This window comes from Polyodon spathula, chromosome 11, assembly GCF_017654505.1.
Source record: "Polyodon spathula isolate WHYD16114869_AA chromosome 11, ASM1765450v1, whole genome shotgun sequence".
NCBI classification, from domain to species: Eukaryota; Metazoa; Chordata; class Actinopteri; order Acipenseriformes; family Polyodontidae; genus Polyodon; species Polyodon spathula.
Window position 1 is genome coordinate 19176820 of NC_054544.1, and position 138144 is coordinate 19314963.

Genomic DNA, 138144 nt, shown 5'->3' on the forward strand with positions numbered 1-138144 from the left:
GGGTTCTATATGAAACAAAGGGTTCTATATGAAATGAAGGGTTCTATTTGAAATGAAGGGTAGTATATGAAATGAAGGGTTATATATGAAACAAAGGGTAGTATATGAAATGAAGGGCACTATATGAATTGAAGGGTACCAAATGAAATAAAGTCAGCTATATTCTTTTCCTGTACAAAAAGATTGACCTGATCTCACTCTCAGTAGAACTGTCTGTAACAGAAGTGCTTCAGGCATATACTAGGTATGTGTACAAAAGAAAGTTTAAATCTAAATTCAAAACCTCAGAACTTTCATCCACCAATCAGGAAGCTGCATTGCATGGCACTATCAATCCGTGGTTTACTGTAGAACTTTCAGAAAAATGATCGTGCTTAAAAAAAAAACAAAAAAAACAAAACAGTATTGAAACATTAAATAAATCTGTAAGATTCAGAATGTTTCAAATATCAGTAAAGACACTGCTCGCCAGTTTATAATCACAATAAACCTCTTGTCTGAATGGCAGCCTTGCCGATGTAGTCGAGTCCTGTGTCCCCCAATCAGGGTTCTAATGCTTAATTAAACAGATGAATTCAGAGACTTACTTTCCTTCAATCAGACTCTACATCTGCTTAGCAACACAGCACAATTTACACCAGTGCAATTTGGCCAGCCATTCTGTGGTTGATTTTGAAACACTTGATTCCAAAAGGAGATTTGGTTAAAGTTGTATAATGCTGTGGCCGCTGTAGAACCCTCAGCTCCCAGTATCTTACAGAACGTTACATGTTTGGAGATCACAGCAGTGCACCTCAGATAAAAAGCATTGATGGTCACTTGTTTTTAAAAAGTCCTAAGTACATTGGTGTGGGAGATAGGTACAGTGTTTTGCCTTCGTTTTTTCTTCGTCAGGAAAACATTACAATGCTCTGATCCCTATCTGCTGTAGCAAGCAGGTGCTAGTGGCTGTGATAACAGATTATCTACACTACTGGTCTTGCACATCGCTACCCACTTGAAATGAGATTGGGAGTCTCAACTTAGCAGCATCCTTGGACTCTCATAAGATCCTGAAACGCCACCAGCAAACACCAGCTGTCCTGTCCCAAGCAGGGACACAAGGGCTGGAATTGTAAAGGGGGACATTTCTTGTTTTCCCCAAAATGTTCCAATTTTGTCTCAGCCCAAGTCTAAAGTTTAAGTTCAGTCTGACAACAAAGGGTTTTGATCATTTGATGTGGTGAAGTGCTGCAATCTTTAAATATGAGTCATTGTTCTTAACTTGTATCTTTAGCTGGTAGCTCCTTTTCATTTCTGAATAGCATTTCCTTCTTTGTGAGATTTTTAGAATAACAGGAAACACTAATCCCTATCCTTAGCACTGCGGATGTGTCACATTTTCAGTAATTTGTGGTTTAATTTACATTCAGCTGGCTTTACACTTAAACTTTCCAAGTCACAGGTCTTATCACTTAATCCTAAAATATTTTTTTTATGTAACTGCCATTCACTGCCATGCATATTAATAGGGTGTTTAGTCTTACATTTGTTATACCTTCCCTTTTATGGTGTTTGAAATCATTATGATAGCTTCATAGCTGTTCACTAGATGGCACTTGCATTTTTCTCAGTGAAGACCCTTTGATCGATCTGGCCTGGGTTATGTACTTCTATAGCTGCCAAGAAAACAAAAAAGCAACTCCTGAACTCCACTCAACGCAGCTTAACACAGAAAATATACAAAGGATGTGTATACAGGAGGCTGTGTGGTCCAGTGGTTAAAGAAAAGGTCTTATAACCAGGAGGTCCCTGGTACAAATCCTGGCTCACTCACTGACTCGCTGTTTGACCTAGAGCAAGTCACTTAACCTCCTTGTGCTCTGTTGTTGTTGTAAGTGACTCTGCAGCTGATGCATAGTTCACACACCCTGTCACCTTGGATAAAGGTGTCTCCTAAATAAACTAATAACAAAGAATCATAAAATGACAGAAAAAAACCTTTGAAAATGTCTTTTTTTTTTTAAATTGTAAAGTTACTTACTCTTTAAATAGTTTTTTGTAAACGTGGTTTTGGAGTACTCTAGACTTGTTATCTGCACTTTAAGCTACTTGGTTACCTTCTGAATGTGGGCTTGATAAAATGAAATGTTGTATCTGCCATTACTTTTCTTCTAGTGGATCACTGTTTCTGTGACAGACAGAATGAGGGTTTAATGTGGCACCACATAATTGTTTTACATCATTGCCATTACCAGAGGCACAGTCTGGGGTAGGGATGGGTAATGTCAATCCAATGTTACATTTATAGTGCTACATCATGGCCAGTGGCAGAGTTGTCAGATGACTGCAGAACAAGCAATAAACTACTGCTGTCATTTCAGAACTCAGGTCCTATGATGATACCTTTGAGTTCTGCTCCCTGAGACTGTGATCTGTGTAGCTTGTGTAACAGGATGGAGGCTGGGTGCAAACCTGCTACTCTGCACACCGCACACCACAAGCGAATGTCTTAACCACAATGCAAAAGATCCAGGCTTGTCTGCATTTGTGGTTTTAGAGCTTTTACCCTCATCCCATCTCACGACAGGGGTCGGAATCTATAACGGCAGTGTATAACTCTGCCTGTTACACTCAGCCCTCTTTAATCTCGGTGTCCTAACTGTCCTTAATGTCCTCTGACACTGTAGCTCTGGGTTGGCTAACAGAAGCAGTCGGCTGATGGCGCACATTTCGGAGGACAGCGTGTGTTCATCTTCGAAGCTCCCGAGTCAGCGCAGGTGTGGTAGCAGTGAGCTGAGACTAAAAAATACAATTGGATATTTCAAATTGGCAGAAAAACGGGGTAAAAAAAAAAAAGGTGGTACAGGGGGAATTCATTTTTTTAATGATATCGGTAAAGAAAATGTATTGATCAAAGATATAGTGATATATTGTCTGAATTATTTTTTCTTTGCAAAAACTCAAGTTAGTTGCAGCTTTCCCTGAGACTTGCGTATTTTCAATGTCGACTGACTTCCTTCAGGATTAAGAGTGCAGCATCACTTGTTAACGAGCTCTACATAGCAACGGTAATACATGTTAGTAATCAGCTTCCAGCTTCAGCGTGCTTCTATCACATGGCAATCTGCGTCTGTTTTTTCATTTTCACTTTTTTTAAGCCTGTCAGTCTCCACTGTCACCTCGGCTATCTCCTATAGTGCACATGAACAAAAGTTGGCAACTGATTCTCTGCTGCTGGTCTAAAAGCTGTGCAGCTATAGGCTCATAATAATGCTCTTCTACCTTTTATGTTTCAACAACAACAATAACAATAAGCTCACACTCCACAGACTGCTCAGTGTACTAAAAGCAACCATGACAAAAAAAAAAAAAAAGCTAAAAGCTTTTGCCTCAGGATGTTTTTGCACAAAACAAATGCGAGAAACACCCTTTGAACAATGTGTGTGTTGGTTTTTCTTATATGTCAGAACACATTCCAGGCAAGGATCGATGATCCAGGGCTGATATTATCCTTTCGTATACTAATTGCATTGGATACACAACCAGTTTTGCCTTTCACTACTGCAACAGGGTGAAGTGTTACGTGCATGTGTCGTCACTGAATAATAATGAGGCAGACGCAGAGCATTGGGTGTTAAAATGCGTACAAGTGTGCATATTTAATTAACACACAAGTGCTGACACTAGGGTAACAACAATGATAGCCCTAGTGTCAGATTTAATAAAGAAAACAAACTTAAAAATAAAAGGTTGCCACACAAGGCGAGTGCTAGTCTCACTAAAAGAGACGTCCCACTCCAGGAACCTACTGCGCTATGAAAACCCTCTTGATACACTGGGATTTTATCCCCTTAACTGTCCTACTTCTGGGCTCCCGAAGTCCCGGCATCCTCACGACGACTCCTGCCTTTTCAAACAGCCTCGGCTGGACAATGCCTTCACGAGCACTATCTTAGTGTGGAAAGGTTTCGTGTAGTAGTTCTCTTCATGGAGCTTGTGAAGTTTGGGGCTTGTGAATTTTGTGCTCATAAAAAAAAGGGACAATGGTGCTGGTAACAGTTAGGCACAGGCATACCTTAATCCCAACCTGAACCCCTGTCATTAGTCTTTTCCAGATATTTTTGTGTGGTGGATTGTGTAATGGATTTATGTCCACTGGATTTGAACCCTGGTCTTCAGAGAAGAAAGGCTAGTGATTTTTTTAGCCCGCTGTGCCATCAAAACACTGTTTTTTGTTTCCCTCTAGTTCATTCAATCCCTTATAATGCCCATGAACTCTTGCTTGCTGCCCTCTGCCTCAGTTGACCATCAAAAGGTTGTGCAAGTCTTTGGGGAGCTGCACGCTCTGATACTGGCAGCTCTTTCGTAAATTCAAATGTAATGACTTTTTTTTAAAGCATGAGTCACTCCCAGGCGAGGCATATATTACAGTCCTTCACTGTTGCCATGCTGATAGTCTGCAGTGTATAGCTCGTTTCTATGCCTCCTGTTAGCAACAGCACAAGTGCAGTACAGCAAATGCAGACCCTAAGAAGTTAGTGTGGGGTCGAGGAGGTCTAGGCACCCCACACTCAAATACTGAACCCCACAGTGAATGTGGTTGACTGCAGTCTATGGCATTTCTTATTGTTTTATATGCAATATCCATACAGGTGATATAACAATATTTACAGAGTGGTCCAGTCATTTATATAGAAGAGTTTTCGTCCAGCTTGTTGAAGGGTCAGAGTTGAGCATTCAAAATTACACATATAAAAAGTTAAAGATGAACTCTATTAAATTACTGTCAAGCCCTCTTAAAATCTGGTCTCATCTGGCAAGATAAAACTTGGATTAGATCCAAAGTTTGGATTTGTTCCAAAGCTATTCAGATGCTTACTGGTTGTTTTTTTAACGGAACATATAAGACAACTCATTCGAATCACAAAAGTCATTAATTGAACATAAGCTTTTAAGTTTAACAAACACAGTGGCAATGTTAAAGCAAGGAACTGAGTTAGTCACCATGAGATGGAAAAGGGTAAGAAATATAGATCAAATCCAGGACAAATATGATGGATGAACAATACAAAAAAAGCAGGACATTGCAAAATATATAATAGTAACCTGGATCTGATCTTAAACAAACTATGTCATTCTTTTCAAATGTTACAGTAGGATCATAGTTTATAGATTATGGAATGCAGGCATGCTACTAAATTGTCTTATAGTTTCCAAAGATTCATTGATGTTATGTGTAAAAACTGCAAACAATTTGCAAACGAGCACTGAAAGGACATACAAGATTGAATACAATATATTATTTGTCACACATTTGTCAGACAGCTTCTTTGAGGAATTTCAATAGCAATAAAAAAAATCGATGCATTTTTCTAATGAAAAGTATTCGTAATACAGGTTCATTTTGAAAGGGTAAGGATAATACAGTGGATGAGAGGGAGGAAATTGAATTGAAAGCTTCCTGGTCCGACAATCATGTTCAATATTAAAACTTAAATATGATTCCTGGTGAATGCTTACTTCATTTGTCCATAGTTTATCTTTCTGTGCTCTCTGCTTTATCAGAAATCGGACCTTGTTGGCTTTCCAGTTTGTTTACCTTACCAAATAGCAGCAGGTAGGGATTTTAAAACTAAAATAAATTTTGGGCTCCCGATTGGCACATCCAGTAAAAGCGCTCCGCGAGGAGTGCAGAATGCGCCCTATAGCCCGGAGATCGCAGGTTTGAATCCAGGCTATGTCATTGCCGACCGTGACCAGGAGTTCCCAGGGGGAGGCGCACAAAGGCTTAGTTCAGCTTAGGCCAAAAAAGGCAGCTTGGCAGGGACATGTTTCAGAGAACACGTATGTCAGTCACCGTTCCCCAAGTTGTCGAGGGTTGCAGCGGTGAACTGGGATTAATACTAACACAACCGACGATCCAAACTGGGGAGAAAAATGGGGTGAAATCATTGGCAATGATTAAATTCATGAAAATAAAAAAATTTACTTTGAAAAATTCTTAGCTAAAAAGTCTTTCTAAATTTCTTTCTCTACATTCATGGTGTATCTATATACTGAAAGAAGCATGTACAATCTTTTAATAGTAATACATATTCTACCATGGGCTGTTTTTATAGTTATGGATTATGTAATTGTATGCTGTAATATTTTACAAGACACACCTAACATTTTCACCATGGGCTTGTGAGGTAACAGTTTTCTTAGATATGGAATGTACAGGGCACTTCACGTTTAATGGTTTGCAAATGCTTAAGGTTGGTTTAACTTTGACAACAGGATACTGTTTTACTGCCTAATAATTATCTATAAAGCTTCCTTAATCAAATACCAATTCTTTGTACTGCTCCTTCAGTGCAACCTAATCAGATGAACTCCTATGAGCTACTTCGTCTCTAGCTGTGACTACTCAGCATTTCATTTTATTAGGCACCCCCTTGAATTATGATTGGAAATTATCATTGTAGTATTTACCTTTTTTTATGTCCTAGTGACCCCAAATAATGTATAGTACAATATTGATATTATTAGTTATTATGCTAATACTCAAATTTTTGGTTTGACTTTGCTTTAACTCCCACATTAATGTGCCTATATTTCTGTAAAAATGAGCTTATATTTGAGATAATACGGTAAGAATGGAACTGGCTCAACAGCATGACATAACATTATAGAATTAGGTAATCAGATAGCAGTCCCCATCCATGTTCTTCACCTTGGAAACCACAGTGAATATTTATAAGAGACAGTGCATGTATTGGCAAAATGCAACACATTTTTTAGGATTAGTTGTTTTAGGTTTAATTGAGTACAATCTTCTATTTATAATAAGTTAATATGTGTCTCTTGTTACAACATAATTGTTAGTTTGGGAGATCATAGAGGAGGCTGTCTGATGTAAGTAGAGTTAACCTTGGTGAAGCACATATAACAGACATCATATATCATTTAACACATGCTCACCTGCCTTTAATCTGAGAGTGGGTCCTTGCTCAGTACTGCTGGTCTGTCACACAGGGGATGCTAGTGGAGCCACTCTCAGCATGACTATAGGTACCTAGGTGAAACCGCAAGGCACATGAAACATGTTGACCTGCATGTATTCTTAAAGGAGTGTTACGCAAGGCTTTTTAAATGCACTGCATTATCTCTTACTCGCATTAGTATTTGCAGCCCCCTTATAAGTGTACTGACCATGTATTAGTTACTTCTTTTACTTCTTTTTTTTCCTGCATGTAAACGATAGATTAAAATAACTGATAACTAATCACTTCCTGTGCTGTAGGTGAACATTACTCTAATGGTCTTGATGCAGTCAGATCAGAGATTATACTTTCTGACCTGCTTGTAATAAGAGTTAACTGGTACTACATTAATGCTAGTATTAATATTAATACTAGATTTGATACACATTAAACAATTAGAAACTACTGCATAACACTGTGAATAGGGTGAATTCTTAAAAGTTCACCATAATAATATTGAAGTTCTCTTTTATGTTTTTCAAAGTAGTAAAACACTACATTGTATAATAGTGAAGTGTGTAATTGTGCTTAGACAGGACTGATACAATGTTTAATAATTACAGCCTCTCATTGCTTCAGGGAAGCTGGGGGTGGAAATCTGCAGTAAAGCTCACCCCTGAGTCCATTAACACCCTGCTCCTGGAGTGTGTAATTTAATCACACAGTGCTAATCTCATCTCATTAGAATAACTGGGTTACCTCACACTGGGTAACAACACCTGGTGAATTAATTTAACATACATAAAAAAAAAAACATATAAAAAGACCAGAGAGTAATTAAAGAGCCATGAAAAGCAAAACAAAAAAAACATTCATATCTCTGAACAAAGATATTAATTGCAATAAAAAAGTAAAAAGAAAAAAAAAAACAGCTGGACTATATAAACACATAAAAGTTTCCTGTAGTAAAAGACAGCAAAGTGCAATAAAGTATTGTGAAAGTGTGGTAAAACATAAGTGAGCAAAATTAGAGTGCAAATTTACTGTGGTAAACATTATCAGGGAGCCTTTGGGACTAGAGTTCAACCATAAGGCTACGAAGTCTGTCTCCTCAGTGGTGGAAGGGTTAGGATAAAGGGAGGGTGTGAAAGACAGATGGATGAACTATCTTGGGCTGTTCAAACAGTCAGCTCCCTAGGAAGCTGTATTAGTAGCCATATCCCATTTAGCAAAAATAATATCCCAGTTGAACAAAGTTTTCTACTTGTGCCTTCCCTGTAGGGGGAGCTGCTGAGCCCGTGTCACTGCAAGGGTTCAGTCCGGTCCACCCACCAGCCCTGCCTGATCAAGTGGGTCGGTGAGAGGGGATCCTGGAGCTGTGAGCTCTGCTACTACAAATACCATGTCATCGCTATCAGCACCAAGAACCCACTGCAGGTCAGCGCCAGCACTCAAAGCTCACCCAAATGGGAACTGCTTTAAATGCACTCATGCTTTGTAAGGCAGATTGTTAGTGCAGATTGTTAGTTCCCTTAAATGTGAATTGATTAAAACTAACTTGCGTTATAATTGAACCACCTACTCATTTACACCATCCAAGCACTATTATTCTTCCTGTGCGTTCCATACATTTCTTAAGTTTATGCTGGTTTTTTGTATCTTCCCTCAATGTATTTAGGGTCTTTGTTAAAAATGTAGACCTTTATGCTCTGATCGTGTTTATCTACGGTGAAGACAATATCTCTCTTGAATTTTCACAGATCTCCAAATATCACAGACTCCTAGCCTATATAACAAAACATAGTACAAAGCACAACAAATGATTGCACGTCATAATGCTGATCTGATTTTGTAACCAAGTGTATACACAAGTATCCCTCTATGTGAGTCTTCGGGGCTCTGATAACATTTCCTCTATGGTGTGGCAGTGGCAGGCCATCTCTCTGACAGTGATTGAGAAGGTGCAGATTGCGGCTGCCATCCTGGGCACATTCTTCCTCATTGCCAGCATCTCCTGGCTCTTTTGGTCGTCATTCAGCCCCTCCGCCAAGTGGCAGCGCCAGGACCTGCTCTTCCAGATCTGCTACGGCATGTATGGCTTCATGGACATCGTCTGTATAGGTGAGTAGAGATCAGAGCTAGCAGATAGAGAGCTAGTGGCTCAGGATGATGTGTGTCCAGCTCTCCACTCACTGGAAGCGATCAAAAGGCATCATTGATCTGGTGCTGGTTGTGTAACATAAGTTCCTAGAGGAATGAAGGAGAAGTCATCAGTGTTAAAATACTTTACATTGATGCAGCATCCTGGAAAAAAGATTTGGGACTTCAATGGGATTGTCTGTAGCATAGTGGAACTTCGTGGGCACAGTTGCTGTATATCCCCTTTTTCATAAGTACCTCTGTCACAATTGATGTGTTATCAGTGATTGCATTCCATTACACAGGACTCACACTGGTGCCTGAGTGTGCACACAACAACCTTGAATGAAAGTCCAGGCAAATTAAAATGAATCAGTCAACCCCAACAGCAAATCAGTAATGCAGAAAATCTTGACTGAATGAATAACAGTTCCCTTGCTGTCAATCACTTTTCAAATCAAGCAGAGAAGGCAGAGGAACTGGCTAACTCTGCAAAGAAAAAAGTATACTGTAGCAAAACTGTTGTGATGGGGCAACACCCTCACTGATAGGGACTGTGCACATTATTCTTTGCCAGTGTAAAGCTGTGATATGTTTATGTCCTGAATTAAGCGTGTTAAAACTATTGCACTCACTGTGTGGTTTTAAATAAATTTAAGTAAATGTGTACTTACCTGAAATGTGTAACCCCGGGGTCTGAGTTGCTCCTGAAACGAAAAAGAAAGAGAGACTAAAGGTTATTGTAAACATTAAAGTCAAAGTGGAGGTGAACACATATTATAAACAAGGTGCATGTGCTTATTTTAAAACTAAAATAAATCTAAACTTCTTACCGTCCATGATAACCTGCCATTTCTATTTACAATTGACCTGAATAAAACATTTTCACGGATTCACATTGTGCAGCACCGGACCGCTGGTAGAACCTGTTGCCTCTAATGGTGATGGCTATGTTTTCCTAGAGGCACAGAAGAACTTTCCATCAAATTTCTTTTAGCATTAAATAACTTTAAACATCACCCTCCGTACTTCTAGAGCTCTTTGAGCACATGGGTGTAACTCTGTAAATACAACTGTATTTTTTTAATATACCCTTTCTTTTAATCATTGCCACAATACTGAGATATGATATTATCCAGCCAGCAATTTTACTGCTGGACATGGTCTCCGAAATGACTGCCCAGCCTTTCAAATCCTTATGAAATAAATTGCATATTATATACCTTAGAACTTTCATACTCCACTGCTCAAACAGTCAACCCCAAGTTCATTAGTGGATATGAGGTAGTAGTAAAGTGATGCATTTAATTCAAGGTCTATTATCACATATAAGCAATGCTCTACCTCATACAGTAGCTGGACAACCTTTTTGGCTGAAAGAGCCATATTAATAAGCTGAGAGTTCTTAAAGAGCCATATTAATAAGCTGAGAGTTTTTAAAGAGCCATATTAAAACTGAGAGTACTTAAAGATCCATTCCAAGCAAAACTAAAAATTTGCTTTGAAAACTCCTGAATGTTCGGCCTTACACTTAGCTCTAATTCAGAAAGCCTCAGTGATCCCATATGTAGCTCAAGAGCCATGTGATGGACAGCCCTGCTCAACCTACAGTCAGTTTAAAGTTATTAGTACACAGAAACTGGTGCCTTGCACAGTTAGCAAAGCCTGAAATATAGCTGGAATAAAGCCCCTCTGCCTGCCGCAGATTTATCATGACTGATTACTGAACCTCAATTATGCTAGGATAGATAGCTGCACAACGGTCTATATTCCTATAGTAGAGAACAGGTGGAGCCAATAGTCAGCTGTAAAGGAAACAAAAAATATCAGATATGATTAAAACACGACTAAATATGTATTGGAGAGTCATGAATCCAGGCCAGAAGGCAGTATAGAGTCTAGACACGGTATATGCACAGGCCACGTTTATTTATTTCAATAGAGTACAACCCAGTCCACACATCAAGGTTACCAACAGGTACAGTAACCATACTTGTAAATTATCATTACAGGAGGGCTAAACAGGAAACAGGAAATGTTCTTTGAATACCCATTTGTTGTTATGGTTGTTTAATACAGTGAATGGTTTTAGCATCACATTAATTTGATGCATTTAATCTCAGATTAAACTTGAATCTATTTTGGTTTCATCAGCTAAAATCTGTCCCCTAATGTGTCAGCATGCGTGTGTGACTGTTCAGAGTTGACAGATTCCCTTTTAAATGCTGTGAAGGTGCACAGAGTTGATTAAGTCTCTGTTGATGCGAGGGTGAGATTGATTAGTTGAGAACAGATTGAGTTGTCATTAACTCGTCACTTTGCAGAGATTGACCTGTCACCTTGAAGCCATTAGGAGGAACACTGGATGAGCTGAGAACATGGAAAGGAAAGTGAATGCTCATGGCATTCCTAAAATAAAATAGAATATTTAATTTTTACATGAATGTTTATTAGAAACCTTGTGTACATTCTCCAAGGGTAGTTTTGGCTGTGGATGACACAAGCTCCTCTCTGATCACTTGCTAGCCATTATCTTTGTTATACCTTTTCTGGAATAGCGTAGGGAGTTTGAGAAGACAACTAATAAGCAGAGTTAGTGGTGAGGACGGCAGCTGAAAAAAAAAAACTCACTCTCACTCTCCACAGAACAAGGGACCAAATCAGTTCAACACAAACACCACAGAAGCCCAAGGCAGTGTTCTTAGCTCATCCAATTCAGCTTTCAAAAGATAAGCCACAAGTTAGTTTTTGTTTTTCTTTCTTAATTATTGTTTAGCTGGAAGGCGAGGGTTTTATTGATTTTATTTTGCTGAATTTTCTAAATTCTTTCCCTCTGTCATATTGCACTGTGACATAGCAACCAATTTCTCAGCCAAAACAAACTAGTGAATCTTATTTTCATATAACAATGTTTATTAACAAAGACATGAAGAGCTTTTTCTATCCCTAGTCAGTGGTGTACAAGGTTTATTGTACTTGGTTCATATACTTTGGTATTCTTTTTTCATACAAAAGTGATGGAGTCAATAGAGGTGTGACTTAAAAAAAAAATACAAATAATATATATATACAGCTCTGGAAAAAATTAAGAGACCACTGCAAATTTTTCTTAAATTAGCATCTCTACATGTATGGCAGCCATTCCATTCCAGTGTCTGTTGAATTTCAACACAGGCACACCTCATTCTACTGAATGAGGTACTGATTAGGGGATCACCTGAACCAAATCTTATTTAACGAGGAAAAGTATAAAATCCACTCCTCTGGTCATCACTATCCTCTTGCAATAGGACCAGCTGGATGGCAAAACAGTGCTAGTAGTACCTCAAAAGTAATTGGAATCAAAAAATAACTACTGACCATGCCCAAAGAGTTGAAAAGGAAAGTTTTGAGTGAGGAAAAGAAGGGTTCAATTCTGGCTTTACTGGCAGAGGGATACAGTGAGCGTCGAGTTGCTTCCATCCTTAAAATTTCAAAGACGGCGGTTCATAAGAACATGATCAAGCAGCACACATTGGGGACAACAAAGCTACAGACCGGCAGAGGGCGAAAACGACTCTCCACTGACCGGGATGACCGCCAACTCATTCGAATGTCACTCAGCAACCTACAAAAAGAATGGCAAACAGCAGCTGGGGTGAAGTGCACGGTGAGGACGGTTCGAAACAAGCTCCTAGGGGCAGGGCTGAAGTTGTGCAAAGCTAGAAAAAAAGCCCTTCATCAATGCGAAGCAAAGAAGAGCCAGGCTGAGGTTTGCAAAAGGCCATAAGGATTGGACCGTAGAGGACTGGAGTAAGGTCATCTTATCTGATGAGTCCAATTTTCAGCTTTTCCCAACACCTGGTCGTCTAATGGTTAGACAGAGACCTGGAGAGGCCTACAAGCCACAGTGTCTCGCACCCACTGTGAAATGTGGTGGAGCATCGGTGATGATCTGGGGGTGCTTCAGCAAGGCTGGAATCAGACAGATTTGCCTTTGTGAAGGACGCATGAATCAAGCCAAGTACAAGGTTGTCCTGGAAGAAAACTTGCTTCCTTCTGCTCTGACAATGTTCCCCAACTCTGAGGATTGGTTTTTCCAGCAGGACAATGCTCCATGCCACACAGCCAGGTCAATCAAGGTGTGGATGGAGGACCACCAGATCAAGACCCTGTCATAGCCAGCCCAATCTCCAGACCTGAACCCCATTGAAAACCTCTGGAATGTGATCAAGAGAAAGGTGGATGGTCACAAGCCATCAAACAAAGCCGAGCTGCTTGAATTTTTGCACCAGGAGTGGCATGAAGTCACCCAACATCAATGTGAAAGACTGGTGGAGAGCATGCCAAGACGCATGAAAGCTGTAATTGAAAATCAGGGTTATTCCACCAAATATTGATTTCTGAACTCTTCCTAAGTTAAAACATTAGTATTGTGTTGTTTAAAAATGAATAGGAACTTATTTTCTTTGCATTATTCGAGGTCTGAAAACACTGCATCTTTTTTGTTATTTTGACCAGTTGTCATTTTCTGCAAATAAATGCTCTAAATGACAATATTTTTATTTGGAATTTGGGAGAAATGTTGTTTATAGAATAAAACAAAAATGTTCATTTTACCCAAACACATACCTATAAATAGTAAAACCAGAGAAACTGATAATTTTGCAGTGGTCTCTTAATTTTTTCCAGAGCTGTATAGTAGCTCAAATTGCCAGCGGTAGTACATATGTTTCTCAAGGGAGCATATGTTTGAATCAAAACATTGGAGGTATTTCTAGGTTTTTGATGGCATGATAACTACTTGTTATTGTTTATATTCAAATCCATGATTTATTGTTACATGATATAGTGGCGTTCTATAAATTGTGACATCAGTTTTTTCTATCTTTAAATCTGTATTAATTCTAATTAACATTACTTTATATAAACTTATATTTATATTATCATGCAATGCTGACTCTGAGGATCAGCCTTGATTTGGCCTCTCCAGTGCATCAGCATGCACAACCTTTGAATGAATTTTGTTTATTTATTTATTTAAATGTTAGGTATTTATTGGAATTAATTAGTTCATTCTTTTCTGTTGAGTCCTGCTGGCATAATCATGTTCAGTCTATTTATCCATTTACTTTCTTTTATTCTTCTGTATGTTGCATTGTTGAATTTTAGCTGTTCTAATACCACAAACTTGACATTATTCATGTCATGTCTTTGCCTGGTGAAGTGCTGTACTATTGGTTAATTCATTTTTTTTTATTTCTTATTAATGAAAGGTGGTTCTGAATTCTTTGATATAAAATCTTTTTAGTTTATCCACTTCTCTTAACTCTGTCTATAATTCTTTCTTTGTATCCTCTTTTTTAAGATTTGGTTTTAGTACATTTCTTTGTTTTACTTATTAATTTTCTTTTGAGCATATTCTTTGTATTCTTATTCCTAGCCCCTTTGGAATTGCCCTTTTAGCGTGTACTGGATGTGCAGAGGACATGTGTAAATACTGGTGCATGTCAGTAGGTTTATAGAAGAGGTCAGTCTCAATTGAAGCTTCAGGTTTTACTACGGTATCTAAAAATTGTATTTCTTTTCTAGTCCATCAAAGGTCCACCTTAATATGACTGTGTATTTCATTTGCCATTTTATGAAACTGGAAAAGAGATTCTTCTCCATGTGTCCAAACCCCAAAAATATAATCTACAAACCGAATGTATTCTAAAGGTTCTCGTTCCTATTTTCTAATTGTTCATCCCATTTCCCCATGTATGTACTGGCAAAATGCATTCCCAATTTAGATCCTATTGCTGTACCATCGTTTTTTTTGTAATTCTTATCAACAAATGTAAAATAACTCTTTTCTAAAACTACATTGATTATATTCAGCACCTCTGCTGTGGGTATTGATTTATCTAGTCTATTATCTAGTGCTTTTTGACAAGCTTCTAAAATTTCTTTACGAGGGACACTTGGGTACAAGGATTTTGGACACACCGGTATTTTCATAGATGATCTTTGTAGAAATAGAAAATATTATTATAATATAAAAAAATATGATGTTAGAAAATATAAAACTAAAAACAAAACAAAAAAAACATCTTAAGTTTTTATAGAACTGTATGATATACTTTTTTAAAGTTTCAAGAAGATTGGTCTTCAATTCAATTAGCAAACCTGAAATTACTGTAAATAATGTGTATTTACTCTGTGCAAACAGACAGTTAAAAACATAAAGCCTGAAAAATAATAGAAAATGTATAAATGTACTCAAAAATTCTCCTAAAAAACTGTTACCAATTTGGGAGAGCCCTTTGTTGCACAAGCCACAGCTGGCTGGATGGACTATTTGAAATCTAATGTAAATATGAGTTGAGATAATCCCAGAGTTTGTGGAACTTCCTCTACTGTGACTTTAGAAATGCTATATTATTAAATATTAAAAAAACAGAATCAAGACCTTTCTCTTCAGGTAGGCTGATATGAGTAAATACAGGTATTAGTGGCTTTCTTCATTGCATGATTCATTGAAAAGCAGACAGATAGTAAATGAAGCTTGTTCAGGTCGTTCTTGTTATATAGTAACTGAGCACAGTTAGGCTTTCCAGCTAAAAGACATAAGGGCTCCGCTCAAGATGCTGAAAAATAAGAGAGTGAAAGAGACTGATTGGGAGTATTTGCTGCCGTGTTGACTTTGAGGAAGTTTAGCAGAAAGTTGGAGGCTAGCTATGCTGTTTAGCTTTTTCTAATTGTCCAATATCCTGATTGCAGTGTGGGGTAATCAATCGCTGATTTAGAGATGGTAATGAGGTTACAGCAAAACAAGTTGCCGTGAACATTAAACTTGCGCACGCCAGGTCGCAACGCGCTGCACACTCCCTTGATATTACTGCACATTTACCATCTTTCACCATGCTTTACCGTACCTCCATCAACTTCACAACACTTACCTGTGCTTTACCAAGATTTCACTATGCTTTATTAAACTGTGCTATGCTTTTACTATGGGTATAAGGGAAGAACTAACAGCGCAGCTTATGACTGAGAGCCCTTTAGGAATTAATCAACTAACACTGCATTACCTGAAAATGCATCCTACTTGATTTCCTCTCTCCTTTCTTAATAGTTTCACTACCTATTCTTATTTTCCATAACTGCAACACTATTTACAATATTTAGGGTCTGATTTAGTAAGAGCATTGCCGTTTGTAGTACAGGGGTATCCATTCTAGCATGGTCGAATCCTATACATATATAAGTTATATAACTGTATAAGCTCCACAGGGATTGTTGCATTGGCTGTGCTCCCTTTAGCTTTGCATATGCTTTGCTTGTTTCCCCAGGCCTGATTGTCCACGAGGGCCCCTCTGTTTTCCGAATCTTCAAGCGCTGGCAGGCCGTCAACCAGCAATGGAAGGTGCTCAACTATGACAAATTCAATGACAGCAATGACCAGAAAGACAGGGCAAGCTCAAGGAACCTGGTGCAGCCAACCCAGGGTAGTAACCAAATTAGTACCAACTCCTCTTCCCTCACTCCTGCGACTGCAGCCACTGTCCTTGTCACCCCGGCAACTACCACAACAACCGCCACCTCGGCAATGGGGTTTAACCAGAACGCTGCGACTGGCTCCAGACCTCCCCTGTCTAACCACTGTGCGTACTCCATCCTGCATCTCCTCAGCCACCTAAGGCAGCAAGAGCCCCAAGGCCATGCCAACTACAATAACAGCAACAGAGAGCTGGTCATGCGAGTAACTACAGTCTGAGATTTTCTTTTGAGGCCTGTTTTTTGAAGGGAAAAAAAATGGGAAGGATTGGTGTGCTACAAAGATAAAGCACAGCACCGGTGTATTTTTTTGTTTTTGTTTTATGGAAATGAAAAAAGGGGTTACATAACCAGCCGAGGAAAAACGATGACAGAATATCGTGTGAAGGTGTGAGGGTTTCAGTTTGGAGGAGAATAAAAAACAAGGCACGGCTTGGATCCTAAGTGGTAGTGGACAGCAGTATAATGTCTCATTTACAGGCAGAGTCTAGGTCAATTCCTGTTTTTCAATTCCAATTCCTATTCTCTTTTTTTTTGTCTTTTCCAACACATCATTGATCAAAACTGCAACAAGCAGTATTCTGTTAAAATGAGCTTCGCACAGTGGCAACAAATTACTTTAATTGAACACTGTTAGTCAAGTAAAGTAGCTTCAAATGAAATCAGTTGAACAATCACAGCAATTATTATGTCTCCTTCAAAGGAATTGGAATTGGCAATTGATTTTAAAAAGGAATTGAAATAAAAAAACAAGAACTGACCCCAGACCTGTTGACAGGTTATCACAGTTTTGGTGCCGTGTTGGTGTGCCGTGAAACTGAATGATTGCTAAGGTTGAGAAGACTGTTCATTTTATAAGAGTTTTGGTTTTGGTGTATTCAGGGATTCAGATAATTCAGGGGGAAGACTATACTTTCTCAGACACTTTGTAACTGTCCACTCCACTGGTTCCGTGTCTCTGCTCTAACTCAGTTTCTGATAAAAGGTATTTCCTACTTCTAACATTTGCTGCTCTTGTCATTACCTGCACATTACACACTGCATAATAAGCCTGCCACGCATTACACCCTCACTAAATGGTCATTTGCTCAGACACTTTTTCAGACAGAAGTCTACCTAATACCTAACTCACTCTAAAGACTGCTGTTCCCAACCTGTAGTCTTCGAGTAAAATACCAGCTAGTCCTGAAAAAAAAACCTGCATCAACCCATCTCCATACACCCAAGCCATTACTCTGCTGCTTGTGTCTGCTCCAAACACACAGCATCTGAATAAACAAGCTATGTGCCTCCCGGCATCCTAGTTGCTATAACTTCATTTATTCCAAACAAACATTTCTCATGCTAGAATTAATCAATCGGTGCTAAAATGTAACCACGTACAACAGTTTTCAATTTTTTGTCTGACGCTGCGTGAGTACAATCTTAAACACTTTATCTTTAAGTAGCTTCAGATTACATTTCCATGGTCCCCTTTGTTTTTATGATGCTTGCAATTGTTCTGAGTTGCTCTTATTGCAATTACCCAAACATCACATTGTTTTTAATGTCTGTTAAAGGGATTTGCTTGGGAGTTCAGGAGCTGTTCTTCTATTCTGGTTCCCTCCATAGACATGTGTAAAGTAACCTAGAACAGCCAACGTTTCTTTAGGTTTAGAGCAAGTAGCTGGTCACTAGACAATGCTGGCTCTTACTTCAACTAAAATGCTTTAGCTAATATAGCCAGTGTTACATAGCTTTCTTTTTGTGTTGCTGCTAAAGCATAGATGTACACTAGGTGGCACTGGTCCTTTCTAATATACAGACACTTTGGCTGATAAAGCTTATGTTACATGTGTCTGTGGCAGGCAACAAGAAGTAACGAGCAGCTCTTGATCCTGGGGTAAAGCATACATAAACATCATAAAAAGGTAACACTTATGTAATTTGAAGCTACTTACTCTCATAAATAACACTCAAATATTATTATATGTAATGAAAAAATATCCAATTTTGCTTACCTGCCTGAGGATTTGTGTTCCATGTCATGAAACAAAAGTTATGGCCAATAGTTTTGTCTAGGAGCCTTTTGAGCATTTTGATTGGATGACAGTTTCTGTCCCCAGTGCTGTGTATGTGTGTGCGTTTTAATTCCATTAAGTCAGTTAGTCGACAACTGAAGTCATAAATTAACAGTAAACAGATTACAAACTAGAGCCACTGTGAAGGATTTATAGCTTCAGGAGGCAGTTAATGAACACTAGTAAATCCATGGGAAGGTTTGTAACCCACACGACATGGCGCATCGATCCAGCGAAAAACAAAACAACAGAATACAAAAAACACATAACTCATCTTATTCTGGTTTAACCCTATTGATGCTTTACATTTCTTAAGTTCTGCCTGACCCCTTTCTTTATTTACACACTACCTTTGTAATCCTTTTTCTCTTACCATACAAAACACTTAACCCTAAACTCTAGTCTCCTGCTACATTTCCATTCACACCATCCTTGAAATCTCATCTCAGATGCCATTGATTCCATTTACAGCTTATTAACCAATCTTCAACCAGACCTTATATAAAGGTCAAAGTTCACACTTACAGAAAAACAAATCTGCCTGATATTGACATGACCCTAGATTTCTTATTTTTTGATTGCTTTTTATACATTTTATTTGGGATTTGAACGTCACCTAAGCAACATATGCTGATGAACCCTGAAGACGAGGGTCAAGTCTGGCTTGTCTCTGCGGGGAGTGCGATGAGACAAACTAACTTTCATCCCTAATCCTGCAGTATCCCAGAGGCCAGTGAAGCACTCCCTGTGCGCCCCCAGCCAAGAACAGCAACTAGGAGCGAGTGGGATTCCATTGTTTCCACCAGTCGCATCATTAGGCATACAGATGCTTTCTTCCTCCATGAAAATGATTTGTACCAGCGAGACCCAATATTAACTGGGGCTGACAGAGTCCCAATTCCAACCAGTTTTTACCTTGTTCTGCTGCCAATGGAAACAAACTGATTTCAACTCGGTCCAAGCAGCCAGATGGAAACAAAGTATACATGTATAAAGGGGTATTAAGCAAAAACACCAGAACTGCTCGTCAGTTAGATTGGTTGCACTGGCGCATTGCGAGTCTCTTGTGTCATTGGCATTTTGGTGGTCTTCCATCGTCACTGAGAGTTTTTCAATCTTAACTGGGACTGAGAGTCCCAATTGAAATGGATTTGCTCTCGAGCTGCTGCAGATGGAATTGAACAAGTCTGATTTAAAATCGCTTTCAAGCCAGTTCCAATGGCAGATGGAAACGTGGCACTGCTCTAGTCACTAGCTGATAAATGTCCTGCAAATGAGATTCCAATGACACACTACTGCCTCTTACTACAGTTTAATGTATTGGTGCTCAACATCCAAACCAGTTTCACTGCCAGAGGGAGCTGCCTATCACGGTGCCCAGAAAGAATCTGCTGTCAAAAATCTGAATGAATCCTCACCATTGTTGCCCCGAAATACTGACCTCTGGCCAGTTGGTATGACACCTAAAGTAAATGTCCCCTTAGTTTTTGCCTTAAGGGTTTCTTGAGTTTAATGTAATACTCTTTTAAGTTAGAACTACATGTAATACTTATTAAGAACAATAATTAAACATACCTAGACCAGACAGCCTGGTCTGGTTCAGGGTTAAAGTAGCTCTGGAACAATTACAGAAGTCTCCCTGTCTCAGAGTTCACAAATCAGAATCAAATGGAGATTACTGTTTTGTTCCCCGTTGCAACAACTAATTGATCTAAATAAAGCATGTGGTTTGCCGGTTTTAAACCTTACCCTGGCATCACCTGAACATACAAGAGCCTCCCTGGTTTGTTGTTGAATGAATGTCCAATGTATGTCAACAATATAAACAATATTTCCTGAGCATCCACCCTCCCTATAATAATACTGAAGTGAACTATTTTACACAACTCATTTAGCTGTTTTATGAACAACTGTGAAATCAGTCCTGGTCCATCATAAATATAAAAAAAATCTATATTATGTATTTGAATCCCTGGTGCAAAGTAATTCCGTCATCTAGCGATATATAAAATACTTTGCTTTATGGTTATACTGCCCATTCCTTAGAACACACCTTTTGTTTTGTAGTCGAGACCTATAATTTGGGCAGAAAAAACTATAGATGTTGGATACCTGGATATTCCTGAAAAAGAAAACCAATTAATTATAGATTTCAGTTTTATAAATAACGCTAACACAGCAGTGTGAAACATATGAGCTATGAGATGCTTAGCTCAGATTAAGTTTGACTTCTTTCACCCCTGAACAGACACCTGCCTGTTCTCTTAATTCAAACTCCCCCCTATACCTTAATACTCTAGAACACTTGATAAGTCTGTTCCTTCTTCACTGTTTCCAGCTGCCATGGCTTCAAACATAATCAAAGTGCCTGGAAATAGACCTTCCCAATTTTTAACACAACTCTGGGGGGTTCCAATCTGCTGTGCCAGGAATCTAAAAACATTCACAAGAACAATCAATAAAGGTCATGTTAGCAAGTAAATAAGAAGCCATGAATCTCATACTGAAGACTTTCAAAAGCTGCAACACGAAAGGCTGAAGTGGTTTCACAGACACAGATTTGCACTTAAGGAAACATTAGGTTCAAGATTTGTTCTGTCAGGTTCTGTGAAGCAAGCTGCGAGTGGTCTGTGTCTTAACTGGAATGTCACACCCTATATTCTATAATTGCTACATACATCCCTCTCAAGCCACACATTAAGAGAACATTAAGATGCAGTTTTAAGCAGTGTGTGGGCAGGGACAGATAACACAGATAAGGGTCTTTTCTTATCATTTAAAATTATCCTGATGAAGTATTAAAATCATCAATCATAAGGTTGGAACAATAGAGGTTTTAATAAGTTAATGACACATGCAACCGATAAAATAAATTTAACACATTATCGTTTTCGATTGTTTAATAAGAGTTTACTTCCCCAGTCCCACCCCGTTTTACACCAGGGGTCGTCTATGTTCCTTTTATGACTCCTTGTTTCTTCATAAACAGAGATACTTAATTTCCATCAATCCCATTTAATTTCGGAGTCTCACGTTTGTTTAAATTACTCACTTTTACCAGAATGGCCACAGGATAATTAGTTTAATAATATTTCATATCATGTTCCACCAAGCAGAAATTCATGAGGGGTTGACATCCTTCCAGTTTTCCAGTTTAACACCATAAACCTTCAATGGAGACCAAACCAAATGTCATGCCACTGCATTGGCACTGTTATTTAACATGGGTTCAGTACTGAAGAACAGCAGTGTAGCACAGTGGCAGCTTCAGTAGCAAGTAAAATGGAGATTTAGCTATTTAAACACATGGTATCATAACCATTGATGAACACAGCTATCCAAATCATGACTACTGTACAGCATTTGTTCCAAATTCATTGAGAAGGTGCCATGGCTGGTTGTGCTGTGGTAATGATTCTGCCTGGGTTTTTACAGTGTGTTGTATACTATTATCACAATGGGTTCTCAATGGTATTTTTTGTTTTCTGTTGTTTTGAAACAATATCTGGCATCACATTTCTGTCACTGATGCTGGGTGGTGCTTTGTGTTAAACTACTCCAGTTTACCAGTGGAAAAGCTATTGGTCCGAGCAATGTTGTGTTGTAGTGGTGAACATGTTGGAAAACAATGGTTTAGAATTATCTGTAACCATGGCACCCCATTTATGGAGTCAATTTGTTCCTATGGCCCAGGCCAGTCACATTCCAGATCGCTGTTTAATGGTTTGGTAGATTTTCAGGCATCAGCCACAGTCTGATAATAATAAAGGGGGGGGGGGGGGGGGGGGTATTTCAGGTGTATTGTATAAAAAACTATTCCACCTGCACAAAGCGCAAATGTTTGCCCAGAGCAGACAAAGCTGATTATGTCAGGTTGAAACCTGAAAAACAATTTTTAATAATGGGCTTATTTTGTTTACATTTTGTAAATATTAAAAAAAAAACAGTTACATAAAATGATAATCAATGGTATACAAAACAAGTGTTCCTCCTTTTCTTTCTTTTCTTTTAAACTCTTGTACAGATCATGCTTGACAGGCTGCTATGTTTAGAGAGTCAGTAGCTTGACATGTCATTTTACTTTCTATTTTACATTCCCTTGACGCATTTTATTGTGCTTGCAATCGTTCTTCTATATTGAGGAATCATTTTTCTCGAAATCTTGACCTGACTTCAACTGGAACTGAACAGCCTTCTATTCAAATCCTGTGGCACCGTAACTCCGGCAGAGTAACAGCAGGCAGTCCAAGATTAGGGTTAATTGGGGTCAGGGAAACCCAAAATCTAAAGAGCTCCGAAAAGCATTGGCATGCAACAGAAAAACTCCAATACCCTTTAGAAATGACCAGAATTATTTAAAAACCGGTTTGGAAAATAAGCTCTTGCTTTGCACTCAGCTTATTACTGCAAATAAAGCAGTTTGTAATTCCTTGCAATTATCCATGCATATGATATTATTGCTTTATTGTTCTATTTTAATAATTATCTGACTATAGTGGTTTATTACAATATCTTCAATTAGAGGTATCTGATTGAATTATCACTAAAGTGATGGACAGGTAAGTGACATGAAAAAACATCAGAAGTTCCATTTTGCATTTCTAGCAAGTCTCCCCACAAGGGAGTGATAACAAACGTTTAAGACTGAGGTTTGGGGATTTCGAAGGGAGCGTTGCATTCCATGGCTCTCCTGCAGTTTAGGAAGGCATAACCAAGAAGGCCTGTATGATTAATGTAGCGCGAGCCCCCTCCAGTTATTTCAACAATTCAACACGTTTATCCCTAGTTTTATTTAACTTCTTTTATGGTAAAAATCTGGAATTTTATTTTTCCTTTTTTAAGTTTAATAATGGGAAGGTGTGAGGCTGTTGTGTGCTGACAGGGGAAAGGGTTGAGATATTCATAAAGCAGCAGGATACTTTATAATGGTAAAACTGGGAAATGACAGTCATTACAGGCTGTTATTCCTCATCAAAGGAAACTGAACAGGAACCGCTGCAGCACCGGCAGGGTGCAGAGAGAGCAGTTTTGTGCTCTTCTCTCTCCCTCTTACCTGCTGATTAGCCTGCCGTTGTCAGCTAACAATACCCAGGAAATACCTCTCTCTGTGCAAGGAGACAGGCCTGCAATAATTACACTGCATTACAAAAATTGCATTACTTTTGTACTTCTAAAAATGTAATTTGGTTTTGATATCACTGAAGATAGAAGTCATTGCCGACACAGAAAAAAGCAGCTTTGTCTGAGATAATAAAGATTTCATGTCTCTATCCACAGTAAGGGCAACTTTCACATTCAATGCCCATTTATTATGTAAAAAAAGCTGAAAAAGCTAATCAGCTGCCAACCAGTTATTCATCACTCCTCGAATTAAAACCATTGGCATTGTAAAGAGCTACTTATATAAAGAATCACATTTCTCTTCACTAATGTGTTCTTGCTGTTTAGATTCACATTAGACACCACTTTCCATGTCAGTCATCACACCCTGGTGATGTTTTAAATCTCAGAAGGTTAACGCTCCTGTGACTCAATATAGCTTAATATAGCTGGTACACAACAGTGTAACCATTTAATTGTCCCCCTGCAACACTCTTCAGTTACCAGTTGTGCTTAAGGAGAAGGCATGTTTCAATAAAAGCCTACTTTTAATATGGACAAAAACAAAACACAGTCAAGGTCAAAGGTTTAGAGCACAGTTTTAATTACAGTATGCATTTTTTTATAATTTTGAAAAAACAGTATTCATACAGGCAAGCGTCACATCCGAATGCCATTATTATTATTATTTTAATATTCAATACCTGCCTCTGCCTCAGTGCTACTGCTACTCCAGCATTACTATCCCATATAGTCTGTCTTCATTCTCATCCCTGCTCCACGGGGACCTCTGGTTTTTATTATCCACATTGGACAATCTAATTGTGCCCTACAGCTCCCTCTGCTGGCTAGAGTAGCAGTAGCAACAACTTCTCCCAGACTACAGGCTAAACATAGGCACACTATAGAGTAAAATCAGATTCCAGCCAATAACAAGAGTTGAGAAACTGAACCCAGCGTGACAGGCAGAGACAGGAAACCTGCCGTGCCAGTAGGATGACATTTTCAACACCTCCCCTTCTTGAAGGTTATAAAGACACAACAAAGTTGCAATCTGAACAAACCCACTACTCCGATGTGACACTGCTACTGATGCTGTGTGTTTGACAAACAAAAGAATCAGATATTTACCAAAAAAACAACAATAGGAAAGCAAAGAAGATGCAAAGACGAGCAGTGGTGCAATCCTGACAGTCGAACACGCCCCCTCTATGCAGTGTTTGGTCCCCTGGCTGTCTCCCGAGGTGCCCACCTCTCTGCTCTGTCTTTCTCTGAAGCCGTGCTCCGACTCACATCATATCCAGCTGTACAGGCAAGGAGACAGGCAGGTCAGACCACAATATAAGCCAATTACACTGGAAAGTCGGTTCAGAGAACTAACCAATGAGCTCAAACATGTCAACAGCTTCTATATTTGATTATGTCTGCCAACTTGGGAGTTTCCCTTTCAGGTGCTGAAACCTGCTCCGAGCAAGTAAGTCAGTTGTCTTAAGGAAAAAAGGCCCGACAACAGAGATATCCAGTCAACTAGCTACTCCAACGTGTTTTTATTTACTTACCTACGTATACTGTTTTCTTTTTTTTTGCTCCCTCCCTATAGAACAATGCCACTCAGTATCTAAAAAACTTAATTGTGTCATAAAAGAAAGTAAAAATTGCTAGACTAATTTTAATAATCAAAAACAGTGTTGTATCGACTCTCCTGGTATTACAACACAGCCTTGAAGATACAGTAATGCCTCTCCAAGCTTGAGCCATTGGCCTTTCCATTAAACCTGTAAGAACGGCACCGGAGCCTGAGATTGTTCTGCTTACCAAGTCATCCACATCCCCTCCATCGTCAGCAGGGGGAGCTGTCTGCTCATCTGGCTTCTGCTCTGGAGCCAGGAACTGAGGGAATTGAGAGACACAGAGGAGAGCTTGTTAGATGCTACTGTTACATATGGTAGTTTGGGTCTTACCGCTGTTCTTTAAATCACCTACATGATTAACTATCCTAACAAAATGTGATTCTGGAAATGCTCCTCAAAGCTCTTTGTCAACAGGCGAGGTGTGGAAGCCTATTAGTGTTACCAGAAGTCCATTGGCAAAGCATTTATTTTGCTGGAATAGTTCAATAAGCTTGACAAGTAATAGCTAGAATGTCTGGTGCAGGAGGAAGGTGAGGGATATGGTCTAGGTTACCTGATTGGCTTCCATTTTGGACACTGGACTGCCTTCCACCTCGTCCTTGCTGATTAGGGTGATTTCATCTGTAGAACAGCATGTTTATATTTTAACAGGAGGGCACAGGGTGATTTAGCCAATGTTACAAATATTCTGTCTGAACTCCGGTAAGAGCACCTCAAGACTTTTTAAAACATTTCAAAGCACAGTATTTCAGTAATTGCGTGGAGCACTTGCAGAATGATTGCCAACATCATAAAAAGGAAAGGGGATTGAAGAAAAAAAGAAGAAAATGAAATGCAAAGCTACTTACTGTTACTGAAAACTGAGCTTCATTGAAATAATAAAGGCACAGTTGAAAGAAAGCTCTGAACTGCTCATTGAAATAACTCTGTGTACACTATAAAGGTTATGACATTTAATACATAAAGGAACCACAGTATATGTGAATAGCAATACAGTCTTTGAAGAAAACTGTCAATGTGCTAGTCAGTACCAACGTGGGAGTTGAGAACCACCTTGTACCCTGATTAATAGGACACACACAGACATACAGGTCCTACCTTGCACAATGAGCTCCCAAAAGTCCTGCAGCGCTCTCTCCTGGACACTCTTCTTCAGTGTCTGAAGGTAGCTGTTGTATGGCTCCACATCGCCAGCCTGGCACAGCAATCAAAAAATAAAGTGCTTTGAAGGGTATTTGTCATAATCATTACTTTCCAATGTAACTGTTCCGACTAGCTACATAACAGAACCATAGCAAGATAATGTTTCGTACATGTTAACACACTGACTGCCAGGCGGTGTTCATTTTGTGGTTTGCTGGGGGACACTGGTAGCTCAGATTTAGTTTTTTGTTGTGTTTTATGGTGGTTCTGAATGAAACACACTAATACCCTACACTAACACAGCGAACAATGAAACTTTGCAAGTGGAAGCACTATAAATGGTCTATCACCATTGATCCTACAAGGCACTGTAGTGAACAGCAAAAAGTAAGATGAGTTTCACTGCACACGGACACACAAACACACGAAAGCACACACATGAAGCACTGCACACGGACGCACAAACACACGAAAGCACACACATAAAGCACTGCACAGCCCTCACCTTGCAGGATTCCTCACGGAAGGCTTGGATACAGGAGATGCTCTTCATGTAATACTGTGTGCCTTTGGTGCCAAGGAGCTGGTCAACCCTGCTGGTTAGCTGCTGACACACTGCAATATACCATGGAAAAAGCAGGTCAGGCACGCTGCCATCCCAGGATCACTAGAAACAATTACAGGACATTGCTGGAAAGAAGCAGCTGGCTATCAGAGGAACAGAAATACACAAGAAGTGACAGTCAGAGAAAGGTCTGTGCCCCCCACTCTTTCTTAGAGCTCACCTTGGCTGAAGGGAAGGCTCTTCAATCTAATGAGAATGCGGAAATCTTTGGCTGGATCAACACTACCCACCTGGAGAAGTGGAGGATGAAAGAACAATTGAGAGATGCAAGGGCTTATAGGTTTACACAGACGTACATTACCAGCTATTTGCTACTTACCTTGGGATGAGCTGGACATAGTTTGGCTAAACGCACAGCAGATATTTTAAAATTAAAAGATAAAAGGCCCCTTGCACTATCCAGATCTAAGCTGTACAGATTATTACATCTAGACTCTGCAAGTGGAAACAATTTTTAAAAATCTAGCAATACTTCCTACAAAACACTTAAAGACATATAAAATAAACTAGTAAAATTCTTAGACTCGTTTCAACTAGAAGTCTTCATTAATTACTGCCAGCTTTAGGCAATACACCATGAAGCATACTGATACTGTAACTTCACAAATAACACTCATTCTTTTTTTTTTTTTGTTTGCCATTTGGTTGGCAGTCCAAGGTGTATTAAGAAACTAAATGTATTTTTCTGCACTGCATTCATGAAGGTTCACACTTACAGCTGTAACAGCGCCTTCTGCGAGTCCGGCAAGGCTGAACTTTTCATCCAAATCCTGACGAGCCTTCTTCGAGCTTGGCTCCTCTTCAGTGCTGCAAACACAGAAACATGAGACTGATTACGGCTGATTATTCAGAGCAGTGCGCTCTCAAATTAGGGTTCTGTGCACGCCGTAGACCAAAGCCTTCCTGTACAGTATATTCATAATGTGTAGCACTGGGATTTAGTCATGATGACCCACACCTTTTAAAATAGTAGTAGCTAACAAAAAAAAAATATAATAATTGCTGTATTGGTCTCAGATTTGAACTGTTATATGAAACATGAAATTGGTACTATTCTAGGTTAAAGAAATTTATTTGACATGCATTCTGTAGCCTTTTTAAATGGCCTCTCCACACTGCCTGTCAGTTCCAACACAAAGCCAGTTCCGTACACAATAGTCTTACAAGCGAGCTCTACTAGGCAGATGTGAAAAAACATGGCCCTGTGAAGAGGCACCTACACATCTCCGAAGATGTCCTGGGCAGTCTTCTGCTCCTTCTTACGGACCGCCTCCTGCAGGGGGAAGCGCTGGCGGAGCTGCTGGAGGGGAGCTTTGCAGCGGGCCGTCACCTCCTGCGGTCTCTCCAGCATCCCTTTCAGCCAGGGCTCGGGAGGGGGCAGGGGAGCTGAGGGGTTCAGAGCCCGGTGATGCAGACACTGCATTGCCAGACCCACAAGAGTTGCACTTAATATTTTTGGCATATATTAAAATGGTGTTAACCGTGATGTTGTAATAATTGCATACATCTCTGCTTAACATCTGATCACTCTATTAATTTAATATCAATATTCCATCTATGTCCATTTTTTATTATTTTAAATGTTTTCAGTATTAGATATCAAAACTATTTAATCAGCTATTCTAGGCTGATATTTCTGTAAAGTTAAATAATGCAGTAAGATAGGTCTGGATTTTACACATTGTCTAATTAAGCTGAAAATGTCCCTGAATTTCTCTCAGAGTGAGGGGCATGCAATATGAAAATCAATGTAATTGACAAATAACCTAATTGAATTATCATTACAGCACAGTGGAATTTGGGCCCTATGTACTTGTGAATTGGGGAGATTCTTTCTATCCACAGCAGCCATGAGCATATTTACAAACTCAGCTGGCACTGTAATCCATTGGTAAACCTGCATTTGTTAAAGGATTTTATCAATACTAATCAATCAAACTGCTCTCCCCCATGCATTTTAACAACTGTCCCCGGACTATCAGGTAGCATCTGGGACAATAAAGAGAGTAAAGTGGAGAAACAATGGAGTTAAATCAATGACATTTTTACAGAACTGAAATCAAGAATACTCAACATTTGCTATGTTTATTGCACGAAATAAGTGGTATGCATGAAATGAGTGTGGGACTTCCTCTGGTACCTGGAAGAGCCTCTGGAACTGCGGGTTTGGGATACTGCTGACTTCAAACAGATCCTCCACCTCCTCCCCCTCCACCAGCATCATAGAGTCAATCAGTGAGTCCACTGCAGCCAGCTGCTCCCCTGAACACACAACACAGCCAGCTCAACACAGGCTGCCTGTACCAACCCACCACATCACACCCCCAGAGCTAGACAGTTTCCATCAGTATTATTATTATCATTATTATCCATTTATTTATTTATTTTTAATTTAGCAGTGGCCAGTTGATTTTACCATTTTTTTGTGGCGTCAGCTGACCATTTTCTTTCACTTTGCAGGCCTGCCATGCAGCCAACCCGGAGATACAGCGTCGGAGAACAATGCAGCTCTGGGCAGCTTACAGCCAATTGTGCACCGCTCCCTGGGAACTCCAGTCCACGCTGGGTAGTGGAATAGCCTGGACTCGAACTGGCAACCTCCAGACTATGAGGCGCATCCTGCACTCTACGTGGAGCGCCTTTGCCGGATCCACCACTCGGGAGCCCCCATATATTTTAAAAACTGGATACAATCTGGCTTTGCAGGCATGGTAATTAGACTCCTATTGCATAGCAGTTTCGCCCATTCCAGGTTTTACTACAAGCGTGATCAGCCGCTGTGCGCATGTAACAAGCTCAAGAGTGTCTTATTAAAGTCCTAGTAAAACCAGCAATGGATCACACTGCTATGCCATGGCAATCTTCTTTCTAGTCCTGCTTTGTATCCGCACACAAATGAGGTGAAATGCACATAATTTTATGCTAGAAGAAAAATGTATCATTTTGAGAGTTTTACATAGAGGATGAACATCCACTTATATGATTTACTTGTTGGCTCAGTAGGGAGGCACTCTCTTCAAGAACTCAACCACCATACCAACAAGATGGCATTGTGCTGTGTGTGGCGAGGGTGCTGATGTCATTTCTCGATGACTCCTGTCTAGTTTGTGGACTTTTACAACGCCAAGGAACTTCAAAATATAGCCCAGTGTGCTGTCCCCTGTGTCCTGTTCAATTACCAATACAGGTCAAAAACGATTACAGACTTACCTGAAGGGATGAATTTCTTGTTGTTCTGAAGTGAAGAGAATGTAAACTGCCTGAGATCCTCCATGTAAGGCAGCTGTACGTACATCAAGCACTGGGAACAGAACACAAATAAAAATAGAAATTAGCCTAGCTCTCACAGCAAGGACTCAAGACAACTTCAAATAAAAAATAAACTGAATATAAATATGTTTTTTCCTTGACAGACAGGGGGTCTGGGTATACTCTGAGAATATAATGTGGATGTGACTCAGCCAATGCTGTAGGACACACAAAATATAAGACAGGTAGGCAGGTAATTACAGAGGGTCCCATAAAAACCAAACTGGAAACAAAAATTGTGTCCAGAGTTCAGAGCAGAAGGTACTAAAAGGCATAGAACAGTTTAGCAGGTGAAGCGGTAGCTAGGATGATTTGGGATACTTCCTTTACATGATATACTGTATAGCAGTGGAGGAGTGCATCTTGTATACAGTAATACATGACCAAAAGCACAACATAGCTAGTTGTGGTCCTCAACATATTTTTTGAATGATGAATTATATAGGATTTAAAAAGTTATGTCTTAACAAAATCATCATTAGTGATTATTTTATCTTACACATCATAGAGTAACATGTAACATGACCTACGTGCTTGGTCAAATCCTTAGCATTGTGACCTACGTGCTTGGTCATATCCTTATCAGTAACAGCTTAAACAAAAACATTACAGAACAATTAGATGATGCCCTGTGGTATCAGATTCAGCCCTGAAGACAATGCTGTGCTATTCCAAGAGGAGCCGTGTGAAGCCGGAGGAGCAGGGACTGGCTCACCTCGTACTTGTCCTGGATGCAGGGGAATGCCGCCCCGACCTGGGGGTTACTGCGTTTGTCGTATGCGTAGCGAATGATGGCTACCATCTCCAGCTCTTCTAGGGCATGGATAAGGGACGAGAGAGCCACTGCAGCATGCTGCGGAAACAGAAACACACACACACACACACACACACACACACACACACACACACACACAGTGATTATTAAATCACTCAGCCATGTTTACTGCACAACAAAAAAAATCCAGCACCAGGTGGAGGCACCAAATACCACTATGGATCATATAGAGAACTGTGTGACTTTCACTAATAAATATGGACACTATTGGTCTCAAGGAGGTTTTCATTATTGAGATACACAGCAGAAGGCAGCATTTTACAGGGAAACACACAACTCCCCTTAACATGCTTTTTTCATCAGCTTTCAGAACCATAGAATTATATTAAAAAATCTTTAGAAAACAGTCATTAATTGCCTCCTCAAATATGCCAAAGGTGGACTACATTCCCTAAGATCCCTAAAGAACTCCAAGGAGGGGGTCAGAGACTTCTTGTATATCATCAATGACAGTAATATTGAGCTTGAAAGGACACCATCCAACCCAACAACCCACTATCTCTGCCCTTCTTACCTCGTCATCCCTTGCAGCGAACACCTTGATCACCTGGTTGCCCATGAAGTGCTGCCGCATTACCTACACAACAGATCAGAGAAACAGGTTTACTCGTTTTGTCCAGTCCCAATGCCGGAAGTGTGTTCCATGCATTCAAGTCATCAAATTCTTTGCACTGATCATCAAGTGTAAATTAACTTCTGATCTTGGCTTCTGCAACTGACTGCAATTTCGATTGACCAAAACATTTCACATGTACAAAAACATCTATGATACTATGACCAGTCCTACAAAGATGTCATCCTTTTGGAAAAGCGTATGTGCATATTCAATATGAAAGGTTTTAAGTTAATTCCGAGTGTTGGTTTTATTAAGGGGTCAGATTTGAAAGAGACTGCAGATGACATGGTACCTGACTTTGCTTTGTAAAGCCCAGCACAGAGAAGCACTTTCCATCTGATTTGTACTTCATCTGTTCCTGGTCAACCTTGGAGAAGGGGACGATGTCGCTGCCATAGCGGAACCCTGTGCCAAGACACAAGACAGGAGAAAGCGAGAGTGATAGCCTTTCTCTGAGAAAGATATAATAGGCGGCTGCCTATAGCCTGGACACTTTTCTAACAGCACAGATATAGGGCCATTCCAGTCCATGTGGACCAAATTCTGGAGATATTGACAAAATGGTGGCAAGACAAGTGGCATGAAAAAAAGAACACATGGTGAGAATGTGTCTGAAGGTAGTAAAAATGCATATTTTGATGACCACCTGTTACATTTTGATTATGGGGAAATTACCCATTGAGAAATAACATTGCTAGAATTTCATTTTCATTATTACTGATGTAGAAAGTAGAGTAATCGGAGGTGAAATGATCATATTGGTACTATACATTGATCGGAAAATAAACCAAGAAATCAGTTCTGATGGTAACTTATAGATCCCTGATATTTCTCTCACCTGATGCCGCATTAGCGTTACATGATCCTGGTATATCATTAACTCCTAAAGGAGCTTATAAAGCCCCATCATGTTCTTTGCTTCTATCTGTCCAACTCTCAGGTGCAAGTTTTGATTTTGAATGAGGAAGCAAGTGACTAACGTGCAGGGCTTAGGTCCAGTGAATGTGATGTTAGAAAGAAGCCGTCTGATAGAGTAGTATGAAGGGTTATGTGTTCTTTGTTTCTACCCTGAATGGTGTCATCCTTAGGAACCTCAGTCTCATTGTCATCGTTGAGGCAGAAGACGGTCTCTCTCTGCACATCTTCTTTCCGCTGCGTCCTAGCGTCCACCACTGCCCAGGACTTCTTGACCTTCTCCTCTGTCACCTGCTTTCCAAAGGCACAAGAAAGAAGAGCGGCGAACACATCAGAACCTCCTTATTTAGCATGAGCTATAACATGACATTGAATGCACTTCTCAGAAATAAACGTATTTAATCAACTTCTAACATCCTGTCCAGAACAGTCTGACTCTAGAATTCAAAACATTCACTCTGGCATGACTGCGGATCCAGTACAAATAGAACTGCTTTGGGTTTCGGGTCCAGAACTACCTGATCTGGTAGCTATGCTGCTGAATTCTGGGATGGTTTTGGGATGTGGAACAAAGTCTACTGGGGGGCTAAGACAGATTCAAACCAAACAGATGAAAGGCATCAGAGGCTTGTGAATTAGCTCACTGCACCATTCCATAAAACGTTTTTTTTGTTGAACCAAATAAGTCAAAACGTCTTGGGCTTGTCGGTTGCCTCCCTGTGACACAGACTGATGGTACAGCAGGGGGGGTACAGCAGGTTGATCCAAGCCTGGTAAAGGTTGAGAACGGGGTGAAGGGGGACACTCACCGCCTTGTATCCGATGATGCGAATGGTCAGTGAAGAGCCGATGGTGAGCTGGCAGGGCCACGCCATGGGCCTCCTCTCGATTTTCTTAAAGATGGACAGCTGCTCCATTGACTCGCTGGAAGAGACAGCACAGAGAGGGTAATCACCTGACAGTTTGGTTCAGTGTTTGATCCCTGGGATTATATTTTAATAACAGCTTTGCAATCCTTATAACAACTTTTAAATCGAATAATAAAAACAAAGATAACTGTGTGCAGTTTAATTTAATGCTAACACTGAACAAAATGCCCCAAAAATGCAAATGGTATAAGGTTTCCTGTTAGTCTTCTAAACACATTGGCTGTATGGAGATTGACTGGACAGACTCCCAGTGCTGACCTGAATGTGTGGATCTCATCCAACCCTTCCTCTTCATCCAGAGAGGTCATCACCTTCCTGACCATCTCCAAGCCTTCCTTCTGCTCCTGTGTGAGCCCCTTCCTGGAGTACGGGGGCTGTCCTGGCCCAGCAGCAGCATCCCCACGACCTCCGCTCTCCTCTTCCACGTCCAAGGGGAAAGGCAAGCTGTTAAACCATCCACAAATCAGAAGATTATTACTGCACCAGGAAAAACCCCTAGCCTAGCAAAAAGCAGTCCAGATTTTTTTTTCTTGTCATTGAATCTTCTAGTCTAACAGCAATAAAGTAAACATAACAGACAATACCTAAATGGTTCTGTACTGATGCTGACATCAATACAGCATTTTTGCATTTACTGCCTAATATTGAAATAAGTCTCTTGTGAAAGTTCTGTTGAAAACAGCAGAAGGCGGCATTTCTAGGGACGTGCAACATCTTTTGACGGATGATATAGTTTGCATGCTTTTCCCTACTTTGCAATGTGTCTATCAAATTACACAAACATGCACCATGATGAAAGCATGACTCAATTACTTACAAGAACTGCAGGGAGATTCCTCCTTTCTTTAAATTGTCTACAATAATGTCGACTTGGTCGGAGCTATAAGGGCTGCACAGGTCTGTGAACACGGCAATGTGCAGCTTTTCATACTTCTTCCCACTAAAGGCGACACCAAACAACACTTTAATTTGCTTCTGTATTTGAATTAAAACACAATAAATACAAGAAAATGTGAACCAGCGATTAGTTTGTTAATATAGCTTAGGTTCTGGGATGGGAACTAGCTTATCAAACTGCATCCATCTCTAATGTTCACCAAAAAACTGAAAACAGTATAGCACTTCAGTCTACTCCCTCACTCAATAATCAATATACCGTCATTTATTTTGTATGAAGAATTGAATTACACTGTAATTAGAGTAATTCACCACCTCTCGTATCTTTCTTCATTGGAGAATTATAAACACAACATTAGTCTTACAGGGTTTCTTTCTGTAGAAGGTCCATACAAACAACCAGTGCATCAAGAACTAATGAAAGTAAATGTCAAGGTTTTGAACAGTTTTCAAGACGGTACAATTGACGGTATGAGGACTGTTCACCCATGCACATTAACATATGCGTGGTCTTACAACAAAGCTAGGATATAAGAGAATGTCATTGTTGCTATCTGACGAAGTGTTTGGTGTACCAGATTCAAAATCAGCTTCATGTGTATTCTTACCTACTTTCACTACAAATGTATAAGTTGATATACTATGCAAAAATGTACAGGCGGTCTGGAGTGTAATATCTGCAAACCTGTATTATTAGTGTGCTCACAGTCTCACCATGTCCGTTAAACAAGGTTCTAACTGCGCTGCAGTAACCTGCAGATACAACCATAATTTGATGTGTGCTCTCTTAAATTTTCCTTGATATACTTATCTGCAAACGAGTCAACACAGTTTTTTTTTTTGGTACAGCAAAGCGGACACCACACAGTGCGATTCCTTTGCACTGTGTAATGTCATCCTATGCGATTCCCCCCTCAACTGAGAAGACCCTGTTATGTGTCACCGTGTAAAAATGATAGCCCCCCATCCTGTATAATGCCTGTATCTCCTCTTTGATAAGGGCACAATTCACCTGTGCTACCCTTCTTCACTGTATAGTGTATGTGTCTTCCCTGTGGTAATGACACTATCCCCTCTGTACAGTGTATGGTTGTGTGCTATGTTTCCCCTGTGATAAGGATACAGTCAGTCTGCTGGGCTCCTGGCTGGATATTATTCTGGATCTCCTCCAGCAGGTCAAAGTCTGGCAGCATGAGATGTCTATGCACAAAGATGTTCTGGTATTGGTCGTCAGAGGCCAGTGCGTTCTTGGTCTCATCCGACCCAAACAGTACCAGGGCAAGCTCATCCTTGTTCTCTGCAAACACCTGCAGAGGAAAAACACACATAGGCTGCACTGAAGCCATATAACACAGGTTACTGTTTGGTAAGTGATGGATCATTAGCTGACAGGCATGTGTATAAACCTGGGAAATAATCAAGCAGTACACTTGTTTTTTTTAAATAACAGACCTACCCTGAAAAGCTGGTGAAAATTTTATTTTCATGTGTTCTTGAAAAAAACACCTATATATTATTATTATTTATTTATTTTTTTTTAGAATTTGAGTATGAATCAAGAATCTTAATTTTATATATATATATTCACCAGTAACATGAAAATTTAAAACTCTGCCAAATTGTGTTTTTCTCTGGGGAAATTATCCTCTGCACGTTTTTTTTAATTTTTCGATTATAGAAGCTGAGATAGATTGAGGCAGACACGTAGGTAAGAGGAGGACAACATTCTCTGAGATCACTAAATAAAGTCGCTCTCATTGAGACAGGCTCTCTGTTCAGTGTTGTTCTGCTTAGGTATCTAAGTATCTAAATGCTTTACAAATCAAATGGTATTGTTGTTGTTGATGTTGTCAGGCTCTAAACAGTGACTGGACTTGTATCATAAGAACAGCAATGGCATTTCAGTGAATTGTAAGTCTTAGATTCATCATTTACCTGGCGCTGTACAAACATCTGAATGACCTTCTTGGCTTGTTCGAAAGGAGGTTCTTCCCCTGGAGCGGAGTTACTCATGGAGAACCCCACGTCCAGACACAACACCGCTGCAGACTGGAAAAATACCAGGAAAAACATGGATCACAGCAGTACAACTATTATTAGGAAAACCATGGATCACAGCAGTACACTATTATTAGTAGTAGAAAAACCAGAAATTATAAAAAACACTACATGGGGTAGTGTATGATAAATGAGAATTGAATGCCCACCTGTGGATTTATGTAGCATCCCACCCCTAGAGTGGGTATTAAATTCTCATATCACACACTACCCCATGCACTATTCTCATATCACACATTATCCCATGCACTATCCTCATATCACACACTGTCCCATGGACTAATCTCATATCACACACTACCCCATGCACTATTTTCATATCACACACTACCCTCATATCACACACTGTCCCATGGACTAATCTCATATCACACTCTATCCCATACACTATTCTCATATCACACACAATCCCATGCACTATTCTCATATCACACACTGCCTGTGCACTATCCTCATATCACACACTATCCTCATATCACACACTGTCCCATGGACTAATCTCATATCACACTCTATCCCATACACTATTCTCATATCACACACAATCCCATGCACTATTCTCATATCACACACTGCCTGTGCACTATCCTCATATCACACACTATCCTCATATCACACACTGTCCCATGGACTAATCTCATATCACACACTACCCCATGCACTATTCTCATATTACACACTACCCTCATATCACATACTACCCTCATATCACACACTGTCCCATGGACTAATCTCATATCACACTCTATCCCATACACTATTCTCATATCACACACAATCCCATGCACTATTCTCCTATCACACACTGCCCGTGCACTATTCTCATATCAAACACTACCCCATGCACTATTCTCTATATATATCGTACAAAACAACACATCAAACCTTGCATGCGTCTCTGCCACCAGGTATTAAATGACATGGTTTTTACTGACAATAAACGCAACCCGATCTGCTGTACAGAAGATTGTTTCTTTCCCCAACCTACAGGGTTTCAGAGTAATACAGTGCTATTGGAGACATTTTTACATCTAATGTTGTACTGTGAAACACAGTTCTCAGATAACATCCAAGAAAACTTTATAATGTTTTATTTTGCCTGTGTACTGTATATATTTTGTAAGGGCAAAGGAAAAAAAAAACGACTTTATTCGTCTAAACATTTCCAGCTCGTTTCACAGATAATGTAACCTTCCCGAATGAGTGCTAATCAGGGTCTGTGAAACCAGCCATAGAACGAAATTAAAGATTGTAAAAAGAAAATCGGTAAGATCAGCGAACAGTGAAATGAGGAGTTAAAAGATAAAGTGACACAAAGAAAATAATATCAGAGGATTCTTAATTACCCTCCTCTCTAACATAAGGGTACATTAAGCGAGTTAAACACACAGCATACATTCCCCATTACTTACCACAAGGTGGCATGCTTTACTTTGTCTAAAATCTAAACAAAGCCAGTTCGCTTGTTTTACATGTTGAGACTTGTCAGTATACTGCACCGACTGTAGGATAAGTATGGCTTCATTGTAAGACTGGCCTCCTTGAATAAAATAAACAAGAGTGCTGTAACTACACTAACATGTGGATGAATTCATGTTTATTTGCTGCTGCGATCTACAAACTGAATAACGTGTATAAGCTGTTTGATTATATATTGCTACTGATAGGCAGAGACGTTGCACCTCTTCAGTCCGTTTTTGCATTGCAAGCAGCAATGATATGAATGGAGCTACTGATTTTGCGATCCTACCATGCCTGCTAGCTGCCACTGTAATATCGATATACACAGCGCAAAGCGAATATTATATATACACACACACGTTTCAGTTTACTAATATAAAACCAGAAGACATTTCATTTGTTCAGTTCACTTTAAAACTTTCCCATTCTGCTGAAACCAATTTCTTGCAATCAATGACTGACACACCCAGCCAATTTCGGGTATAGTAATAATACCAATAAAGTACGTTAACCTTACGACTTAATAACTCAATAGATTATAATGTATTTTCGTACAGAAAAAATAAGTGCAATCGCTTTTAATACCTTAACAGCGCGCCACATTATTTCTGCTTACGTCCCTTCTCTTCTGTTTCCGGAATAAAACATTTACCTAGCGGGAAAAAAGGGGCCGCCTTATCTGACGTAAAGTGTTAGTAATTACATAGTCAGCCATCGGATGAATTATGAGTAATATTGTGCAGTATGTAAGTGCAATATATCTTTGGTTCTAAATATGATTTTTAATTAAAATGCCAGGACACTTGTTTTCATCATCACCCATGAGACCCATAACTGTGTCACACACAAGCATTTTCAGTTTTATACTAAACTGTAATTTCGTTATTTCATTGTGATATGCTTCATCATAAACCCGACATTGTTAGTCTTCTGGGTTGTTTACAAGCCCATAGTTCAGCTGCAGACACACTTGTTGATGTCCATGTGAGTTCTGCTGTGGTTACAGTATTGCAGTGCCATGTAAGCAAAATATGAACATGTTCAAAATACCGTATAACCTTACCATGCATTTACTGTAGTTTACCATGGTCTAACATACTTCTCTGTACTTCACCAAGCGTGACAGCCTTGCTTTCACTATTTATCGTTTTACTACACTTGGTTATATATGCTTTAGCCGTGGTGTATACCGCAGTAGAAGTTTATTTTCCTGGTTTCTGGGTGGGAGAAACAGCTGTAGTTGTATTACAAAAGAGTCAATTATGCTAGCAGGTCTGCAGCCGTTGAAGAGAATAAAGCGAGTGACTGAGCCGGGCTGAGCCTCCCATTATGAAACACACACGTAGACCCTCAGCACTTCCTTAACAACAGGCTATGCTACTGGCTTATTAATAAGATGCGGACGCTCGTTTTTTACGCAAATGTGTGTGATACGGGTCCTGGTGCAGGTTATTATCTTTAATAATTATCACAGCCAACAATTAACTTTTAATACTAATTAGGTTAAGGTTGAGTCTATAGTTTGTGTGTAAATAAAATAAAATAAAATCGAATAGTACAATATTACTTTACAGTTAGCTAAAACTCATTATCAATATATGATTATGGTATCCAGATTTTATTTTCTCTTTGCCTCAGGTGATTTCTAAAAATCTTGCCCCCACACGACAAATCCACTTCCTGCAGCAGGTGGACCGCACATGTCTCATACTTATTGCACTTTGTTGCACACATGTGGGGCCAAATAAGAAGTTGCATAATTACATTTTTGAAATGTAAGGATACCCACTGGTCTCAAAATCCCCATTGATATACAATAGTTTACCTATTTTACTGCTCTCTGTTTGTTTGGCTTTTTTCAGAGGATAACCTTAGGTAGACATCTGAAATATTACAATTTAAAATAAGACTGTGAAGCAAATGTATTGTGTGGTGGCAGAAATACATTGATGAGAGGTGAGTAAATTCAATTTAAAGGCTTGGTTATATTACCACTCTTGGTGGTCGTGTTAGAGGGATTGGGATAGCTAAGAAATGGCTGGCGCACCTGCACTTTGAGCTGTTAGTGTACATCCATTTTCTGCTCTATACTGAAAGAGTTTATGTCTGTCACAATTGGGCCCATTGTGGTTTTGTTTCTGCCCCTACAAGGAGCTGCAGTGTGTGAGTCATCGCAGGCCTCCTGAAACATAACAAGGTCCAATTCTTCCAGCATTCTAGAGTTGAGGAGCAGCTCTTCAGTTCTGGTCATATATATAGGAATGTAACTTAGCTTACATCAGGCAAAGTGTCTTAATAGAAACACAAGTAGTCTAGTAATCAGCCACTAAAGTTTCCTTTAGTTTTGCAGGCAGTGTGCTGTAGTTCACTACCGGCGCTTCGTAATGAAGAAGGCACTTTGGCTGACTTAGCCTACATTATATATGCCTATGGCAGCTCTTGAACATCTTGTCAGAGCATCTTAACACAATATGTGAACCATGAATAACAATTGCAGACATCACAGTGTAAGGAAACAGTAAATTAAATTAAGAAAATATATGTAACTACAAGGACTGGGCTCTATTATAAACAAAACATGTACAAAAAGAATTACTGCTAGTAATCACTGCTATATGCTTCATGTTGATATTTATTACCCTCTCCACAAAAATGTTACACAAAAGTGAGAAGCACCACAAACAAATAGATTGGTGCAGTCAGTGTATGGACAGAAGCACACTAACACCCTTAAAGAGTGTAGAAAATAAAGTTCATAATTGTGCATGGTGAACAAAATACAGTACACCATAAACATAACACAACACACAGAAATACATGTGTGTGCAACCATGTATCTGGAGTTATGCGATTATTACTGGCGTTGTTTTCTAAAACAATTCATACTGCTCAATCAACAATTCAGTAGCGCACTCATTACCTGTTTTACAGTACCCCACTCAGATTTCTTGTTTCCTAAATACAAATTATCTGCTCTAAATATTCACATGATTTTAATGACTATACTAGCTCTCAAAAATTATCCATTTATTACTAATGCAGAACAACTCTTGGGGAAATGTTGTTTATTTTAGTCATTACTAGAACATTGATGCATTCTGGGGTACCACTTCACCTGCTCCTGGTGGCCGAACCCTTTCTGCCAGTGTTATGACAGGTCCAGAACTCATCTATTAAAACACAGTGGGCCCAATTTTTCACCGTTGGCAAATTGCCCAGGTCGTACATTGTCATTTACTAGGGAGTGGCCAATTTGCCTGCAATTTAAACAACCAATTATTATTATTATTATTATTATTATTATTATTATTATAATAATATAATAATAATAATAATAATAATAATAATAATACAATATGTGCTAATGGTTATTTTTTTGCATTGAACAGATTTTTATAATGAAGCGTTACCAGTGAACTTAGAGCCGAAGCTCGACAATTATGGGACGCTGCTTGTCTCATACATCATTTTGTCCACAAAAGGACCTTTAGTGCACCAAATGCACAGGCTGGTACATTCTGTGCACAAAAGGAAAAAAAAACTGCACAAAATGTGAACAAACATGGATTGCAGTTGTGTCCACAAAAGGCAAACATGCTTTTACTTTATGTTCACAAATTATTTTACAGATTTACATTTTGTGCATGATACTTTGTTTTTCTAAATTAATTTTGTGCACTTTAGCAGTGTTCACTTTGTCCAAAAAAAAAAACCTGATTATGCATTCTCTTTTCTCTGCAATATCACTTAAACAAAAATACACAAAATACATAATTTTGTGGATGCAAAAAATGTCCACATAATGTACATTTCAACCACCCAGATGCATTTTGTTCACAATTATGTATTTTGTGTATTTATGTTTAAAGTGATTTTGTGGAAAAAAAGAGAATGCATAAGCTACTTTTTTTTGTGGACAAAATGTAAACTGCAAATTTTATTATGTGCACAAAATTAATTTAGAAAATGTAAATCAGTAAAATCATTTTGTCCACATGAAGTAAAAGCATGTTTGCCTTTTGTGGACACAAATAAATCCATGTTTGTTTACATTTTGTGCAGTTTTTTTTTCCTTTTGTGCACAGAATGTACCAGCCTGTGCATTTGGTGCACTAAAGGTCCTTTTGTGGACGAAATGATGCATGAAACAAACAGTGCCCCATAGACAATGACCAATAAGAAACTTGATCAAAAGAATCATAAAAGCTGCGTACCAAATGTGAAGACTTATAATGGAACTGTACTGAGAATGATTTTTGACTTACCCAGAAAGAACAATCATGTTTTTATCCCACATGTAATTAGTCATTTACTTACTCTAGGCAGATTGATTGTTCCCCAGATCTGGATCCAGGATCTTGGCTTCATAGCCTAATAGTGTGCATACTCGCATATATTCTCCCAGGTTGCAGGTTAGCATCCTGCTGGCTCTTAGAAGTGTTTCAGTTATTTTTATACTATACTTTTTTTTAATGAAGATTGGATTGTGTTCTAATTGTTCACTAGTCTTTAATGAACTCCTATTTTTTGGAAGGAGACAATTTCTTGTCAATGATATAAAAGTGAGGCCATGAATAGTAGGACTGAAGTTGTTTGGTTCTAAGAATATAACCCTTGCAGTTTAAAAATTGTAATTATTATTATTTTTTTTTGAGATTACGGGTTAACAATAGTACATTTTAGGATTTGATATTTCGGAATTTCATGCAATCTTATTCGAGGGGAGCCATCAGGGGACAAGTCAAAGGCTACAATTACATTTGCCCTGAGGTGTTTCCGTTGCACCGAAAATATGAAGTCAGCATCTCAAAGAGCTTATGTGCTGTGTGTGTGTGTGTGTGTGGTGTGTGTGATGTGTGTGTGTGTGGGGGGGGGGGGGGGGGGGGGGGGGGGGGAATAAATAAATAAATAAAGAATAATCGGTGATGATGTAGTTACAAAAAAATATAAGCTCCAAGAACAGGGATGCCTAAAAAATGTAATGTAAGAACTATACAAAGGTATAATAATAATAACAATAAAAACTTTATAGGAAAAGAAACACGTAACAACACATCAAAGCGATCAGGGTTACAGTAATGTGGCTTTTAGCAAAGAAAGGAGCAGAGTGTATTGCTGTGCACATTCAGGGTCTGTGAGGGAACCACAGAGACACAGTTTGAATAGGAAACATGAGCAAAGTGCCCCCAAAGTTTATACCCACTCAAAACATGCACTGAACAACCTTCAGGTGCCAGCGTGCCAAGGTTGAGATAGGTATGCAGTGTCACAGTTGTCACATAAGCCATTCAGTAGGTGTCTGGCCCAGCTCAATATGCCTGTATGGCTTTGCTGTAAAGCACTGCCCGGACCATTCCACTTTACTTCTCATGGTTGTATATGAAGCTGTGGGTTTAAACAAGTTCACAAGTGGGGAATGAAATACAATGTGAAACTGCTCACAGTTATAAATAAATAATCACATTCATAAATTACAGGAAAATTATATCATAGCCAGTCATGTGGGTGCACAGAAAAAGAATACTACAAAAGACCTGGAATATTGAACTTTGTTAGTTGTAGTTACTTTAGGAATATGGCTAATGCAGAACATAGAAATCAGAAAGCGACTCAACAGTCCAAGTCAAACTTTCCATGTCATATGAACATGCTTGTGATTTCCTCTTGCAGCCTGTCCAAACCAAAAAAAAAAAAATCTCTCTGTAAAATGGTCCAGGAAAGTAATTATTTGTAACTGTAACTAGTTTTTTTAAGGTAATAAGTTACTGTAACGAGTTACATTTTTGTTCTAGTAACAGATTACTTTTTAAAAGGAACTTCTCCAACACTGTCTCTCATGCAAGAAAAGGGAGACAATTGATCTAGTGCCAAAAAAGGCAAGACATTTTTTGAAGCCTTGGTTCATCACTCCTTAAATGATTTATTTTGATAAGCTTCAGGCTAAGAAATTCGAGAGTTTACCTCCATCTCATTCCAAGCTCAACTGCAAACCGTGCTAATGCAGGTTTCTAGTCAAATTAAAGCTGTAGTATTGACTAAAGTACTGAAGAGCTCAGAACTAGTAAATTCAATACAGAGAACGGAGTGCTGATAATACTACACAGCCACACGTGATAGAGATTAAAACATTTTTAAAAAAGCCAGAAAATTTGGGGAAAGTATGGAGAACTCAGTGCAACACATTATAAACTGAATAGGCAAATCAGCCAAATGAACCCATAATGAGTGATAAAAGCTGTCAAATTCAGCCCAGCTACAGTGGTGAGGGTTCTCATATCTTACTATTGCTGCCTCCTTTTAAAGTTACAGCTTCGTTTTTTTAAATGTCTGTGGTAGGAATACATCAGGATTCAAAAAAACGTTTTTAATGGAGAACGAAAACATGAGATAAGAAAATTCTGCTACAAGCGGACTCAAACTGAAAAAGCTAAACAGTATTCTAAACCATGGATTACTTTTTGAAAAACACTTTAAAGATTTCACCCATTTTCCAAACACTAAAACACACTGTATATAAATAGCAAATAACTACAGTTTTCTTTGAAAATAAAACTACACTAGCAGTAGGAAAGCGCAGCTATATTGAAGAGAAAGGAGATTCAAATGTGTTTCACTGTCCCTTACTGTTTTTTAGTGTTTGCAATCTCTCTCAGTGGTTGTGGGTTTAGGGAGTTGAAAGGTCACATGATTTGAATGGAAAGAGGAAGACTGTTCAGATTCTCCAGACAGGCTCAAAGCAAATTCAGAAACAGAGAGACGGATTTACAGAAAAATGAAACACAGTATTGAACAAGCAGAACCCAGAACCAGGCATAATGGTTGCAAATACCATCAGACAGTATAAGCAATGTACAAAAGGAATTTAAATGACATTTAAAGCTATCGAAATAAATCAGTAGCGAAAGACAACTTCAGAGGATATTATCAAAGACATAATACTTCCTTTTGTGAAAGGAAAAACTCTAATATTACTAGATTGCCATCTTAAATATGTAAAAACTAGGTTCTCCACAGGTGGAAAATAATAGTTGTGAACATGTACACCGACTGCACTTATATTTTACACTTGCTATACACAACAAATCACAATCTTTGCAATAAAAAATGTAACTTATGTAATAAAACTCTACATTGCTAACAGTGCTTCCCATGTAGTAAGCAATACTGAATGTACTAATATAAAAGTTCAGGTGACAACGAAGCAAATGAATAACATGCTGAATGCATTTAGAGGCCGATATCTGTTTAGTTGACACATGAAAGACTGAACATTTAGCATTATCAAACCAAAGGAAGTGTGTACTGGTTAAACTTGACACCCCTAATAAAACTAGTTTGAAAACCTTAGAAAGAGTACATAGATTCAAATGACATTTGATTTAGTTTTTCTGTCACCTTTGCAATCCTTCCGAGTGGTTCTTAGTACACATACTTTACATGCTAGATGGCGCTAGTTCATACAACTATCTAGCCTAGATTACAAATACAGCAATGATGAAAAAGAATCTGGCCACTCAGGATAAAGCACTTTTATGGACTAGATTTTCAAAGCTATTTATTCTAAACTGTCAGTAGCAAAATATTTTCAGAAAGGAAGAAAGCACACAATAAAAAAGTTCCCAAATCTGAAATAAACAAATCCTACATTTCATTCAGGCTCTCCAGGTAAGTAGTATTCGTTCAATTTTAGAAAGGGTGTATTTTCTTTCAGAACAAAATTTGCGACAATGCCTATTTGAAGCGAATAGATTTCAGAATGTAGGCGGACGAGTAACTGCAATAAAAACCACTCCCAATGATTACAAACCTCATAAAAAGCTCAAACAAAAAGTAATTTTAAGCTACCTGCTCTTTCATTTCTGTGGCTCATCAGTTTGGTTGCATAGCCAGATTTCATTCTCTACTTCACTACCATTGCACATCAAAGTAAAAAGCTGTGATAAACTACAGCCACTGCTCTGCGAGAAACAACGACACAAAACAGACTGGAGGACTCAGACAGCGGAGGTCTCGAGCCCCTGTGAAGGTCCCCCCTTGCCCTGCAGGCTGCCTGACAGGTTATCGGAGTCAAGCAGCTCCACGATGCTGTAGGGGGAACAGTCCTCCAGGCCCAGCTTGCCACAGATCCAGCCGCATAAGCCTTTCTCCAGGTCTCGGACTGCCTGCCACCACTCGGCGAAGGCCCAGGACACCTGGGTGACGGCAGTGTAGACCCCCAGGGACAGGGAGAGCACCACGATGAGGATGGGGTAGAAGATGATGAGGCAGGGGCAGACGGTGATTTTGTGCCAGAAAGTCCGCTCCTCATTGTAGACCAGGAAGACATTGTACCAGGTGATGGTCCCGTAGTAGAAGGACATGACGAAAGAGAGCAGGAACACCACGGGTGCGCACGACAAGCTCCAGACCAGGATGTGGGGCCCACGGCCAGCCCCCACCCAGCAGGCCCGCTCACCCCCCTCGCCTTCCTGCTCTCTCCGGAGAGGCTCTCTGGACCTGGCCAGCTCCTGCATCTCTTTATCAGTCAGTGTCACGTGGATGTCCACCATCTGGCCTTTCTTCTTCCCCCGGGTGATGGTGCCGGTCAGAGTGACGTAGCGGCTGTCCAGAGGAGCGTTCCAGCCTCCTGTGAGAGCTGACAAAACAGGCTGTTAATAACAAACCATCCAGGGAAGGATTTAAGTCTTCAATTACATAGAACAGACCATTCTATGAACCTAAACAGGTGAACAGCGTGCGCTTAAAGATGCAGACAAATCACAAATATATGAATTTTAAAAACTGAATTAAATGAGAAAAATGTAGATGAAAAAAGACTAACAGCTACGGATTATCAGTAATCCTGGCACACTTAGTGTTACCTTAGGTCAGGTAGTCTAAGATTAGTGCTACATCGGGGGCTAAATAGCAACATAAATTTAAAAAGTCAAAACCAAGCTTTTATAAAGACTACAGATCTTCACATATTTCAATTCCTTTTTTTTTATTCTCTGCTATTTTCCAAAGCCAGCTCAAAGCCCCAATTATTAAAAGGCAGAAAAAATATATAACTATTATTGAAGCAACAGAACCCAGAATGAACCACTCAGATAAAAAAATAAAAACATTTAGGGAAGTTTAAGTTATTTTAAACCATTAAGTACCAAATACATTTGTCTTTGAAAAAATCAGAACACAAGTTGTATGTACGGAATTTGATACATTACAATTAGACTTAACCTTTGCGGTTGACACAATTAGAGTAAGCTTTCATAACAAAATAGTTAAAGAGAACAGGTAGAGATGACAGTTAGAAATGCTGCTCAAATGAGGACAATGGCACTTAATGGGTTAAATCAATTTTTTTTTTTTTTCTAAAAGAGCTGTGAAGAGAAGCACACATGGCTCCTGCTGGCACCACGCCTGACTCACATCCCTCAAATATAATGAATAAATAAATAAAATACCAGTAGTATGAACTGTTCTTCTTATAACTAACGTGCATTCATAAGAGGATGCAGCTGTACAGTTGACTAGCATACATTCAACTTTATTGTGTTGCCAGAGCTATACTTGGTTATGGCTGTACCATCATTTTGATCGAGACCCAAAACCTAAATTTCCTCTGTGGGCAAATTGCCCATATCGCATATCAACATTCACCCACTCCAGTGGAAAACACAGGCTCCTGTCTCTCACTGTGTCAATTCTGGAGAACAGTTTTAGCCCATTCCAGTTTACAACCAACACAAATTTTAATCTGTTCCACGCTCACCCTCGCCTGTGGGAGTGCTGAGGAACTTGGGCCCTTCCTGTCCGCTCTTCTCAATCCCCTCCTCTGCCGGAGACTCCTCGGTCACCCCCTTCTCTGCCTCCGAGTGGTACACAATGATGGACTCTGGCCTCGGCTCCTTCTTCCTCCTCTTCCTCCTCTCCACTCTGCCCTCCTCGCCCTGGGAGGGGCCACCCGTGACCTCTGACCTGCGCAGCGAGGCAAGGCGTGGGCTCTCAGCCCCCAGTTGGCTCACCTGCTCCATGCCAATGGCCCCTGCCGAGGCTTCTCCCTGCATGGCCTGCTGGTACCTGACTCCTTAGTGAGAGTTCAGGGCACCAGGACGTCCCATTCTGCCTGGCACCACACCACACAGGGTCTCTGCGGAGAGACAGCAGGGTTACCTACATGCAATTGCCCTCATGATTATTGTAGTGTCAGTCAATAGGGAGAAAAGCTGATTGGTTAATGACAGGCATCAAGGTCTCATTACAAGAGAACTTCCATATTTTTGTTTTGTTTCTGTTAGATATAGGCACTATAGGACTAGTTCACATGCATACTGGCAAAAACCTATGGAGCTAAACATACACCAAAAGTGAAGCTGGTCAGGAAATGATACATGCACATTTGGTGTTGGTTGGAGGAACACAATTTGTTTGAACTTTAAACTCTGTGGCCTTTAAAGCCATGAAATAAAAGGCAGCTGTGGAAGCAACACTGACTGGACAAAAAATGTTAGAATGTTGCCATTCCTGGAACACCCAGGAGACTGTCATGATGGTTGATCAATACAGCCGCCTGCATAGACACCCACGAACATGCCTTTGCAAAGGCGCAGAGATCCATCTGCTTTCCCACATTGTTGCTGAATAGCTGCAGACAGCTCAACCCTTGAATGTGTACAGTGTATCGACACAGCTTACATCAAGACATCTTACTTACACTCCAACCTACTGACCAGTCAATGTAGTTAAATTTGAGAAACTTGAAAAGTTGCTTTGTGCTTTAGGCAAACCTCATATTTAAACCATTTCTCTGTGTAAATTTAAAATGATACCTAACATGTCTTTGATTTGTGTAATAAGTGTTTGCGTTTTTGGATAAGGTTTTATTAATTACTAACTCAAATTATCTCTGGTAAAAACAAATAAAACAAAAAAAACTATGAAACCACAGTTAACCACCAAAGGGCAGTTGTGGCTGTTTCAGACAGGTACCACTGCTATTCACTTATGAAAACAATCAGGGATTTAGCTGCCTGATTGAAAGTGACCGCTAAATTCAGATGACTGTGCATTTTAAACCAGTATGTTTTAAGAATAAATCTAAAAACAATCATGGACAAGTCTGTCTTGTTTCACATTGTATACTACTCCCCTACACCCTATTCTGTGCATGTGAAATGTTTTAGTCCAGTATATAACCCAGTACCAGTACTTCAATCCATATTACACCCTGCACCAGATATTGCTAGACTGTATTTAATGTTTTATTGTCATTATTCTCAAATGGGTTACCTTACCTATTAATCTTCATTTCAAATAAATTATATTTGTTTTTTTTACTCCATACAAACAGCTGTGCTTCCTCTAATCCTAATGTTGCCTGTTCAGTGCAAGGAATTGTGGTGATGAATTCAAAAGGGTGAAACGATTGTAAATCTATACATCTAAATTTATATTTTTGCATTAGTAAATATTTATATAAAAATTAGACAAATAGCATGCAGGTGACCGTGGTTTTTACCAAACGCTGACCACAAAATAAATGTCTACATAACACAAACTAGAGCCTGTGGTATTATATTTTAAGTTAAAAAAAAAAAAAGAAAAAGAAAAAAAGTAAACCACAAACGAATCGTTACGCTAAACTTAGCCCTTGTAAAATGACAATAATGTGCAGTGCATCCGCTGTATTCCCATTTGCAATGAATACTTAATTTTCACAAACCAAAAACCAGGCTTTGCCTTAATGACATAAGAAAAAAAGTGCACTCAGCTGATCCCATAAATCCAACCGCAACAGTCTTTGTTTCGAGTGAATCGAAATGTTTTTAGTAAAAATCATAACAGCATCGTGATCTTACCTTGAAGAGTTGAAAGGCAATGGGCGTGTAAACTCAGATCTGATTGCGGCACCTTTTTAAATATGCATGTGCAGGGTGTGGGACTTGCTGCAATGTGCAGTGCAGTCACTAACGTACAGCCAGCAATCTACCGCTGCTCCAACCAGCAGCAACCGCACAAAGGAGTCCTAGAGCCGGATCTGGGGTCGTATTCACTCCGCCCCTCCAGCTTCAACAGCTGGGAGGAGACTGAGCTTTTAAAAAACCACAACCCCCCCCCCCCCAAAAAAAAAACATCAAAAAAAAAAAAAAAAAAAAAAAAAAAAAACCAACGAGGCTCTGGGATGTACTGTAGCAGACTGGAAATCAGAGGGACGGCATTTACATTGATCTGTATTCTCTTTTTTATTTATTTTTTATATAAAAATGCAAGTTTCAATAGCCCATACTGTACTACTACTATAGAGATTGGAAGGGTTACATGCTACTGCTGTATCTTTTACAAATAGCTCTTCATCAACGCAGCTCTTGCTGATGCTTGTGGGTAAGGCATGGTATCACGTTGGTTCCACTGCAGTAAAGTGAACATGGTCAACATGCGCTCCGTCCACACTATGTACAATATCAAACCGGTCAAGTCTGCTCCCAGGCTCTGCCAATCGGGGTTCAGCACCATGAGCAAGAAGGTCTTGCATATCTGGAGAAACTTATTGTATTAAACAGACACGAAAAGTAAATTAAATTTGGCGTATGGTTTTTTAAATTTTCATTAGCCAGAACTCATGTAAGCGTATAGCTAAATGATAAGTGTGAAAAGTAAACCTACAGACAATTTGCTGTATTCATTGTGCTAATTAAATGTTTTATAACGATGTACTCGTATATCTGTGTAATGTGCATTTTAACATGCTTAATTGTTTTTAAAAAAAAATCCCAGTGTGCTTAATTTTTCGTCATAAATATCGCATTGCTGTGCCAATTAAATTATTAATTAAGTTAACTCCCCCAGTGTCCCAGCATGCACGTCTATCCGCGCAGCTAAATCGCGCCTGCGCATGATGCATCTCCCTCTTTTGGACCCAGACCTCTTCCAAGATGGTGAGTGGAAATTGTGGCCTGAAGAAACAAGTCAACCGAATCCCTTTCCATCCATAGATATTACACCACTCCAGACATTAAACCATTAACGACTTTACATGTTGATTTTTATCGTCACATATTTGTTTTTATTGGCTTGGTGGATTTGATATTTAAGTTTAAAAAAAAAACAACACGAAAAAGGGAATGGCAATACCCGCCATCTGTCGCAGAGTGCAATGTCGTTATTTTTATTTTGAAATAAAAGAACCTCATTAAAACTAAGAAATGTTAGCGAACGCTTTTCGTACACGGTATTGATTATGTTGAGGGAGTTTGTGAAAGCGAAGCAGCTAAACTACGCTGTGTCAACGGTGTATATTCACGGGAGTGTATGTGTGAGAATGTACTTACGTTGACATACGATTAGGCGTGTTCGCTTTTACAATGCATTGTGTGTCGGAAGACCTGGTAAGGCGGAACTAGTTTAAGAGGAATGTTTGTAAGATCATTTACGTGGTCACTTTCTGGAATGAAGTAGATGCTTTCCTATGCCAATAGGAGTGCTACACACTCGTCTGAACACGAAAAGGTGTTTACATACAACACGCTTTATAATATGTCAGGTGTTTCTTCGTAAATGTATGCTGTACTTCCTAGTAAATCGTGATAAATCCTACGACAAGTACACAGTTCCTCGACTTTTAGTGAGGTGTGTTTTGTGAATCAGGAACAAGACATGTTGCATTTTAATCATGTCTGTTACTAATGTTAGTTTTAGGCCCATTCTCAACTTCTGGACTCGGTGGTTGCCCTTTGCAAGTTTCTCCTCAATACGACTATTAAACCTAACCAATATTATTTTGTTGCTTTGTTTGCAAATACAAAATCAGTAACCCATCCCATAATTTTCAACACTTAATCAGACATGTGTAGCAGCAACAAGTCTCTTTGTATTTGTGCTGCACTATTGATGTACCTGTGCAGGACCAGTGGGTACAAAGGGAATAAACCAAGTCAACAGAATAGATTAACACCAAACACCCTAGACAGACAACGTCATTATTAGTTTATAGTACAGTAACTTGCAATATGCCCAGTAGGCTTTTTTTTTTTTTTTTTTTTTTTTTTTTTTTTTTTTTTTTTGCAAGTGGCTTTTTTTTTTTAAATCCAAGTAAACAACATTGTGTAGTTCTAAACTATCTCTTGTTCTCTGAACAGGCAAAACGAACCAAGAAGGTTGGGATTGTCGGAAAGTACGGTACCCGCTATGGTGCCTCCCTCAGGAAGATGGTTAAGAAAATTGAAATCAGCCAGCATGCCAAGTACACCTGCTCCTTCTGTGGCAAGGTGAGCAATGCACTTTTGTCTACACAATTGTATGAAACCCATAGAGGAAGCAAAACACGGGTTTGCTATAGTGTCACATGTAGCAGTCTATCCATTTATTTATTGTGGCTGTCTAATGTACTGTTATCTTCCATTTATTCATGACATACTACAACCTAGTGATGTAAAAAGTGCTACTTTTTAAACTAGTATTTAATTTTTTGTGGGGAGAAATGCAGGTGCTTATGAAATGTTGCTTCATTCTTCTGCTTTGTTTCCTTAGACCAAGATGAAGAGAAAGGCTGTTGGTATCTGGAACTGTGGGTCCTGCATGAAGACAGTTGCTGGTGGCGCTTGGACATACAAGTATGTTACTAATTTAATGTGTTTTCTTTAAGTCAAGTCAAATTGACTGATGGAAGTAGTTCATTCAATAGGATTTTAAAGATTGCATTGTGTCAAAACACTGCCTAGTTTATTATAAAAGCTGATTGAACCTGTGTTTGAAGCCCTGAATGCCAGAGGGTTGGAAAGACTCCAACACAGTATGGGAGCAGGTTTTGGGACATTATCTCCATAATATTAGGCATTTAATGATATCACTTTGTAACACAATTTTTGTTCCTGGGTAGTAAGTGTTATTTCCTAATTGCTTATGCCTCAAAAGTATAGAAAATGGCTATTATTCCCCACAAACTTTGCTTCTGTGACCAGGACAGTGTTCAAAATAACACTATTTCCAATGGGAAAACGGGCAAACTACAAAAGATTTAGAAGCGAGTAGTTTTTCAAGATCTACGATTAGACTGTAAATATAGTACAATCGTAAATCTCAAAACTACTCTTCTAAATCTTTTGTAGTCATTTTTGTATTACTTTAGTATAAATACATGTTAATTTGGATTCATATGTTGTTTTTCTGACTTTTTGTGAACGAAGACACACATTTGCCCGTTTTCCTATTGGAAATAGTGATATTTTGAAATCACTGTCCTGGTCACAAAAGCAAAGTTTGTGGGGAATAGCCATTTTCTATACTTTTGAGGCATAAGCAATTAGGAAATAACACTTACTACCCAGGAACAAAAATAAATAAATTGTTACACGGTGTATTTCATCAGTTTCCAAATCCAAGCTAATCGCTGCTTGGCATGAAAAATGTAAGAAATTCAGCAGCTTTGTTATTTGAATAACGGATTGTAGCATTTGGTGTACTTTTCCTAGTCATGTAAAGGGATCTATGCTTGGACAAGATTAATCATTTCATGTGAGATTCAGTTAAATCATTTTAGATTAGAGTTGTGTAAGTTGCCAAAACATTAATTCAGGGTCTAAAGTAGTCCCAGCAGTAAGCCTCCAATATTCTTGTTTTCTTGTTCTGTGACCCCAATTGGGATTTTAACTTTCATTTTCCAGCACCACATCTGCAGTCACAGTGAAGTCTGCCATCAGAAGACTGAAGGAATTGAAAGAGCAGTAAACTATTCTGAGTGTCGGAGCATGTGTTTGTACGTGCTTCTGGAGATTTCTAAATCAGCTTTGTGTTGTACATTTGTAAACCATCACCACACAATAAAGGAGTTCTGTCAAGAGTGGCCTTCGCATCTCTCTGGTTCTCTTTGCTTTCATTTAGTCCAGTTATTTCCTAAGCTGTACAAAACTCTGGATGATCTTCGAGGACCAAGCACTCATGGTTAAATTAGAATCTTGAAACTTTTGCTGTAAATTAGGGCTTCAAAGGCGAACCAAGAGGCTAGATCAGATACTGAAAAGCTATCTAGTTTCTCAAGAAGATATACAGCAAAATAAGATACTGTGCAGACATTTAACCAATATTTACCTCCATGCTTAACTAAGTAAAACCCTCACGATAATGAAACTTTAAATTCCTTAAAGTACAGAGCCCACATTTACACTGATCAGTGTTGGTTGAGTGGATTATTTTATTTTTTTAATCTAATGTTTTAAGTTAAATTCTCATTACAAAAGGTATTTAAATGTATGCTTTTAAGTCATTACAGATTTCATTTAAGGTAGGAAAGATATTTCTCAGAAACTGGTTTGCATAGGATAAGCAAGAGGCATTAGTACTGAATTGTTTTCTGGAGTAAAAGTATTGTGTTTACATCCTGTGTGGTTTTGATTGTTAATCTAAAAGATTTAGTTTTGAAGGATTATGTCCATGGTTAATCAATGTGAAAGCAGTTTCCAAAAAATGTTTCGCCTGAAATCGGGAGAATTAATGTACAGATTTGCTTTGGAGTTTAGGATCATTAAGAGCAAGGTGTTTCAATTTGCATGATGGTAACGGCATCATGGGTTAGGGAGGAACTATTTCTCATTATACTACAGCAAACCCTACTGGCCTTTATTATTTCATAGATGCTTTTATCCAAACGATTTAGAGGCTGGTGTGGGTGAACTGCATTACAACTGCTGCAGTCATTTACAATAGGACCTGGGTTTTATGTATAATCTGAAGGATGGAACACAAGGTGGTTAAGGGACTTGCACAGTGAGTCAGTGGCTGAGCTAGGATTATACTGTGCATTTGAGGTACTAAAAATATTTTTTGTTATGGCTGATCAGAAGGACAAGAGACAAACTATCCACCCACATGCTTGTTCTGTATTGCGTTTTAGTAGGAACAAAGGTTTTATTCTATAATTTAGTATTTTAGGTTTGTAGAATTTGATATAAGGGATTCAGTGCAATGTCTGGCAAGAATTGGGTGTATGTATACAGTACAGCATTGACTGTAATTGTATACCCTTTAATTTGCTACAGTACAGTTCAGTACCTCGTGTTCAACATAAATTTGGCTATCCAATCCATAAATTGGATATTACGGTAGCATGTAAGTGAATACAGGATTACAGTCCAGCTCTTAAGCATGTGAAGGTTATGAAATGGGTTTGTATGTCCTCTGCATTTTTGCTGTTCCTCTGTGTATTGCACACCTTGATTGGACCCTGTTTCATGCTTTAATATCCACCATACTACTTGTCTTAAAACAAAGTTTCTACAGTACAATAAGATGCACTGCACAGTAGTTCGTTAGTATTTATTTGTTCATGCCAAGTTAAAGTGTGAAGCGTCGACTACTGAGGGACATGAAACAAAGATGATACTATGCAAAATGAGACACTATTATCAGTGCATTAAGTCATTGGAAATTGCAGGGATGAAATGGATTAATCAACACATTGAAATGGATGCAGATCGTTACCTTTTTAAAGGGCTGAGGCAACAATTATCTGAGCCAAAAGCAGCATATCCAATACAGGACTGAAATGAGTATCTCAAAGTATGATTGTGAAATAACCAGACCACAAATTAATCCAATAAAACATATAACTTTTATTGTGTTTTCACAAGATGTTGATTTATGTTTTACAGGCACTGTTGCCATTTTAAAGCAAACAGCACTTGACACTTTTAAGTCCATGACAATGTTATGAGCGCTCTGATGTGTGCGCTTCATTGACGTCACATGACCAAACTCATCCTGGCTGTACAGAGATGACAGACATGGCAACTAAAGAGTGTTCAGGGCAGGACTCTTCAATCACAAATTTGCAATCGTTACAGGTGGCGGGATGGGTATTAGAAAGGCTATCCCCTCTGAGCTGCTCTATCTAGACCTGTGCAACTGTCACTGGAAGGAATCATATTCATTTAACTGAAGAAAGTGACACAGTACAACTTACTGTAAGTGTTGCAACACAAAGACCCTCAGCCACAATGGCACTGACTGGGAGGAGTTTGTCAGAAAAATACAGTTATAACTATAAGAAAAAATCATCTTTACTGAAAAATCTCTCATAACATGGTTTTATCACAGTTGTTCAGATGCTTTTGAAGAAATATCTACACTACACTATTACACTGGTTAAATAGGTTCTTATGGTTAAAACCTGCTTGCTGATGTGTGCTACTAGTTAGCAGTTTGTTATAAATTGCCTTAAAACTCTCATGTTTTTTTCTTTACTCGTCAGAAGCATATATTCAGATGTTTTAGAACAAAAGAAACCGCTTTAAATAATAATAATAATAAAAATAAAACAGGTTAATTTCATTTATACACATTCAGGAGTTACCAAACAAAATATGGTGCCTGCTCAGTCTATGTTATAGAATGTAGCAACAGGACTCTAAATTTTGGAGGTTCTCAAAATAAAAGCTTGTGTCTTAGGTATTGTGGTATTAGTATAATAATAATGAGTCAATCTGAGCTACATTTTGTATGTAGGTTTCATCAAGTTTGGGCTGAAGAATCAGGTTCATTACCCCAACCCAACAGAGATTGTAGCAAGTGGTTCTCAAAATGTAACTAAAATGCAAGTGTAGAGGGACCCCTTTTGGAAAGAGACCATTCCAATGTAACTGTACATCTCTTAGCTCCATTGGTGGATGCTGTGCGCCAGTGGTTTGTAATCAGTCTGGATGTGTGTTTAGGTTTGTGTCTGAGATGCAGGTTGTAGTGTTGTCATTGCATCCAGGAAAAAGGAGCAGTTGGAAGCTTCTGCGAAGGAGTTTTCCAACAATATTCGTGCAACATCTGCCATGAAGAGGAGGTAAACGCTGCAGAAGAGGGAGCAGGGCCAGCGCTGACATGCTGGAGTATTTATTAACTCAATGTTATTCTGCTCAGAACAATAAGAGGAACCTTGTTTACAAGAGAGTATGAGACATTGACCACAGTAGCCGTAGAGCAGTTACTTTAACAAGCAGGGGTATGTTCATATAAAGATCCTTTGGGCCGATCAAATAAGTTGAGAGCATGTAATAATTAATAATTTTAATTGTCTTTGCACCCTGGCTATTGGAAATGAAAAGGGATTAAAGGTTATTTTATTCTTATGTATTGAAACTCCACCAAACGTTTATGAACATAATATTTAACTACATAGGGTTAAAGTGATGGGTTGGGTTAAGACAAACTTGCCATGCCTTGCCACACTTGTAAGGTGTGCCTGTCTCTCCTATATGGCACTGCCACCTTCTACAATGATTCGTTTGCCCCCATGCTACAGGATTGCTCCCTGCCTCTCTCCTCATGCAGGTGAGGAGTTGGGTGGCCTCTACTCTGGAGCTCCATGGTAGGGTTGACTTATTGATAAACAATGGGGGTGGTCAGTTTCTCAGTCCAGCTGAATATATCAATGCGAAGGGCTGGAATGCAGTCATGGACACCAACATCAATGGGACCTTTTACTACTGCCGGGAGGGTGAGGCAGAACAGGAGCAGGACTCAGGGATTGTCTTATTTATTAGCTAAGCCTATTGATTCATCACCAAATTAACTTTCTTAATAAAGGGTTAATCTGAAAGTGTGGACTGAAAACAAAATAGTTCTGGCGCCAAATAAGATTCACTCATGCATACAGTATATAATCATCTAGATTCCTAACAATCCACTCAGCAGCTTTCACCCTGCATCTTAATAATGAGCACTCGTCTAAACACTTCATTAGCAGCCCTCCTACGCATTCAACCTGGTCTTTTATTACTACTAAACTTGGTGCCTGTACAACCCCACAGTATTTTTTGCAGTACCATGGATTTCTGCTGCTTATACAGTTCTTTATTAATATGCTTTTTTTTATTACTATACCTTGCTATTCTTTACAATGCTCACCAGCGCTTTGCCATGCTTTCACGATCCTTTATTACATTCTGCTATGTTGTTGTTTTTTTTTTTTTTTTTACTGTGATAACATTTTATAAGAGAATAGCAGCTCATCCTGCATTATAATGGATCTTATTTAAGCAGAAAAGCTGCTGTTGGTTCAGAGTGAGCGCTTGTATAAATGGATTTGTCCCTGCAGTGTACAATACCTGGATGAAGGAACATGGAGGGGCCATTGTGAACACTGTCACTGATATGTGGAAAGATGTTCATGTTGTAAGTGAAGCAATTGAAACAATTTGTTTCTGCTCTGTAAAACCCAGATTTCGTTAAACCAAAATGTCTTTTGATGGGGGTTGAGTGAGGTATGGATATGCATGAGGAATGATATTTGTGTTTTACACCTATTTGCCGCTGCCTTGCGGACTATGAGCCTGGCCATCGAGTGGGCTGCCAGCGAGATGAGGATCAATGCCGTGGATCCGAGTGAGCTGCCAGTAGGGTGAGGGTCAATGCAATGGCTCTAAGTGGGCTGCCAGAGGGGTGAGGGTCAATGCCGTGGATCTGAGTGGGCTGCCAGCGAGGTGAGGGTAAATGCCGTGTATCCGAGTGGGCTGCCAGTGAGGTGAGGGTCAATGCCGTGGCTCCGAGTGGGCTGCCAGTGGGGTGAGGGTCAATGCCATGGCTCAGGTGAGTGGAGGGGTGTTTACATTATCAAGTCTGCCAGCTGAGCCCTACTTTTGTTAGTGTGTTTGTATGGACTGGCACAAAGTTCTGCACATCTCTTGGTCCAAGATAAAAGCTAAAAAGAAACAACAAGCTTATAGTAATTGTCATGTTCAAGATAGTGTTGACTTATTTTTTACATTCGAAGATGTTCTTTTAGATTGGCATGAAAGGACACCTTCTGAATAATATCAAATAGATTTAGTTATTGAGATTATGATCTCTTGTTGTATTTCCATAGGGAACCACAGTCTCCAAAACAGCTCTTGACAACTACAAAGAAGTTGGACCCGAGCTTTTTAAGAAAGCCATACACCACATCCCGGTTAAAAGACTTGGAGTTCAGAGGAGGGAGGAGAAAACCATTCTACGTTGATCGGTATGGCTGTGCTGATAGGGAGTTGAAAGGCAAAAGGCAATTATACTTTTAATGTCTTTAGAATGGCGATTGAGTTTTGAGCAATTTTGCCCCATTTTTCTGTGCAATTTGAAATGACACTTAAAAATAAGGAGGATGAAAGATCAATGGGGGTCTTTTCACCTGAACCCAGAAGGAATGGCCCAGCCTGGCTAGTCTGCCTGACCGTGTGGAGCATCTGACCAGTAGAGGTCGCTGAAGCACGATGAGATGAAAACAACATCGAGTTAACAGTCCTGTCTGTCTCTGTTTACACTGATTGGTTTTGAGAATTAGCCAGACAGTCATATTAATCCGTACTTGTAGTTTATCCATGACACCTGGAAACACCTCTGCTCTTCTTGGAAATAAAGTCATTGAGATTCTTTATTTGGTGAATTTTTAAGGAGCTATATACCATTTGTAATTAAACATCATAAGCTATCCAAGAACTGAAAAAAAATGCTTTGGTTAAAATAAAATACCAAGCAGTGTCAGTTGGTTTAAAGAGTGCTGAGCAAAACTTCAAAATCAATTGCCATACCCTTTTCTAGCTTTATTAACATTTTCAGTTGATTAAGTAAAATGACAGGTTTCACTATAATACTCAAAAGCATGTGTGCTAATAGTGCCTGGCCCCCTGCAGCTGAAGGAGAGAACACCGAACTGCTGTTAAAAATCTGTGTTAGAAGCTGAAAGTAGAGACACTGGAAAGTCGCCCTGGAATTATTTAGTTATAAATTAGTCCTATGTTAAATTGAATAAGGACAAAATTGATTTTGTTGGAAACTTTTTTTTTTTTTTTCCCGCCAGAAGATTTCACATTTATTATTACATTTTTGGTTATGAATAGTTATTTCATAAATGTTGGCAATACATTTTGGGACTTTTTATGTTTGTTCCAGTTAGTATGATACCACAGGTCTACAGAAATTGCTGGACAAACTTAGTAACATGTTTTAGGCCGGGCAACAGCAGTTACTTTGGGTTTATTGCAATTGAGAACATTTGTAACACGCAGCTGGTGACTATCTTGCTTAGTTCGCTGCAATTGGTATTAACTTGCATACTAGTTTGGTACCATCCTCCGTACTAACCACGGGATTATGCCCAGTTAGTACGCTCCTTTTAGTTTCTTGCAATTGATCCAAAGTGATAGGACTTTCAATCCTATGTGATAGACCCATTAGGCTGCACTCTGACTTCTAACCAGATCATTCTGTAAACCTTTCCTGTCACTTCAGTTCTCTATTTTGGTGTCAAAAAGCAAAATAAAAAAAAAAATAAAAAACGAAATGTTCTTGTCAGGACAACTGAGGAAATCAGCACCTTCGGTGTCTTTTTAAAGTAACAAACGCCTATTCACTGCCAAACATGAACTAATTTAGATGTTTAGACGGCTGCAGTATAGGATACTGACCTTAAGCTTAAGGTGTCGTGTAGGGAGAGGATTATTCATTGTTTTATTAACAATAATATGATAACCAATCAGATTGCAGTGTCCTAACAGGAACATTCCGTGGTACCTTTGTAAGCACTGCCCTCATTCGGCAGTTAACTTGTCAAGCAGCGTGTGCCTGTGCAACACAGATATACTTCCCCACCATCATCCTTGAGGGGGGTCTTTTCACAAGTCGTGTTTGCTGGAATAGTCAAATAGTCAACAGTCGTGTATAAAACAAAATATATTTGTTTATGTTTTTTCTTTTAAAAGATTGTGATGTTTTAAAGAAAAAAAAAAAAAAAAAAAAAAAGAACCTACCGCCCGAACAGGGACTTGAACCCTGGACCCTCAGATTAAAAGTCTGATGCTCTACCGACTGAGCTATCCGGGCTCCGTGAGACCACAGCGACAATAATATGTAACAAGCTTCATCTAAGCAATGTAAAAGTTTAAATTGACTGCGTGGAAGATTCTCACTAAAAACATGTGCATTATATGGTACTGTTAAAGTTAGCCAAACACGGCAGAAGTGAGTGAGTTGTTGATATTCTCCACTCAACACAAGCTCTGACTTGGCATGTACAAAATGCTGCTGCACTGAGGTACCGTATAATGAATACATACAACAGGCTCGAATAATTTTTCGGTATGTGCGTGGCTGGTGGGGTTAAATGTACCCTGCTGTATAGTGACATGCCTATTTATAAACACGTGTCTTAACAGCTTGCATCTGCAGAGAGCGAGGTATATGTGTACCAAATAAGTAACCACGTCTTTGTAGAAAACAGCGGTCTGCATTGCAAAACAAAACAAACACGCATATTTCAGCGATGATACGGTAAATCATTTGGTGCATTGTACTACACACTCCAGACATAAAGATGGCGCTGTCTGTAACGGCGAGCAAAACGGGAAGGCTGCACGTAGAAAAAGGGCGGAAGTTTTGAATTCGATTTGGAGAAAAACAAAAATACAGGAGAAGTATTTGTGCGTTTTCTTACGCTATACAGAATTATTGTTTTTGTATCTGCTTTCCTAGGCAAACGCGGGGAATAGCAGACTTAGGTACGTGCAGTAGATAGACGGGTAAGATGAAAAAATGGGTAAACAAGTAAATGCTATTATGTAAAAAGAAAGCAATGGATCTGTCATTTGGGAGTTACAGTATTTTTACAAGTTGGCATCAACAATACAGACCTGTGGCATATACAGTTTAAAAGAAAATGCAGTAATACGTTCGATAAGTTAGTTACTAACCTGGCAGTATTTTTTTATTTTTTTTTAACAGGACCCCTAACATACAATTAATTGCACTCAAAAGACAGCGTGTTGTGTGTTGAACCAGTAGCAATGTCTGCTGCTCTGAGCTGAACTCTGAGTTTTGTGTCACTGCATTGGTTTATTACAGGATGGAGAAAATTCCGAATTTCCCTGAAGATTATGAGATTTCTGATCTAAACAACCAAGAGCTACAGGCAAGTTTATAATAAGCCACCCAAGCGGTTCATAAATAGTAAATATCTGTCTGTGTTCAAGAACAGAAACAAAGTCAGATAGTTTGTGGTGCATTGGGGTGAGATGTTTGCCCTCAGACCTATTGCACAGCATTTCCCCCATTCCAGGATTTAAATCGAACTTGATCAGCCAGTGTATAGGTAACAAGCTCAGACTTGTCTTAAAATCGATTAAAACCAGGAGTGGATCAAACTGCTATTGCTTACTACAGTATATAGGTATAGAATAGAGTATAACCCCTTCTTAAAATGCATGCAAAATATTTTTTGTCTCACAAGAGAAGTGTTACCTCAAATATCCATTTTCTAGGAATGACAAACAGCCGATAGTGGGATATGTATTCCCCTGCTTAGCCCTCATGGTCACTAAATGCTTGGTTTCCTTGAATAGATCATCGTAGCAGGTAGACTGCACCTATCCCTGGTGACAGGTATAAAGTGGAGCAACCTATAGATTTTTTCATATATCCAGATCACTGCTAGTCCAATTGGGATGGATCTTGATAAGGACATTCTTTAGCACAAGTTAAAGAATTTGGGCATATGGAGGCACAAGTCCATCCGGTTGTACATACATGCACGCTTTCATTCTTTACATACTGTGAATGTTGATCATGTATGGTACTGAAACTAACATAGTAGTTTAATGATTCTATCAATGTATTTCAGGGATGGAAATAAGACTCCTGTTGTTTAGCAGTTTGAGCCATTCCTGGTTTTACTGTGATTTTAAGACACATCTGAGCTTGTTACCTAGACACTGATGCTAATCAGGCTGGTAAAAAACCTGGAATGTGTGAAACTATATATATATATATATATATAATATATATATATATATATATATATATATATATATATATATATATATATATATATATATATATATAAAGAATATAAAGTGAATACAAACAGCACTTAGTAGGTTGGGATCTGAGTGCATGTGGCTTTACCGCTTTGATCCAGGACTTTGTGAAGAAGCTGACTGCTATGGTGAACGAAGCAAAAGAAAACCTGAAGTCTGTCAAGGGTGAAGTATGGAGTCTTGAGTCTGATATTCATAAAAGGTACAGCAACTGGACAGTTCTGTCAGATAACCATAGTACCTGATTAAGACAGATTCTCTTATTTTCAAGTTCAGAAAAGCAAGCTAAACAGTTACTGAAATTTCATTTTTCACTTTGAAAGTGCCTTGGCTAAGACTGCTGTGAACATATAAAAAGTACTTTTTATATTGTACAAGATATGTTTAAAAACCTTGTCTGGTCAGGTGTCCATTTAAGTATCCCTGTCTGTGTGATTGTCAGCATTGCAGATCGGGAGAAGCTGTTACCCCTGGTTGCTCAGACGATTGGGCTGCAAGAAGCTTTGTGTGAGCTAGAGAAGACGAGGGCACAGCACAAGACAGTCTCACGTGAGCTGGAGGGGGACTCATCACAGTGCAGGTACCATCCAGCTTTCCTGTTATAGGCATGTTCATATCGTTGTGGACTTTATCTCATAAAAGTACAAATAAATACACATTTTAATCAGTGGATGTAAATTATTGTAGTGAAACAGTGTATTATTTGTACCTAATACATATCCTATCCCCTGCATTGAGTATATCATTGTGAACCAGAATATCTAGCCTTTACATTAAGTTCATGGCAGAGCCCAAAGCTGAGTGAACTCCACAGAAGTGTGGCTTCGTTTAAATGTTACCCAGTATATACACACCCCGAAACCTCTCCTCTGATGCTCCAGCTCACAGGAGGCTAGTCAGCAGAGGGTCCTGGTCATGGAGGAGGAGATGCAGAGGGAGCTGGCATTGCTGGAGGAGAGGGAGGCTTCTTTGGCCAAGAACAAGGAGAATATTGATCGGCTCATCACAAAGACGAAGAGGGAGCTTACTGAGGCACAGACACAGTATCGGGCAGGTAAGTAGTAGACTGCTGGGATATTTGTTTTTATATTTCATGCAGTTTGTCATATTGTCATCAGTAGGTACTTGTAATAGTACAGGTTGTACACCTTTAGAGAAATACATATAGTGATAGCACATTCACTAACCGAAGCAGGGTATTTACATTATGTATACTATAACTACGCTGAAGCTGCAATAAGAGATTGCTATAACATTTTGTTAAACTAGTGTTTGTATGCTTTTATTATGGGAACAATGACTTTGAGAAGTTACAGAGAAGAGCAACCAAACTAATCCCAGAACTTAATGACAGGTTAAAATAGTTAAATCTCTTCAGCCTAGAAAAGTGAATTGAAGGAGGGAACTTGATTGAAGGGTATAAAATCATAGATGGTATAGATAAAGTTAACGCAAGACACTACTTCAAATTTAGCACACAGTAGGACAAGAGGGCATAAATGCAAGCTGAGTAAAAGTAATTTTAGAAAGGAAGGTAGGAAGCACTTTTTTTACATAGCTATAAATGCATGAAATAGCCTTAAAAAATCTTTAAAAATGTAAGGGTACCATTTACTGCTACCTGTATTATTACGGTCTTATGCTGTGTCCAGATAATGAAAGAACTTAAGTTTTCAAATACTGACTACATACTTGGCACATGACTGTATTCTTTGATTCTTTATCAAGCTCAATGAGTATTGTAGTAGAACAACCTAAACATTTCTGGCAGTAGTTTAACAAAGCTGGCCCAGGATTACTGCCAAAACCTCAAACAATTTGAGTAACTGACTTCATATTTGTAGCTTTATATAAACTGTATGTTAACTGTGTTGGAGATCATGATGTTGACCTCTGACCTTGTTTAGGTGCCTAATGAAGTATTCCTGTAACAATGAAGCATTTCACTGGTACAGATTGTTTTGCTTTATGACCAGGTGTAGAGAACATTTAATACGTTCATTTCTCATTCATTCACGTTGTGAGGGAGGTCCAGAAATAATGAACACACACAAACATCAAACTTTTTTTCCCCCCTCACTTTGTTTCCAGTGGAGACAGAGCTGCTGCAGTTAAAAAGGGCTGCCTCTGAGACAGGTTTCTGCCAGTCAGTGCAGGAGAAGGAGGATCAGCTGCTGGATGAATTTGTGGTTCGTCGGGGGATCCTGCAGGAGCTGAGGCAAGCTGCAAGCAAACCACTGGATGTCGGGTCTAACAAATTACAAGCACGGCCGTAAGAACTGGGAATGAAAAATGCAACTTCTTGTTCTAGCAGGAATCTAGTAGATATAGAGAGCACCTTTTCCGCAACTTCCAGTATTCCACTCTGCTAGGAGCGAGTTTAATGTGAAAGGGGAAATTTTCCAAATATTTGAGCCATGTAAAGCAATGATGTCAAAACAGTTTTGATTTGCTTCTTAAAACCAAGTTGCTTTAGTAGTTGCCAGAAAGTGTTGCATAAATATTATTTTTTTGTATGGATTTGTATACAGAAAATAAAAGGTAACAGCTGCTGCCATAATCTATATGTACAGTATGTATTTTTTATTATATGTCCATGCAGTTTCCAAGTTTGGTCAGGCAATTATGAAAATATACCCCAGGCAATCATTCTTTTACTGTACAATACCTAGACATAACGGAGGCATTTGTACATAGGCTTTAAAATGTATTTTGTAATGAAATAACTAACATAAATGAAACAAACCAGTTATTTTTATATGCATAATAATCATTGCATGAAGTGTAATGAAATTTATTTTTGTACAAAATGTGCAATTTACAGAACTTTAATCTCTATAAAGAACAGAATATGTTCAGAGACATTAATTTTGATATTCATGCACTTGAATTATGAAGACAGTTAAGTGTCAGATCAGAGTACATGTATACTAATAATGTGTCCATGACTGGAGGTGGAGGGACACTGGCATGCAGTTTTATGGGCAAATGGTTTCTTTCCCTCTCTGGTGCTTGGAAGGTGGAAATCTTCCACTGCTTGAACTCCATTCTGAAGCCATTCTGGAAATGATTACTGTTGAAAAGAAAATGTATCACACACCTGGTCACGTCCCTAGCTAATTCAGAACCATACTGGACATGACGAGACCTTCTTTAAGTTCAGCAGTGGACCGCACTGCATCCTTAAAAGGCTAATATGTGTTGTAAAAAGCATGGTGGTGGCAAGTTAGTTGCTTTTTTAGGATTGGTAGGTGCCTAATTTTAAAAAAAGAAATAAAATATGTATTTTAAACCTACATGAAAATGTATTGAATGTTGACATTTCTCATGCACTGAAAATCTCTTTCACTTTGTTTCTCTTTGAAAGTGCAGATTTTTTGAACATAAAGGGATTGTGTAGTGTTGTTTATACTGACAAGTGAGCCACATTAAACCAGAAATTCACACTGCAAACAGGGAGATGCACATGATCAAAGAATGTGCTATTAACAGAACCTTGCAGAGCTATCAGTCTGGGTGCCCCTATTCTCTCATGTCAGTCTGTGCTATCACATGATTTCATCAGATCTGTCCGATATCTGTTGAAGGAGTCATAAAATAACTGCTAAGGTTTGTCTCAACAGACACGGCTGTTCAGATTGTTTCAAAATCCAAACCATGATTCACTCTCAGATAATCCGGTGCACAGCGTGTGAAGGAGTTACAGCTAAACTGCTGGGAACTGCTTGCCCAACACCTTGCAATCTAGCTTTAGTTTTGAGAATAAACAGATTTCTCTGAGTGCTGAAAACCTTGTGTGACCAGATGATCACATGGATTTGCTTATGAAAATATTTTTTTTATAAATTCAAAAAAAAAAAAAAAAAAGTTATAATGAATACAAATCCCCCCCCCAAAAAAATCACTGATCCTCCTATTCAAAATTTTCCATATTATTATGAACTGGTTTTCACCATCCTTTACATTTCACTGAGTCAATCAACTTCCATCCTCACATGCATTAATAAGACAGTGGTTTTTGGCTGACATTGCTGCCTAACATCCACACTATAAGATTTAGTTGCTTTACACTGTTTACCAACAGAACTGGCAGTTTGTTGCTGTTGTTTTAAAAATAAAATGCCATTTTTTTAAATTTTTTTTTACAATAATCAGTTAGGGCTGAGTTGGAACAAAGCTAGTTTTGTTCTTTGACATTTTCATAGCACAGTCTGTTTAGTTGTTAAATTGTGGGGGCTAAACATTTTTTATTAACTATTGCTATACATGTACAATATACACTTTATATAACATGTTATATGGTTGCTAGAAACAGCCATTCATTTGTGAGCTTATGCTACATGATGCAATTCTTGCATACAGAAATATACAGTACATGTTCAATAACCTTCATACACACAAACAAAGAATCAAAACACATTGTTTACTCCAGTGCATCTCCTCAAAGTCAGATGAGTGCACAAGACCCCACAGCATTAGTCACAGTTTCACATACCTAGAAGCACACACACTGGACGTGACAACTAGCCAGCCGAAGAATAATTTTGGGATTAACCACAGGAAAAATAAGCTATGTCACTGCTCATGTGAAGTTATTGGGCATGGTAAGGTACGCTTAAAATGTTTAACAATTCTATATTTCCAAGGTTAGCACTAATCTTGGACTACTTATGCTACCTTTGGTAAAATAGTATGTGAAAACACCCCTAAATTGGATTTTAAAATAAATGTAAAACTTAATCTCATTCAACAACATATGTATTCAGTTAAAAAAAAGTTGCACAACGGAACAAACACCCTCCCAAAATAACCTCATTGCTGGTAACCATTGGCACAATTTCATCAGTATCAGTTTAAATTCATTGTATAAACCTTTTACAAAAGAAAAAAAAGTTACATATTTTACTAATCTTTTTGAAGCGTTTCTATCTTTCTTAAAGATTGTATCCGGAGTCCAATTTAATAAACCAGGCCGAACATTGCTAAATTCAGCCTGTTTCTATGAAAAAAGAAAAGAAAATCTATTTTTAAGTCATGTAAGACAAGCTGAATGGATTCCTGCAAAATCATTGAAATATAGTTTTTTCTATGGTATTGGTTATTTGCACTACTCTATTCGGGCCAGTGTGTGATCGTCCTTTAGCATTCATGACTCGAGCCAGATTCATGCCCTCATTAAACATAACCTCACCCCACACCAAGTATAGGACCACCTGGCCAGAAGGCTCATCTACCAAAACTCACTTCACTTTCAGTCCGGGGAGTCCAGTTAACAGTGTTTGCTTGCTAACCGAACCCCCAGTCTCTTATTAATGAAATGTGCTTCCCTTTTTCTGGGTGATGGGCGTTTCATTCCGCCCCTCTTACCTACACTGGCACATCAACAATGTCGTTCGTCCTGTCTGTTTAATGGGACGAAGCCGGGCTGTGCTCTCTCAGAAATACAAACATCCAAATCCGCCATGCACAGTAGCAGCCAGCACTGGCTACGATTGGCTTAAAAATGTCTGGATGGAGCGCAGCCGGTTAGTGAACACAATGATCAAGCGATCAACGTGCAAGTGCCAAGACAACAAAGGCTATAATATGGCAGCAGGACTCTGTCTCTTCTCAGTCTTGCATGGTGTGTTACTTTGCGGAAAACAGAAAACGTATAAGTCTAATCATCTTTGTCTGACTTTAATGTTATTTGTCTTATTTGTTGAACTTCAGCTGTGCTTTAAAGATCAGTAATATCTTGCTGTGTTTCTTTGTCAATTTTCCGACCACTAATATTTCTGTTATTTTAATATTTATATAATATTTTATATAATTTTTTTTATTATAATTTTTTTTATCTTCTGATAGTCAAGTCAGGCTTGTTTTATACTGTTTATTTGTAGCTGATCAGTCTTTTATTAGTTCTATATAAAATTATCTGCTGGTTCCTGAAAAAAACAAACAAACAAAAAAACGCCACTATATTAGTTAATTACAGTGTCCCCCCCTCCCTTTGGCCTTAATTGTGGCTTCCATTTGAGGTCTTATTTTTTCCAGTTCTTGGTCTTTGAACTTGGGATTGCTTTAGATTTGGGGACAACTTAAATTTAAATAAAAACACATTTAAATTTCAGAGTACATTCTGTGTGTTTAATAGGTTTATCTTGGCCCACCGGACCCCACCCCCTCACCTGTAACTGAGGTGTGAGCACCCAAAAATGTTGCCCGCCACTGCTTTCAAGTACCAGTACTGCGATTCCAACCACTGGATGGGGGTGCCACTGCCTGAGAAATGGGCATCTCATTAATTGACTAAGGGGAGGGGCTGATTCATCTCATTACATATTAATTGTTAAGGAGATTTGTTTTGGGAAAGGGGTAAGTTTTCAGTTCCTCTTTGCAAAAAAACACAAGTTGGAGCTCCTGCGCATTTACCCCAATCTCTATACAGTGCCTTGGTTATACGAGTTGTAAGAACAGCTAATCTTTCTATATGATGCAAGAGGTCTCAAGAGTGTTGATATATAAACAGCAGCTTCCCTGGAGAAAGGCTGTCCATGTCCATTACGTCAACTGCAGAAAAATAAACATTAAAGATTTAGGTCCCAGTTATAAGCTTGTAGCCATGATCCATATCTCATAACACATACCCATTTGTAGTTTCACCATTTGCCAATCAGCTACAATTTAAGCAGATTAAAATGTTTTTAGGAATATCCAGACCAAGTTTCATCACGATCAGAGGATACAACAAAAAATATAAATATGGCCATAGAAACAAGACTCCTCTACCTGTCCATCCGACCATAAGGAGCTTGGGCCTTGAACTTGGAAAACTTTATAAATTTAGCAAGGAGAGCTTATAGCTAAATTGTAATCAGCAACCAACACAATCAAGCTAAAACTAGCTTTTTATGGTTTGTGCACTTTGTACTGGTTAAAAGCCTTTGAAGTAATTGCATTCTATTAAAAATGAGAGTAAAAGAGCATTACAATAATACAAACGTATGTGTGTGTGTGTGCCGTATTCACTGCACCTTGTGGATGTGCGGGGGGAGTTCCTCTTCAGTGCCTTCCTCGGGCACAGTTTCATGGCGTCGCCCCCCCTGCACCTCCTCTGCCCAGCCGCCCATGGGGAGGCGTGAGAACCTGGGTGTGGCCCGCGGACCCACGCTCACAGTGTCTGGAGAAAAGGAGGAACACAACAGTCACATTTACATGGGGCTTTTCAAACCACATCTCATCTGAAAGGGCAGTCCAAGGAATAATTAAATTTAGCAGGAAAACTCTAATGCTTCCAATATGCAATTGTCAAAACTGCAGTTCTAGTTTATGATGTTGGTTGCATTAACATTTTGTAACTAACTTCAGGGTAGCATCGTAGTCCAAAACTACTAGAATCCCAGTTCAGGTAAGAGATTGCTAACCCCACTGCTCCTACAGTATTAATACCTTGATGTCCTTAAAAAAAAAACAAACACCAAATCTGTTAATTGGCATTGAAGTACTGTCAAAATGTAGTAGTTTTTTCGTTTTAGTTTCCCATCCTCTATTCAGTCCTGATCGGCAAGGTTTTATTTTATGTCATTCAGAGTGGATCGTGAGGACATGTATAAATGCATTCTAAATAAATAAATAAATAAATGCATGCTAAACAAGGATACAAACCCATTTTTCATAGTAACTATATTTAAAAAGTATGTCTGTTTATATTATCTGTTTGGTTGGATACAATATTAATATTTATTTTGTTTAAATATGTAAATCAGACACATAAAACAAACAATATGGAACATAAAATGTAAGTATGAAGCCCCCCCATCCCTGTACCTGTGGCGCCCCCATGTTGGCGGTGCCCGGAGCTGTGTAGAGCAGCCTGCTCCTGGTAGGGATACTGTCTTGCGGAGGTGGAGGGGAAGGTGGCGGAGCGGGGCAGGCCGTGGGGCACCTCGCTCTCCTCGGGGACACTCTCACTGCTATCATCACTCTCCTGCCGGTGCCACGTGTGTCTGGCTGGCTCTGCCTGCGAATTCTGCTTGTGGAGCTGCAGAGAAACAGAGCCTCATGTGGTAACTTCATGGTGATTTTTTTTAGCAACTGGTATTAACATTGTGCAAAAGAATCACGAACTGTAGTTCAATCAGAATGTGTGCTATTATTTTCCAGTGTATAATGTGTGTTAGGTCGCCTGGCTGCCTCAGTACCTCATGCATATAGAGTGCGTGGATGCTCATCTCAGTGGAGGCGTACTCTGATAGCACCATGCTGGACAGCTGCCCTTCCCACGCGCTGCTGCCAGAGCTGGCTGTTCGAGCGTCAGTGCTGCAACGACAAAGAAGGAGATATAAAAGCAAGGCAAAAACAGACTGGATTTCTAATGCAGACTCACAAAGCATTTGGCCCAAGTCTACACACCAGTTTTGTCCAAAGCCCCAGAGCTTGACTGCATAATAATTAACTTATCAGGAGCTCCTCAGAGACAGACAGACCCCCAACGCTCCAGCCATTCACATAGTACAGCCAGATCAACATACATTGGGTCAGTTTGTTAAAACTTACAACCACAGGTGAACTTATTTTAGTTACTGTAGTTATTTATACATTTATATACTCTGCCTTGATACAGAAGTTACACTACCAGTATTTGAAATAACTTTTTCAACACTGCAAACCTCTATATAGGTCTAGAAAAAACAACTCCACTCAAAATGTCAGTCTAGAAAAATAACTTTGACACAGCAGACCAGTCAACCAGTCCTGGTCTAGTGCATTTAATTATAGTACACTTGTCTTTTTGCCAATTTCCAAAGTGTTAGAGTTACATACAAGTGCTCTTTTTTCTTTAAGTTCACTGAATTACAAATCAATACAAAAGCATGGACATACACACACCACTCACTCAGGTTTATGCAGGTCTTTTTATGTTGGACAGAAGTTAGTTTTCTTATTACTGGATTCACCATCCCCTAGCCGACACAGTTCCCACATGCCCTTGGTCTAAACAGGCTACTCCCCCACACAGACTAGCACACACTAGCTCTCTTACCCAGAGCCCGCCATGCCCCTGGCCCCTGTCAGCCCTGTGCCGTCGCTGCGGGGCGGCTGAGTGGAGGTGTAGCTCCCGCGGAGGTGCTGGCTAGTGCTGAGTGGAGAGAGGGAGCGCAGGGCTGAGGCCATGTCACTGCCACCGGCACTGGAGATGTGAGGAGCCACGTGGCCCTCCTGACCGAACTGGAATGAGCCCATCGAGGGTGGCCCCACCAGGAGGTTAGCAATCAGACTGTGGGGCTGAAAAGCACAGGACACAACACCTCTCTCGTCAAACATCTGTTAACGGAACTGTAAACACAAGTCAACTAAGTTATTAGGTTTCATTTTTTATGTTTCACTTCATCAGGGGAGTTTAAAACTCAATAGTTGAGTGATATTGAACAAGTTTGATATGGTACCATAAAACTACATTTTTGACACATAGTAGGGTCTATTTTATTTATCACAACAATGGTGGACATTAATACTGCTATTCTAAGAAATACCTTTATGTATTTTTTTTTTTTTTTTGGTATTTAGTGATGTTTATAAGGTCAATAAATCATTTGTTTACTTTAAGCAAAGCCAAATATAATACTTAGCACAAACTGGATTACTGGCAAAGCAGGAGGATAGACAGCCAGGTTGGATGGTTTTGTCTAATTTGGTGACATTTAGACAGACAAGGAGTCTGATTAACTCAAATTGGATAGATATGAGACAGGCGACAGACAGACAGACACAGAGTAAGCCTGGTTACCTCCGATTCCGACTGGATAGACTGGATGGATGTGAAGAGGTGGTTCTCTGGCAGCAGCCCCTGCTGCCCGCTGATGGCCTCGCGCTGCACCTTTCCCTTGAGCTGGCTGATAAAGTGTGTGCTCTCCCGGGGGGGCTGCCAGCGCGGGTTGGTGATAGCGAAGTGCATCAGAGACAGCTCTGTCTTCCCGTCCTCTGCCTGCTGGTAAATCGAGGCCTCTGTCTTTCCAGCTGACATCCACTATCAAGAAATACAGCAACATTAGGGGCATCCGCTGGGATCACAGCAATGGTTCTGTTCACCATTTAGTTTCTGCTTTAACCATTACTACAGTAAAAATAAAATGAGATTTACTACTTATTTATCCATAACTACCGGTATTAAAACGCTAAACTAAATATTAAAATAAACCTGATAAGTTAAATGACAAACTACAACTAACTGTCATTGAATTTATAAGTTTCTTTTAGTGTGCTACTTATTGCCTTTCAGGTGTTTTGGGACTTTTGAAGCTAGTAGATAGAAGGCAGGCCAGGCGTAAATTTTCCACTTTTACTGCAAGACCATAATCAGACAGGCCATTATTCTGAGTTTTTCTGTGTGTTTGTAAATTAGTTAGAAATTACAGAATAATTTCACTTGACCTAAACCGTTGCATATCCTTATACCACCACATTTCAGATAAATAATATAAAGGTAATACAGTTTGCATCCTGGCTTACGAAAATCAAACAGTGTCCCTTAAATCCCTTAAGCTCATTTCAATGACTGTGGTATTTAGATCCGGCACTGTTCATATCAGTTGAGTAGAGCGCTTTGTGCCTTTCAAGGAACAGTGAAACACTTTAAAAAGGAGTATAGCTGATCAGGTGAATGTACACAAAGCACCCATGTGTATTTAGTGTGCTGCCTCCTCACCGCGGGGTGGCCGTGCTGCCGGATGTCCATCTGTGCGAAGGAGCAGGTGTCCCCAGCGCCCACCACCTCCACAGTGAAGTTGCGGAAGAAGTCGATGATCTCCAGGGCTTTGCGGCGCAGACAGAAAATGAGGATGAAGGGAGTGATCAACGGGCTCAGCAGCTCCTCCAGGATGAACACCTGCCAGCAAACAAACAGACACAGACAACACCGGATTACTGACTGAACAAAGTACATGGCAAGGAATCTAAGAATTTTCCATTAACCTTTAACCATTGTCAAAAATGTGCATGTCAACTAAACAGGCCAGTTGTAGTGTTTATAAAGTAGTTATTTAGTTAGTTAGTTATTTTTACAAGTAGTTATTTATTCAATATTTATTTAATAATAAATTCCAGAAAGACATAAACGCTGCACACATGTAATCTTGCAGATAGTTATGTGGTAGTATATCATAAAGAAGCTACATAATGCAAGGCTTCTCATGTTGCTTTTTTTGATTAGTTACAAAAAAGTCCCAATGTTTAAAGTTTAAACATGTATACAGGTTCCATACTTAAGTTTAAACACTTAAGAAATCAAAAGAATCTAACATTCCTATTACTTTGGAACACAGGTAACAGCTTCCGCTTATGACAAAAACCCTTTCTCAGGGGTCACGTGGTGCTCCAGGTTGATTCTCTAGTTTTCTATGTCTTTAATCCCAGGAAGCCTGGGTTCAAACCTAGCTCAGATCACATGTGAAATTAGTTTGGTGGTAGATACCTTTAAACATCAGTAATTAAAGTGTTTAAATACTGTAAATGTTGACATTTTAATCTCATTTCTCAGGTCACAAATGTATGATGTACAGTTAGTGCCACCAAAAAAGTATTCAGCGTTTTTTTGTTTAATGCACAGCTAAATACCCAGTTATTTAACAGATCATATTAAAGAAGATCAATACAACAGCTTATTTAATTTAATTTTTTTTATATTGTAAACACAAACAACCCTCTATATAGTTTTTGGTGCTCCTTGCATCTAAAGGGAAAGCTTTGGTAAGCATGTCCGGTTTTAGGGCTTCACTCACTGCTTTGTACTGGAAGAGCTGTGAGAACTCATCCCGAGTCTCGTAGCGATGAGCGTTTCCCTGCCAGTGGTCTGGCATGTAGTGGATATGGGCTAAGATCACCTTCAGCAGCTGCTCCGGGCAGAACACCATATGCTTGTCTGGGATAAAAGACCTGCAATGGACAAACAGATAGAATAGGCTTCAGCAGCAAAAGGCTTGTCCTAATGCCTATTTAAAATAACCACATCTACTGCCAAATGTTCCAGTGATGGAAAAGAAAACCCATATTGCCAAGGCGTTTACTCCATAGTCTAAATTAACTTCTATTTTTTTGAAAGGAGGAAAATCCACACTAATGTATTTACCAAGCACCACTGCTTGTTTTAATAACTAAAAATAACAATGTTATTGTGACAAATAATTATTTACCTTGAGCGCTGACACTTTTCTACAAGTTTGAACTATAATTTATGACCAGGTTTTAAAAAAGTTAATTTTCAGGTTTTATTCATTAGTTGACTTAATTTATAGAAAAAAAAAAAATAAATAAAAAAATCTTACAATAAAGAAAAACGCAAATAAAAACTGCATTACTGAATGCTTGACAGTGCCCCCCCTGCCTCTCACCTGCAGATGGTGACGCAGACCCCCAGCAGGGTGATGGTGGTTAGCACATGCTCCACAGCCAGCACATCCTCATCATATATGGTCAGGGAGATGAGCACCGCCAGGATGGATCCCGCGAAGAAGGCCACGTTCTTGGCCACCACGGTCAGCAGTGGGGACATGAAGCAGTTCATGTACTTGGAGGAGGCCTTGTAGCCCTTGCTGAGGCGTGACATGAGCTCGTGGTCCAGCTCGTTGAAATGGCGCAGGTAGCAGCGTCCGTACAGGGACCAGCAGCGCGCGCCCAGGCTGCCGGGCTCCCGCTTGATCAGCTCGGTGTAGCTGAAGAAGGCATAGAGGATCTGCCAGATCAGGATGATGGGGCACAGCAGCAGGTTGGCCACCCCGATCCACAGGATGCGAGTGCTGAGCTTGCCCGCCAGCTCCAGCCGGTTGCCTCCCCGCTTGTACTCAGGCTTCAAGCTCCACTCATTCTCAAAGAGGGAGCCTGGCCCCCAGAAGAAAATGAGCTCAAAATTGTACTTGAGCCCCCGGGTGTAGAAGACTGCATTGCCCAGCAGGGGATTGTGGTAGCGGATGGGCAGCAGGGACTTGTTGACCATGGCCACCATGTAGTTCTTGAAGCGCAGGATGCGGTGGTAGATGTCCAGCTCACTCAGCTCCTTCTTGTGGATACACATCTGGTGCTCTTTCTGGATCTCGATGATCCTCGCCTGCACCTCTTGCCATGTGAAGTAGGGTAGATCAGCCTGCACCGAGAACCATACAGAACAACCTTTCATTACAATGTTTCATATAAAAAAAATGTACTTTATTTTCTTGCAGGGCTGCTCTAAAGTTTGATGGCTCCCGATCAACAAAGATGTACAGGGAAAATACTGTACAGAATACTGTAGAGTTTTTTTTTCTTTCCGCAATTTAAGAGAGAACTCTGTGTTACAAAAAAAAGCCAGTTACATTTAACGGCTTAAATATAATTTATTTTAATAACATGATTTTAAAATTACTGTTATTTACCTTTTGAGAAAAGTGAGAATTTAGGAGATGTCAGTGGTTTCAATAGGTGTGATGCCAGCAGACACCATTACAGCTTTCCCTCACAGCTCTGTGCTCACACCTCTATCCTGACCTGAACATCCCTGCAATCCAATCCTGGGTGTCTATGAAATACATGTCTATGTTGTAGATTCTAAACACCCAAAGATGAAAGGCTTGAGGAGCTAGGGAATTCCTGTTTTGAGCACCTCCTGCTTTTTGCATTGTTCTTAGTTGTGAATCTCCATATTTTAACCAATCCATTAGCATTCATTCTGAATAATCTCAGATCCAGTCAAAATGCAAACTAGAACAAACTTGTGTGCATCACTTACCATGGGTATCCTCAGTGCATTAATGTAAAAGGAGCGGATCTCCCAATAGCAGCAAATGTTATAGATGAATTTGATAAGGCGATGCAACCAGAACACTCCAGCTATTATCATGATGAAAATGACAAAGACATTGTCACGGATTCTGGAACAAACATGAAAACATGTTAAAGTCAAATAAAGCTCTCAATATATTTTTTTGTATTGTCTTGAAACACCAAAGGATTAGTTTCATTTTGACAATTGTAATGGATTGTCTAATTTCAAACGTCACACATCTCCTTCATTCCTTAAACATGTGCAGATTAAACAGCATCACAGTTGAAAGCTACCTGGTACTGCAGACGTTAGCTGGAAGGAATGCATCTGGAAGAGTCACTTTCATTATTTCGTGTTCACGGTGGGTGTGCTTCACCAGCTTGTTGGCAAAAAGAATGTCATAGTCAACGCAGTTTGCAAGGAACACAGTAAAGGCTACCACAAACACCAATTGTCTACAAAGATAAAAAGAAAATGTGCTTTTGTAAATAAAATTAGTAAGTTTTAAACAAAGCATACAAATAAAGGGGTACATTTGGTTACATGATACATGCTTTCCACAAGTATTACTTACCTTTATGTATTTAGAATATAAAATTGGTGATTAACACCAATCTTGGACAACCTTACCCAAGGTAACATTAAGTAGTCTAAGATTAGTGCTGATCATGGTCTGTGAAACCAGCCATATAACTGCTGAACATTATTAGCTTTATAACGGTCGAAAACAAAACAGGCACAGTTACAGATTTGTATACGAATCATTTCCCAAAACACCCCAAAAGACCACCCACAGACCATTAGCAAATCTGTTATTTAATAGATCTGTTAGCGTACATTCGTGTGATCTGCCTAGGCAAACAAACACACTTTTAGTTATTGCATATTGGTGGTTAACAATCATTTCCTGCACTTTCTCTAAACCGATCCTAGGTCAGCCTTCGGGAGAACAGTTTACTTCGGAGACCCTTTCAATGCACGATTTCAGCTTGGAGAGAAAAAAACTGTTACTAAAAATACTTGACTCAGGACAGATAAAAATAATTCAATAGAAGGATACTCACACAAGCTCAAAGATCTCCCCCAGAAGCATGCAGGTGAAACCATTTTTCTGGTGCAGGTTATAGACGTAGGCGATAACAGTTAAAGAAAAAGAAGAACAAAATGTTCTGCACATTCACAATCTGTACCAGTTATGTGCTATTTTCCTTTGCTGTTTTACAGCATGGATTGAGGCACCACTGTCTACATTCCAAAAGGATTTAACCTGTGGTGGGCAGACGGCTGCTTTAACACATAAACTGCTCTTTAAAAACATCAACTCTGCCCTAAAATCCTGTCGCATCTCTACAAATAATGCTCAGTATTCAGTAGCCAAGATATAAAAGGGCAATGACCAATGCCTTGCTGAATTTCCTTACAAATGCCTCATTATCTGAACCCCATAGAAACTGTTTTCCTTGACCCTTGAGCAAAAAAGTACCTTCAAGGATTCACCTAATGTGAGTTACTGGGTATATAAATCAGTATTACTGTATGAATGAAACTACTGAACAAGAAACTGACTCTCTATACACAGATCAGTAAAGAAAGAAACCACTCTGGATTCCCCCTCATGGGCTGACATTAGAATTAGTGACCCTCATTGTGAAAGCACAACCATTCTAACCATGAAAGCCCTGTTATTTCCCGTCAGCAATAATCCTTGCTAAAATGGTTTGGGTCTAATTAACTAAGATCCTAAGACAAAGAACAACTTGCACTACTTTTCTAAAAATATATTAAGCTCACAAAATGGTTATCAACAGCAAAGGTGCACATTTCAAATTAAATTACAATGGTGTCTTTAAAGAGAAATTAAGACAACTTCGTGTTTTTCTTAAATTGTATCCCCACGTTGCTTGTTGCTAATTTTGTAACTTTTAATGCTCTTTTTTCCTCCTTTGTCAAACTACACTTTTGAGAAAATAGCTTTTAAATTTTCCAAATTCCAATACTGGTTGTGATGGACATATGTGATCAACATATTGGGTTAGCATGTTTTTTCACCACATCACCCATTTCTTATTGCAGCAGCAGGAAGGTTAAAAGGATATTCTTTGGAAGAAGAGATCCAGGTTTTCTATGTGATGCCATTGAGCTGTATAGAAAGAAACAATTTAAAAAGAGAATTAGTAAGAACACTGCAACCACAATACAATATCTCTTTGAAGACTTTTGTGGGGATGGATTTGATCATCAAAAAGAATTAGGCTTGCTATTGGTTTGATACTGAGGTCTAGTCCAGTGTAACATTCTTTTTCATAGCATGGCTCTGCAGTAAACACTAAAAGAAGCAATTTCTTACACTTGGCGCCTTCAGGGACATGGACCAACATGTCATCTCCCCCTGGTGGAGAGTCATTGTAGGACGCCTCCAGCCGCTGGTACTCAGTGTTAAAGTGGGCCATTTTACTCTATCATTCTGCACCAGGCGTCAGAAGAGACTTGTCAGGTACCTGTGATAGGAAATACAGAATCAGTCATAGCGGACAATGTACATCTTCTGCAGCAGGTAGCAGAAAACGCTAACCAAGTTTTAATTTATTTTATCAATTATAAAAATTATGATTTCGCAGACCCCTTTAAACATTCAATAAACCCAGGTAGATAATACTTCAGATCACTATAAAAGCCTAATAGTGGTACTCGCTTCCTTTCTAAAACGGAGTGATGTCATCTGTTAAAGGCAAGCATGCAACATTCCCCAGCAGCTGCTGCCGACATTCTCTGTCTCTGTGGTGTGAAGACTTGCCCATACATTATACCGAGAAAGAAAACGTGACTATTCGGGTCTGAAATTCTAACTGTGTTAGAATAAAAAGTAATCGACAGGCTGTTTGAAGCGATGTGGCTGTGCTGGTCGTACCTGTAGTACTGATTTAACTTGGCTACAGCCAACAGGAATACTTTTTGTCTGCGCTGACGTTCAAGTTTGTTTTCCGAATATTTCTCCAAAGTCACATTACCTGATGTGCAAAACTATTTACTTCCATCTGCACATAAAGCTTATTTGGGAAATTTCTTGACACGATCCTCAGCCGAAGTAAAATTTTTTTTTTTTTTTTTTTTTGCTGTGTCGTCCATTGTTGGTATTTTACCTCCAATGCTGAAAAGTTGATTCTAGTAACCTAAATCAAAATAACAATGCAACACTGATCTTGTCCTACCTCCTATTGTACAGTTGAGGTCACAGAAAAGCCAGTACAGGCGCACCTTTTCTCTCCATACTAGTCTTGTACGTATTAGCCCGTAAAAGTGAGGAGTTTCGCTGTGACCCCTGAATTTTCACGAAATCCGTCAAATTGCGAAAGAGGTAGACGCTTAACCATAACCCTAAGGAGCTTCATGAAATTTACCAGATGACGCAATTGACCGATAAAAAGGGTGAATCCTCGTAAGAACTGTGCTAACATGTAAAAATGTTATTCACATGTGCATTATTTAACGTAAAGCAAAAATGACAGATATAACTAAGAAAAAAGCCACTGCTAACTATCTTTAAAAAAAAAAAAACTGACGATGAGCGCAATAACTATTTTTCAGATCGAGATTGCTACCAATGCCGACAACGGCTGAAACAGAATTGGGAATCACAATAACAGCAGAACACTTGATTAGACTTGACACCAGCTGAGCAGACCCTAGTGCTACGCTGTGGTAAAAACACGCTCAATTATATCAAAACTTTCTAGTTTAGTGTCTAACTGTCACAAAGAATAAGAATAATAACATATCAGCACTTTTTGCACAGGATTAGAAACTTGAATTAACTTCTTGACGTATTGAATCAATTAACTGTACCTATTAAACATACATGCAACCACCGAAGAACTGGTGGTATACAAACCATATCAACAACGTACAGTTCTGACTGCCAAACATTCGTGCAGTTATAATCAACATTTTTTAAATGTCAGGCCAGTTTGAATACAGCTGGTTTTTTTTTTTTTTTTTTTTTTTTTTAAGACGGATGCACGCATACATTAATAGCTTACATCGGTTTATATGTACTTTCGCGTACCCGTGTTGGCAAATCAAATCCAAGGTAAACATTGTAAAGCCCCGGCTATACTCAGTCGCAACAAGCTTCCGGCTGACTCAATTTGTAAACCACACGCAGTGTAAAAACTGTAGTCAATTAGTCTGTAGATAAAATGCGAAACACATTTCGAGATCTGTTTTTAATTGTGTATTTAATTTGTATTTTTTAACGCTACGAACGTATGTAAACAACACCTGCTACCAAGGACAAGGAAATACCATGTCCAGTACCAAATTCGATATGGTCTCATCAAGGCCCTCATATTTATACAGCATAAGAGCTAGAAGTTTTCAAATGGGAAGGGGGTTTTTTCTTTCATTTTCACACATTGACGAGTCTTACAATAATACAACGATAGATCATTTAGGTTTGACTCGCCTTACCTCCCATTCCTGTCAACTTGCACACTCTACAGCGGATCTGCCGCCCAGCCTGTGTTCTTCTCTCTCCCAAACGCTTCTGAAAAAAAGGAAAACAAACATGTTATATCCAAAATACAAGACTGTACAGTATATTGTGCACGTTAATCACATACATAAATAATATAATAACCTTTGTAGAATAGTATCTGTCTAGTTTACGGATATAGTATTATTAATATTTTGTCACTTGGTAAAAGTGTATTATTGTTGCTTTACACCCAGTTATCGGGTTTAAACACAGTTCTTATAATATATTAAAAAACATAACCTACCATTGTCTGTCTTTTTTAAAAATAACAATACAACAGTCTATAGAGGAGCATGTACATTGTATACTGTACTGTTTTCAACAAAAAACCGCAGCAACAACAACAATTAATTACTTTGCCATTTTAAAAAAGCCCATTTTGATAATACTCACGTTTTCAAACACCTCACTTCATCGGTATTTACGAGAACTGATATTTGTGGTAATTGCACTGAGACAAAATATCCTTCTGGTTTTTTTTTTTTTTTTCCTATTCTTCAAATCATACCGTCAGTTTTAGTTTCATTTCCTAAAACCTCAGGACCGTGACAAGCAAAGGTCCTGATAAGCAGTCCAAAATACCAATCAGAGTGGGATCCTGGAAGACTGTTACAAAGATGACCAATCAGATTCCGTAGGGGGTTGGATTTGTATAAGGTATAGCAAATGCTGACAGTAGAGCGCGGCACTCGAGCAATACAGAACATGTTCTACTTATTTCCAGACCAGCAAAACGCCACAATTGCGTAACTCTAGCCATCATTTATTTATTTATTAATATACCATTATCATAAGCAGAACAATGATAGGCACAACTTGACACATTTCAAAAACACTCGCCACAGGGATGATTTGGGCATACTATATGACAATGTTTATAGTAAGCAGCGAGCATGTTATAATTGTTCTAGTTAATAAAATAAGTATGCATGCACAAGATTTCAGTCGCTGGTCTTTCTCGGTGGTAGTCAATGATGCTTTGCTGTAGTTTATTTTTCTGAACTGGTTTTCAAACTTGCGTTCTATGTTAGAAGTCTCTCTCATTTCAAATAGGTACAAATCTGTTAGAATTGCAGTAATAGGAGTAAAAAACATCCAGAATTTGAGTGCATAATATAATTTGCCATCACCGGGTGAAGTAGGGCTCCTGAACAGTTACTCGCTCCACGGCTTTTCCCTACTATACTTTGGTTTCTCTTCAGATCGCATAAATCTTTCGCCTTTTATTAAAGATTTCCGTGCAGAGGAACATTTATGGGTTTCAACTAATTTTTTTGATTCCCTGTTTTAGCGGAGCTTCTTACTCTTGAAACAAAAGTTTGTGAACATGTTGGAGATCTGTTTAATGACTTGATTTGTGAAAGTAAGCAACATAGGAAACTACAACTTAAATGTTTTTTACTTACTACCTTTTAAATAAGTTGTTCCGAGTTATCTCAAACCGTTTCACCAGCAAAATGTCAGCCGCCTTTGAACAGTGAGGGCTCGGAGGTAGCTGGTGTTTCTTTGTATTACACGCTGGTAGCGTTGATATTTGCATACCCATAATGCACTGCTGTAACTATCTTTATAATCTTCTTTTTTGTTTCTTTTTAAACTCCAATTCCATTGTAAAAGTAAACCCCACAGCCTTATAAAATATATATTTGAATTGCAATATCAATTGCTTTGCTATGTTTATGTAACCCACCATCACTTTGTAAAGCACGATTCTTATCTGGTTCCTGGCTTCAACGTGTCTTAAGCATACTCTGGTTTCTCTTCAAATCGTATAAATCTTTCGCCTTTTACTAAAGATTTCCGTGGAGAGGAACATTTATGAGTTTCAACTAATTTTTTGATGCCCTGTTTCGGCGGGGCTTCCTTTTGTTGTGTAATGTGAGAGTAAACTATATATTTGCCAAAAAGCGTTCACACGGTGGTGAATGCTGAAATACAGTCGTAAAGGTAGGTGTAGTAGGAACGTGAAGAATGTATGTAATACGCTGATTGCCTGTTTTAGGCGGGGTTTTATAATGTTGTGCAATAATAGAGTAGGTTACATACTAACCGCATAATATAGTAACACAGAAAACGTTACGTATGTCGTTGACTGCTACGCCCTTACTTGTTAAATAGCTGACTTTTTCATTGATTAGTGATTGATTGTCATACAGGTGCATTGTGAGGATACAGATTTATCGTTTTATGTTAAAAAGAGACTACAGAATACCTGTGTTCGTGCTCCGGCTATATAGCCCAGAGCCAGCTTCAAGACCTGGAGCCAATCTGGACAGTTTTTTTTTTTTTAAGCTGTGCTCCACTCTCTCCTACCTTACATTAAACACTCTGATATATTAAATCCAGTTTACTTGAATTGACAGAATATGTCACTTCATATGCATTATGTGTTGGGGGTGATGAAATAAAATCAATTCTCACACCAGCTATATTAAATAACACATGATTTGTATTTATTTCAATCCTAAAACACCTCCCCTTTCTTAGTTCCAGAACTGGTTCTATCATCTCAGTGTACATCTCTTGTAAAACACTTGCAAAAGAAGGCATGTCTATTTTCACACTATGCCCCTACACTAAGTATTTTGAGATGTCATTTTAACCAAACCCTTGCTCTGCCTAAATACCCCTCATTTTGCAACAATCTGATTTCTGAAATGAAGTCCTGACTTGATTGGCCAAAAGTTAGTTTCCAGGGGGGTTAATGTCACATGCTGGAGTCATGGGGCCCCCTGCACCTGAATTGTCACATAAATAAAGATAAGGCCTCTTTGTGACCAACCCAAATTTAACCTGACTCAACACACAATTTCACTACTTAAGATGAGAAACCCGTTTTTCAGCCTTTGCGTGGACAATCCCATTAGCCCCCACCCCCAGATGCTCCAGTTTAACATTTTGCATCAGCACCACTTCAGTCTTCTCCATATCAACATGGCTGAGGCACAGGGAGAGCAAACTGAGGAATGTTATAAACAGACGAAAACACAATGCAAGCTGCACCATGAGAATCTGAGCGAGAAGTCTTTCAATCAGAAAAGGCACCTGGAAAGACATCACTCAAATGATTACAAAATATACTTCGGGAGCAAGAAAAAACCAGCAACCTCAGCTAAAAGATTTTTTTTTTTTTTTTGGAATGCCATCAGGAAATCAACGAGATGTTGACAAAGCTATACTGGAGTGGTTTTGTCAAACAGGTATCTAAAAAAGTTGCACAAGAAAATAAAACAGTGAATCTTTAAAATCAGATTGCTATGTTCTTATATCTTTTACTCAAAAACACATATAATCATCTTTAGAATATTTATAGCCAAGCAACATCAATTAAAAAACTTTATAAATAAAGATACCATCCTAGTTTGCCATATTTTTTGTGGCTCTGGCTCTGGAGCTGGAGCCAGGTAAAAGCAGCCAGAGCTGGAGAGGGGGTTGCTGGAGTCAGCCTGGAGCTGAAACAGGGGGTCTCCTTCAGCTCTGAAGCCAGCCTGGAGCTGAAGCAGGGGGTCTCCTTCAGCTCTGGAGCCAGCCAGGAGCTGAAGCAGGGGGTCTCCTTCAGCTCTGAAGCCAGCCAGGAGCTGAAGCAGGGGGTCTCTTTCAGCTCTGAAGCCAGCCAGGAGCTGAAGCAGGGGGTCTCCTTCAGTTTTGAAGCCAGCCTGGAGCTGAAGCAGGGGGTCTCCTTCAGCTCTGAAGCCAGCCAGGAGCTGGAGCTGAGCTGCTGGAGCCAGCAAAGCCGGAGCACTGCCAGCACTACTGCAGAGATATTCTTGAGTTTGCTGGGAATTCGAATGTTCGGAAGGCTGCATGCAGAATCCAGAACCGCGTGCTATGCATGATGGTGGAGTCTGGAAAACAGAATTGGGAAGGGGGAAAAAAAACTGCAATGGTATTTTAATTTGAGTTCTCACACCACAGGACTGCTAACTCTCACAAAACAGGTATTTTTTTATAATGCATCCATTATGATAAGATATGCAACCTATCCATACAAATAAGTATACAGGTACAAGTACTAATAGATTTGTATCTTTCAAAGTTCTAATGTTCTATACACTAGTACCAGTACGTTCAATGTCAAGCATGCTTAATATAGGTTTATTTGCAAAACTTTAGTAAAGTTAAATTGTTTGTTTGTTTGTTTATTTGTTTATTTATAATCCATTGTCATAAGCAGAACAATGAGAGGCCCAACTTGACACATTTCAAAAACACTCGCCACAGAGCTGATTTGGGCTTACTATATGACAATGTTTATAGTAAGCAGTGGGCATTTTAGTTATAATTGTTCTAGTTAATAAAAAAAATATGCATGCTCAAGATTTCAGTCGCTGGTCTTTCTCGGTGGTAGTCAGTGATGCTTTGCTGTAGTTTATTTTTCTGAACTGGTTTTCAAACTTGCGTTCGATGTTAGAAGTCTCTCTCATTTCAAATAGGTACAAATCTGTTAGAATTGCAGTAATAGGAGTAAAAAACATCCAGAATTTGAGTGCATAATATAATTTGCCATCACCGGGTGAAGTAGGGCTCCTGAACAGTTACTCGCTCCACGGCTTTTCCCTACTATACTTTGGTTTCTCTTCAGATCGTATAAATCTTTCGCCTTTTATTAAAGATTTCCGTGAAGAGGAACATTTATGGGTTTCAACTAATTTTTTTGATTCCCTGTTTTAGCGGAACTTTTTACTCTTGAAACAAAAGTTTGTGAACATGTTGGAGATCTGTTTAATGACTTGATTTATGAAAGTAAGCAACATAGGAAACTACAACTTAAATGTGTTTCACTTACTACTTTTTAAATAAGTTGTTCCGAGTTATCTCAAACCGTTTCACCAGCAAAATGTCAGCCGCCTTTGAACAGTGAGGGCTCGGAGGTAGCTGGTGTTTCTTTGTATTACACGCTGGTAGCGTTGATATTTGCATACCCATAATGCACTGCTGTAACTATCTTTATAATCTTCTTTTTTTGTTTCTTTTTAAACTCCAATTCCTTTGTAAAAATAAACCCCACAGCCTTATAAAATATATATTTGAATTGCAATATCAATTACTTTGCTATGTTTATGTAACCCACCATCACTTTGTAAAGTACGATTCTTATCTGGTTCCTGGCTTCAACGTGTCTTAAGTATACTCTGGTTTCTCTTCAAATCGTATAAATCTTTCGCCTTTTACTAAAGATTTCCGTGGAGAGGAACATTTATGAGTTTCAACTAATTTTTTGATGCCCTGTTTCGGCGGGGCTTCCTTTTGTTGTGTAATGTGAGAGTAAATTAAATGTTTATAAACAACTGTTTGTTAGGTACTGTTGTTGAACGTTTAAATACAGTCGTAACGGTAGGTATAGTAGGGAACGGATGAATGTGTATGTAATACGTTCATGTAGACATAACCTCTGCAATTAACCCTGAGCTTATTATTTTTTTGGTTATTGCACGTAACAATGCTCCACCCTCTTTACCTCATATATCAGAATGCGAATAAGTGTGTTGCTCTAAATTGTATTATCAAAGAAACATTGTTCTATTTTAAATAGGCATATTATTTAGACCAAAATAGTGTAACTTGATTATAAAAAATGAGAAAAGAATCCTGTCACTCCATAACCGCCAGAGCGGACATTCCACTGCTGGGAGGAAGTTGCTCTGCACAGTTGAATCACATTTGCTACCCACAAAGCACTTAGACATAATCCAATTTTGTTTTATATAATATATGGCTTTAAACTATCACGTGTATATCTAACAGTCAACATACCGCAGTCCAAAAACTAGATAAATAAAAAATAAAAAACTATATATAAAATAACCGTTTGTTACTACAACAACAATATGACAAGGTTGCCTACTGAACTGAGCAATTTGTATATTCCGGTTTCTCATCAGGTCGCATAAATCTTTCGCATTTTACTAAAGATTTTCTTGGAGCGGAACATTTATAAGTTTAAACTAATTTTTTGATTCCCTCCTTCGGTGGGGCTTTTATATGCTGTTCAATAATATAAAAAGTTATATTTTATCCATAATCGTAGGCTGCTACGATTAGTTGTTAAGTAGTTAACTGTGTTTTTTAATTGATCAGTTACTGGTTGTCACAGGTGCATTGCGGTGATACAAGGTTGAAATACTAGCCCGTATCTTCTTGGAGTGTGATGAGACTGGCTTTGTTTTTGTCTTCCTAAACCTGTTTGCTGACATGACCATTATGACCGCTGAGACTGTGTTCTATGGTCCTGCGGGAGGAATCACGACCAGCACAGCTAGGGGCGCTTAGCGTGTCATCAATGTCAAGCCCATCCAGTGGGAGGGCTGCAACATCTGTGTTTATCACAGACAGGAGCTAGACACTATCACTACGACCAGAAGGGCACAAACTCTCATTAAAGATTTTGTAATTCTGGACATCCGGACCATCGAGAAGGACAAGGCCTGTGAAGATTGGAGGATCATCGGACTCCGGGATGTCAGGATTTGAGAACAAAGACTGGAACCGTTAGCTCCTAGGAGCAGGACTACGGGCACCGTTAAGCATAGTTTTTGTTGTTTTAGTTGCTAGTTTTTGTTCTGTTTTTATGTTCACCTTTAGAACATTTTAGAGCGCACTCCCCAGCCCTCGCATACATGGGTTTTTATTTAGATGGTTCTTTTTTCCCCCCAGTCACTTTTAAAACAGCACTGGTTTTTATCACGTTGATTTTAATCTTTGTTGTTTGTACAGAGCACTACTGCCCTGGTGTTTTCAAATGTTTTTAAACAAATGTATGCTTGTAATGTCATTTTCAAAAGAAAATGTATTGTATAGGTGAACCCGATGAAGACACAGTGTTGAAACGGGTTGTTTTATTTGTTTGTTTTTATAGTCACGTTTTAACTAATAAATATATTTTTTGAAGATAATAAACGAGCAGGAGTTATGTAATTGATCTGTTTGAAGTAAAATAACGAGATTGCGACCATGAATGTCTTTACGGAAACTCTTTTGGTAAGCCACCTAAATTGAAGGTTGGGCTGAAGAATTTTGAACTTTTGCATTGCCGAGGAGACATATGTATGTCAACTGAATTACTATTATGTCTTCTTTATACGGGGTTGAAGTGAGAGGCTCTATGTGATTTCCCTCCCTACCATACAATATTCATCCCTCCATCCCTCCCTACCATACATAGTTGCTACGAGAAGTTTAATGTTGCCATAGCACAACGCTGCCATCCATTATACTGGAAACACGTTACACGACAGATCAGATTTTTTTTTTTTTTTATAAACAACACAAAATGCAATTCAATATTACTTACGCACTAAATAAATCTCCCTCTCTCTGTCATCTTGACAAAAAAAGAAAAAAAAAAACTTTAAACATGTCAGATACTCAGTTTGCGGTTTGAAATAATCTCAATTGTTTTTGCTATGGGCATTACAGTAAGGTGTCTAATATAGTTAGATTTACTGCAATATATGAACTATCTGGTAACACTATTTTAAGCAAAACCGTTAACCCTCTGCACACGAACTTGGTACACACGGTTCAGTTTCATAACTCAACCAGTTGATCGACAGCCCAGTCTCCTTGTTACAACGAATCAGTCGGACTCGTGCTTTGAATCATTTAATGAGTTTTGATTGGCTGGTAACTCGACGCCTGTGCATCACGCAATTCGTTCATTGGGTGAATCGAAAGAACCGATTCAGACGGGACTATTGATCCGATTCCTAAGATTCACCGTAATGAGTCATTCAAAATGAATAAGCCTTTCACGAACGCACATCACTATTAAACAGTCTTGTTCTGATGACTGAGTTGTAGTTAGGGTTACTGCTCCAAATAGGAGTGCATTGTCTGCCGAGAAATGGCTAGTAACAGACAACTGCATGCTTCTGTGCACAAGAAATACTATAATATCAAATTCCTGCTTGAACTAAATTCACAACATAAATATTCTCAACCACCACGGGGATTGGATCAGTATATGTTTTGAATGTTTTAAAATGTTTTAAATTATCGTTGTAATTTCAATGAAATTATACAAGTTGAGCATTCTCGTTAAATGCAAAATATGTCTTGATATATAGGGGACCTTATTCAATAATGTAAATACATTACTTTATAAAAGCGTGCTTTTTTTTTTTTTTTAATGTTACCAGCGCCAAGCCAATATAAAAACGCGTTTTTACGCCTTAAGAATTATTGTCCTCTCCGGCTACCATACTCTGAGGTAGCTAGCGTGTTGTTAGATCTTCAAAGTAGTGCATGTTGAAACAGCAGGTATGTGTTTATGATACGTAAATACATGGATCTGACGATAAAACACTTCGGTAACTTGGAAAACGAATAAGTTTGGTTGAGCAGAGGAGGTAAGAATAAATAATCTTTTACGGTCTAGCTAAGTACATACACATGTGGAATTAACACGCATGTTTCATTGACACTGGTTTAGTGAAAACTATACAAAGGATTAAATACAGAAAAAAAACGTTCATATGTAGTTTTATTTGGCTATGGTGACGAGTACTATTATCGTCGATGTGATACGGTGCCTGGTACTGTAGGGAAACGTAAAATACAAAGATCACGTCACTGAAATGAGACTCAATATATATACAATATATATATGCATTTTTAAAATTCTATATTATATATGAGTGACTAATATCTACTATATATATATACTTTTACTAATTCCCAAACGGCTGTACAGTTTCTGTCGGTCATGTTAAAGATTTATCTTAAAGCGGTTATGGTAGACAATATTAATTCAATTGTAGCATTTTAATTCTTTAACTTATAAATTCTCTGTTTCAGTTTATGTAGATGTTTACTCTGGCACTAGGCAGCTGATTCCACTGCTGCCATTAGCTGCGCAAAACAAATTCTTAATATAACCAAACATTTCTCGTTGTCTTTCTTCAGCCCTGTTGTTAAAGAAGCCCTACTGGGGGGCTTCTTACTGGCAGTAGAATTTGTACTGGTAATGGGAAACCCCAGAAAGACTGGTGCAAGTAGATTTTCCACTGGTTCTAATCCAGGGTTTCCCATCCCTAGTCCTGGAGACCCCCTGTGTCTTCTGTTTTGTATCGCAACTGAGCTCACAATTACTTAACAAGACCCTTAATAACTAATATTTAGCTTAATTTGACCTTAAACGGTTTCAGATATCAAGTTAGCAATAACATTTTATAAGTAACTTGAACTCTGCAACCCTTTAGGAGCGGAGAACAATTAAAAAGGTCTAATTAAGCAAATTTTTAGTTAAATTAAGGGGCTAGGTAAGTAATTGAGAGCTCAGTAGGAATGAAAAGAAGAGGACACAAGGGGTCCCCAGGACCAGTGTTGGGAAGACCTGCAGTAGAGGGTATTTGAACTGATTTATGGTCAGCTACTTTTGTATCAGTTCTGGCCTCTGATTGGTTGGGCAATATGTACTGGAGGTGATGGCGACCTTCTATAATCACATCTATAACACCGTGTAATGCATGTTGAAACAGCAGGTATGTGTGTATGATATGTAAATACATGGATCTGACGATAAAACACTTCGTAAATACAGTATAATCGTAAATCTCGAAAAACTACTCACTTCTAAATCTTTTGTAGTCATTTTTGTATTACTTTAGTATAAATACATGTTAATTTGGATTCATATGTTGTTTTTTTCTGACTTTATGTGAACGAAAAGACCCACATTTGCCCGTTTTCCCATTGGAAATAGTGATATTTTGAAATATCACTGTCCTGGTCACAAAAGCAAAGTTTGTGGGGAATAATAGCCATTTTCTATACTTTTGAGGCATAAGCAATTAGGAAATAACACTTACTACCCAGGAACAAATTGTGTTACATAGTGTAATTCATATCATTGATTGAGGAGAAGTCAAAACAATACCTTGTTTATAAATCACTTATATACCACTTCCTGAAGTTAAATGTTATGTGGATGCTTTGTTCCATATAAAAAATACTGTAGTACAGTCCAAAACGCTACAGTTTATATTACAGTATACTAGATCCTGCAAAATACTGTGGAAAAGTGTAGTGATTTTGGGTGGTAGTCCTAGTATTTATTTATTTGTCAGATATTATAGTGAAATCGATGTAACTCTTGTCTCAAGCAGGTGAAACGCTTTGAAAGTGATGTCGCTGGTACCTGACTGCCGGTCATTGTTTGACTGCACCCAGGACCCAGGTCTACTGGATGGGCTGCAAGAGGTCAATTCTGTCCAGAGTCTGACCCTACCTGCTCAGACACACTCTCCACATGAAGGTACAACACACTGATTATATAGATATCACAGCTATTTGAACCTCTGAATTATATAGATATCACAGCTATCTGAACCTCTGAATTTATATAGATATCATGGCTATCTGAACCTCTGAATTTATATAGATATCACGGCTATCTGAACCTTTGAATTTATATAGATATCACAGCTATCTGAAGCTCTGAATTCCTCACTGTTTTTTTGACTCAGAATAGCATTTGTAAAACATAATGTGGATGTTGGCAAACTCTGCATGTGCACTTTCTGTGAATGTCACTGTGCCTTTGGTACTGGATAGGGCATTCAAGGAACTGTCTTGGGAACCAACTGCCTGTTTTTGCTGAAACCTGTGAATAGGCATTTGAGATTAGATGCTGTTCTAAATGTAGATCATGCTGGCTTGTTTCTCATGATGGGAGATATGGATGTTGCTGATGCATTGAATTCCTGATTAGTCTCCGGGAAGAAAACCAGACTAAGGTACAGTACCCTGCTCTTCAAGTGTCTTCTTGTTGTTAGACTTTGGCTGAAGTAGCTTGTTTTTTCCAGACGAAGGCACCGAGGTTGATAGCAGTAAGAGGGATGCCTTGACCACCGAGGTGTCAGACAGGATGTTTTGCTCGGCCTGCCAGTGTCCCTTCGATAGCCGAGAGGAACAGGTGAGGGGGGGGGGGGGGGGGGGAGGAGTATGTGCAGGACGGGACCAATATTCAACCTTAGTATTTCATACTCCAGCCCAATCATACAAAAATACATTTACTTTTAGGTTCAGTTTAAAGGTGTAGTTTCCACATGTTTTTAATAGTGTTTTTTTTTTTTTTCTTTAAATAGATTATTTCCATCATCTAAAGGAGGCCTTCTCAAACTCGGTCCCGGGGACCCCCCGTGGCTGCTGGTTTTCATTCCAACTGTGCTCTCGGTTACTTAACTAGACCCTTAATTGAACTAATAACTTGCTTAATTAGACCTTTTTACTTGTTTCCAGCTCTTAAACAGTTGTAGTTCAAGTTACTTATCAAATGTTATTGCTAACTTGAAATATGCAATTGTTCAAGAGCTGAAAACAAGTAAAAAGCAAATTATCAGTTCAATTAAGGGTATAGTTAAGTAACTGAGAGCACGGTTGGAATGAAAACCAGCAGCCACAAGGGGTCCCCAGGACTGAGTTTGAGAAGCCCTGATCTAAACCTTAAACACTACTATTAGAAATTAGAAATGGAAAATAATGGAAATTCATCAAGGTCATGTTTTGTCCACTTGGTTTAATTTCTTCCAGTTTGTTTATACTCAGTATTCATCCCTGCAGCAGGTAGTACTGGAGCTTGTCTGTCTGGTGTAAAAGCACAGCAGCTTCAGGGAAATTGAGTTTAGGAGATATAAACAAACGGAACTATCATCAAGCTCATTCGTTTTGCAGTGACCGTTTGAATGGAGTCTCCTCTTTTGAGAGTGAAAAGGGTTTTCTTGTGTCTTCAGATCGAACACTACAAGCTGGACTGGCATCGGTTTAACCTGAGACAGAGGCTTCTGGGGGGACTGCTGACAACTGCAGAGGAGTTTGAGACGAGGACAGGCGCAGGTATGAGCTATAGGAACTGGGACCAGAGGCGAAACACGGTACTATGGTTATCTGGCAGATAGAGTAGGTTAAGAGCCAAGAGCTTTGTTAATGTCTGGCTAGCTCATGAAGCCTTCAATTAGTGCCAGTGCTAACCCCCACTAAAAAAAAATGTTTGGATTAGGGTTTTATGCAAAAACATGATTCTCACCCACTTTGCCAGTATTCCAGGTTCAGTGCTATGTATTGCTCACACAGAACTGTCCCATCCTTGGACTCTCCATTAGCTCTGGTAGGTCTTCACCACACAGTAGAGGGTCAGCACCTTCTGTAAATAATGCTGTAATAACACCAGAATGGTTTCTGGGGTGGTGTAGATGATCTAATTGATAATCCTAAAAATAGTGACTCTCTATAATGACCCCTGATGCACGTTTCATCTTTCCAGGTGACCTATCCAGCATCTCTGGTTCGGACTCTGACGACGAGGATGTCTCCGACAGTGACTGGGGTTACCGTGGCGATGGTGACAGCACCTCCGCTGGGACAGACAGCCCTCCAGAGGCCCTGAACAAACGCCCATCCTGCAGAGTTGTCTTCCGGAACACCAGGGGGCAGTATCTGTCAGTCTACCGCTGCATACTGCAAAGCAACAAGGTAGAACACCAGTCCTGGGGTATGCTAAACTACAGTACAATCTGTGGTATAGCAATTCAAATTCCTTGTTTAAATAGGTAAACCAACTGAGAACGGATCCCCCTTTAATCCTGTGACAAAGGGATCAGAGAATTGGTCAGGGAGAAGCAAGACATACTTTAATATGAGTTCAGTATTGCATGTTAATAATGACAATAATGTTGGAATCTTGTTACCTGGAATTGCTTCATATTTTATTTTAAGCGAACTAACATTATTTTTTAAAGGTAATTTATTAAAGAAATAGGAGCTATCTATTTATTAAGAGTAGTTAGTATTTACTTGCCTTGTATGGGAAGGTAGACCATTCTGAAGCATTTGCACTCCCTGTCCAGTCTTTTTGTTGTCTTGGAGTCTGGTGTGCTCAGTCAGCTTTCAGTGTGTGTGTCAGTATCAGTCAGAAGGAAGGAACTCAATAAACACTTCTCTCTATTGCAGATGGAAAGCGAGACTATGCTTGCAGCCTCTCTCCAGAATCTCAGTAACAAGTCTGTGTGGGTCATCCTGATGACTGGAGGAGGACACTTTGCAGGCGCCGTTTTCCAAGGGTAAGAGGACGGGGGTCTCGTCTTTTAGCACCCCTTGAAAAATGAATTTTTAATGTGTCAAATTAGGAGCATTTTTTGTAGCTTTATAGGGTGAATGAAACTACGGCCTTGGCACTTAAGCGTTTCTTTGCTATAAAGAGTAGAATTCCAGCAAAGGAGCTGTGCAGTGTGAAGAGGTCTTGATGGCTCCTGTTGTGTTTTTGCAGGAGGGAAGTTCTGCAGCACAAGACTTTTCATCGATACACCGTGCGAGCGAAGCGGGGCACAGCACAGGGGCTCCGGGATGGGCAGAACCGCAGCCACGCGCCCAAATCTGCCGGCGCTGCCCTGCGCAGGTACAACGAGGCTGCTCTGGTTAAGGTGGGTTAAGGTCTTTCATACTGTTTATTTTAGCTTTCCTAGAGGAGTGCTAACCAAGGTTACAATTCACAATCCATTTTCTTACCTCTTAGTAGAAATGTTATCACTGGTCACTTTTTTTTCTTCTGTTTGAAGATCTTTTTTTTTTTTTTTGGTTGTCTTTTATACCTCAGTTATGCAGATATTTCAAATACAATTTTACAGATGAAAAGTTGCAAATACACTTTAAAATACAGGTCCATTATCTACACTCAAAGAAAGGTGTGTTAAGTGGATGTAGTAAATGGTAACTGCATGTAGTCGATTTAGATATTTAGTGTATTCAGAGTTGCTGCAGCTTCCTGGTACTTGCATGGAAGTTGAGATGCAATGGATGTTAGTTGACCTACAGCAAAGGTCCCAGTTTATCTAAAATGAATGTATATATATTCTGTGCTAGTGCAAAGTAACACACATTAACATTGTAGCGCCGTAAAAAAAAAAAAAAGTAAGGGCACTCAAAGTTTCTCTAGTTAGTTACAAAGATTTGTAATAGGTTAAAGGTTAACCCTATAAAAGCTCTTCCGCGTTTCTTATGACATGGTATTCAGTCCTTCCCTCCTCGCTGTGTGTGTCACAGGATATTCAGAACCTGCTGGAGAGCTGGTCAGAGCACCTGAAGGAAGCCAGCGCCATCTTCCTGCGGTGCCCCAGCTATAGCCGTGCCATGTTCATCGGGGGCAAGGCTGCTCCACTGGACAGGAGTGACCCACGTCTGCGCACCCTGCCCTTCCCCACCCGTCGCGCCACCTTCCGAGAGATCAAGAAAGTGCACGAGATCCTCGCCACCCTGCACATCTACGGTATGCAACAGCAGCAGGCCCGATGAGCCATATCCTGTATAATAAACAGCTTACCTGGAGCAATATAAGGGTCATCAATTTAAACTCTGTGCTTTGACATTCCTGAAATAAAGGGTGCTGTATAAGTGTAACATGCTACTGTATGCTCAGGCTTTGGTAGATGCATAAAAAAGGCCAGCTTATTTAGCTGTCATTATTAAAGTACCATAGAAACTTATAATCTTTGCAATATAAGTGCATCTGTGCCCAAGTGGACCACATTTAGGGAAAGTTGATAAGCAAACCACACCGATGGACAAAAAAGGTTTCAGGATAGGTGTTGTGCATATGCAAAAAAGTAACTTTGTCACCCATGGAGAGAATGTGTCTGAACGTTGCATGAAAAACCCAGTGCTTCTGTCTTGCAGGGAAAGACACTGAAATCGCAGACATATGTAGTCCACTGAAGAAAGCGCGGAAGAAGGTGTCTAAACCTGCACAAAAAGAGGATGCAGAGGAGAAGGGTAAGTTACCATAAATGATTCTACTGCTTAATGTGGCTATGTCCTCAAATGTTTCCTCCTACAGTGTACCACAGACCTGTATTTTTCATTTGGAAACTACTGCTCCAAATGGAAAAGGGTGTTACATTGATGGACAGAAGCTTAATATCTCTAACCCCCAGTGTGATAGGGTAGCGTCACGGCCCAGGCTGGCTACCGCTAGGAATTTCACCCAGAGACAGATAGCTGCAGTTTTAAGAGTGTATGCGCATGTTTATTTAACAAAAGAATAACTGCGTAGCCTGGGCATTAGCCTTCACTACCGCGTTCATCAATAATACAAAAATCACAGCACAAGCACAAGCACTGGCCCCAAACGCCTTCAACAAAAAAGAGTTCCTGGATCATGTGGCCAATCCCCTATTAGCATCAGTTACACCTTACTGGGGAATGGCCACACCTGTGATTGCTGGCAGGGACAGATTTAACCCCATCCCTGCCAACCTTACATTTCCACACACCCCATTTACAGCAGCAGGGCTTTTGCCCTGCCATGCCTAGACACACACACACAAAATTAATAAATACCATTGGCAGAAAGTGCTTTTTTGGGTTGCTGAATGTTTTTTAAACTCAGTGCTTTGATATTTCTGAAAAGAAAGGTGCTGTATAAATTTCAACATTCACCTGTTTATTCAGGCTCTGGTAGATTCTGCCCAGTTGTTTAGCTATCATTATAAAAGTATGTCGTCAAAACATTTAAGTCTACATTTAAGTCTTAAATTAAGACCCATATGAACCATCGGATGCCTCTTTCAAGCCCCAGTGCCTACAGAGGAGAGCTCTGAGGAGGAGAGCCCTTCGGGGGAGCTGGAGACGGTGGAGCTGACCCTGGGAACCCTGGAGCTCCGGGAGTTTGAGATCTACCCTCGCAAGAAGAGAAGGAAGAAAAAGAAGGGTGGAAATAGAGCAACTAGAGGAGGTAAAATGAATCAGACACTGGAACAGACTGCAGACTTGAGAAACGTGCCTGGTGTCTGGTAGATACAGTAGATATTAACAAGCAAGATTTTGTACAGTGATACTCCAAAATATTATCCATTTACCATCACTGCAGAACAGCCTCAATATGTGTTTCTTTTATTCTGGCAGCTCCTTGATTGTTGTTCCAGTAAAGAAGAGGCTTTATTTACAAATATCCTACCCACAGTCTGTCTTGAATAATACATTAGTGGGTGCTACTGCATCTGTGAAGTGGCTTGTCCAGTTAAATGATTTGCTTGCATTATGAGCAGCGGACTATCTGTTTAGGGTTTCTAAGCTATAGGAGGGAAGAGTATGTGCTGCTGCAGTTCACTTGGTTTGAGAATCAACCACAACCTTAAAATGCTCAATCAGAATTGTAAGGTACACTACAGAACCCTAAGATGGCAGTAGCTGAAACCTTGGTATGTGTCAGTAAGCTGATTGAGGTGTGGAATTTGTGTTTGTAGAGGCTGCTACAGGAGATCAGGAAGAGATAGAGGAGGGGGAGAGGGAGGAATCTGAGGCAGCAGAGCTGAGAGCCACTGAAGAGGGAAGTGAGATCAAGGGAACAGGGAGGAGGAAACCCAGGAAGAACAAGGTGGCCCAGAATGAGCATATGGACCGAGGTGAGCCAGCATGGGGAGTAGGACCTCTGCTTGTGATGGCAGAAAATATTAATAAGAAAATATATCGAACCCTTTGATTGTCTCAAATTGATTACAAGTAACTAAAGATCATATAGGTAAAGCATGATAGCTGATATAAAATTGAAGTTTTGAAATGCAGTACGTTTATTTGATAGCTAAAAGAAAAAGCCCAACAGGACTTGATGATGTTTGTCCTATTTTCAGTTAATGAAATCTCAGGTGTTTCCTCCACTCTGCTGTGCAATGACTTGTAGGTTTCTGTCCCCACTATGCTGTTCAGAGAGTCTAGAGTACAGCCTGCGAGACACCCTTTTCACAGCCTGTAAGATCGGAGACGTGGCGACCCTGCGTAGTCTGCTCCAGCTCCAGGAAGGTAGCCCAGGCAGCTTCCAGGCTACAGAGGGAGGAGGCTGTCCGCTCCAGGTGCCTGCTGCTGTCCACCTCCTGAACCAGGAGATAGACTCTTCAGGGTTCAGGCTGCTGCATGTGGCCTCTGTGGCCGGACAGAGAGCTGTCATCAGGCTGCTGCTGGATGCTGGCAGTGACCCTGCATGCAGGTGACCATGGGTTCAGAGCCACATTGGCCTACAGTAGATTAGGGATACAATACAGTACAATACAAAGTTATTTAATAGCGCCCTTTTATATGTAGGATAGGGAATCTCAGCTTAATTAGGTTTTATAGACATTTTTAAACTATTGTCACATTTTAAAGATATTGCTATATCTCTCTTGCTTTATTTGTATATTCATGTTTGTATAAAACATTTGATTTATTATTTTCTTATTTGTTAGTAGTTCAGTTTTTTTTTTTTATTGTGCCAGACCAAAGTTCCTTTTAAAGGGGGTCTCCACTACACTAAGTTGGATAACCACTGTATTAGACTTCTGACAGAAACCTTGGTTTGTTTCTGTGTTGTATTGTGGAATGACAGTAGTGTTAATAGCACTGTGTAACAATTTTTTTTTTTTTTTGTTCCTGGGTAGTAAGTGTTATTTCCTAATTGCTTATGCCTCAAAAGTACAGAAAATGTACTTGCAGTATAATTGTAAATCTCGAAAAACTACTCACTTCTAAATCTTTTGTAGTCATTTTTGTATTACTTTAGTATAAATACATGTTAATTTGGATTCATATGTTGTTTTTTTCTGACTATGTGAACGAAAAGACACACATTTGCCCGTTTTCCCATTGGTAATGGTGATATTTTGAAATATCACTGTCCTGGTCACAATAGCAAAGTTGGGGTGGGGAATAATAGCCATTTTCTATACCTTTGAGGCATAAGCAATTAGGAAATAACACTTACTACCCAGGAACAAAAATTGTGTTATAGTGTAGTCATTTTATTACATATCTTGGTGTTCTACTAAAGTATATATTGCTGAGATTCCTGGCATTTTGTCATTTTCAAATCTATGTAAACAGGGGTAGTTATGAAACCCATAGTTGGGTACCAAGCCAATTTTGCGTGTGTGGCAATAATTGGAGTTTTGTTTGTACCGCTCAGAGACAAGAAAGGACAATCTCCATACTCAGTGAGTACTGATAAGGATACAAGGAATGAGTTTCGCAAATACATGGCTGACCACCCTGACAAATACGACTACAACAAGGCACAGGTAGGCTGACCAAGGAGTCTGAAGTCTGTTGATTTGCACAACTTTAGAACTTGAAGCTTGTGTTTTAATGGTCAGATGTTAATGCAGGTGCTTCACAACGAGCGATCCAATTTGTTCATCGAAATGAAACAAAAATCCCCTAAAAATACTTCCAATTGAAGTGGTTATGCTGTGGCCGCACAAAATTGCCTTGGCTGCTGCATGTGTCCATTTTATGGTCGCATTTGAGAAACGTCAATGTAGACAGTTCTGCTGAAAGGTCTGTTGGTTCCCACCAGAGGATCCTTTTTCTTTTTGGAATGCAGAAGGCCCTGTGTATGAGTGTGGGCTCTGTTTCTCAGGTCCCCGGACCCTTGACAGCCGAGATCGAGTTAAAGAAAGCAGAGAAGAAACGAGCGCAGAAAGCATTGAAGAAACACCGCGAGAAGGAGCAGAGGGAGGAGAGGAAGCTGAAAGAGGAAGAGGAGCTGGAGAAGAGGAGATACGCGGCACTTGGCGAGAGAGAAAAGGTTAGCTGCATCTGTAAAAAAAAAAAAAAAAAAAAAAAAAAAAAAAAAAATTACAGCCATCCATAGTCAAGTAGATCAGAGATGGGCAACTATGTCTCTTCTAGTTTATGTCTTTGTTGCAAACATGTCTTCAGTTATGAAACATTTAACCTAGTCGTATTGTACTTAATCATTTAATTCTACTCCTGTTTCATGTAATGGAATCGCACCCCAGGACCAGAGTTGTTTCTGCAGGAGACAAAGATACAACACCTAGTTTAAACCGTGTCTGCTCTAATCCGTGTTTCTGTGAAATGCTGAAATCTGTAATGCAGTGCTGCAACAAATAATCAAATAGTTACATAAGCAAAAAAAAAAAAAAAAAAAAAAAAAAAAAAAAAAAAAAAAGCCCTCTTCCCCATTCTTTGTAGACAGAAGATACTTTATTTTTGTTGTGTTCTAATTACTTTTAACAGCAGGTAAAAATGTCTGTCCAGTCTTTTATTTTCTTTGCAATATAAGCACTGCTTTATTAGGTCAAGTAAAATACTAATATATATATATATATATATACACACACACACACACACACACAGTACCAGTCAAAACTTTGCGTACACGTGCTGGAAACTTGGTTTATTTCAGAATTGACAATGTTTTACATCATATACGTTTCTGTAAATACTTGAAAATGAAAACACATGTTACAATATACAAAACGAGTATCAAAGCAATGTTCAAGAAAATTGAAAATGGTCTTTAAATCTTGGATTCCTCAAAATAGCCACCCTTTGCCTTAATAACAGCCTCACAAACACGAGGCATTCGGTTAACAAGTTTCAGCAGGAAATCACCCGACATGTCTTTCCAGCTCTTCTGCAGCAATTCCCAGAGATGTAGGGCACTTGTGTGTAGCTTTGCTTTGACTCTTCTGTCCAGTTCGTCTCATACAAGTTCTATGGGATTGAGGTCTGGAGACTGGGCAGGCCAGGTCATTAGACTGAGTTGTCCTTCACTTTCCTTCTTCGCCAGCTAGTTCTTGCACAACTTTGGAGGTGTGTTTCGGGTCATTATCTTGCTGAAGAATGAAGGACTGCCCAACTAGCTGTAATCCTGATGGAATGGCATGCCTCTGAAGTATGCTATGATAGCCATGCTGGTTGAGCTTGCCATGGACTTGGCAAAGATCACCAACTCTGTCACCAGCAAAGCAACCCCAGACCATGACACTGCCTCCTCCATGCTTGACAGTGGGAACCACACATGCAGAACTCATGCACTCACCTTCTCTGTGTCTAACAAATACTCTTCAGTTGGACCCAGATATTTGAAATTTTGACTCCTCGGTCCATAAGACCGACTTCCACTCCTCAAACGTCCAGTTTCCGTGTTTTTTGGCCCAGACAAATCGCTTCCTCTTATTCTGCACTCTTAACAATGGTTTCTTTGCAGCAATTCTTCCAGTTAGGCCAGCTTCACGCAATCTCCTTTGAACAGTTGACGTTGAAACATCTGTACTTCTAGTAGCATTTAGCTGAGCTTGTATTTCAGGGGCAGTTAATCGCTGGTTTCGCAGACTTGTGACTCGAATGAACTTGTTCTCTGATTCTTAGGTCACTCTTTGCCTGCCTGACCTTGTTCGGTCCTCATGTGTACCAGTTTCTTCAAATCGTTTGATGGTCTTGGCCACAGCAGTTACAGACCCTTGCAAAGTTCTTCCGATTTGTCTTAAAGATTGACCTTCATTTCTTAAAGTAATTACAGACTGTCTTTTTTTCTTTGCTTAACTGAGCGTATTTTGCCATTTTCTGCTCTGTTACATTCAAGAATGACAAACTTGTGCCTATGCTACCTATATTTATAGTAATTATGGACCCTCACCCGTTAACAATAATTGGTGACAAAAGGTTAATTAGGTAACATGCTAGTTAACTCGGAGAACATAAAGACACTTTTATCCTTAGGCCAGTGTTCTAACACAGTGTTATACACATTTCAGACTTTTAACTGACTTGGGCTTCAGACTAAAATCCCCTTGCTTTGGGTGACCATTTCATTGAAATTGACAAGATTTACATTTTCATTTAAAAATCTAATTTTTGAATGCAATTCATTTATGATTCAGCCTGTATAAGTACACGTAACATATAATGATATATTAAGTGTTTATAGACACGTTTATACAGTTAAGCATAGATAATCATGAAAAACCTGGTTTCAAGCAGGTGTACTCAACCTTTTGACTGGTACTAATATATATATATATATATATATATATATATATATATATATATATATATAAGCGCCACCTAGTGGAGTTGCACATTAATTATATGAATAATTGATTTAATAATTCCTTTTTGTGACAAATTTGCCTGAAATCTATTGATACTGATAATAAAATAAGTCCATTTAGAACAGTTAAACCCATCTAGGTATGTTGTGTGTGTTTTATTACAGCGCGCCCTGGCTGCTGAGAGAAGGTTGGTTCAACAGATGGCTGCAAGTGGGAGCACACTTTCTAATACCAGGTAAAGGTTTTAGAAAAAAAACTTCATTCATTTTGTATGTATGCATGTATGTAATAACCAGTTTGAAAAGAGTTTCTACAATACTGCAAAAATTCAGTATTGTGGATTTCTCTGTTTAATTTCAAGCTTTTAACATTGACCTGTTGGGGGCTCCAGACTGCTACCTAGAATGATCGACAATTTAACAAAAAATAGTTTTTACAACGGTAGCAAAATAAAATGCTGCCTCTCAAGCAAGTGCTGCCGATTTTTTTAAATTTATTTATTTTTTATTACTATTTATTTTTTTAGGTAATTGGAAATTAAATTTAATGCAGCTTTCTTTTAAGCTGGGTCCTCACCTGAGCGATCAGTTGTGCAACTTAGTTGTATGCAACTGAGTCGGTCTCTACTTTTGCAAGCAACCTCCTCAGTGACTTCTGTAGACCTAGGTGATCACCTGGAAATTTGTAAACTCTGATTATTTCTTATAATGCTGATTGGACAGCTTGAATATCCTGTCAAAGAAGCACTAATTTTAAAAATGTCGGCAGTAAAATTAAACGGTTTAATCCAGCTTTTACATGGCTTTGTTTTTTTCTTTAGGGAATATGGTAAATAACAACAGTTGAAAAAAAATAACAGCCAACTTTTCCTCATTAATTACTGGACCTGACCAAAAAAGTGTCACCTCAGTTATCAAAAAATAAATACAATTCTAAACTTGTAGAAACTTGGTTGTCAAAACCAAAAAAAAAAACCCTACTAATACAAATGTAAAAAAAAAAAAAAACTGTCACCTTGGTTATCATAAAAAATGAAACTTGTAGACATGGGAACCTTGTTGTGCGAGTAATTGCTCAGATGTGAGCGTGTTTTGGGAGCAGTTGGGTTGCACAACTGATCGCTCGGGTGTGGACACAGGTTTACAGTAGAAAAACTTCCATTTACTACATTTAGCCATTGGCTCCAAAGGCAAAAAGTTTGTCTAGAGTCCTGTCTGCTGTAGAACAATTATGCCTGAATGACTGCAAATGGAGATTTATTTTTGTGGTGTTGATAAAAATAATAGGAATCTGTGCAACTGCTACCTCTCTGTCCCAGGCGCTGCTGGCAATGTGGGGAGTCCTTGCTGGGAAAAATCCCCTTTGAGTACCTGGATTTCTCCTTTTGTACAATCCGCTGCCTACAAGAGCATAAGAGGAGCCGCTCCACAACAAAGCCTTGAAGCAGGAGGAGAGGAGCCTGCCTGCCTGGACAGGGAGAACAGTGTGGGAGAAAAGAGCTTAATTGACCCTGTGAGCCTTCCTAAGCATTGGGGCAATTTACTTCCAGATTGTGCCGCCATAAATTCTCAATTTTATAATCTGGTGTGGACCTTGTTTAGCCTAGGCCTTTGGTGAAATAAAAGCAGCAATTAAATGATGATATTGACCATCGCTTTAGGACTGCAAAGTTGGTTCTTGCTTGGTTTGCAAATGACCATATTCTACTATGCAATTACTGTGGTACAGTATATCAAGGTTTTATAATACTTTACTATGATGCATCATTCTTGTAATTTTACCATGCTTTCCACTAAGCTGTGCTACCTCTATTGAAGCTGTTCTTTTACCTGGTATACCACAGTGTTTCTTTTAACCTGACCAGTTATTAAATCATTAATCTGGCAATCTCCCAACTGCATATTTGGGCTGTTTCAAAATCTGTACTTTTTTTTTTTTTTTTTTTTTTTTTATAATGCAATGCCAACAGAAGATATATTTACCTTTTAATTATGTAACAATATTGCAAGAAGTCATCAGTTACAGAAAAAAACAAAAACTGATCATAATGTTTGTACTTGAAGTACAGTGAATAAAATGTATTAAGCCTGCACCATGCTTTGTAGCTCTGCATTCTTCCAGGCAGGAGCGCTAGCACAGGACTGCTTAAGTAATGCATTTAATATGCCATTCTTTAAGGTGACTCCTTAAGGTGGTATTGCAACCTTAAGAGTCATCTGCTGTGTAATCAGCTGATACAGCAATCTTAAAATAACTGCAAAAAAAAAAAAAGACTGTATAAGAACTCCTCTTTTTTGTATAGAGGAGAACAATGCTTTTCAAAAGATCTTTAGCACAGTAGAAAGAGGGTCGGGCAGTGATGTATATGCCAGTGAGAACTTTTAAATAGTCACTGGTTACTGGACTTGAGAGGAAAGGCAGTATGTGGTTAGTTATTCAAAAGTGACCAAACAATGAAATACCTGGAATTCCTTCTGATGCAGAGGAGTGATCTGATTGACTTTTACATGTTGAGTTTGTTAAGGTGGTGATTGGAAAAACTTGATGGAAAATAAGTTTTAAAAAAAGACAAAAATTTAATGAAAATGAGAACAAAAACTTAAAAATCAGTTTTAATTCTGTTCTAAAGACATCATTTGTTTGTGCCAGCCCAGTCTGTCACTATCCCCCACACTGAACATCCATTCCTCAGAGCCAACAGGGAACACATTGAGAACTGAAAGAAAACATTGTTAGTGACAGAAACCTTCAACTTGGGGACACAATGACGGCATACAAGTGGGATACACGGTATAACAGATGCATATATGACCATGGTATCATATCAAACAGGTGCAAGTATGTTTTTTTAAGAAGGGATTTTAGGAGTTGCTTGTGATATGGGTAGAGTTTCCTGCAGCTCATTGAATGTCAGTCAGTGATGCCTGATGAGGTAAGGTAGTTTGCATTGGAGGTGTTTGTGGTGTGGAGGCCTGTAATTATGTGGTTAGCTCTGTTTAAACAAACAAGCAAACACAAAGTACAGTTAGGTCTGTAGGAAAGTCAGCTCTACAATAAGCAATCTGCTGAGTGACAATCTCTACTGAGTAGCACCCCATTGAGCCATGAGAACAATTCCATAAATATCAAACTATTGAATTCATTTGGTAGTCATTCAAGTCAACAGGAAGAGTAATTATGACTGTTATTAACAAGTCATTCTTTACACCAGCAGCAGTTCTTGTCTGTAGTACTCTGTGCAGCTTCTCTGTATGTCTGTACTACATAGTAAGCTGATTAACAACATGCATTACCAGATGGCAGCAGACTTCATCCAAAAGTATGCAAGCTTAAAAGGCACCAGTCAGATGCACAGTGCCATCTACAAACTTTCAAATGCCTGGAGGTGTTGGGATAAAGGTTGGTTTTAAGTTAATATACACCGTATAACGGGAAATTTTGGCTGGTATTAAATTCGGCCTCCCAATTTGAGAACCGCTGCTTTACACTATACATAGCCTCCATCTTAACTTTACAAGTTGTGATTGTGTATTATTATTATTATTATTATTATTATTATTATTATTATTATTATTATTAGTAGTAGTAGTAGTAGTCGTAGTAGTAGTAGTATCGTTCTGCAAACAACATAAGTCAGGCCAAAAGCATGCATTTCTTAAGCAGGTATAAAAGATAAGCCAGATCCATTTAGTACCACTTTAAAAGGACATTTCACCAATAACTTGGCAAAATAAACACTGAAGTTTTAATACAACATTTTTTTTCCTATTGTACCAAAAATCTAGTCTAGATATTGTAGCAGTTACAATATTCATGCAATGTATTCTATACAGTCTACTGCACGGTAACTTTTTAATCAGATACATTTTCCCAAAGTGCCATTGAGTTGGGTGAAGATCAGTTCTACATTTGATTGATATTAAGCAGAGTATGATGAGTTATATTATCGGAAGCTTGTCCCAGTGGTGTCGGGATGCAGCAGGTTAACTGGAAAAAGCTATTTTTTAACGGATACTTACACTGAGTGTAAACGCTTGTGTGTGTCATTTCCCGGTATTTGAATTTACTCCCTCTGCATTGAGTATTTCCAAACAGGTAAATTCAAGGCTGGCTACTACAATGTTCTATAGAAGTCTGCACTATTCCTCAACAGGGTTGCCCATTAAAGGCAAGCAGTGCAGTCGAGAGTTGTGAGGTTTACAGATGCTGTCTGAACAGGTGTGTCTTGAGGAGGCGCCGGAAGGGGGTCAGAGACGGAGGAGTCCTGATATTCGTGAATAGGTCGTTCCACCACTGAGGGGCAAGGCTGGAGAAAGAGCAGGCTCTGAAAGCAGGGCAGCGGAGGGAGGTACAGCTAATCTGCCATGGAGGAGTGGAGGGGGTTTAAGAAGAAATTATAGTCTGGAGATTAGACCAATTAGAAATTAGACTAATTGTCATAGAAATGTATTCAGTGTGTGTGTGTAAATTGATTAATTTCTGTTTGCAAAGCATTTTAAGCAATGTTGACTATATGTATGTGTGTGTGTGTGTGTGTGTGTTCATTAAATGTATACATTTTTGTTTGTAATTGTAATTTTTGTACATGTAAATGTATGTTTGTGTACATGTCTATCTATCTATTTCTCTACAGAGGACACAAGGAACACGTTGAGTGCACACTGAGACTACGGTCTCCCTCGTTCCTATACAGTCCTTACTGTGCTTGTATAAGGATTGGCAGATTGTTGAGGTGGTGTAAAAACATAATGTGAAAGGAGCACTGGTATTGCTATGGAGACCAGAGATCACAGAGCACACTGTTTACATGTACAGTATGTGGATTATTCCGTAATCTGTGTGAAAAGTATGAACTATTTATTTTTCCCTTTATTAGTTTAGGTACTATTGTTAATGCTATTAAAATGACCATATACAGAGGCTCTGAAAAGTATTCTCCCCCCTTGAACTTTTCCACATTTTATTGTGTTACAATAACAATTTGTAGACTTTATTTTTCACTTTGACATTATGGACTTTTTTTGTGTTGATCAGTGAAAAAAACTCCTAATTAAATCCATTTTGATTCCATGTTGTAACACAATAAAATGTGGAAAAGTCCAAGGGGTGAATAATTTTGAGAGCCACTGTATGTTAAATGTCTATGGAGATAGAGAATTAATATTTTTCAAATATTACCACCAACATGATGTAAAGAAAAGTTAACAATATCGTCACTAGCCGAGTGTCACCCTCCTCCAGTGACACGGTGGCTGTATTTGGGTGACAGCAGGTAAATCTTGATCCCTGCATCCTCACTTCGGTTTGAAGCTGAAGCTACTTTGGAAAGCTGTAGGTATTCATGCAGGTTTTGAGGATCTGTGCAACTAGAACATCAATTTTCCTAGAAAACGAAACTATTGGGGCTCTCGAGTGGCGCGTCTGGTAAAGGCAGGATGCACCCTATAGCCTGGATCTTGCCAGTTCGATTCCAGGCTATTCCCTTGCCTGTTAGCTGCTCGGAGCTGCATTATCCTCCAACGCTATAGCTCCGAGGTGGCTGCATGGTGAGTCTGCAGTGTGAAAAGAAGCGGTCGGCTGACGACACACACTTCGGAGGACAGCGTGTTCATCTTCGCCGCTCCCGCGTCAGCGAAGGGATGGCAGGGGTGAGCCGAGCTTAAATAATAAGTGAATATTCTAAAATGGGACAAAATAATAAAAAATAATTGTCGACTACTAAATTTAAAAAAGAAAAGAAAACCAAACTATTTATTTGATGTAGCTCACTCTTAATGTGTTTATTTCTGGTCTGAAATACAAACGTGTATAAAATGAAAGAGCAAGTAGCCCTTTAGAAGACAAGCCTCTCCAACATGGGAAAAGAAGAGAATGCAGAACAGTTTAAGTTAATGTAAAATTACTAATAATGCACGTACAACACTACGAAGGTTAAATGACTCCACAAAACAAAAGGGATGGTCCAATACTTTTTGCAGGATGAATTACATTGATGTTGGTCGTGGTAATGCACTTTCTTGATATTAATAACACGTGCAGATGCAGAATGTAACTAATGAGGAGACTCTCTGCACTTATGCAGCAATAACCAGTTAAATTCAATTAACATGATTAGAAATGCAAACAAAAAAAACAATTAAAAAAACATACTAAAAGGAAGAAAATGTTGAGAGTCGGATAAGCCAAGTCTCCCCATCTCGCCTCTTCCTCTGGCACAGCTCAAGCGAAAGATTAGTGGCCTGAATTGATTTCCATGGGAACACTGCTGGTCCAGCTGTACCTGTACAGTGTAGCTCTATTAGACAATCACATATTTTCTGCTGTAAGGGCTTCTCTCTCGGAAGAGGGTTCTTCAAACTTGCCTCTTTATGTTGTAGAACTATTTATATATTCACCGTGGAAATACAATTGTGCTTTTCATAAATACATCTAAGCCACAAAAATATACAGCAAAAGCCATTGGTTAACTGAGTCAACAGCATATTGTAAGAAAAAATGACATTCCATTTGCTATTGAAGCAATACAAAACCTAATGCTTTGTAATGATCAGAATGAAGATACACAGTCATTGTTTTAATGTAACACACATCCTGTGTGTATTGCACATGACTGAGCCAACTAGGGTTATACACCTCTAATTTGCAACCACACCAAAAAACCACAGTGTACTATGAAAAACCTTATTATAATGTGCAACCTGTAAATAACTCATAGATTCTCCTAAAATGTGTAAGAGGTTGTGTGTTATATTGAAACAGTTACTGTATTCTGAATGTTTTGCTATCTTCAATGCTCATAACCCTGGTCCAACCATAAGTATTACAAAAATGTTTTTTATTTAGTATTGTTTGTTGCTGTCCTGTGTGACTGTAGTACCATGACACTAATGAAAAGCTCTTCTTTCAATACTGCAGACCGGTGTGTAAAAACCCATAAATCTTTCCTAATATTGACCAGCATCCTGAATTGTCAGCAATTAAATTAAGCAGGCTGAAAAAGAGAAATACAATGCAATCTATTGTAAGTACAAAGTCGGTGAAATGTTTTTAAAGCATAATCTCCTTGGGAATGTTTGTCCTACAGAATGAATATTCCAGGACTAAAACAGGGAGTCAGAATGTCCCAATCACCTTCTTTGAAAGAAGTTCACCAACCAGGTCTAGATACCTAGGAAGTAGATGCTTGTCCCTGATTGCGTTTTCATGGTCATCTCCTTAGCATGGTTCTGTTCAGCTGGGGTCGGTCCATGAACAAGACCCGCAGGCCCAGGGGAGCCTGCTCCAGCTCCAGCACAGTGATGTTGTTGGGCTGGGAGGCGCTGAGCAGGGGGCCCGGCACATACAGAGTCTGCTGGGGGCCCTTGCGAGGCCAGTACCGGCCCAAGTTCACCCCGTTAATCCACACCTGGCCCTGATGACAGAGAGAACACAGATATGAGAATTGTATTTATTTTCTATTAAATTTGAGTCTTTTAGATTATTCGATTTTTTTTTTTTTTTACAGGGTCAGTGGGGTTACAATCTTTACTGTAGATTAAGTGAACTTTTGTTAATACAAACTGATTAAACAGTACAGTAATTTGGTATTCATTTTAAATTCAATTCCTAACAGTTAACTGGAAATAAACCCAATGGAAATGGGACAGGATGAAGAGACAGCATTCATATTACATTTACTAACTCTGTGGAAGAACTCAAACTTCATCAAATGTTTACGTATTTCCTCTAAATGTTTCTCCTCCCCAGTTCATTCCATTAAAAATACTGCAACGATTATTGTTCTCTTTTAAATGGTGGAAAATACCTGCATTAAAAATAAAAAAGGAAAAACAAACAATTTCATTTTGGAGTGACATTGATAGAATTGTTTTTCTTCCTGTTCATGGAGTTCCACTTTTTGGTATGGTTACCGCCTTTCTGATTACAAGGCTGCCTGCACTCCTTTTCCCACTCACCTTGGTCCATCCCCCCAGCTTCAGGAAGGAATCCCAGGCCACTCCCGGGGTCTGCAGGGTGCCCGAGTAGAAGGAGGGTCCTGGGGACTCCTCGATCGTGCTGGCTTCAGGATTGGACCGTTTCAGCTTAGATTGTAGCCAACCACTGGCTACGGCCTTGTCGATGTCGAGAGGGTACATCAGCCAGTCGGAAAGGATGTCCATCCCCAAGAAGAGATTACTCACCAGTCCCTGAAGGAAGCATGTCAAAATAACTGCCATTTCACAATACTCAGTCAGTCACCACAACGTGTTTCTTGCTTGTTGAGATACTGGGTTTAAGCATTTAGTGAACATTAGCCAAATATTGATATGGCAAAGACCAAAATACATAATGTAATGTAGTTTAACCATCATATATATATATATAGTATATATATAATATAAATATGTATATATAATATATAATATATATATATTATCTGTTTTTCGTCAAAAGTCATTTAAAATATTTGTCAATGACAAAAGTATTGGCACCTTTACATTAAAAGTCTGTAAAAATGCAATAATTGAAAAAATGTAATTGATTGAAATGCTATTTAAAATTGTACCTTGAAGTCATTGATATGGCTGCCGAAGTTGACCCGGCCCATGTTCTCCACCAGGATGTCTAACAAGTCCCCTGCCTGGCCCGTCACCTTCAGCACCAGGGTGGTGTCTCTCTCCAAGAGGCCCTGGTACACCTGCAACAACACAGACTGCTTTACTGCTTCTCACCTAGGAGACTGTGCATTCAGTGACTGATACAGTATAAACAGATTAATCTATGGGTCACAATATATTAGCACACAATAATATATATCTTCTTGGTTTTGGACAGTAATGTGCCACTTGTGCATTACTGCCCAAAACCAACTCGAAACACATGTTATTGTGTGATAATAATATATTCTAAGCCATGTTATTTTATATAATGGCTATAAAGATGGCTTGCGCTACTCTGCTAACAAATTGAGGTCCCACTTACACACCTATCTGCTCTACTGGGTGGGATCTAATACCCCGAAACTAACTCCCTGTCCCTCGGGCAGACCACCCAACTCCAACCTCGGATATACACACAATTTTAGAATTTCTATCATTCATTCAAATTACCATCTGTAAACATTATACAAATCACTAAACATGTTTTTACATTATAGTAATTTACCAAATTACTATTGTAACCAAGTTTTACCATGAAGGCAATTTCCCATGCGCTAGCAGCAAGCAATAGCGAGCCACACAAATACCAGATTGAACCATCTAATGAATCTTTGGCAGAGGGTCACATTTGTAATATTTTAAGGGGTAACTCTGACAAACCAAAGTATTTTAAGCACAAAGAGAATACTAATTTTGTGCACACAAACACATAAACATATTTTTAATATAACAAATTTCATATTATTCTACTATCATTAATTGTATTTGAGTTGTTGTCTGTGCTTCATCATTGAGCCATACATACAGCCTAGACTTAAGCGCAAAGTTAGTGTTGTTGTTAATGTCTCTCCTTAGCACTTTTCGCTAATCCACAACTCTACCCACATGTCCTTGTCCATAAATCAGGTTTAGAAAAGTTATTTTCTTGCAAAAATGTCTTTAAGTGCCACAACCTCCATAGGGTTTCCTATTTGAATTATTTTCCATGTACTTGATAAATAAACATATTTGTAACTACCCTCACAAGGGTGTCTGAAAATAACCACCTGTATTTGTAAAACAAACAGCAATCCATGAAATAGTACCCTCGAGTAAAATGCTAATGTCTTGTACTTGCTACACACAGGTTTAAGGGAGTCAGTAACTGATGTAGTCTGGTTGTTAATCTCTGAAACGTTATCTCTTTCCTCTTCAGCAGGAGACAGTTCCTTACACTACAGACAATAGAAAACTGTCCTCAACCTCAGCCTCTTACCCCATTGACCATGACGTATCCGCGGTCGTGAACTCCATTCAGAGGCGAGATCACTGGAGTCGGCTCCACAACAGTCCTAGGCAGTTTAGTGCGGTACAGCATGTAGCCGTAATACTGGAAACAAAACAACACACACACACGCAGACCAGAGTCAGGGTAAGCATCACTCAATGCGTTTCAGGACTAGGAGCGCACACTGTGGACTAGTTAGTGCTGAGGATTATGTGGGAGATTATATATATATATATTAGATAGATAGATATATAGATCGATCTCTACACTCCTTAATTATGTGATCTAGTCTTTATATGAGAAGTGTGGCCTAGAGATTACAGATAAGAGACTGGGAAAAAAGTGTGCTAGTTACTAGTGTAGCAGACAGTGCAATCAATCAAGTCAGGTTGTTGCTGGGTATTAACATACAGTTTAATTTTTTTGAGGAAGTTGCAAGCTAAGGTTTTTCTCTTCTCTCTTGGTCAAAGTGAGCCAGATGCAGCTTTGTGAAGCTGGGTAGCAAACACTCCTTTGCATAATAACGAACTGAGATCTCTGCAAACAGGCAGTTCTGGACATTGATGAGAAGCAGGTCTCTTCCCCCCCCTCAAAAAAGCAGAGGGAGAGCAGTCAATCACCCTTGACAAGACAAAAGAACTTTCAAACAGTCAATCACAAACTGTGGGCAAGGAGTGGTCCAGAGATCAACCACCACTGCGTGACTTTAAACACCACCGATGATTTCAAAGATCCAATCAAGACGCGTCAAGGTTTAATTCAAAAGACTGCGACAAGCAAGAAGTCATGGTCTGAAGTCAGGTTCTGAAGTGGGGGTAGAAACCGGACAGAAAAATGGTTAAATCATGTTCCGAGCAGGCTAATAGGAGGCTGAAATCAGCTCTGTAGAGGGCCCTGCTCTCTGCCCTGCGAGAGACTGAACCAGGAAACAGGACACTGCATTGATCCGAAAGCGGGTCTTTATTTTTATTTTGCTGCTTGAAACCACCCATGAAACCAACAGAAGCAAAGAGCCAGCAGCTGTGCCTCTGGAAGCTCCTGTAGCCCGTACAAAGAACTGCAACAAGAACACTTTTACAAACTACATAACTTCAACTGCAATGCATTCTTTGAACTGCAAGTTACGTCTGATCAACTATTTCCAGTTGGAAACCTTCCGACAAGTCAAAGATAATGTTGCAAGACTATTAGAATATAGCTGCTATATTATATTATACTATATCAATAGCTGCCTCCCTTTGAAAAGAACTACTGTTTTGCTGAGAGCCGACTGAATACAATGCCTAAAACCCAAGGACAACTGTCTTCTTTTTTTCGGTGGAACTTCAGATATAGAAAGATGGGAGAAGCTGCAGTGCTCTCAACACCCCAGGAAGACTGACTTCTTTGTTAAAAATCGATAAGTTCTCAACATATCAAATATAAAACATTTTATGACTCCAGATATTAAGTAGGTAATGCAATCAAGTTAGTGGTTACATTATTTTAGGAATAGAATATAATTTCCCATTTTGGAGTGTGCAAGAAATGCATTTTGCTTGTTGAAATGCAACTCAAAGGAGTTGCCTAATAAATGAGGAGAATTTGATCATTGCCCCATTTCTAAGTTAATTTGAATATAGAATCAATTGAGGTTGATAACACATTGTCAGTTGAGTAGATAACTTCGAAACTAAATTAACACAGTAAAACTAATTTGATAAATTAAGTTACTGGAATGTTGGATTCCATTCTGAATGGGAAGTTGAGGCCACAGGAAATGTACTGTCTGCTTGTGTCAGGGAAAATTAGGTATACTGTGGAATACTGGTTATTGCTGACTGTGGAACCAATCTTGGCTTATTGAAACAGTATTTCTTCAACAAATTTAGAATAATTCTATTTTCTGTTTGCTTTGGACAGTCTTACCTGTTTCACCTCCTCAAAGGTCAAAGGATATTGGGACTGCAGGGGCCCTTGTGGGGACAGGCTGTCTAGGAGTCCAGTCAGGTTGCCAACCTAAAATCAGAATGGACAGCGCAGTTCAGTCCAGTTGCCTTTAAAACACAACTTTCTTATTGAGAGTGTTCTAAGGGAAGTTTTGTGATTTAGACAAGTGTGGTCAATATATTCTTGAATTCACTGATGGCTAGACACCACAGTAAATCTACAAAAATAAAAAAGAGATTAACCTTTCTCAGAGAGACGAATCCGTAGGCATACTTTGGAGTTGGAGGAGGCATTGGGCCCTCTGGTAGAGCACGGAACTGGGGGACAAAATAATAATACTAGCAGTGAATATGTTGTCTACGTGTTATTGCATAAGAGATGCACCGTAATTTCATGTGGTTTGGATGAGAGGACTGCAAAGCTGCTCAAACTGTGCAACACTAGTCTCTTATAAATAGAGAGACTCTACACAAGATATTAACTTTTTTTAATCCCATAAAAGAAAAAACAAAGATTGAACTCAGGAGCTACTATTAAAAAAAAAAAGGTTTTAATTTTTAACATCATGCCATATGTTCTCTGATGACATCTGTAGGATATTTCTCATACATCATTTATTATGTTATCAACCAGCATTAGCCTAGTGGTGCTGGTTTTCTGTGGATTTGTATTAATGATGTCTTCCCTCTCTCTCCAGCAGGGGATAGAAAAAAAAAAATCACCATGCAAAAATTGTCTTAATTTGCAACCTGAGCACTGGTGCTAGCTCTCCCATGTCGATCTATAAAATCCCAATCTTGTTCTAGTTTTGTTTCTGAGTACATCCTTCTGTCGGGTATTAAGAGCTTCTCGCACACAGTTGACAGCAAACAGTGTTTCCTCAGAGTGAATCCATTTGTACCTTGCTGATGACGTCCCTGATTGCCAGCAGCTTGTCAGTGGGATCTCCGGCTTCAGAGAGTGGAGCGTCATAGTCGTAGCTCGTTGTCACTGGGAGGAATCTGCTGTCTTGATCAGCACCTGGAAAACAAAGTACCACCTGATCACTTCCTGCGCCAGTTTCACTCCATCTATCTAAGCAACCAGACCATGCAATCTACAGCACAGGAATTAATTACATACAAAGAAGCAGCTGTTTCATTTTTTATTTTATTAGAGCCCAGGGAACCAAGGGAAGCACACTCATTTTCAAAAGTACACAGCTTTTGCTTTTCAGATTAAGTTTAGGTTTAAACTTACCATTCCAATAGCCAAAGTTTGTGCCTCCTAGAAACATATACCTGCAAAACAGTAGACAAAAAACATACCTTTTTTTAGTGCATATAAACTAGAAGGGTGTTGGCCTATCACATCAATGTGCACTCACAAATGATTATGCTTGTAGATCTATTAATAGCCAGAAGGTGGATTTTTGGGATGTTTTGGGGAAACCTTTGGTAAAATCTGTAACTGTCCCAGATTCTTTCCCTGAAAAATTCCAGATCAAGGCTTTCGGAAGTTATAAGGGTCACAAGCTCTCGTAGAAACAAACAAGTATGTGGGCTGCACTGCATGTAAATGCTAAGGTGGATCCCTCTTGGTCACCTTTCAAATGTTCTTTTAGAAAGTCTATTCTGTGAATAGTTTAAGACAGGGGTGTGAATTCCTGGTCCTCGAGGCCTGCAAAAAAAATCCGAAAGACCAGTGAAAAGGTCCGACTTGTCACTACTTTGCTTTCTGCTTACAATTGATTTACATACCCCCTCTTAAAAAAACTAAACAAAAAATCTATAAAAATAAACAATTTTTTGTATGTGTGGATTAAAATAAATAACTCAATACCGTTTTTTTTTTTTTTTTTTTAATTATTGTATGGTAGTTAGGACCCTCACAAAGAACTGTTTCAAATGTTCTTTTAGAAAGTCTATTCTGTGAATAGTTTAAGACAGGGGTGTGAATTCCTGGTCCTCGATGACATGAGTGTGTTTATAAAGTAATAAGTGTTTCTCTTACATGTTGACACTGGCCCCCAGGGCCAGCATGTCTCCAAGCATTTTGCTGACCCTGCTGGTCTCCACACTTGCGTGATTGTCTCCCCAGTGATCCAGCCAGCCAGTGTAGAATTCTGAGTTCACCTGCAAGATGATAAAAACACACACCTTCACACACAAAGCCTTGGACTACAACTCTTAGAACGCCACAGTCAAGGTTTGATTGGCTACATGTTGGCTTTCTCAAAAGATTTTCTTCCTTATAGTATCTCCTACAGTCCCCTAAATGTTTTCAAAATTATACACATTATCTCACTTTTATCACATAACACATAACCTAGTGCCCGGGGGGGGGACGGGGGACGGACAGAACATATCTCACTAACCAATGCGGTTGCACATACATTGGGAGACAAAAGAAAATAACAGAAAATATGATTTGACACACCATCTTCGTAAAGCTTCTTTAACAACAGGTTACAAAAGTTTGAAAATCTACACCAACTAAATGATAACAGTCTAGAAAGTCAGTTGTAATGCTAGTTGGAGGTAAGATTATTATAATTTTTTAAACCATTGGTTGGTTATGTGCCCTTAAAAGGATGAAATGCTCAGTGTACTCACTCACTCACTCACTCACCAGGGGGCCCTTTCGCTCAAATCTTCGTTGCCGTTCAAAGGCCTTTGTTATATTGGTGTCTAAATGAACGAGAAGAAAACGAAGATTAATGCCCAAGGTGTTAAGATCTTTCTAATTTAGAAAAACCCCTAAATTGATTTTCACATGATTTCTCAGTTTATGTTGCACTGAAGTGCTGTATTTCAGTAACTGGTGTCTAAAAGACCCCCACCCCGCACTGGAGTATAGACTACCTGTCCCGAAGTCGATGGTAGCATAGAGCCCCTGCAGGGTCCCGCAGGTCATCTCCCTGTCTGTGTTCCCATCGGTGGTGAAGAGGACTGCGTCTTCACCCAGGAAATACCGGAACATCACATTCAGGTGGCGGAGGTAGTTATAATCGCAGGCAAAATAGCTCCCGTATTCATTCTCCACCTGCCAGATAAGGGAGAAAATATTAGAATAAGACGGCCAGAGTTCTTGTGAAAGGATTGTCTTGAACGCTATAGATTTTCAGTTTTTTCAGTCAGTGATCTTCATCATCATCATTTTTTTCTCTGCTCTTCTGAAGCCAGCCCCCTCATACCTGGACACTGATGATGTTCCCCCCATTGTTGTAAAGCCAGGGCTTCATCTTGGGCAGGAGCACAGCCAGCCAGCTGTCCACAGCCTTCAGATAATCTGCAGCAAGAAACAGGAATAGAGCACCTCTGCTCACTAAACTAGCAGGTTAAGAAGACTCCTAAACTTAAGGTCAATGTGTTATCCAACAAGTGTTAAGAGTTCTAGTAATAAACATTGTTTCAGAGTGAAGATTTTTTTCCCTAGACGGATCACATTTTGGAATGTATTTGCTTTCATTCAAATCCAACCACATGGCTGGCCAAATCACGCTGTTACCAAATTAAGTTGCGTTGCTAAGCGAGTAATTCTACAAATTCAGCTGTTTAAAAGGTGAACCCTTGACCCCACTCCAATTGTTCAGTAACAAGAAGCAAGTGCCTCTTACTCAAGGCAGTGAGACAGGATTCATAAGGAGCTGTACTTAGGCAATCTGAAACTGTGTGGGGCATACCAAGATAACAAAATAGTTAACCAGGAAAGCAAAGTTCAGGTAAGATAAACACAATTTACATGACACTATAATGCATCCTCAAAACACAAGGGGAGCAAAAGAACATCCCATAGAACTAGAAAAAACTATTTAAAAAATGTATATTCTTAGGCTATGGTGTATATTCAATTGATCGAAACAGTCTCGATACTGTCACCACTGAAACCATTCAAAAATCATTCTTTCATGGCAACTAACACTTCTACAGTAACAGTGCCAGTGAGCTTATTTAGGCTGTTTATTTCTGATACAACACATACAATTCTGGGCAGTTTTTTTATTGACTTGAATGGCAGTGGTATTAAGGTCTGCCACTATTTAAATGAACCGAAGCAACCCCAGTATGTTTTCTGATGCAGACTTCCAGTAAAACTTCTCGTTTGAAGTCATGGATGATGGCCCTCAGGGCAGACAGACATCCATCGTGAGCCCCTACCTGGGTCTGTGGTGCGCAGGACAATGTTGGGTTTCTGCAGCAGCCAAGCAGGTAGACCTCCCTTCAAAGGAAAGAAATGGTAGCGACACCACATTCAATCTTCACTCCTCCAAAAACACACTGGAGATGAATTGCTATTACTGAAAATTAATGAACTGTTAATATGGCAATTATCTGTTCCCACCCTCACTGTGTCGATATCAACAGAGCAGATTCAAGTATTACAGTTCGTCAGGTGAAGCTAGTGTCCCTTCAGTTAAAACTATGTTTGGGGAATGTTTACAAATATGGACTGTCAACAAGGTCTGCTTCCTGATAAAATAGTGCATAGAAGGTTAAAGAGTTACTTTATATCACCTACATCTTAATATTTCATTTTTAAAATCTTTAATATCATATTGTGTGTTTTCTCTAGATCATTATTTACCATGTTTACTATTACTGTCCTTACTCAACCACTGGGTCTGATTCTGAAAGCTGAATTTCTGAAATTATCATTGCACACCCAAGTGGCCATTTCAAAAACCACCTCTCCTGACAAACGGTGCGTAGGCATAAGTAGTATGCCTTGCAAAAATGATCAGAAATACCAACAGAGAATGATAAAGAACACAAACAACAGGAAATGAATGTAGCAAAAATGACACCAAAGGATTATAATTTACTGTAAAATGTAACGTTATTAGGGTTGTTGCAGGTCTTAATATGTTTTATATGTAAAAGACTGAAAAATGAAAATGAAACTGCAGTCAGACCCACCATTTCCCACTCAGCGCAGATGTAGGGCCCAGGCCTGAGGATGACCAGCAGGCCAGTCTGGTTGGCGATGTCCAGGAAGCTCTCCAGATCCCTGCTTCCACTGAAGTCATAGACGCCCTGCACTGGCTCGTGGTAGTTCCAGGGCACGTAGCTACAACACAAGAATAATGGAGGGATTCTCAGCAACACTGAATCAAATTGTATACATGAATATGTGTCTTAAATTAAAGAGCAACTTGGTATGGGTGTGATATTACTATTATTATTATTTGTTTATCTAGCAGACGCTTTTATCCAAGGAGACTTACAGAGACTAGGGTGTGTGAACTATGCATCGGCTGCAGAGTCACTTACAACAACATCTCCCCCTGAAAGGCGGAGCACAAGGAGGTTAAGTGACTTGCTCAGGGTCACACAAGTTTAGATTTGAACATGGGACCTCCTGGTTATAATTCGGTCAAAGAAATTGGTGACCTGGTGTGTCGGTGGATATAATAACAAGTCCGTTATGTCTGGTGTCTTTGTTTTTTTTTTTTTTTTTTTTTTTTTTTTACATGTGTATAAGAAATCATTGGGTCAATTTGGTATTTCTCATACCCCCTGGGGCAGTGTTGTAGGTGGACTGGTTAATAGTTAAAAGTACTTCTGGCAGCAATATATAATTACTCAGCAATAAGCCAGTTGACATCATCACATTTTGAGGACCTAGGGTGCAGGACAAGTGGATTCCCCCAAGCTTGGGCCTTGGCACTCAGCCTTTCATTGCGAAAGTGAACTGGCGAGAAAGTGGGGTGTACTCACATCTGAATGGTGTTGAGCCCAGCCATGTACATCTTGAGGAGCCGGTCCTTCCAGTAGAATTGGGGGACCCGGGAGTAGTGGATGCTCCCCGAGATGTACTGGAAAGGGACTCCGTCCTTCGTGAAGCAGTTCCTCTCGTAGTCGATGCTGAACGAGCGGCTCTCTGACTCCTGGGAAACAGAAACGGTGATGGGAATTCTGACCAGGACTGCAGAGCTTCTAAACTGTCTGACTTTGTTTCAACACAGGACTAAATGAATCTAAGACACCGTTGTAAAAGTCTCCCTTGGCAAATGTGCACTGAAACTTTTTGCAATTTACCACGCTTTCCATTGGCTGTACTACCTTTATCTATGATTTACGGTGCTTTCTCTCTGGGTTACTACGATTGATATTCTTCCACCATGCTATCACAGTAGTAAACTTCTATAAGCTTAGTCGGTTCCAATACCAGATGGCATAATCAAATCGATTATTAATACTTCTCCCTCCTCTTTGTCGGTAAGAAATTGCAACATCTGCAGAAAAACACCTAGGGAAACCAGACCAAGCCTGCAAACGTGTGCAGCGTACTGGAACAAACAACAGACATGCTTCACTGGTTAAAATCGATAAAACATTCAACAGTTGACAAAATACAAATGTTTTCAATTAGCCGGAGCGTGCATATTTGACTACGTAATGTGGTGGCAGGCATGTTGAAGAAACGTATTGAACATGTTTATGTGACACTGCAACACACATTTGAGAAAAACAAAAACATGTAACTTTGGTGAATGACAAAAAAGGTATGCTTTTGGGAGCAAAGAACAGTGTATAAACAGGCGGCAACGAACGATATTTTAATGTAAAATAGAACGTGTCTGCACTCTGCAGCGATATATGAGCTTGTGTACCTTCCTATAATTTCCAGAGTTCACAAGTTTCCGTTGTTTTTAATAACTCTTACTTGTTTTGTCATGTGTTATACTGTCAAAAGATCACAATTCACGAGACAACGAGTTGCGCAACATTGTCTGAACTAAAGGAAGATTCTGTACAAAAAAATAATAAATCATACTCAGAAAAACATGTAGTTTAAACATATTTTTAAAATTTGCAATTTAATTAATTGAACCATTTGGACGGGACAATACTGTTTCACATCTGCAAAGTTTAACTGCTCAACATTGTATACTGATAACACGTTCAGTAGTGGTATAGTAATACTAAAACACAGTACATTTAAATGACAAACTACAAGTTTTTTTCTTCATGTCGTTAACTATTTGTAACCGGTTTCTCTGCAGTTCCCTGCTCTTAAAAACGACAGAGAACACTAGGTTTTCACTGCTGTAGGTTTAAACTGATAAATAATATGAAGCTGGAGTTCAACTCTGCACCACTGGTTACACTTTGCGAGTTAAATGTGTGGACAAATAACATAATAATAATAATAATAATAATAATAATAATAATAATAATAATAATAATATCCCTGTCTTGCACACACATCATAAATAAAATAAGCTACTAGGACATGAAATACACAGTCGATATTAATACATAAGTATGTGAATGCAGAGTAAGTCTGAAACAAATTGCAGAAAATAACTTACCTGAAATTTAGGCAGTACAAGAAATACACTCAGCAGTGAAACGAAACCGTATTTGAACTCCATATTACACTGTACTGCGTGGTATGTAAACTAATGCGTAAAACGTTAATTTATTTATCATGGGTGATATTTGTGTGTTTCTCTTCTAACTGAAAACTAAGTTCTAATTAAAATTCTACTTCTCCCTTTTGACAAAACAAGCTCCCTGTACCGTCAAGAACGTCATGTGATTCTCATTCTGTAGGGATTCTGTTAGGTCCTAAACTTGGTCGAGTTACATACAAGGCACATTTAGCTTCGGTGCTAACAGAATGCGTAAACATGTACAACTCCTAACATATGTAAACACATTTGTGTAAAGTAATCGTCTTTCACGTGTATGAGAATATGAGAAAGTAAAGGTCATCTACAATAGTGTATGACCCATTTTTGTAATTTAACAACTAAATGTTTGTCATTTAAATTATATAAGCCATAAATTATATTTAAATTATATAAGCCATACCCCCCCCCGTGGCTATATATATATATATATATATATATATATATATATATATATATATATATATATATATATATATATATATATATATATATAAACACACACACACATTTTGACTAGAAGTATTTTTTAGGGTCTTCTAATCAAAACCTTTATCATCGAAGTATCATGGGTAAATGATATGGTAAGTATGGTAAATCTCAGAGTGGTATGTTAAAACATATTTAAAACATGGCAAACCACTGTAAACTATGGTAAATAGTATAATCATGGTAAAAGAGCAGAGTTACCATGGTAAACATTTATAAGGGTACTGGAGAGTCTGGGGCAGTGTTATACAAATACTTACGTTATAGTTAAAACCATTTCCCCATTGTTTGAAATACTGACAGAGTGGGCATAGTACAAGGAGGTCACTTTTTCAAGGCAATAGTTTTCAATATAATGTGGAATCTCCAGTCAGTATCTGTTTTATTGACTGCCGAAATGACCTGAGGCGGCAATGGCTGTTTGATTACAGAAAGAAAGTAACTATTGGCTTTTTATTTTTCATTATGACACTGTATAAGCCAACAAGATTACAATTTGTAGGGCGTAATATTTGATGAAATGATGAAATCTGAGTTTTGCTTGCCGTCACTTGCTCTTTGTGTTCTCATAAACAGATCTTAAATCATTGTATTTCTTCAGTCTGTCTGCTAATATTAGAAAAAAAACAGGATGTCAATTGCTACCCACACCCTTTCCATCACGAGCTGTGTCTCATTTTATAAAACAAATATATATATATATATATATATATATATATATATATATATATATATATATATATACAGTGTCTTGCAAAAGTATTCAGACCCCTGACCAATTCTCTCATATTACTGAATTACAAATGGTACATTGAAATTTTGTTCTGTTCGATATTTTATTTTAAAACACTTAAACTCAAAATCAATTATTGTAAGGTGACATTTGTTTTATGTTGGGAAATATTTTTAAGAAAAATAAAAAACTGAAATATCTTGCTTGCATAAGTATTCAACCCCCACACATTAATATTTGGTAGAGCCACCTTTTGCTGCAATAACAGCTTTAAGTCTTTTGGGGTAAGTATGTACCAGCTTTGCACACAGTGTCGGAGTGATTTTGGCCCATTCTTCTTGGCAGATTTGCTCCAGGTTGTTCAGGTTGGTTGGACGACGCTTGTGGACCGCAATTTTCAAATAGTGCCACAGATTCTCAATGGGATTGAGATCAGGACTTTGACTGGGCCACTGTAGGACATTCACCTTTTTGTTCTTGAGCCATTCCAATGTTGCTTTGGCCTTGTGCTTGGGATCATTGTCCTGCTGAAAGGTGAATTTCCTCCCAAGCTTCAGTTTTTTAGCGGACTGAAGCAGATTCTCTTGCAGTATTTTCCTGTATTTTGCTCCATCCATTCTTCCTTCAATTGTAACAAGATGCCCAGTCCCTGCTGATGAGAAGCATCCCCACAGCATGATGCTGCCACCACCATACTTCACTGTAGGGATGGTGTGTCTTGAGGCATGGGCAGTGTTAGGTTTGCGCCACACATAGCGCTTTGAGTTTTGGACAAAAAGCTCTATCTTGGTCTCATCTGACCACAAAACCTTTTCCCACATTGCAGCTGGGTCACTCTCATGCTTTCTGGCAAACTCCAGACATGCTTTCAGATGGTACTTTTTGAGTAACGGCTTCTTTCTTGCCACCCTCCCATACAGGCCAGTGTTATGCAGAGCTCTTGATATGGTTGACTGGTGCACCATTACTCCACCCCCAGCCACTGAACTCTGTAGCTCCTTCAAAGTGATTGTTGGCCTCTCTGTGGCTTCTCTCACAAGTCTCCTTCTTGTTTGAGCGCTGAGTTTTGAGGGACAGCCTTTTCTTGGCAGTGCCTGGGTGGTGTGATGCAGCTTCCACTTCCTGATTATTGATCCAACTGTGCTCACTGGGATATCCAAACACTTGGATATTATTTTGTACCCTTTCCCTAATCTATGCATTTGTATTACTTTATCTCTAACTTCTGTAGAATGCTCTTTGGTCTTCATTTTCCTTCAGATTCACAGCCTTACCAATGATCCTTCAACAGTGGGGTTTTTATCCAGAAAATGTGACAGCAACTTTAATGGTTCACAGGTGGAGGTCAATGGTAAGGTAATTGTGTCCTCATTAGGGCAATTTCTTTCATCAGTGCAAACTGGGAGCTTCCACAGCACAGGGGTTGAATACTTATGCAAGCAAGATATTTCAGTTTTTTATTTTTCTTAAAAATATTTCCCAACATAAAACCAATGTCACCTTACAATAACTGATTCTGAGTTTCAGTGTTAAAAATAAAATATCAAACAGAATGAAATTTCAATGTACCATTTGTAATTAAGTAATATGAGAGAATTGGTCAGGGGTCTGAACACTTTTGCAAGGCACTATATATATATATATATATATATATATATATATATATATATATATATATATATATATATATATATATACACACACAGTACTGTGCAAAAGTTTTAGGCAGGTGTGAAAAAATGCTGTAAAGTAAGAATGCTTTCAAAAATAGACATGTTAATAGTTTATATTTATCAATTAACAAAATGCAGAGTGAGTGAACAGAAGAAAAATCTACATCAAATCAATATTTGGTGTGACCACCTTTTGCCTTCAAAACAGCATCAGTTCTTCTAGGTACACTTGCACACAGTTTTTGAAGGAACTTGGCAGGTAGGTTGGCCCAAACATCTTGGAGAACTAACCACAGTTCTTCTGTGGATTTAAGCAGCCTCAGTTGCTTCTCTCTCTTCATGTAATCCCAAACAGACTCGATGATGTTGAGATCAGGGCTCTGTGGGGGCCATACCATCACTTCCAGGACTCGTTGTTCTTCTTTACGCTGAAGATAGTTCTTAATGACTTTCACTGTATGTTTGGGGTCGTTGTCATGCTGCAGAATAAATTTGTGGCCAATCAGATGCCTCCCTGATGGTATTGCATGATGGATAAGTATCTGTCTGTACTTCTCAGCATTGAGGAGACCATTAATTCTGACCAAATTCCCAACTCCATTTGCAGAAATACAGCCCCAAACTTACAAGGAACCTCCACCATGCTTCACTGTTGCCTGCAGACACTCATTCGTGCACCACTGTCCAGCCCTTCGGCGAACAAACTGCCTTCTGCCACAGCCAAATATTTCAAATTTTGACTCATCAGTCCAGAACACCTGCTGCCATTTTTCCACACCCCAGTTCCTGTGTTTTCGTGCTTAGTTGAGTCGCTTGGCCTTGTTTCTACGTCGGAGGTATGGCTTTTTGGCCGCAAATCTTCCATGAAGGCCACTTCTGACTAGACTTCTCCGGATAGTAGATGGGTGTACCAGGATCCCACTGTTTTCTGCCAATTCTGAGCTGATGGCACTGCTGGACATCTTCCGATTGCAAAGGGAAGTAAGCATGATGTGTCTTTCATCTGCTCCTCAACGTTGCCCGTTTCTTTGTGCTTCTTCAAAAGAGCTTGGACAGCACATCTGGAAACCCCTGTCTGCCTTGAAATTTCTGCCTGGGAGAGACCTTGCTGATGCAGTATAACTACCTTGTGTCTTGTTGCTGTGCTCAGTCTTGCCATGGTGTAAGACTTTTGACAGTAAACTGTCTTCAGCAACCTCACCTTGTTAGCTGAGTTTGGCTGTTCTTCACCCAGTTTTATTTCTCCTACACAGCTGTTTCTGTTTCAGTTAATGATTGTGTTTCAACCTACATATTGAATTGATGATCATTAGCACCTGTTTGGTATAATTGTTTAATCATACACCTGACTATATGCCTACAAAATCCCTGACTTTGTGCAAGTGTACCTAGAAGAACTGATGCTGTTTTGAAGGCAAAGGGTGGTCACACCAAATATGGATTTGATTTAGATTTTTCTTCTGTTCACTCACTTTGCATTTAGTTAATTGATAAATATAAACTATTAACATGTCTATTTTTGAAAGCATTCTTACTTTACAACATTTTTTCACACCTGCCTTAAACTTTTGGGTTGGATTGGGTTGGATTCACAACTGGTGTTAGGATAAAGCTATGGACCAATGGACCCCAGTTTGAAAATTATAAAAATTATAAAGTTTGAATTATAACCAACTGCATGATACTCAGGGAATAACATTACACAAATATGTGCATGGTGGCAGTGCGTACTGGCAACACTGTATACAGTAAAGACTAAGCATATATACTCTAGATTCATCTGTGTTTAGTGCTCTCAATGAAAACGTTTAGGCATTGTGGAATTTTCTAAACAGTAGGTACAATATGGCTTGGTTTGTAGAGGTGCAGAATGAATGGGTTGCATAAAAACCTTGTGAGAGCCATCTGGGAGCATTATGACACAAACATGTGAAACAATGGGCCTGTACATTCCATAGGCCTCGTACAGCAGGGGTGCTGAAATATACACTCCGTGAAGCCTGCCGGCCTGTTGTTTACTGCCGGATTTCAAAGCTGAGAAATGAACAGTTCAGTACATCATTTGTACCTAGCCTTGATCTGGTCTGTTTGAACTTAGTGCCCTATAGTACCACCTGCTGGAGGACAAGAAGTGATGCAACTGGGAAGTCTAAACAGAAGTTTGTACTCAAAAGCAACAAAATGTGCACTTGACAAAATCTGTACTGACAGGATTATCCTTGCTGAGTCAAGAGAAAAGTCTCCACTGTAAAGTTCAAAATAACCCCTTTTTTAAATACCAAAAAAAACCTTTAACTCACAAAAACAAACCATTACCCTTGTTGCAATGAAGATCCTAATAAAGAACAGGGGTGTATCCATATGTATATAAATCAAGGATAGTTCTATTTATTCAACAAAAAAGGGACAAGCTTTGCGGTAGACTCCTCTGGGATGCTGTCCAGCTTGGGCCTGTCTGTTAATGACACCTAGGTGAGAGATGGGGCCCACTCCAGCTCCAGCACAGTGATGTTGTTGGGCTGGGAGGCGCTGAGTAGGGGGCCCGGCACATACAGAGTGTGCTAGGGGACCTTGTAGGGCCAGTACCAGCCCAAATTTACCCCATTAATCCAAACCTGGCCCTGTGGACAGAGACAGAACACAGACTGAGGCCTGTTTAATTAGTTTATTTTAAAGAGCAAGTAATTTAAATGATATTTTATTTTTCTAAGGCAGGTGCCATTACAGGTTTGTTTATAACAGCAACCGTAATGGCAGCCCATCACACAGCACTCACTTACCAGAGGGCCGCCTGGCTGGCATCTTCATAACTGGGAAAATGCTTGTATTACATTGGTATCAGAAGTGTTAAGAAAACCAAGGATCAAAGGGGCTAGCCAATATGATATTCTACAAATACATAGACAGAAATATCCCTATTTGAAATGACTAACTTCACTAGGCCAAAATTCAGTTGATGTTGCTTTTGGCTCAACATCTCTCTTCTTCCAACTTCTGTATTGAGTTCCTGCTGTATTGAGTTTCAACCTTAATTAGAGCCATATTTAGTTTCTTCATGCTTTATTCACCAAATGTTAAAAAAATCAAATCTGAGCCCCTCTGGGAATTCCCTTCAACTGCAAAGTCGTTACAAAACATTGACATCACAATGGGTATTCTCTTTATCAACTTCTTTTCATTAAAAATCCCAATGGACTACAGTATATGAGATCATGAATAGGAAATAATGATAGCTGCATTTTTTTTACTTGTATATTAATAATAAAGCAGTATCTAATAAATATATATTTCTGCAAGCGTCTGTGTATGGGTTGTAGTGACACATTAAAAGAAGTCTCTTGTAATTGTGCCAATATTCTCTAATACATCATCCTATAACCTTGTAACAGGTCTTGCTAAACCTCTCTATGATCTCAGAAACTGCAGTCAGACCCACCATTTCCCACTTAGCGCAGATGTAGAGCCCAGGCCTGAGGATGACCAGCAGGCCGGTCTGGTTGGTGATGTCCAGGAAGCTCTCCAGATCCCTGCTTCCACTGAAGTCATAGATGCCCTGCACTGGCTCGTGGTAGCACCAGGGCACATAGCTACAACAGCATGGACAATGTAGTTAATGGACAAATACAACAGTGTAGAAACCGGTGACTGTTTACACCCCTGGGGGATTCTGCACAGGTGCATAGGAATTTTTACTCAATTGATTTCCTTTGAGCTGAATGACATTGTAATCAAAAGAGGATCTACTCATTTAAAAACAGTACAATGAGAAGTGATTATGCACTTCTGATGCTGACCTCTCATAATGCCTTGTGATAATCAGATACTGGGATCATTATTGTAACAAAAATGTATTGGTATTGCCCTGAATTCTAGATGTAATAAAAAAAAAAAAAACTTCAGGCACCTTACATGGCCACCACAATCTCAATACAAATGAGCATGTTTGGGATGAACAACACATTTGTCATCGTCAGCCTCTGCCTACCTGTCTGCAACATATTAATGACTGAATGGATAAACATCCCTTGAGACACCTGCCAGCACCCTGTGGAGTTTATGCCACGTTGTGTAAAGGCTGTGATCAGGGCAAACAGTGGCCCAGGTCAATGTAAGGTAGCATGCCCTAATAAAGTGACAGTGAAAGAAAAATGTATAAGACACAATGTTAGCCTATTGTAACATACAGTTACATTACACTACCGTAGTCCATAGTAATCAATTACATTTACTAGGATGAATAATAAACGGTATATTTAACCATTTTGATCCCACACTCATTTACCATTGCTTACCAAACACAATCACAAGCATAAGTATAACATACAGACAGACACTACAGGGGTAATACTTTTTAAACAGATTTAGTCATGACACGTGAACTTATCCATGTCATCCAGCAGAGGGCGACAAAACGTTATGAAGTAGCGTGCTTTGCAGGACTGTATGTGTACGTTTTTCCAGAATTTCAATGCAGTTTTTTATTTTAATTTCATGCCAGTAGTTGTCTACTGAGAACTCATTAGCAGCATTAATTTTCACCAAAGAAAGGCTGGTGCACTTGCTATGCAATGAACACTTAACTTGCTATTTAACTCATTAGGACTGAAGGACTGTTTCTACACAAATTCACATCTGGGGTAGGACAAGACACTCAAATTACTTTGATGAGTCAGTAGATGGGTGGCACCTTCTGGCTCCAATAGTTAGCATATATTTAAAGAGGGGACGATTATCTATTCAAAGATTCCAGGGTATTTAGTAAGTAAGGGGTCTGAGTGAGGAAAAATGGGAAATACAATCCATACCCCTAGTCTTGCTGTGAATCATCTGTTTAATAACCTTTGAACACTACCATACATTTTGAATTTGACTTCAGCATCATTTGGCTCAGGCTCCTGTTGCTGTAGTGCCAATGGACTCTTAACACATTGATTTATCCTAACTGTATTGCAGTCTGACAGCATTTGGAATCCCAATGCAACTGAATAGTAGGGCGATTGAAGGTGTCGTATAATTTAAATGATCTATACAGTGCTTTCCTTATCTCAAATTCTATAGATCAGCTCCAGATATTCAGTCTCTTGTATTTTGAATTTTTAGCCTGTTTTAAGAAGGAAGAGCTGCAGTCTTGGCAATTATGACTGGAACTATCCTGTAGCTTTTATATTTTTAAGCAATAGCTGCAGGGCCCATTGAGTATGCATGGAGTGTGGATACAAACTGATGTGGAGTCATCCTTGACATTAAGCCCTCACTGTGGAATGCAGCTGCATTCATGGTTCTCTCTGTTAAATTCCATTACCAGTATTATCAGCCAATAAAAAAATGTATGGCTAAATTAGTCCCCAATATTGAATGAACAATACATACTTCATGAGCTATTGAACTATTAAATCTTTTTTTTACTGACTAAGACCCATTCTATCACAGATTACCTTGTCTTATTCTCCCAGGTAGTTTTTGTTTTAGTTTTAATTATATTAGAAATTGTATGTTCAAAATAATATTTTAAACTTGTAAGCTCCCGTCCTTTTTATATCTCCCTGCCTTTACTGTAGGACTTTGAAGAAACAAACAAACAAACAAAAAACTGTCGCACCTCATTTTACAATCGACTATAGACTTGCATACACTTTCTCAGCCGACAATTTCTTCAGAGAATCTTTTTCTTTTTCTTTTTTTTTCAAGTCAGTATCGTTTAAGGAACTGTGATGCAAATCCCCTAAAAATAGACAGTGCAGAACTGAGCAACAACTTATTTCAAAGAAGGGACAGGGGTTTTTTTTGTGGGGGGGGGGGGGTGGGTGGGGGGGGGGGGGTCCTGGAAACAGTTGCAACAAGACAGAGCTTTGTTTTATCAGCAGCTTATTGCATGCAATCACATTTATTTCAACAGATGCCATATTGAACACTTTCCTCTATCATTGTTGTAAAAGTTTCATACTGAAAGTATGGAATGATTTGGAAGTATCCGCTACTATGGATACTTTCCTCGACATCCAGAGAGGACATTTGGAGTTACAAGTGTAAAAAGTTGTCAGGATGTTAATGATGAAAATAAAAATGACAGGTACATTATTTAAACAGTTGTAGCAACACGTGGTGAGGTTTAACGCTATATTTTTCAGAACCCCACTACTTACTCTTTAAGAGGTGTATTTTCATGGTTGTCAAAGAATGTAGATTTATTATACTTTTATTTTTTCAAAGGGAAAGAGCGGTGCTGTGGGTTACACATGCATTAGCAGAACTTTAGAAAATAACCCTTTTTAAGGTCACAAGATTGCTTTAAACTTTTTAATTTTAAAATGTCACCAGGATGTGATGATTAAAACAGAAACTGCTATTCAACTGTAATTCAGAACTAAAAGAACAGTACGTTAGTTAAGATTCTTTTTAAGGCCTGAATCAAGTTGCTCTTTAAGGAAATGTGGAAGAATCTTGACATGTGTCAATTCCATTTTATACCACCAAGCGTTTCAACTTCCGTACTGTGTGGAGTCAAGCTATCCTGCAAAATATATATATATATATATATATATATATGCACCTTGCAAAAGTATTCAGACCCCTGACCAATTCTCTCATATTACCGAATAACAAATGGTACATTGAAATTTCGTTCTGTTTGATATTTTATTTTTAAACACTGAAACTCAGAATCAATTATTGTAAGGTGACATTGGTTTTATGTTGGGAAATATTTTTAAGAAAAATAAAAAACTGAAATATCTTGCTTGCATAAGTATTCAACCCCTGTGCTGTGGAAACTCCCAGTTTGCACCAATGAAAGAAATTGCTCTAACGAGGACACAATTACCTTACCATTGGCCTCCACCTGTGAACCATTAAAGTTGCTGTCACATTTTCTGGATAAAAACTCCACTGTTGAAGGATCATTGGTAAGGCTGTGAATCTGAAGGAAAATGAAGACCAAAGAGCATTCTACAGAAGTAGATAAAGTAATACAAATGCATAGATTAGGAAAAGGGTACAAAATAATATCCAAGTGTTTGGATGTCCCAGTGAGCACAGTTGGATCAATAATCAGGAAGTGGAAGCTGCATCAAACCACCCAGGCACTGCCAAGAAAAGGCTGTCCCTCAAAACTCAACGCTCAAACAAGAAGGAGACTTGTGAGAGAAGCCACAGAGAGGCCAACAATCACTTTGAAGGAGCTACAGAGTTCAGTGGCTGGGAGTGGAGTAATGGTGCACCAGTCAACCATATCAAGAGCTCTGCATAACACTGGCCTGTATGGGAGGGTGGCAAGAAAGAAGCTGTTACTCAAAAAGTACCATCTGAAAGCACGTCTGGAGTTTTCCAGAAAGCATGAGAGTGACCCAGCTGCGATGTGGGAAAAGGTTTTGTGGTCAGATGAGACCAAAATAGAGCTTTTTGGCCAAAACTCAAAGCACTATGTGCAGTGCAAACCTAACACTGCCCATGCCTCAAGACACACCATCCTTACAGTGAAGTATGGTGGTGGCAGCATCATGCTGTGGGGATGCTTCTCATCAGCAGGGACTGGGCATCTTGTTACAATTGAAGAAAGAATGGATAGAACAAAATACAGGAAAATACTGCAAGAGAATCTGCTTCAGTCCGCTAAAAAACTGAAGCTTGGGAGGAAATTCACCTTTCAGCAGGACAATGATCCCAAGCACAAGGTCAAAGCAACATTGGAGTGGCTCAAGAACAAAAAGGTGAATGTCCTACAGTGGCCCAGTCAAAGTCCTGACCTCAATCCCATTGAGAATCTGTGGCACTCTTTGAAAACTGCGGTCCACAAGCATCGTCCAACCAACCTGAACAACCTGGAGCAAATCTGCCAAGAAGAATGGGCCAAAATCACTCCGACACTGTGTGCAAAGCTGGTACATACTTACCCCAAAAGACTTAAAGCTGTTATTGCAGCGAAAGGTGGCTCTATCAAATGTTAATGTTTGGGGGTTGAATAAGCAAGATTTCAGTTTTTTATTTTTCTTAAAAATATTTCCCAACATAAAACCAGTGTCACCTTACAATAATTGATTTTGAATTTAAGTATTTTAAAATAAAATATCGAACAGAATAAAATTTCAGTGTACCATTTGTAATTCAGTAATATGAGAAAATTGGTCAGGGGTCTGAATACTTTTGCAAGGCACTGTATGTATATATATATTGTGAGCGGGTAGGTGCACACAAAGAAAACAGACAGTAGTTTCCAAAACAAAGCAAGTCTTTATTCCAGTATTCTATACAGCTGGCTCTTATATTGCAATGTCCAAAAGAAAATAAATAGTTCAAACAAGGTTTCAACGAAAAACCAAACCACCAAAGCAAAATTGCTGATGTAAACCAACCAGACCAATAACCCCGTCCAGTTGGTGAATAGGTAATTCCACCTGGGTTTTGGGTTTCTTCTTTAGGAACCCTTCTCCTACCCTTATTCCGCAGTCGTCCCTTTGCAAATCTCAGCAGCAGACAGGCCATTCCTCATAGCCCCTGCAGAGAACAGGGAATTGCAAATGCAAAGGACCACCACGTTATCCCATTCCAATCTTATTGTAGATAATCCTCAGAAGTTCTCAGGCAGGCAAACAAAACAAACAAACCAACAGACTAGCGGCACATGCTCCCTTTTACCAGCCAGGCATTTGGCCGTTACAGGCTACAGGTGTGGGTCAATTAAGGCCAATGATAGTCTAACAATAGTCAAACCCTAATTGCCTACCTAAGCACACCTGCAGCCTGTCGGTCCGTTAACTCCTTGACATCATGGCAGGCATGTATGCTGCCCACAGGTCCATCTGATCATTCCTGGCAACCTCTGTGGGCTCATACCAAGCCTGCCATGAATGACTCCTGGTGGTAAACTTGTGAGCTGGCTCATTATATATATATATATATATATATATATATATATATATATATATATATATATATATATATATTTGTTTTATAAAATGAGACACAGCTCATGATGGAAAGGATGTGGGTATCAATTGACATCCTGTTTTTTTCTAATATTAGCAGACAGACTGAAGAAATACAATGATTTAAGATCTGTTTATGAGAACACAAAGAGCAAGTGACGGTAAACAAAACTCAGATTTCAACATTTCATCTTTAGATACTGAACTAAAAAAGAACTGTATTACCAGCAATTACCTTTCCCAATCATTAAGGAGAAATGTTAAGAAACAAACATTTTTGAGACAGTTGTGGTAAACAACAATGGTTAACTCGTTTATCAGCAGCAGATTCAATTAGTCAATTTTAATTCGTTATAATATTAAAAAAAAAGGGCATATATATATATATATATATATATATATATATATATATATATATATATATATATATATATATATATATATATATATATATAGATATATATATATATAATCTTACATAGTAAAACTGTAAAAGTAATATTAATGCAAACTAGCCAAAAGAAATAAAGTGCATGAAGTCAATGTAATGTGCTTAAAACTATGAGAATCCAGCTATTATTTCATCAACTTTTAATAGCAGTATTAATGGCGACACATATGAAAAGGGACTCTTCCACATACAGCCTGGGAGGGAATGATTTAGTTCTCCCCTAGTCTAACTCTTAATTTATCAGGTGTGCCGGAATAGCACAAGACCAACAACTAATCCATCAATGAGATAAAGTTAATGCTGACTACAACTGTCTTAACTGCATCCCACCATTTCACAATGAAAGAAATAGTTCAACTATGGCCTTAATATTGGGTAGGACCTCGTAGCTCCCAGGAAGTTGCTCAATGGGAATCAGGAATGTCTCGTCCAATGTTGTCTGTGACCTGGCCAAGTGTAGCACGTTTCATACCACATCACGTCACACACATTCTGCAGGCTGGATACGTCATTAGCCCTGTGAAGAGCTCAGCACCATCTGCTTTCCCATGCTGTTGGAATTAATAGCTGTACACAGTCAAGCGGATCACATGACAGGTCAGGTGACCACAAACATTTACTTACATTCCAGACATTTTTTACTTCCTGAGGTCATTCACATCACCAATGTGAAGAATTCACTGTGATCTAGGTTCTACTTAACATTAAAAGAGTGGCTTGTTTTATCTAGAACATGGGGTACAGCATTGGAAAGCTCTGCATTATTATCTGTACAAATGTCTAATGTAATGTCTCATAAGATGATTGAACTTGATGGACTGGACAATATATCTGGCAAATAGTTTTCACGACTAATCCTGGAGACAGGAAAGGCTTCTGGGGGGGCAATAAAATAGTTTGAAAACCACTGTTAATAATTAATTAGAATATTATTGTAAGCTATTTCCTCAGACAGGACACTTTGATATTACAATATTTCCTGAAAGAAAGAAAGTGCTGAGGAGACATCCGTCCCAGGGTTGTGACTGCTGGTAGTTAGGTCACGACCGGGCACTGTCATCCGCATTGTGAAGACATGGTATATCTACACTGACTTCCACTTTATTTCCATTGGGGTTTAGCTCATTTATCCTGCCCCAACATTAGGAGGATGTGTCTGTTTCACTTTTTGTGCAGCAGATACAGTATTAGGCCCCCACCTGACACATTTCAGAAAACCAATTCAGAAACAACATGTGCATTGGTGGTGACTAATACTTAGATGTGTCTATAAGTGTCTGATAGAGACCTATGTGCAGCTGCCAGCATAGAAAGTGAGGGTAACGCACAGGTTGGGTCCTGATACCCGCTGCACAGGAAATTAATTTGGATAGGAAACAGACCTCTTCAAGCGATAGCAAAATAGGGTTCGCTCTGAGTCAGTGTGAAAATAATGTACAAAATTGTTATTCCCCCTTAAACATGACAAGCTGTTTTCATTTCGTTTTCTAGAGTATACTAGACTCTCAGCTCCAACAGTACTATGCGAGTCTCTCATTTAGCTTTTTACACATTTATTTTTAAATACAAAGACAAAGGTGTCATTTGAACATTTGCTAAATACATAGCAGGACACTATTCATTTTACCAAGCAACACATCATTATTGTGAACATTTTTTATATATTTAAAAATAAAAGAGTCAGGCTTTATCAGATGTATAAAAAGGCAGGTTATGGAAGATAATGAGTTGATATTACAGTACACATATGGTGCATTGCTTCCAGACTCAGACATGTCAAGTCTCATTTGGAGTCAGGCTCACTCATTTTATGTGTCAATTCTAGCAGTCTCATTCCCAAAAGGAAATGACAATGCATTTAAATTGAGTATTCCCAAACCTCACTGCTCATTTTTTCAAATCTCATTTGGATCGCATTTGGATGCCGACCGCTTCTATTAAACGCTGTTACCATATTTTTAATCAGTCATATTTGTTTTTAAAGAATATGAAAAGCTAGTGGTCAGTACGAACTTCTGCCGATTTTTGTGAATTTCAGAGGGACAGCAAGCAGTGTAGATTCAAACTGTGAAGGAATCTTCAACTTCAAGACCAGTGTATATGACTGGTGTATTATCGTATTAGGTAATAGTCCTTAACTAGGCTTGGTCTGATTACAAGATATTGCAACTGAATCCTTATCGGAAGGTTTTGGAAGTTTCAACCATGCGTAATGCCAGAGGAGACTTTTCTGCCAAGCTTCCTGTTTCTTAATGAGCCGTGTAAAGGCACTGTGCTCATTCTTGAGTAAATATACACAAAACATAACTCATACTGGAAGATATTGTTATTATTTATATTCCCTTCAGTCACTGTGTGCATAAGTAAATCAGGTTAAGTTTCCTGTCTATATCTATTTTATAATGAGTATAGTTTTGACAGGGCAACTTCTGGAACACCATAGAGTTCACACAAACTGTTTGAAAACTTCTAAAAATTCAAATACAAAACTGACAGCAGGGGGCATGGACCAAGTAGGTGGGACTGGCAGAGTTGAAAGGACACGCTGTCACATTGGAATATTTGTTTAGAGTTGATTCTCAGTAGAAACAATGTTCAGAACTAGTAAAGCAAACCTTTTCTAAGAACAGAGGTGAGATAATGATAAAAGTGATAAAAGTGATGGCTGTAGTGATACAGTTCACAAGGCAATAAAAATAACCTGTGAAATGAATTTACATAAAAAAGAAGGAAATGAAAGAAATGATGAAATCTATTTTGTCTGTCTTCAGATCTGTAAAAGCCCTGCATGTCTAAATTAACTCTCCCCGCATGACTGACACAGAGCAGCCCAAGCCAGGTGGTGCAGTGAAAGGTCACTGTGCTGTACACTGCCTGCCATTACCCCAAACAAATGGCCTGATTTGTTTGTGGAGCTATGCAGCCGACCAGATTGTCATCAGTTGAATGGGACATTATCAAGAAATAGCATAAGATTAGATATGGGACAGTATGGATGCCCTACTTACTATCAGGTTTTTATCAACTTTTCAGAGTCATTGTAATCTTCTCAGCTCAGCCATATGAAAGCATCATTAAAACACAATTTAATTTAAAGAATGGCCCCTCTTTGTACTGAATAAGATAAAAGTGAGAGGGTTAGGGAGACACGAAGGTGTCCCATCTCTATCCCATGTTTATATTTTTACATTAATCTAGAGAACTGCTTTTCCAAATGCAATGCCACTTACTAAGAACATTCTTGTGGTTGGGCTATAAACTGACTGGTCAAAAATGAGAGAACTGAGTTAATAAAATATAGGATCACGCTGGCAATGAAGCCACTACATTGAGGGACAAGAGGGTAGCACCCTGTGATCTGGTTGGCTGTAGGGGTGACGTCAGACCAGGGAAATTAAACCAAAACAAGGAATGGCAGGGCAAACTGACGCTACGGCACTCAGTGTTTTATTAAACAAACAAAAATAAATATTTAACCAGAACAAAAACCCTGATATAAACAAAAAGGCGCAATGGCCAAAACAAAACAACACGGAACAATGAACACAAGTAGTGTGCTGGTTACAACTCCCAGCATGCACAGCAATTGTATTTGATATTTTCAATAGCCTCACATCTCTTGACTCACCTCTGACACTCTCCACCAGTGCAGTGTTGGTTCTTATAGTAGGGGTCAAGGGTTTAACTAGCTCTTATTAAGACCTCAACCAACTTTGCACATGTTTAATCTGAATGCGTGACTGTCAGCTAATTCAATAATCAGTAGCTGATCAGTCACGCATTTGCACGAGAGCAGGCTACACAAACACTAAACAATAACAGATAATGGTGGACAGCTTTTTGTCCACCATGTAAATCATACATAACGAATTATAACAGTAACAATAATGTATACAGTAATAGTAATAATAAATAACAGCGTGCACACACACACACACACACACACACATATATATATATATATATATATATATATATATATATATATATATATATATATATATATATATATATACAGTGCCTATAGAAAGTCTACACCCCCTTGAATTTTTTTTTTCACATTTTCTTGTGTCAGTGCCTCAAAGTTTCATACATTTATGAGGATTTTTGTCCACTTATCTATACACCATACTCCACACTGCTAAGAGGAAAAAAGTTTTTTATTGAGAAAAAGAATTATATATTAAAAATACAAAACTGAAAGATCATAATTGGATAAGTTTTGACCTCCCTGAGTTAATACTTGGTGGAAGCACCTTTGGCAGCAATTGCAGATGTTAGTCTGTTGGGATAGGTTATTTGACCATTCTTCTTTACAAAACTGTTCAAGCTCTGTCAAGTTCCTTGGGGAGCGTTGATGGACAGCAAACTTCAAGTCATGCCACATATTTTCGATTATAATTAGGTAGGGGCTCTGACTGGGCCACTCAAGGACATTTAACTTTTTGTTCCTTAGCCACTCCAGTGTAGCTTTGGCTGTGTGCTTTGGGTCACTGTCATGCTGAAAGGTTAACTTCCGTCCCAGTT

At 39.0% G+C, this 138144-nt stretch overlaps 8 protein-coding genes and 6 non-coding genes across 18 annotated transcripts in view; 9 read left to right on the forward strand and 5 right to left on the reverse strand.

The window, feature by feature from the left end:
- LOC121323609 (E3 ubiquitin-protein ligase MARCHF4-like) overlaps positions 1 to 17110 on the forward strand; it is an 18977-nt gene extending 1867 nt beyond the window's left edge. Inside the window, exons 2-4 of the mRNA XM_041264759.1 lie at positions 8229 to 8384; positions 8876 to 9068; positions 16400 to 17110. Of these exons, the coding sequence (XP_041120693.1) occupies positions 8229 to 8384; positions 8876 to 9068; positions 16400 to 16824 (774 nt within the window). The 3' untranslated portion in view covers positions 16825 to 17110. The remainder of the gene's footprint in view (positions 1 to 8228; positions 8385 to 8875; positions 9069 to 16399) is intronic.
- Positions 17111 to 24344: 7234 nt separating this feature from the next.
- xrcc5 (X-ray repair complementing defective repair in Chinese hamster cells 5) lies at positions 24345 to 38850 on the reverse strand. Its single transcript, XM_041264758.1, has 21 exons — positions 38769 to 38850; positions 36600 to 36713; positions 35788 to 35971; positions 35030 to 35078; positions 34585 to 34707; positions 34026 to 34211; positions 33648 to 33762; positions 32991 to 33129; positions 32216 to 32328; positions 31822 to 31884; positions 31188 to 31325; positions 30374 to 30464; positions 29304 to 29425; positions 28384 to 28580; positions 27880 to 27970; positions 27324 to 27393; positions 27044 to 27153; positions 26494 to 26590; positions 25949 to 26016; positions 25580 to 25654; positions 24345 to 25068 (listed from the first exon to the last, which is right to left on the reverse strand). The coding sequence occupies exons 1-21, from the start codon at positions 38784 to 38786 to the stop codon at positions 25054 to 25056; spliced, it is 2178 nt and encodes a 725-aa protein (XP_041120692.1). The 5' UTR covers positions 38787 to 38850; the 3' UTR covers positions 24345 to 25053.
- Positions 38851 to 43203: 4353 nt separating this feature from the next.
- Positions 43204 to 50251, reverse strand: LOC121323545 (transmembrane protein 169-like). Its single transcript, XM_041264660.1, has 3 exons — positions 50024 to 50251; positions 47938 to 48315; positions 43204 to 46818 (listed from the first exon to the last, which is right to left on the reverse strand). Exons 2-3 carry the CDS (start codon positions 48230 to 48232, stop codon positions 46178 to 46180), a joined length of 936 nt encoding a protein of 311 aa, XP_041120594.1. The 5' UTR covers positions 48233 to 48315; positions 50024 to 50251; the 3' UTR covers positions 43204 to 46177.
- Positions 50252 to 50998: 747 nt separating this feature from the next.
- LOC121323546 (60S ribosomal protein L37a) lies at positions 50999 to 54003 on the forward strand. Its single transcript, XM_041264661.1, has 4 exons — positions 50999 to 51100; positions 52301 to 52429; positions 52692 to 52774; positions 53825 to 54003. Exons 1-4 carry the CDS (start codon positions 51098 to 51100, stop codon positions 53886 to 53888), a joined length of 279 nt encoding a protein of 92 aa, XP_041120595.1. The 5' UTR covers positions 50999 to 51097; the 3' UTR covers positions 53889 to 54003.
- A 6922-nt stretch (positions 54004 to 60925) lies between these two features.
- trnak-uuu lies at positions 60926 to 60998 on the reverse strand. The gene has a single exon. It is a non-coding gene; the product is annotated as a tRNA-Lys (tRNA).
- A 557-nt stretch (positions 60999 to 61555) lies between these two features.
- Positions 61556 to 68188, forward strand: LOC121322843. Its single transcript, XM_041263234.1, has 6 exons — positions 61556 to 61672; positions 62016 to 62082; positions 63088 to 63188; positions 63429 to 63566; positions 63868 to 64040; positions 65078 to 68188. The coding sequence occupies exons 2-6, from the start codon at positions 62017 to 62019 to the stop codon at positions 65260 to 65262; spliced, it is 663 nt and encodes a 220-aa protein (XP_041119168.1). The 5' UTR covers positions 61556 to 61672; position 62016; the 3' UTR covers positions 65263 to 68188.
- Positions 65927 to 81849, reverse strand: LOC121322842 (autophagy-related protein 9A-like). Of its 3 annotated transcripts, none has more exons than XM_041263232.1 (16): positions 81688 to 81849; positions 81228 to 81303; positions 79108 to 79258; positions 78857 to 78900; positions 77825 to 77889; positions 77054 to 77215; positions 76725 to 76866; positions 75355 to 76103; positions 74746 to 74899; positions 73674 to 73853; positions 72756 to 72995; positions 72012 to 72253; positions 71170 to 71287; positions 70796 to 71009; positions 70003 to 70148; positions 65927 to 66059 (listed from the first exon to the last, which is right to left on the reverse strand). In XM_041263232.1, exons 3-16 carry the CDS (start codon positions 79208 to 79210, stop codon positions 66057 to 66059), a joined length of 2562 nt encoding a protein of 853 aa, XP_041119166.1. In that variant the 5' UTR covers positions 79211 to 79258; positions 81228 to 81303; positions 81688 to 81849; the 3' UTR covers positions 65927 to 66056. The 3 variants fall into 3 exon arrangements, with proteins under 3 accessions (XP_041119166.1, XP_041119164.1, XP_041119167.1); XM_041263230.1 differs by lacking the exon at positions 65927 to 66059 and adding an exon at positions 68281 to 69538; XM_041263233.1 differs by lacking the exons at positions 65927 to 66059; positions 78857 to 78900; positions 79108 to 79258; positions 81228 to 81303; positions 81688 to 81849 and adding an exon at positions 68281 to 69538 and having other exon boundaries at positions 77054 to 77139; positions 77825 to 77875.
- A 627-nt stretch (positions 81850 to 82476) lies between these two features.
- Positions 82477 to 82592, forward strand: LOC121323720. The gene has a single exon (XR_005951162.1). It is a non-coding gene; the product is annotated as a U5 spliceosomal RNA (small nuclear RNA).
- Positions 82593 to 83040: 448 nt separating this feature from the next.
- On the forward strand, positions 83041 to 83155 carry LOC121323717. The gene has a single exon (XR_005951159.1). It is a non-coding gene; the product is annotated as a U5 spliceosomal RNA (small nuclear RNA).
- A 2701-nt stretch (positions 83156 to 85856) lies between these two features.
- LOC121323719 lies at positions 85857 to 85971 on the forward strand. The gene has a single exon (XR_005951161.1). It is a non-coding gene; the product is annotated as a U5 spliceosomal RNA (small nuclear RNA).
- Positions 85972 to 86421: 450 nt separating this feature from the next.
- LOC121323718 lies at positions 86422 to 86536 on the forward strand. The gene has a single exon (XR_005951160.1). It is a non-coding gene; the product is annotated as a U5 spliceosomal RNA (small nuclear RNA).
- Positions 86537 to 87156: 620 nt separating this feature from the next.
- LOC121323721 lies at positions 87157 to 87272 on the forward strand. Its single transcript, XR_005951163.1, has one exon. It is a non-coding gene; the product is annotated as a U5 spliceosomal RNA (small nuclear RNA).
- Positions 87273 to 89511: 2239 nt separating this feature from the next.
- On the forward strand, positions 89512 to 104238 carry ankzf1 (ankyrin repeat and zinc finger peptidyl tRNA hydrolase 1). Of its 3 annotated transcripts, none has more exons than XM_041264292.1 (16): positions 89512 to 89642; positions 91398 to 91549; positions 92100 to 92209; positions 93027 to 93129; positions 93557 to 93765; positions 94243 to 94352; positions 94559 to 94712; positions 95332 to 95554; positions 95962 to 96057; positions 96857 to 97018; positions 97530 to 97688; positions 97990 to 98266; positions 99221 to 99332; positions 99674 to 99841; positions 102281 to 102357; positions 103435 to 103516. In XM_041264292.1, the coding sequence occupies exons 2-15, from the start codon at positions 91420 to 91422 to the stop codon at positions 102353 to 102355; spliced, it is 2088 nt and encodes a 695-aa protein (XP_041120226.1). In that variant the 5' UTR covers positions 89512 to 89642; positions 91398 to 91419; the 3' UTR covers positions 102356 to 102357; positions 103435 to 103516. The 3 variants fall into 3 exon arrangements, with proteins under 3 accessions (XP_041120226.1, XP_041120224.1, XP_041120225.1); XM_041264290.1 differs by having other exon boundaries at positions 89513 to 89642; positions 102281 to 102351; positions 103435 to 104238; XM_041264291.1 differs by having other exon boundaries at positions 89513 to 89642; positions 91401 to 91549; positions 102281 to 102351; positions 103435 to 104238.
- A 3886-nt stretch (positions 104239 to 108124) lies between these two features.
- Positions 108125 to 121470, reverse strand: glb1l (galactosidase, beta 1-like). Its single transcript, XM_041263921.1, has 16 exons — positions 121249 to 121470; positions 119651 to 119820; positions 118850 to 119000; positions 118091 to 118151; positions 117127 to 117221; positions 116795 to 116975; positions 116562 to 116620; positions 115944 to 116065; positions 115191 to 115231; positions 114853 to 114971; positions 114194 to 114268; positions 113931 to 114020; positions 112011 to 112124; positions 110662 to 110793; positions 110072 to 110302; positions 108125 to 109527 (listed from the first exon to the last, which is right to left on the reverse strand). Exons 1-16 carry the CDS (start codon positions 121309 to 121311, stop codon positions 109324 to 109326), a joined length of 1908 nt encoding a protein of 635 aa, XP_041119855.1. The 5' UTR covers positions 121312 to 121470; the 3' UTR covers positions 108125 to 109323.
- Between the last annotated feature and the right edge of the window lie 16674 nt (positions 121471 to 138144).

Coding starts and splice junctions, on each gene's coding strand:
- xrcc5 (XM_041264758.1), bottom strand. Junction 28,581..29,303: donor AGTTCCAGAGGCTCTTCCAG/GTACCAGAGGAA, acceptor CTGGCAATGCAG/TGTCTGCATCACCGGGCTCT. Junction 25,655..25,948: donor CCAAAATGGAAGCCAATCAG/GTAACCTAGACC, acceptor CAATTCCCTCAG/TTCCTGGCTCCAGAGCAGAA.
- LOC121323545 (XM_041264660.1), bottom strand. CDS start 48,232: ATGCAGGGAGAAGCCTCGGCAGGGGCCATTGGCATGGAGCAGGTGAGC. Junction 46,819..47,937: donor CAGCACTCCCACAGGCGAGG/GTGAGCGTGGAA, acceptor CTGTTTTGTCAG/CTCTCACAGGAGGCTGGAAC.
- LOC121323546 (XM_041264661.1), top strand. Junction 52,430..52,691: donor CCTGCTCCTTCTGTGGCAAG/GTGAGCAATGCA, acceptor TTGTTTCCTTAG/ACCAAGATGAAGAGAAAGGC. Junction 52,775..53,824: donor GGTGGCGCTTGGACATACAA/GTATGTTACTAA, acceptor TTCATTTTCCAG/CACCACATCTGCAGTCACAG.
- LOC121322843 (XM_041263234.1), top strand. CDS start 62,017: ATGGAGAAAATTCCGAATTTCCCTGAAGATTATGAGATTTCTGATCTA. Junction 62,083..63,087: donor TAAACAACCAAGAGCTACAG/GCAAGTTTATAA, acceptor GCTTTGATCCAG/GACTTTGTGAAGAAGCTGAC. Junction 63,189..63,428: donor GAGTCTGATATTCATAAAAG/GTACAGCAACTG, acceptor TGTGATTGTCAG/CATTGCAGATCGGGAGAAGC.
- LOC121322842 (XM_041263230.1), bottom strand. CDS start 79,210: ATGGCCCACTTTAACACTGAGTACCAGCGGCTGGAGGCGTCCTACAAT. Junction 78,901..79,107: donor TGTCCCTGAAGGCGCCAAGT/GTAAGAAATTGC, acceptor CTTTCTATACAG/CTCAATGGCATCACATAGAA. Junction 76,867..77,053: donor GCTAACGTCTGCAGTACCAG/GTAGCTTTCAAC, acceptor TGTTTGTTCCAG/AATCCGTGACAATGTCTTTG.
- ankzf1 (XM_041264290.1), top strand. CDS start 91,420: ATGTCGCTGGTACCTGACTGCCGGTCATTGTTTGACTGCACCCAGGAC. Junction 91,550..92,099: donor GACACACTCTCCACATGAAG/GTACAACACACT, acceptor TGTTTTTTCCAG/ACGAAGGCACCGAGGTTGAT. Junction 95,555..95,961: donor CGCCACCCTGCACATCTACG/GTATGCAACAGC, acceptor TCTGTCTTGCAG/GGAAAGACACTGAAATCGCA.
- glb1l (XM_041263921.1), bottom strand. CDS start 121,311: ATGGAGTTCAAATACGGTTTCGTTTCACTGCTGAGTGTATTTCTTGTA. Junction 119,821..121,248: donor TTGTACTGCCTAAATTTCAG/GTAAGTTATTTT, acceptor TCTGTTTCCCAG/GAGTCAGAGAGCCGCTCGTT. Junction 112,125..113,930: donor CCTTTGAGGAGGTGAAACAG/GTAAGACTGTCC, acceptor TTTTGTTTCCAG/TATTACGGCTACATGCTGTA.